This window comes from Hyla sarda, chromosome 9 (genome assembly GCF_029499605.1).
Source record: "Hyla sarda isolate aHylSar1 chromosome 9, aHylSar1.hap1, whole genome shotgun sequence".
NCBI lineage: Eukaryota > Metazoa > Chordata > Amphibia > Anura > Hylidae > Hyla > Hyla sarda.
In genome coordinates, this window is record NC_079197.1 from 125057015 (window position 1) to 125181934 (window position 124920).

At 43.6% G+C, this 124920-nt stretch overlaps 2 protein-coding genes across 2 annotated transcripts in view; both read right to left on the reverse strand.

Annotated features, from left to right (window-relative positions):
- Window positions 1–32088: 32088 nt before the first annotated feature.
- Window positions 32089–109721, reverse strand: HTATSF1 (HIV-1 Tat specific factor 1). Its single transcript, XM_056541348.1, has 10 exons — window positions 109565–109721; window positions 88270–88619; window positions 76585–76759; window positions 70638–70685; window positions 70394–70548; window positions 62787–62950; window positions 54370–54466; window positions 44738–44827; window positions 44483–44620; window positions 32089–33608 (listed from the first exon to the last, which is right to left on the reverse strand). The coding sequence occupies exons 1-10, from the start codon at window positions 109719–109721 to the stop codon at window positions 33315–33317; spliced, it is 1668 nt and encodes a 555-aa protein (XP_056397323.1). The 3' UTR covers window positions 32089–33314.
- A 14420-nt stretch (window positions 109722–124141) lies between these two features.
- Window positions 124142–124920, reverse strand: part of BRS3 (bombesin receptor subtype 3) — a 15148-nt gene continuing 14369 nt past the window's right edge. The window contains exon 3 of the mRNA XM_056539906.1: window positions 124142–124920. This exon is cut by the window's right edge and continues 410 nt beyond it. The gene's annotated coding sequence lies outside the window, so the exon portion shown is untranslated.

Consider the following 124920-nt stretch of genomic DNA (forward strand, 5'->3'; position numbering starts at 1 on the left):
ATTTTTCATTCCATTTTAAAAATCTTTCAGTGTGAGCTAGGTTTAATATATAATCTAGGTGTCTTGGTGTTACAGATTAACATATTTGCATTTGCTACTTAACTAGCTTAAAGGGGTACTCCGCTACTATACATCTTAATCCCTCTCCAAAGGATAGGGGATAAGATATCTGATTGTGGCGGTCTTGCTGCTGGGGCCCCCCACGATCACCCGCACCACCCAGCATTCTAAACAAACGCCGGGTTCCTGCGGCAGTGGTCGTGACGTCATGGCCCCACCCCCTTCATTCATGTCTATGGAAGGGGACGTGGTGGCCGACATGCCCCCTTCCATAGACATGAATGGAGGGGGCGTGGTGTGACGGCACAATAGGGCGTGGCCATGACGGCATGATCACGGACTCCGGCTCCTAGCATTCTGAACATTTTGTGGAGCACCAGAGTACCCCTTTAAAGAGACCTTTATGGCATATTCAAATAAAGAAAAGATGAAAAGCAAAGCTTTGGAAGGAAGGGGTTGTACATAGCTGAACAAGCCATGATTTAAAATTGCTGTTAGAGTAATTGGGTGCACAATAAATAAAAAACAACACTATGGTGTAAATATGTATTTGTATTCAGTTTCTTGAGTACTCCTACAATCACGTGTGGGTGATAGGCAAGAAATCAGTAGACAGCAGCCTATGGTCTGCAAACATCAGCATCTGTCGATTTCTAGACAGCCGGACTACAGCCACTTTTTGCATCTCTATTATGACCAGATAAGGTCCAAAATGGCCCCACTAGCTGACTCTGTCGGGCTTATTGAAATGAATGGGGTATGCCATGGGTCCGGCAGGAATACAGCAGAAGATGGTTTTAAAGTCTCCTGCCGGATCTAGTTGTTTCATGCCCCAAACATGATGTGAAAGCAGCCTATTTCACAGGTTTTGATAAGTCTCCCCATAGATCTTGGATTTTCAAGAGAAAACAGCTGTTCAATGCTTTACTTGCCTATATATGCAGTTTGTGTATAATCTCTAATATCATATCTCTTCTCCTACAAACATGACTAGTAATATGTGTCCTGCCCTATGAGACAATACATAAGAAAATAAATCAGCAGTCTCAAATTGTAAGTCTGAGCACTACACATGCATTGTTAGTTTGTTAAAGGAGTTCTGCAGCAACAGCGACTGATCGTGGGGGTCCGACCACTGGGACCCCCTGCAATCTCCCATACAAGGACCTGGCATTGCTGCGGCTCAGCACAGCTAATGCTTGTGTCGTCTACCTCACTAAGAGGTTGACAGACACGTCCCCCTCCATTCAGCTCTATGGGAGAGGCGGGGATGCACGAACGTTACATCTCTGCCTCTCCTACAGAGATACATAGAGATCAAACACTTATCCCCTATCTGCAGGATAAAGGATAAGTTGTCTGTAGCAGCAGAACTCCTTTAAGATTATGTTATCTCAGGACGCCTTTACTATACAAGCAAAATGATGTAGATTTCTTGATGGAACCATTTGGCCACAGCTTATCTCCTATAGGCACAAAGTATTGACTATGTCAAAATCCAATATGCACCATTCTTCTGCAAGACTGGCAGGATCGGAGTGATTTTGTCCAATGGTCATGTGACCATCCTTTTCATCCTAAAGAAGCACTCCAGAGATATTTTTTTACAAAAAAATGTTTTCTCACCAACAATATTCTAGCAGTGTACTTTGTTTCATCCCAGTTCAGCTGCTTCCATACATTTTAAACCTTTCATTATGGAAGATGTGTATTGTGATCCCAGTCTGACCACCAGTCCAGTGCATTCTCTACTGTGTAGACAAGAGGTCAGCATCTCCTGTTGACTGAGATCTTGTGAACTACAGAAATATATATACGCATCTGTCAACCCCTCCTGGGGGCTCTGACACATCTCTCCTCCTCACCAAGCCTCTTCCTCTTTGTTTCTCTGTTTGCCCCCACCCCCACCCCTCTAATAGAATGCTGATTAAGATATCAATTAACCCCCTAGAGACCAAAAGTGCAGTGATATAGTAGGTGAGTCTATAATGGTTAGAGGCAGAGTTAAAAACTTCCCTGGGTCATCAAGCAACCTATATTATGAGTGAACGTGAATGAATAATCTCCAGTGTATTTTTATGTTACTGCTCTCTCTTGCCTCTTAGTTCTGAGCATTGACAAGGAGTGACATATTACAAGGAGACAGGCTGAAACTGCATGTGAGACTATGCAATGGGAGTTAGTGGACAAATGCTTTATGCCACTTGGTGCACTGACATACGACTCAGAGCAGAGCTAATACAATGTCATAAGACTCCACTTCCACCTTCACCTCTGCAAAGCCAGAGGCATTAGGGGAAATGTCGGCCCCGTTAGGGAAACCATATTAGAGTGAAATAAGAAATCAAAATGGCAGACAACTTATAAAATAGGTATCCTCAACACATATAAAAGAACCTCCCCATTATTCACTAATAATAGCATAGGGTGTGCTATATAGTCAACACAATGTTGGACTGTTTCTTTAAACAGTGGCATAGTGCAATGTATGATAGATGAAGTATAACATATGGATTAAAAAGGACAACAAAAGAGAAAACACACAGGAGTTGAGAGAGGACTCTGCATTAGTGATTTTATAGCCATACAGTTCTCTTCATTGTCTGCACAACACTTGCTCTTGGGATTGTCATCCATTAGGGCACATAGAATGGCGATCTTCACCAATTACCACCCTTCAAGCCATCACAGACCCAGTGTGTGTCTGTATTATTACATAGTTAAGCCATTGGGAGTCAAATGCCTACAAGCGCTGGGGACACACTGTGAACAAGACAGACTTTAATGTGCACCTTTCCTGGCAAGCTATAAAAGCTGCTAAAGTGAGGAATTGCAATAATAACACTTTATTTTTGAATGAATGGCTATTTCATTCCTCACTATGTTTTAATCTCTTCATCTGAGGAAAACATGAACTTTAATATAGAGTTTTTATAAACCCTATTCCATATCTAGGAAAAAAATATATTATTCTCATTATTTACTACATTTAAGAATTGTTTGCTGCAGAATCCAAAAATGTAACCTTGTCCTAAGATTTCAGGTTATTACGTTGAATGCTCAGTTTTGGTTCTACAAATACATTTTTGCTTCTCCAAAGTCCAAGGCAACAAGTGGTCTGGTTTGGTTTCAGTTAATGGGGCATTGAGAATGTAATGAAAAAGCCCCTAAAATCTCTGGTGCTTTTTCCATCTACTGCTTTTTGAACACATGCAAAATAAGCCTTTTTTTTTGTACAATTTAATGTTAATTTTATAGTTTTAGTCAACAAAACTTTTCTTAGTGACTAAAACTAAATAAAAAACAAGTGATGAAGAAATAATGACTAATACTATAAATGAAATCTATCGACATTTTAGTCAAATGACTGAAAAGAGACAAAAATTTTAGGTAGAGAAGATTCCAGAAAAGATCCCATCAGAACTAATTTTTTTGTCTGTAGTCAATGTCCAAACGTTATACCATAAGTAATAAACATGGTAATATATTTTTTTACTTTAGAAGTATAGAACCAGTTTGGTTTATTTACGCATTTCCTTAGAATTCCCATTACACTTTAACTAAACCCTTTAGATTTTATTCGATTACATCTACAGTAGATTTAGTCAACTGAAATCTTATGGCTAAAACTAGACAAAAACTAAAACAATTCAGAAAAACTAATAACTAAAACTAGATGTCGTTTTAGTCAAAAGACTGTGTGGGAGGGGAAATTTATCACTCGTTTTGAACTTGTTTTGAGTTTTTATGTTATTTGTGTGCATATATTTTGGCATTTGGTGTTAATAGATAAGTGGGCTCAACCACAAAAGCTATTGTTATTAATAGGTGCTTATCCCTGCTTAAAAGCAAAATGTACAACCATAAATAGAGAAGAAAAAGCAGAAAGTGATAGCACACCAAAAATGTATATATATCAAAATAAATCTTTATTGGACAAAAAAATAGCCATATGTAATTAAAAACATTTAAAAAGGAGGTCCACAAAACATCTCGGACCACCTTAAGCCATAGGGAGGGATCCCAGACTTAATCTGGGATCCCTCCTGTGACTTCTGGCCCCTGTGACTTCTGGCCCCAACACAGTATGATATAGGGTATATCATACTGTGTTGGGGCCAGAAGTCACAGGGGGAACATTGCATTTTATTATTGAGATATTGAGACATTAGACGGGTGTCTTTGTTTGTGGGGGGAGTACCAGATTAAGTCTGGGATCCCTCCCTATGGCTTAAGGTGGTCCGAGACGTTTTGTGGACCTCCTTTTTAAATGTTTTTAATTACATATGGCTATTTTTTGTACAATAATGATTTATTTTGATATGTATACATTTTTGGTGTGCTATCACTTTCTGCTTTTTCTTCTCTATTTATGGTTGTATATTTTGGCATTTATCAATTATTCACAATTTTTGCAAATTTTTCATACACCTGTCAGTACCGTGCTTTCAACAAAAATGACTACCTAAGAGTTTTCCACTGGATGTGCATGCAGTGGTAACAAATTTATCATGTGCAAAATTCCCATTAGAAAACAGAAACATAGCGCAAACCCACCAAAAATCAGCAAATCTACACAACCCCCAAGCAGAGCTCTAGAAAAAGGCTCTGTAAAACGCACAGCCTCCTCTAGTGTACATGCACAAAATTTAACACACATGGTGCAAATTTTTTAGAAATGTCCCTCAAGTACACAAAATTCGATCAATGCAAAAAAAGGACCAATCATATATCCCCCATTCCCTGCATGTATACCATCTAAAATTTGCTGTTTAACAAAAAAATCCCTGGTGCAAATGTCCGGACACATGGGCATATGATGAAATTGAATAATCGAAATATGGATTGTTTCATCCATATTTGTTGTAATATTTTCGGCCATCTTGTGTCCGTATCGATTGTGTTGTTTGGCTGTTTCGGACATTTTTTTTTTAATGCTCCGTTAACACCATTGAAGGTAAGATGCTATCTGTACTGACAACTATAGAACGTACTTGAAATGGGATATAAAGCTGAGTGAATAGCTGCATTGACTAATATAATTATATAAGCTTTGCATTTGGCAAATGGAGCCTTTTATCCGGCAAAAGTTGCACATGATCATACCAGAGCTGTACCCTTAGAATACAGTCCCTATAGATGTGTATACTGGATATATATCCCCAATTTCATTTAAAGGGATACAGACTTTTTCTTTTTTTTCTATTGGACTCATTCTGAGTGCCATGTGTATATATATATATATATATATATACATATATATATATATATATATATATATATATATATATATACCCTCCTTACCAAGCCTCTTCCTTCTTGTTTCTCTGTTTGTCCCCATCCTCACCCCTCTAATAGAATGCTGATTAAGATATCAATTAACCCCCTAGAGAACAAAAGTGCAGTGATATAGTAGGTGAGTCTCTATAATGGTTAGCGGCAGAGATAAAAACTTCCCTGGGTCATCAAGCAACTTATATTATCAGTGGACGTGAATAATCTCCAGTATATTTATATGTCATATGTTACATATGTCTATGCATATTCTGCCATAGGACAGTGGTCTACCATAGAACAGTGGTCTTCAAACTATGGCCCTCCAGATGCTGCAAAACTACAACTCACAGCATGCCCGGACAGCCAGCGGCTGTCCGGGCATGCTGCGAGTTGTAGTTTTGCAACTTCTGGAGGGCCATAGTTTGAAGACCACTGCCCTAGAAGTATATTTCTGTGAGTGCCTATAGCTCTGTAGTATGGACTGCATTTATGCCATCATACAGTAACGCCATAGGGTCTGAAAGGTCTGAATACATTAGTTGCACTTAAAGTTGGGCAGCGAGTATTAAATTCCAATTTTAAAAGCTGGAAAAAAAACTAATAAAATACATTATTAGTCCGAATATGTAGTTGTCCAATATTTCGTCTTCAAAGCATCTTCTAAAATCCATGCTCCATGGATGGTCATATGCAGGTGATAGAACATGCATCCACATCACAGTCATCAAAAAAGTTTACAAGTTTGAAGAACTTTTTAAAAAATAATTTACCTTTTTTTTTTTTTTTTTTTTAGACAAGTAGAGATGAACTTTGCTCCCAAGTAAAACTCCTGTGCATGATCCTAGGTGTGATACTCCAGTCCCAGTATTAGAGCCTGCGCTGGTGGAGCGTCCAGGTGAGCTGTGATCCTCCCTGCAGCAGCTCAGCAATGCCTGATCTGACAACTCTGCTCTGATCTTCCTCTTCTGGTGTTAAAGGCGTTTCCATACCAGTGACAAGGAATGTCTGAAATGCACCCGAACTTGAAAACCAGGAACGAGGAACCTGGGTTCTGCTGGGTTTCTGCTGTGGTGAACAATAAGGCGAGAAGCTTTTACTGCCAGGATCTTTTGTTGCAAACAAAACAACGATCGTAAAGTCGGAAGAGTGTCCAGTGGAAGCGAAGGTCACCACCTGGACGGGACCTGTCGCTAACTTTAGGATATCTGTAAAGGTGGTTGTGACTGACAGCACTTAAAATTCTTTACAAATCCCTACAAATCTACCAAAAAGAATCAGTTATTCCCAAGTGCAGTCTTTAAAGGGGTACTCCACTGGAAAACATTTAAAATCAACTGGTGCCAAAACGTTAAACAGATTTGTAAATTACTTCTATTGAAGAATCGTAACCCTTCCAGTACTTATCAGCTGCTGTATGATCCACAGGAAGTTCTCTTCTTTTTGAATTTCCTTTCTGTCTGACCACAGTGCTCTCCGCTGACACCTCTGTTTATTTAAGGAACTGTCCAGAGTAGGAGCAAATCCCTATAGCAAACCTATCCTGCCCTGGACAGCTCCTAATGGACTGTAGTGTCAGCAGAGTTTAACTTTCTGGCACTGGTCGATTTGAAAAAAAAAAAATAATAATAATGTTTTCCAGGGGAGTACCCCTTCAAGTACACCCAACAGGTCATGTTTTCAGGATTTCCTTAGTCTTTCATAGGTAATATAATTTTGGTCAGTGCATCAGGCCTTAACACAGTTACATCACCTGTGAAAAATGAAATCCTAAAAATATGACCTGTTGGGGGGGGGTCAAGAGGACCGCGCTTGGGAAAGACTGAGCTTGATGATGTCTAGAAATGAACATAAACTACACAACAAGGGCCTGTGAACTGAGGATATTTCTTCTTTGTATCTACACAAAAGAATAAAAGAGAGTAACTTTTGGCCCTCCAGTCACACATTACTATAAGAATTGGGTTATGTATGGGGCTTTTCTTAAATTCTTTGCAAGAATATTTTTTTATTCTATGTCTAAATAATTCTCGATGTATCTATTGCCCTATGGGTCTTCCCAGATAGGGACATAGGCAGAACTATGACAAGAAGGCTTATTTCTCCATTGTACATAGATGGACATACTGTCATGTGTCTACCTGTAGTACCATAGACTACCATAGTATCAGAGAAGAAAGCTGCCCTTACTGGCCTTTATATGCCTCTATCTAAACACTTAGGGAACACTCAGTAGCAGCCCCATAGACTTCTAGATATCTGTACAGCTTGGTGATTGCATGAAGAAATTACAAAAATATGGACTAATATGATATAGGATCGTCCACTCCCCAGGTATATTCTTCTGAAGGTACCAGCCATAGAGAATCACTGAAGAACTAACCTCAGATCGATAAAAATCATATGGCAATTAAAGCATAACTTTTTTTTTTAATATAATATTTAATCAAATATTTAAAATCAAAAACACCTAAAAAATTTGCCAAAACCCAAACATATTTGAGGAAGAAGGGGATATTGTGCCCTCTAGCTCTAGCACTTTCCCACCTACTGTCCCTGACGTTTGAGGGACCCACCTCCTTAACATTTTGGAGTTTAATCTCATTGAATTGAGACCTAATATCTGAAAATGGACACAAATGTAAAGCACCAGGATTATCAGGAAGCCTAAAAAAATCATTAGGATATACTGATAAGGTGTGACCATGGGGGTCCAACACCTGTGACCGCAACCCTTTGAGCTTGTCATCAGTTTCATGCCTGAACCACGGGTTGCATAAAACCCTAATAGGTGCAATAACATTTGATTCACATTAAAACGCTCACTGTTAAAAAGGGATCATAGTTATGAGATGGTTGGGAAAGGGGCTCTAACTCATCGGGGTGGTCCCTCGCAGCTTCTCCCCATCCAACCAACATTGATTGATAGATCTATCCGTACTTGAATGAATGTGTGAATGCTTTAATCAAGTTTTTATTTTAACTTATTTTTTTAACCTCTTAACCTTTTAAGGATTAAGGGAGTACAGCTATGCCCTTGAGTCCTAGTGCTTAAGGACCAAGGGTGTACCTGTATGCCATGGTCCCATTACTGGGGTTCGAAGCGTGCTCACAAGCTGAGCACACTTCATACCTGTTTGGTCCCGGTTGCTATCAGCAGCCAGGACCCACGATTAATGCCGGGCATTGCCGATCAGGCCAATTCCCGGTATAAACCCTTTAGACTCCGCGTGATCAAAGTTGATCGTGGTGTCTAAATGTGGGAGTTAATGTGCCAATTAGATCAGTGGAGCCGTTCAGTACTTCCGCGCCAAAATCACGGTTCCTGATTAGCTGAGTGGACGGCGGGAGGCCCTTACCAGCCTCCTCGCTGTGCGATCGGTGTTCTGAAGCTCTGGCTAGGCTCTGCAGGCTAGAGCAGCAGAGCACTAATAACACTGATCAATACTGAGCCAAAGCTCAGCATTGAACAGTGTATGCAATTGCAAGATTAGATGGTATAGCCCCCTATGTGGACTAAAAAAAAAAGTAAAAAGTGTAAAAAAAAAATAAAAAAGAGTTAATAAAAGTAAATTAACCCCTTCCTAAATAGGTGATGGTCACAGCTTCATTTCTCCCCCTCTCTGCACATTAATCACTGCCCAGGTCACAGAGCATGCCCTAAAAATCCTTCAATAGGGTCCCCTCCTATATATTTTTAACTGTGTCCATGGGGCTGCTGCAAAGCATATCTCTAGATGCTAAAGCAAGTACTAAAACATATACCAGAAATGAAAAACAAAAAATTACAATCACAAAATAGAAAGTGATTAGAAAAAAATGAACATGTTTCAGTATTTGCCTCTAATCAATAAAACAATCTAGTTAACATATTCCCTTGAAAGGAGATGTATATGGGTAAAGAAAATATGGTAGCGTTCTTATAGAAACCAACAGACCATGGGCATAAAGCCCAGGGTCACAAACCCTTTATCAGTACCCCACCTCTAAAACTAAATATTTATTGAGTACAAAACTTAAAAAGTGCAAACACTGTGCGCGATGTCAAGTTAGTGGTTACGTTTTTAACTAAGCAGCATTGTATGTTTTTTCTGTCCAATGAGGTTGCTATGGGCAACTCAGCAACTATTCCTCTGGACAGGATTTGATAAATCTCCCCCTAATATATTTAGTTTATTCCTGTATTAACAGGCTAAATAAAAGCTATGTTTTAGCTTTGCATTATATTGGGGTACTATTAAAGGGTCCGTAACCCTTGGCTTTATGCCCATGGTTTGTTGGTTTGCATATAAGGATTTACTCTTAACCCACTCTGGAATATTTTGGTATTTTTTCTTCTAGAAACAGGACCACTCATGTCTATGGGCTGCTTGTTGTATTGCAACACAGCCTCATTGAAATAAAAACCTTTAAATAAACTTATATATATATACACACACACACACATATATATATATATATATATATATATATATATATATATATATATATGTGACAAATGTATGATAAAACTGGGGAAAAGTGGACAGAAAAGCAGAGAGCAGGGTAAAGACAACATGATTCATCTGGAAAACCCTCATATGGAGGTTAAAACGTCACATAAAATGCCACATATTTTCTCCACCAGAAAATTAACTAATTGCATGTTATTAAAACGGGTGACAGATGCCACACGTCAGTGACCCATCTAAAGTATTGCCCATTATTGTCTTACAAATTCATTGGCTAGTTAGTTGGTTAATTGTAATGCAATTGATGGAGTTTATCCGTTCTGGAATTCCTGTTCGCTTACTGATCACTCCTCCGAATTACATAACTAATTAGCGCAAACATCAACACCGGCGGACAAAGTGTTCAGCGTGACTGCCAGAGTAAAAATAGCCTTCAATAATATACCGGGATTAGTCAATAGAAAAACATCCTCTGGATGCTACTACGATGCTGGACAGCATCCAGGTTGCTTGTAAGTAACAATTGCCAGGATGTATCCGCCAGACATTGAATAGGTAGAGATTCCAGGTTAAGTTACACAACATAGCAGTCACTAACAACTGTAATTTAGGGATTTGCACTTAGTAATGACATTTGAAAGGTGAACTACACCCAGGAGCATACACCGTGTTGCTTTAATAACTCTGAAATATTCAGCTTGGAATCTTAATTATCTTCCTAATATTATCCTATAGGAAGGGGGAAAAGATAACTTGACTAACTTGACCTAAAATGTAACATTCCAAATTGGATTATCCATTAGGGTTACCTACACAGAAAGCAGCAATGCAGTCATAGAATCTATGATCTTATACAAAATAATAAAAATAATAATAAAAATAATAATAACAAAAACATTTCTCCATGTTTATAAATAAATAGTGTAGCTCTAGTTTGGAGTCACTAGCAACATTTTGATAGAGAAATTGCATTATAAGCAATTTCCTAATAAAATGTTATTGAAATTGTCCAATGTTCAAACATGAGTAAATTTTATAATAAGCATAGATGGCCATAATTGGTGTTTGTATTCTGGTGGCTAGAGATGGGAGAATTTTTCACAATGACACAGCCTGGAGGTGGCGGCAGCAGCCTCTGTAGGCCGAAGAGTGGCACAATGACAGAGCCTGAAGGTGGTAGCAGCATGACAAGACCATAGGGGGGCACAATGACAAAGTCTGGAGGTGACATCAACATGACGAGACCATAGGGTGGCACAATGACAGAGCCTGGAGGTGGCAGCAGCATGAGGAGACCATAGGTTGGCACAATGACAGAGCCTGGAGGTGGCAGCAGCATGAGGAGATCATATGGTGGAATAATGACAGAGCCTGAAGGTGGCAGCAGCATGAGGAGACCATAGGACGGCACAATGACAAAGCCTGGAGGTGGCAGCAGCAGCATGAGGAGATCATATGGTGACACAATGACAGAGCCTGGAGGTGCAGCAGCATGACAAGACCATAGGGTGGCACAATGACCGAGCCTGGAGGTGGCAGCAGCATGAGGAGACCATATGGCGGCACAATGACAGAGCCTGGAGGTGGCAGCAGCATGGCATGACCATAGGACGGCACAATGACACAGCCTGCAGGTGGCGGCAGCCTATGTTTGCTGCAGAGCGGCACAATGACAGAGCCTGGAGGTGGCAGCAGCATGATGAGACCATAGGGTGGCACAATGACGAAGCCTGGATGTAGGCCACAAAGTGGCACAATGACAAAGCCTGGAGGTGGCAGCAGCATGGGGAGACCATATGGCGGCACAATGAAAGAGCCTGGAGGTGGCAGCAGCATGACGAGACCATATTGCGGAACAATGACAGAGCCTGGAGGTGGCAGTAGCATCAGGAGTCCTGAAAGTGACTCAGTGACAGAGAGGGGCGGTGGGTTGCAATACCAGTACCCACTGACGAAGGTGAGTGACAGAAGGAGCACTTGGCATCAGATGTGTGGCACCAGGCAGGTGGCAGGATCAGAATAGTAGCTTAGGCAGGTAGGCAGAAGAAACTGATTTCATTTGTCAAAGTGTTGGTGTGCCACCATGGATAATCTAGTCTGATGCATCAGGCATTGGTGGGTGGAATTCCTGGCTGATCCAAGCCTGATTCATCTTGAAAAAGGTCAGTCTCGCCACATTTTTGGTACACAGGCGAGTTCTCCTTGGGGTTACTATGGCCCCTGACACACTAAACTCCCACTCTGATGCCACAATACTGGTAGGGCAGGACAGCTTTTCCAGGGAAAACTCTGCTAGTTGCGGCCACAAATTCAGTTTGGCTGCCCAGAAGTCCAGCGGATCTTCAATCTCGGTTGGCAGAGTCATGTCCAAGTATGCCACCACCTGCTGGTTCAGGTCCTGCTCAAGGTCTAACCGCTGCTGCTGATTAGTTGCTTCACTATGCGGGTGAAGAAAGCTACTCATCAGTGACTGTAGACTCAGGCTGCTGAAGATGGAGCTGGTACTGCTGCTGCCACCCCACCCCTCACCAGCAGCCATGGCAGTGGAACGTGAGCACAGAGGGCCCCCCCCCCCCAAGTCAGACCTGCGAGAGGATGGACAATGGTGCAGATAGGCATTGGCCAACTGACTAAGTAGAATGTCTCTGTAGTAGGTCAGTTTGTCCTCCCTCTCAGTGGGTGTAAAAAAGGTTCTCATTTTGTGCCGGTAGTGAGGGTCCAACAAGGTGGAGAGCCAAAAGTCCTCCCACGGCCGAATGGTGACAATTTATCAGTCACTACGCAAGCAAGTGAGCATTTGTGCAAATGACTCGGAGGGACTCCCTGCCTGCATCTCCACTGCCTACTGCCACGGTGTGTCTAGGTCCTCTGTCTCGTCTTCCTCATCCCCCTGTAGCTCCTCTGGCTGCTCTTGCTCCTCCTCTCCTGTCAGCTGAGTATCAAAACCACCCATTTTGCTACACATTGCCTGTGCTGCAAGTGGATGACCGAGTTAACCAAATCAATGATGGCTGCTGGGTTGCTGGTCAAGACACAACCGCTAGCTGACACCCGGAGCTCAGACCTCTCACTGTGACACCTGCTGCCACGTGCCCCTACTCTGCTGCGGTCTCTGCCTGCGCCTTATAAATTTAGGCCTCTACCACTCCTCTGTGCACGGCCTGGCACTTCTCTGCCTTACATACTTGTAGAACACTGTGATGTGCCTATATATTTTACTTTTTATAGAGCAATACGCCCCTATACGGCTGCAACAGAAACTTGCAGAACACTCAACGTATGTGTATATATCCCTGATTTTACAACAGGCCACTATACGCTTTAAACAGTAAACACGTACAACAGCAGAGTGCGTATATATTTTACTTTTTTTTACAGTAATACGCCCCAGTACGGTTGCACCAGAAATAAGCGTAGCAATCTAGTGCGTAAGTCTTTTAGTGCTTTTACACTTACTGCCCCCTATTAGCTTTAACCAGAAAAACATAGAACTGCAGAGTGCGTATGTATTTCACTTTATCTTAGAGTAATACGCCCTAGTACGGTTGCACCAGAAATAAGTGTAACAATCTCTCTCTCTGAACTGTCCAAGCCTGTCCTATGGTTATTTGCAGTCTTTGAATGGGGATTGCTCCCAGTTCTGAACTCAATCGACTGACCTGTATTGTCAGTAATGTTAATTAGCGACCACACAGTGTCTGCGTTCTCTCTAGCCAGAACGAATGTGGGCTTGAGGTGAATTAATCTGCCGCTGTAAAGATCTGTATTGTCAGTAACGCTGATTAGTGTGCACACAGTCTCTACTCTCTCAGCAAAACAGAAAATGCCTGTCTTCAGCAATGGCTGCAGAATATATAGCTGACATCACAGGGCTGGCTGGCTGCTGATAGGCTGCATGTCGCCATGTGATTCAGGGTAATCCCGCCTACCTGCCTTCCCAGACTTCCTTGCCCAATGTCCTCATACGTGTAGCAGCCATTTTAGCCCCCTGGCCTGCACAAAATGTAGTGAATGAAGCGATTCGTTACCACTGTCATGGTGGATATAACTGGACATAAGATGAACACAGGAAGATGCTGAGCAGAGGAATGTGGATTGACCCTGCTGTGTATAACTGGTTTGGGTGGGGCTGGATGGACACAGGAAGATGGGGGGATATGGACCAAAGGAATGCAAATTATTCCTGGTGCCCACCTCAGGTCTGGGGCAGACACCTTGGAGACGCAGGAGATGCCTTCCCACCTCCCTACAGGAATCTGGGGAGATAAGAGGAGCTGGGTGGGGGACTCTGAGTCTAGTGTGTGATGTCCCAGAGACACCAGCTGATGCTAGTACAGAGCCTGCTGGGACCTGTAGTACCCCGATAGCTGAGGAGTTGTCTGATGGAGTTGCTGTGTTGATCTCTGGGGTAAGAGTTGCTGCCAGTACAACACAGCCCTAAAGATTGTGCCCCAGAACCTGGAGGATTGCTGGGATAGAGGAGCTGAGGTTGAGGTTGCCCTCTGGAACAAGGAATCGTGTTGGACTTATCTGTGGACTTAGCTGTGGACCCCTGTGAACTGAGGAGTGGATTTGAGGACCGGACCTCCAGGGGACTTGAGGTACCACTAGATGTGGAGCTGTTATCTGTGGACTGTGGACAATACATTGGAGTGTGGAGTGTTGGACCCGGAGCTGAATCCCAGGATCTGCAGTTTGTTCCTTCCCTGTGCCCAGTGACTGTGCCCTTCTGTTGCCCATTGTTTGCCCAGACTCCGGATCACCCCTCATCGTGTGGATTGTGTTTTGTTTTGTGATCTCTGCCATTAAACCTGGTGCTGTTCTCTCATCTCCTGCTCTGTTGATTGTGTTACAATCCTTGAGTGTTGATCCCCTCATACAGGGATGACTGCCAGGGTAGCAGCAAAGCAGTTGCAATGTTACACAGCAAGTCAAGGGGCTCGACCCCCCACTAAGAGGTGCATTCTACCAAAAATGAGAGGGCAACACAGAAAAGTGAATTCAAATCTCGGGAGGACTAAATAAATTACATTAGTTCTGGACTGGGGTGACAATATGTGGTTTATCCCTGTGCTGTGTTGTGACATGATTGGATACATAAGCCCACTAATGTGACATCACTGTATACAGTATCCCATTACTGTGACATCACACTGTTTGTGTGGATTGTGACCTGTGCCTTTGTTGTGTGCATTAGTTCTATACAGTGACACCACTGTGGGATTTATTCCTGTGCATTATGAAAAGACATTTGGAGACCTAAATAATCCTTTTTTAACCTTACTCAGGAAGGTTGTTATAATAGGTTTCTTGATAAATTGTTACACTCTTGCCCCCCCCCCCCCTAAAATGCTAACTGTCCAGATTAAAGTTCCCATGTCAATTTAAAGGGAATGTGTCATCAGAAAATGACCTATTGTTTAAAGAATACCTGTCATCAACAAAAGCTTTTAATATATTGTTCATAATCATTAATGAAGACATATTGTAATATATCTTCATTAAAAAATATTAATATTTATACCAGTTTTTTCATTTTATACTTTTGGCCACTAGGGGTCTCTCTTCTATGCCTGGTCTGCAGGCAGCTTCCTATGCTTTTCATAGTAAGTGTACAGCTTTTAGGACTAATGCTGAAAGGGCACTGGTCCTTCCACAGGAAGTTCAGTACTCTCAGCTCAGGACTCGCTCCCAGCCTGTGAGCTACAAGCCTGCACATGCCTCTCATATAACAGCCAGTCACCTCCCCCTCCCCCTGCTCTGTGTTCTCCCTGCCCCTCCCCACACATTATCTTGTACATTGGATTATCAAACTGCACTCCCTGCTCTGTGACCCCCCCCCCCCCCCCGACATTCATCTTAATTACTGCCTCTGTAATTGCTCCCACCGCCCCTGGTTCTCATTGACTTTTAAGTGCAGAGAGACACAGGAGAGAGAGAGACAGAGGCTGCCGACCCTCCCCTGTACTTATTCTATATGCACACTGGACAGCTGTTGGCTGTCTGGGCATGCTGGGAGTTGTAGTTTTGCAACAGCTGGAGGTACCCTGGTTGGGAAACACTGCTGCAGAGGGAGAGCAGCATACAGGAAGACTGGCAGAAGCAGAGTCCCAGCCAGGCTTCATGTGACATCATGCCTGCCGGGACCCGCCTCCTTCCACCCCTCAGAAAGACAGTGCTCCTGAGCTAATGAATAGTGTTGCTCGCGAATATTCGCAATGCGAATTTTAGCACTATATATTCATAATTACGAATATTCGTTTTTTTGGTTTTTTTTTTCACAGTACACATCACAGTACCCATCATCCCTCTCTGCTTCCAGCTTGTGTGGTGTAAAAAAGGGTCTAATACTACTGTGTGAGACTGGCGTGTGAATTTTCGCATATACGGAAATTGAAATATGCAAATTTTCGCATATGCGAATTTTCGCTTATGCTAATTTTTTATGCTAATTATCGCATATGTTAATTTTCGCATACGCGACTTTTAGCATATGCGAAAATACAACGAGAATATTACGAGTATGCAAATTTTGCGAATATATGACGAATATTCGTCCATATATTCGCGAATATTCGCAAATTCGAATATGGCCTATGCCGCTCAACACTACTAATGAAGAGGGATAAAAAAAAAAAGGTATTTCCACAGCGTTTTAAACCTCAATAAACACAGGGATAGGCATAATTAGAGTAAGGGACAGATGGGGAGGGGGATCAGGGAAAGTTTAGTTCATGACAGGTACTCTTTAAATCATGTTTTGATGCCATTCTGGCCACTAGGGCTAAAACTAAGCTGAGACTTTCTGTTCTGAGCAGATCATTTTCTAGTAATGTCTCTTTTCTAAGCACAGACAGTATTACAGTGAAAGGTGACATCAATATATAGATAATACTGGATGGACCACCATTCACAGCAGAGATCAGCATCTCTCTTCCCTGTCGAATGACCTCTGAAAAGGCCACAGAGCACGGCAGTACAATCTCCAATTAATCTTCTAGGACAAATCCTGTCTATTGTTGTCTATGATCCATAGGTCCTGTAAAGCATTTCAATAAATGCTGTTAAAAAAACAGCTCAGGCCAGGTAGCAGCCCCCAAAAGAATGTACAGTGGTCCCTCAACATACGATGCTAATTCGTTCCAAACGACCCATCGTTTGTCGAATCCATCGTTTGTTGAGGGATTCGTGCAATGTAAAGTATAAGAAGTTATACTCACCTGTCCCCGCCGCTCCGGACCGCGTCCTCACCGCTCCTGATGCTGTCCCAGGGGCTCCCGATGCTGTCCCGCTGCTCCGGCGTCTTCTCTGGATTCTCCGTTTTTTTCTGCACCTTCTGCAGGGTCCGGGCCTCGCTTTCTGGTGACGTTATTATGTTGCGCCGCCGGGACGACATGTGCAGCGACGTAATAACGACGCTGGAAAGCGAGGCCCGGACCCTGGAGAAGATGCAGAAGACGCCAGAGGATCGCGAAGTGGACCCGGAGCAGCGGGGATAGGTGAGCGAACCTGTCCGGGATGCTTATACTGCTATCCGACAGCAGCTTAAGCATTTTGCACTGTCGGATAGCAGTTAATGCGATGGCCCCGACATATAAAAGCATTGTATGTTGATGCTGACATCAACATGCGATGGCCTCTGAGAGGCCATCGTATGTCGATTTGATCATATGTCGGGGCCATCGCATTTCGGGGGGTTACTGTACAAGAAATGAAGTAAAATAAATTATTATCAGAAAACAGAACCAGATTAGAAAATATGATGTTTCAGTATCAGAGTATGGCTAAGTGATTCTCTTCCAGGCTCATTGAAGGAGAGGGGCTTCGTTGTCTATGGAAGAGACAGGAAAAACAGCAAGCTGGGGGGGCTAAGTGATCAGTCCCCACTTCTCTTGACTCTATCTAATGGTCTAATGATGAACACCCAGACCAATCAAAACTTTAGACATGTTTGTGTGACATGTCAAAAGTATTTTTTAAAGTGACAGGGACACTTTAAAGCATTTTGGATATTTATGCATATAATGCAATTTGCTAGTATTAATAGTAGCAGGAGTCTGGAGGTTAATATTTATTGATAGCACTCTTAAGCCGGGTTCACATGGGCGAAAAATGTGTGGAATGTCTGCACGAAAAACAAGTGTAGGCATTTCGTACATTTGACTGACCGGTGGGCGCTAGGACCACTCGGAAATTTGCTGTCTCATAGACGGCAATGCATTTCCTTTCGGGCTCCGCAGAAAGAATATACTTTAATTTTGGAATCTGAATTTCTGCATCAAAAACATCTGGTGTGGAAATTCAGCTATTTGAACAGTGCTGCGGAATCCCACCGAAATCAATGGGACTCTGCGGCAGCGGAATGTCAATGCAGAATATTACGTGTGGACATTCCGCCCGATTTTCGCCTGTTTGAACACACCCTTACAGCCTTGGCTAGATAGCTAAACTGAAAACGCAACACAGTAAAGTACCGTACACGTAAGCATGCTGCTATATTGAGGATCCTTTTAGGTACTTTTATATGGGACAGAAATTTTAAACATTTTCTGTAGTGGAAAATTCACAGCGTTTTGAAGGTAAATTTGTAGCAGTATGAAGATTTGTTGCAAAATGAATGCTACAGATTTCAGTGCAGAAATGTTAACAATAGAAAATGTTATGTACTAAAATCTGTAATTCCAATGTTTACAATGGATTTGCGGCTTTTCTACAGCAATATCTGCAACACATTGTTGGAGAGTTATCAAAAACGGTGCAGAGGAAGGGTGATGCAGTTGCCCATGGCAACCAATCAGATTACTTCTTTCATTTTTAAAGAGGCCTGTGAAAAATGAAAGAAGCAATCTGATTGGTTGCTATGGGTAACTGCACCACTCTTCCTCTACACAGGTTTTGATAAATCTCCCCCATTGGGTTTATTGTGGATTTTCTGCACGGATTACAAGACGATTTTTTACCACAGCAGCTATGGTCAGACAGCGGAATTTATGTGCAGAATTCTGTTGGAAACGTGCCAAAATTTGCTGTACAGTGAGGGAGATTTATCAAAATCTGTGCAGAGGAAAAGATGACCAGTTGCCCATAGCAACCAGTTTCATTTTTATTCATTTTTAACCTCTGAAAAATAAAAGAAGTGATCTGATTGGTTGCTATGGACAACTGGACAAATTTTTCTCGGCACAGTTTTTGATAAATCTCCTCTATTGACTTCAATGGGATTCTGTTGTCCCATTCACACAGCGGAAATTCCACGGCGGGTATTCCACAGTGGAAATTCTGCTTTCTGCAGAAATATAAGACCAATCTTTTATATTTTGTGATTTTCCATGGCAGAATCCAATTGAAGTCAATTTGAAATTTGGTGGAATTTTGTGGAATTTCCTAGGAACACACATTCCTGATATTTAGCCCACGCAAAAGGATCAACGATCTGCAGGAAACAAGCAAATGTTTTTTGCAACCACATAAGTTATCGCTATTGGCTGCACTTTCCAGTGATTGTTGGTGCGGCCCAGCTGCATGATTAATTGAACCTTGTCTAGGATAAGCAAATGAGTGACGATCAGCAATATCAGCGGTGGTTGCCTACCTCCTGCCCCCCATGTAAAAAGGCCCTTGAAGCCCTTTTTTCATGTGTTGTAAAAAGTGGGAGGGGCTTCAAATAACCACCAAATATAACTCCTTTATTACCAAAAAATCCAACCTGGCATTGCGTTAATCCTAGGGGGGATTATATGAGATGATCTGATGTTATTAAATCTTCGGGAACCTTTTGAAAGGAAGGGAGTTAAGCCTCCCTTTAAGAAGAAGTGAGTGTAGTGCAGAGCAGTGTGAAGTGAGGAGAAGAGGAGTGTGTCTTTCTATGCAAATGGACAGGAGAAGCCTGTGAGGAGATGTACTCAAGGACCTCACAGCCCTGGATTAAGCCATAGGTCTAAGGCCTGGCCTAGCAACTTGGCAGCTAAAGTATTGTATACTTAATGATCTGTACCCCGCATCTGTAAATTGCAGTGCCTAAGATTATGCACCCCGCAGTTGGGATATGTAGTTCCTAAGATTGTTCACTCTGCAGCTAGGAATTGAACTATAAAAGAATGACTAGAGAGGAATTAAGAAAATTAAGAAACAAAACCTGCCTTTTTAAAGACTCATAACTCCATCTGTAGAATTGTTTAACCCCCTGTTTGCTAAAATAAAGACAGCTATAAGTCTTAGACAAACATAGGGAGTGCCCTGGGGGACTATTTCCATATATTCTAATTTATAAACCCTCCCATCACTGTGCCAACATAAGGAGTGTGCAAAAACTGGTAGAAAGGCACCAGCCACCATGACCACTGCGACCCTGACTGTGACTGGCAAACAAGGAATACTACCCACATCATCCAGACACTCCCTACAGGGACTCAGCCAACACAGAGTTCTCCTGGGCTGCTGCAGAAAGGCCTTATATGGATAGGGGAGAAAGGGGAGAAAAGAGAGAAAGGGAAGAAAGACCAGACAGTGTTTTATACACTTGGATGCATGTGTAGCGCCCCGGTAACAAAAGCCAGTCGCTCATATTCTCCAAAATGGTTGACTATTTTGGCAACTTCTTCTGAGTTACAGAGAAGGTCTAGAACACAAACCGGAGAAAAGGATTCAGATGCAATTTATTTATATTTTCTGCTGGATATAAATGTTGAATATGATATGGATTCTGTTAAATCAATGAATATTACAGGTCACTGCCTTATTTATCCATCTTTCTGGGTCACACTATACAACCCATGATTAAACACATTTACTGCCCAAGGCCTGTCGCTTCCATTTAGTGTTTGTAAGAGCTGGTCCCAGTATGAGTCTGAGTATAATCAGAAGGGTCAGTGAGGTGTGCTGGGCATTGATCTGTGATGAATTACACCTATAGATGATTCATGCAGAGAGGCCTCTGTGCAAATAGGATAATAAAATTGTCTTAAAGCGCACCTGTTACCTATATTCATAAATAATTGTTTCCTAATGCACATTGCCACACTCATTGCCATCACAGTCATCCTATCAGGGCTACTTTAACACATTGTTGGCTGTAGCCTATATGTATTGATACTTATTTGGTTTTAGAATTAAATGTTTTACTGCTGCTCTTGCACCTACACATTCTACAGTATGGAAGGGGACCCATTTCAAAAAAAGGGGACACCCAGAATTGCGCCTCTCCCCCCTTTTTCCTATATGTTTGTATTGTGCTGGGTCTTGGTTTAGCCCAGGTTCTGTTTATTCTTCTCCCTCCCACTTTCTCCCTCCCACAGGTGGACTCCCCGCTCTGGAAACTTCTGTCTCTAGGCAGATATTTCTTTGACAGATGTTCATCCATTGGCTGGAAGAAAAGTGTGGGAACTGCAATCCTTATTATAAACAGCTGTCTCATGGATCGGGCTGTCAGACGGTGGTGGCGCTTAAATAGGAGAATAAGCCCCCGCCCTCCCATCTGTTTGTCTTTTCATGTCATGGTCTTAGATAGTGGGGGCTTAGTCTCCCAGCAGATGATGGTAGGACATGGTCCAAGGACAGTAGGCATATGGGAGTTTTTATTAAATAATATACTAATATTGGTTCATATTATATTTATGATAGTTATTAATATTTCCAACTGTTGTATTTATATCTGTTATCCATATTAACCCCTTCTCGACCCATGACATACATGTACGTCATGACCGGGAAGGTTTTCCCGACCTATTACGTACATGTACGTCATGCAGATACCGGCCGCTACTCGCAGGATCCCGCTGCGCCCGGTAAGATAGTGGCCACTGATAGCCAGCCATCTTGCCTCGGGACCTAGTGGGGTTTTGTCCACCCCCCACCGCAATCGCTACTATCAGCTAGTCAAATCTGACTAGCCGATGGCAGCGTTCTCGGGGATCGGGACACACACACTGCTCTGCTAAGTGTCCCCAATGTCCTGCCCCCCTTCCCCAATGTCCCTTACCAGCCCTGAGCCATCACAGCTGTACCCTCCTGCATGCTTCACTTCCTGGTGAAGCGAGTGCCGTAATTTTTTTGGTAAATGAGCTGTTTATTTGTACAACAGCTCCCCCTAGTGTCCTAAACCTGCTACTGCATCTTGTGCTTGGCAGGGCAGACACAAGGGGGAGCTGTTGTACAGAAGTAAAAAAATGTATATATATAGCCTTCTAATGTCGTAAAAAAGTAAAAGAATGTTTGTTAAAGACCTTCCTGCTTGGAATTCTTGGCCATCAACCACGAACCAGTGAGTCCCCAGCCAGCCATACAAAAGCTGTACAGAATCTTTATCTTCCAACCCAACAAGTGCATGTTCTTTTGTCCAGAACTCCCATTAACTCTGTTCCACTAGGCCTGAGGCCTCATCTCCTCCTCTATACCAGAGCCTACAGGCCTGGCCCTCGCTTACAACAAACCTTCAAATACTGTTCCCTCTCAAAAAAAAATCACATCCAATGTGTTCATGTGTTCTTTAGCTTTAAAAACAAAATCAATGTACTTGTCAGTCATCTGGCAGAACTGATATTGCACCCTTAGGAAATTCCCACAGCGTCAATGCAGTCAGCAGACTAGGTTTTTTAGCTGGACATTGCTCAGTTCTGGTGTTTGCACTCTACTTGTACTCTATAGTGTCAGACATTTAGGTAGAACCAGTTTACTGAAGAATGCAAGTACATTAAGAGGGTTCGCCCTCAGCAAATTGTACCTAGCAGGAATATACATTTGCACGCCAACATGCAAATCTATGATAAAAGCTGCTGATCACCAGTATATATGGGCTTTCTACTCTCTAATGTATATGATTATATATATATATATATATACAGTGACCCCTTGACCTACGATGGCCCTGACATATGATAATTTCAACATGGCCCAGAGGCCATCGCATGTTGAAGGCAGCATCAACATTCGATGCTTTTGTATGTCGGGGCCATCGCATAAACGGCTATCCGGCAGCGCAGACTGCTTCAGCTACCACCGGATAGCTGTTTATGGTGCCCCGTGTGGTCCGCTGACGATCACTTACCTGTCCTCGGGGCTCCAGCGCGTCCTCTTCAGGATTCCCTGCATTGTTGGCGCTCTCCATCAACGTCATCATCCAATAGGAGCGGCGTGCGTAGCGACGTGATGGTGGCGACGGAGAACACGGATGGCGGGGAAGCAGAGGCCTTGCCGGAGCGTCGGGGACACCCCGGGGACGCGGCGACAGCGATGGAGGGCGACATCCCAGGCAGCAGCAACTTCCTTTAACAGTGATCTACAACCTGCGGACCTCCAGATGTCGCAAAACTACAACACCCAGCATGCCCGGACAGCCGTTGGCTGTCCGGGCATGCTGGGTGTTGTAGTTTTGCAACATCTGGAGGTCTGCAGGTTGTAGACCACTGTTCTATACTTTACATTGCACGGATCCCTCAACATGCGATGCTTTCAACAAACGATGGTCCATTTGGAACGGATTACCATCGTATGTTGAGGGACCACTGTATATATATATATATATATATATATATATATATATACCTACACCCAGCAGAAACTTTATAAGGTACATCTGTTGAATTGCTTGTTAACACAAACAGTTTGTATCAGTGGTTTAGACTGGCGGTTGTGATGTAATGGTGTGGGGGACATTTTCTTGGTATTCTTTGGGCCCCTTAGTACCAGCATTGTTTTGAGTATTGTTTAAATGTGACAGCCTACCTTAATATTGTTGCTGACCATGTCCATCCCTTTATGACTACAGTGTACCCAACTTCTGAGGCCAGGATAATGTACCATGTCCCAAAGCTGACATCATCTTATACATGACAATGAGTTCACTGGACTCCAATGGCCTCCACGGGCACTAGTGTTGAGCGGCATAGGCCCTATTCGAATTCGCGATATTTTGCGAATATATGGACGAATATTTGTCATCTATTCGCTAAATTCGCATATTCGTAATATTGGCATTAGCGAAAATTTGCATGTGCAAAAATTAGCATAAACGGAAATTTGCATATATACGAAAAATAACCATATGGCAAAATTAGCATAAGCGAAAAATTAGCATATGCGAAAATTTGCATATGATAATTTTTGCATATGCGAAAATTCGCACGACAGTCTCACACAGTAGTATTGGAGCCTTCTTTACACCACACAAGCTGGAAGCAGAGAGGGATGATCACTGTGAAGTGTGCTGTGAAAAAAATTAATAAATAAACAAATATTCGTAATTGTGAATATATAGTGCTATATTCACGAATAAAATTTGCATTGCGAATATTCGCGAGCAACACTAACGGGCACCATGTCTCAATTCAATAAAGCTCCTTGTAGAAAGTATGCCACTAAGAATAAAGGCAGTTCTGAAGGTAAAAGGGGGTCCAACATACTAGCAAGGTGAAATAAAGGGGCCAGTAAGGATATATATTTTAGCACTGTGGCTGCTGAAGTGTCATAGAAATGTCAACAAAATGGAGAACCCAGTTCTTTAAACCCAACCTGTTAAGGTTTTGTCTAAAGCCCCAAAACAGGAGCTGAATGTTGGGGTTGGGCACAAAAGCTTCCACTCCGGTTAAGTGTTACTTAGGTTAATTTGAAGCCACCTGAGAGACCTTTGTGACGAGAGGGCTGTCTCTCAGGAAACCGCTAGGCCTGTGGGAGCTACAGGGTGGAGAAAACCCAAGTCTGGTGAGACATGCCAGGCACCTGATGCTATGGAGCAGTAGGCTCCAAACTAATAGTTAGGGACACTTTCCTATATTAGAGCTTAGCAGAGCAAGTTTTTTTTTTTTTTTCTAATGTGCATATGGTTGCCAAGGTTTACCTTTGTGGATGAAGAAATGGAGGCCAATTTAAAGGGATACTCCACCCCTAGACATTTTATCTGCTGGGGACCCCCGCATTCTACCATGCGGCACCCACCTGTAATGGCTTCCGGAACCGCTGGAGGCCCTCAGGCTAATACCATCCCGACCACGGGGACGTAAGATCATGACATCATGACTCCGCCCCGTGTGATGTAACACCCCGCCCCCTCAATGCAAGTCTAAGGGAGGGGGCATGACGGCTTTCACGCCCCCTCCCATAGACTTGCATTGAGGGGGCGGGTGTGACGTCACACGGGGGCAGAGTCGTGATGTCACGATCTTACGTCCCCGTGGTCGGGATGGTATTAGCCTGAGGGCCTCCAGCGGTTCCGGAAGCCGTTACAGGTGGGTGCCGCATGGTAGAATGCGGGGGTCCCCCGCAATCAGACATCTTATCCCCTATCCTTTGGATAGGGGATAAGATGTCTAAGGGTGGAGTACCCCTTTAAACATGAACATTTCTCTGTCTGGACTGCAATTTGTAGTGTGCCAACCATCTCAGATGCTGGAGATGGTGAATAACCCTCCAGTTTGCCAGAAGACATACAAAAAAATTTGTCTTTTTCTCCCTAATTATGATTTTAACAATATCTTTATTTGTCTTGTTTTTAAGTATGTATTTAAAAATATAAATATATAAGTCTGAACTGATAACCTCGTTCCCTACTATGACAATAGGGGCGAGCCTTAACTTCATTTTAATCAGATGGAAGATTATCCTATTATAGGAGATCCCAAAACATCCCACGTGGTGGAGGAACTAACATTTATTAAATAACATCATAATAATTTTCCTTTTTGTGTATTTCTATACATTTCACAGTTCATAATGACACTAACGTGCACTAGCAAGATTTTGCTATATGAATTGATAACTGTTTATGATATTTTAATCCCATTAAGTATATTTTATGACACTATTTACAGATATTACAGATTTTGTTGTCACTGTACAGTATAGTATCACTTGTATTGCACTTTGGACTCTAAGGCTGGGTTCACACTACGGAATGGACGGCAACGTCTGTGGTGCTGAATTTTTACAGGGGGTTCTCCCGCCAGAAAGTCCGCCACTAAAACTCTACAGTGTGCATTGTGCAGCAGAATTCCAGTGCTAGCAAGGGGACTCCGCTGCACCAGAATTTCCAAGTGAATTTCAAAATGGAATTCTGCTCAGAATTTCCGTAGAGTGAACCGAGCCTAATGCTGCCGTACTGATTGAGTCCCAGCGCTCTGCTCCAGCAATGTGCATGCTTAGTGATGTATGACACGGCCAGAAGTGCGGTATGATGTTGGGATGGGCCATGGCATGAATAGACTTTTAAATCAGTCCCTCCCCAGTCATATATAGTGCCCTTTTGAGAAAGGAGAAGAACCAAAACATCCATAGTGGTGCAGAAAAAGCACTTTAGAATATGGATGAGAATGATGAATGATATGTTTATAGGGCACTGACTACATGGCACTTTAACCAGCTAATATACCTTTATAATAGCAATCCCATCTAGTGGAGCTAGGTATGTGGCACAGAGAGGTTTAGTCTGATTAAATGATTATGTGCATTGTGTGGTAGACATAGTCCAGATTATTTGCTGTGTGAGCATGTCACCCATGATGTTCACGTATACTTTCTATATTGTTGCTTATCTGCTTTCTTGTTAAGGATTTGTCCTTTAAGACTTCAGGATCTTTTTTAAAAGTTGGTTAATAAGAGTGGGTTAATAAAAGGTTTTTTAGACTCATATATATGTTCATTAGAGATGAGCGAACTTACAGTAAATTCGATTCGTCACGAACTTCTCGGCTCGGCGGTTGATGACTTATCCTGCGTAAATTAGTTCAGCTTTCAGGTGCTCCGGTGGGCTGGAAAAGGTGGATACAGTCCTAGGAAAGAGTCTCCTAGGACTGTATCCACCTTTTCCAGCCCACCGGAGCACCTGAAAGCTGAACTAATTTATGCAGGAAAAGTCATCAACTGCCGAGCCGAGAAGTTCGTGACAAATCGAATTTAGTTAGCTCATCTCTAATGTTCATGTAATCCGACAAACATTTCTGTATGCCTTCATATGAAACCGGGTCTATTGACAAGCAGTCAATCTGTAGGGCAGTTCTGATACAGCTCTGCACAAAACAAGGCTGTAATATAGCCACAAATATTCACTCTAAAAGTATATTCACATGAACCACAAGTGTGTAGTGAAAAATAAAAAAATAAAGCAAATCAGTTTTTTTTTTTTTTTTTTTTTTTTGCAAATGAAACTTTCAGATCATGCAACGAAAAGCTAAGCTGTCATTTGCAGCAAAGTGCTACAGCAGAAGAACCAAAAGATTAGATCAGGAATAAGCCCTTAAGTAAATATATGGAATTTATAACGATTTTATAGTGTTCTGTAAATAATACAAGAGATGACAGCAACATTCTTATCTACTATTTTCTTGTACCATAAATAGTATTCAAATTTCTTCTGAGAATACAACCTTAAAAAAAAAAAAAAACGATGCAGGAAAAAACAGAAATTTGGCGTGCTGAGGGGTAAAATCTTTCCTAAATTTTAAACAAGGGATTTAGCTGCAATTGGGTCTTATCACCCATTCAAAGAATATTCTCTCTGGATTTCCCTCTACTGAAAGTTTTCAAATATTTTTTTTTTATTTTTATAAGCAATAATTAGGATTTTAATAAAATAGACTGAAAGACAGATCAGTTGCTTAAAGGGGTACTCCGGCGCTAAGACATCTTATCCCCTATCCTTTGGATAGGGGATAAGATGCCTGATCGCGGGGGTCCCGCCGCGGCGGGACCCCCGCGATCAGGCTTCTTATCCCCTATCCTTTGGATAGGGGATAAGATGTCTTAGTGCCGGAGTACCCCTTTAACCTTTCACTAGTAGAAAATAAACAGTAACAAAATAAAATAAATGTAGCCTAGATTCATATGTGAAATATGCATGAAAAGGTAGACAGACAACCAACTTATAAGACACCAGTTATATATATATATATATATATATATATATATATATATATATATATATATATATTGCTCTGCTTGACAAACCACAGCACAGCAGCTCCTTCTCAAACAATGAAAACGTATAGCTTCAGTTGTGGGTTATGAGCGCCTTTCTCATAAAATACGAAGTGCAAATATGAAGGTACCTATAGCTGGAGCGTAAACCAATAATGATGGCCGTCCATACACGTGTATTTTACAGATGATATTGCAAAACTTTTTTCTTATTTTATTATCACAATATACACTAATATATTCACACACTGTTACCAGGCTTTGATACCGACCAGGGTGTCCATAGAACCGTGTATACAAATATTTTTTTTTAATTACTTCAGATATCTATCTTAAATATATCAAATATAAAGCCTCACCAAGTAATGCAATGTTATGCCGATATATTTAGAGCTTCCTCTGTAGTGTATATACAACAGGTTTACCTTAAAGGTGTTTTCCACTTTTGGAAAGGAGTTTGACAAGTCATAAGGTAAAACCTATGACCTCAATTGATTTAAAGCACAGAACTCTTATGTACCCAAACTCTTTCAGGACTAGTCAAAAAGTCCCCCCCCCTGAAAACAGAAAATAAAAGGAATGAAAAAAAAAATGTAAAACACTAACTAAACACCCCTAACTATAAAACAAGAAAAAAGACCAGGTCAGCCTCCTACTGACACTATGCTAAAACTGATTTGTCTGACTTTTTTTTTATTTTTTATGTTGCCTAGTGTCAGCAAGATATACCCACGGTTCCTGTGTCCCCCCAATGGAGCTGACCGAGAAATAACTAGTGACAGCTCCACTTTAAAGGGGTTATCCACCATAAGGTGATTTTAGTACATACCTGGCAGACAGTTATGGACATGCTTAGGAAGGATCTGCGCTTGTCTTGGGGCTAAATGGATATGTTGTAAGATTACCATAACACTGTGGCTAGCTTTTTGTGAACTTGTATTTCCTGTTTGACTTATGTTTTTTTTTTTTTGACTACAAATCCCACAATGCCATTTTCTTCCCTCTCACACATCAGCCACTCAACCCACTGAAACAAAAGACCTGTGGTTTTCAATCAGGGTGCCTACAGCTGTTGCATTAGTTGCAGATTGATCCCTCCACCCATTGAAGCAGACAGGCTCCCTGTCATCAGTTGACTAGTGAGTCAGGTCTTGGCCGCATTGCAACCTGGGAAAAATCTGAGACAACATTCATTTTGTATGCTGGTAAAAATAAATATTGGGGTGAAAATCACAGAAGAATTGTGAGAAAACCATCACACACAGGTACAGACACTATATTATGAACTACACTAACTTTACAGCCCCTGTAGCAGCATAGTCAAAAAAAAAAAAAATCCTGGAATACCCATTTAAAAAGAGTTTAAGTAATATACCTTTACCCACCAAACATGAGATTGGTGGGGCCACAGCCCTGATTTACCACAATTTTTCTGAGCACCGTGTCACTCCTGGCAGGGAAAAGACTATGAATCAGTACAAAATCCCTTCATTCTCAAGATTGATGGGTGTCCTTAAGGTTGGACAACCACCAATCAGTGATGGAATTTACTAGTGATGATATGAGAATACCCCTGCAAGACACAGTGACACATATCAATGGCTCCACAAAGAGCTCTGTGTGTGACATTCCAACCTACAGCAATCTAGTCAGGACCATAAGGTTCCTAACATTACTGGATACTGAGTCCCATCCTTGTCATTATCCCAGCGGTCTAAGCCCAAAGGACCTCTGCCGAGATGTTACATTTATAAAACGTGTCACATCTTACTTTTTTATACAATCTTTTCAAAAACATGGCCTCTGCACTATCTAAGGGACCATACACTCTATGAAATTTCTGCCCAAGAACCCGGGCTAATGTCTGTAAGAGTCACCCCCATTGACAGCAATGCATTTCTCCGAAAGAATGAACATCATCATTCTATCAGCAGAGTTTGGAATCTGGAATTTCTGTGGCAAAAATTCTGCAGTGTGCATGGTGCAGAAGAATCGCATTAGAAATTCTAGGCTGCTACAAGGGGATTCCATGGTGTACTTGGGCCCTTAGCCTGGGTTCACTGTTTTGTGTATACATTTTACTGGTTTCTGTTTTAATAGGTTTTCTTTATCAGTATACAAAAAGTAAATGGCAAATGGATCTCGCCATATGGAGTACAGCAGAATCCGTTTTCAGCATCCATATAATATATACGTTTCTATCCCTTTCAAGAGTATAAAATACATACCGTATTTTTCGCCGTATAAGACGCACTTTTTCTTCCCCAAAACTGGGGGGAAAAAGTTGGTGCGTCTTACACGGCGAATACACCCCCTATCACGGCGGTCCCTGCGGCCATCAACAGCCGGGACCCGCGGCTAATACAGGACATCACCGATCGCGGTGATGCCCTGTATTAACCCTTCAGACGCGGCGATCAAAGCTGACCAGCGCGTCTGAAGGGAAAGGGACACTAACCCGGCTGTTCAGTCAGGCTGTTTGGGACCGCTGCAATTTCACCGGGTTAGTGCTTACAGGACACCGGGAGGGACCTTACCTGCCTCCTCGGTGTCTTCTCCGTTCAGGGATCCCCTGTATGGCCGGCGCTCTCCTTCCTCGTCATCACGTCGTCGCGTACGTGCGTAACGACGTGATGACGGCGACGGAGAGCGAGAATACCCGGCCGGCAGCAGAGACGTTCCGGAGCGACGGGGACACGGCGACAGCGATGGAGCGACATCCAGGGCAGCGGTGAAGGGTCCAGAGCGGCGGGGACAGGTGAGTATTACCTCCTATGCAGTGGTCTTCAATCTGCGGACCTCCAGATGTTGCAAAACTGCAACTCCCAGCATGCCCGGACAGCCAACGGCTGTCCGGGCATGCTGGGAGTTGTAGTTTTGCAACATCTGGAGGTCCGCAGGTTGAAGACCACTATTGGGTTCAAAATCTTAAATTTTTTAGATTTTGCACCTAAAAATAAGGTGCGTCTTATACGCCGGTGCGTCCTATAGGACGAAAAATACGGTACATAAAACATAAAAAACAAATGTAGTGTGGACCCCGCCTTACTTACCCCGACCATACGAACTACTGATGTAAAAATGAGAGTTTTACAAACAAGTTCACCCAGTTTTGGGGCTGCTGGCACATTCTCACACATTTGCTAAATTTGCTGCAAGGTTTTCAGATCAGGTTTTCTTACATAAATGCTTTCTTACAATATGTCACCAAGGGAGCCTTTATTTTATGCAATTTTACTGAAATAACTTCCTCTTCACAACTTACAGGAAAATGTTGATCTTTGGAAGAGATATTTATTGATATATTGATACCACACTAAAAAATAAGGTAACATTACCAAACAGATCAAATGTTCTCTCTGACAAGTAAAAATCATTGCAGAAAACTTACAATTCCACCACCCAAGTAGCAATTTTCATCCATAATATTTTTCACTCTGATCTAAAATAATTTGCAGGATGATATAAATGGTTGTCACCCACACATGTAAAGAGTAAGCAAGTATAAACAGCATTTATCCCCAAAATACAACTTTATCAGGGTTGTTCTCTGAAAAGTGGATAACAATTCCATTCAGATGTTTTACTTTTCAGCAAAAAACAGGTAAATGTAGATAGAATGGCAGACCTACTGGTTGTTGTCTTTTCCAAAAACACAGGTAAAGTTGTTCTAAATTTCATACTACTAAAGTACTACTTAATGGCTTCTATATAATGGTGATCGCCTGTGTCTTCAGTTTTTTTAATATCTATGGCTAACACTACACCGTATCCAGAAGGCCTATTCTAGCGCTGTGAAATGACTCACATATAAATTATATCTTAAAGGGGTACTCTCACCCTAGACATCTTATCCCCTATCCAAAGGATAGGGGATAAGATGTCTGATAGCAGGGGTCCCGCCGCTGGGGACCCCCGCATTATTGCTTGCGGCACCCACCTGTGTTCTCACCGGAACCGGTGGAGGGTCTGAGTCGCGACTCCAGGAACGGAAGTCTGTGATGTCACGCCCGTCCCCTTAATGCAAGTCTATGGGAGGGGGCGTGACGCCCCCTCCCATAGACTTGCATTGAGGGGACGGGCGTGACGTCACACGGGGGCGGAGTCCTGACATTACGGACTTCCGTTCCTGGAGTCACGACTCAGATCCTCCACCGGTTCCGGTGAGAACACAGGTGGGTGCCGCAAGCAATAATGCGGGGGTCCCCAGCGGCGGGACCCCTGCTATCAGACATCTTATCCCCTATCCTTTGGATAGGGGATAAGATGTCTAGGGTGGGAGTACCCCTTTAACCTCTGGGCATGAGCGTTTTAGATGAAGAGGCTGAATTACTTTACTCACTGAAACAAGATTTTAACCCTTAGTTATCTTAAAATAACATTATTGCGTAACTCAGTAAAGGTTTTCACATAAATTATAGAAAAATCCACAATATGACCATGATGTGCGAATAAAGCCTAAACCACTCAAACTCCTTTGGCATCTGTCAAATAAACGTCTCAGTTCTTTGTAAAGTGGCTGTGTAAGATTAGGAAACAGGATTTGCTTTGTTTTTGTTCATAGGTTGTGTGTGGCAATGCAGCTTATACTCGTTCATGTAAAGAAACACTAAGAATAGAAATGATACACTGTTTGTCAATCTGCACAATCTTCTGCATGCCTCTGAAACAAATAGTCTTTGTTAAAATTCTGTAAAGAACAAAGGGGTTGAGGAGTTGGGTCTTAACGTTTTACTCTGTAGACGGGACAGAAGGGGGAGGCACCTGCTGCAGACAGCTGTCCTACCACTAAACACGTCAGTAAGGAGGACTGGGGATACAGATTTCTTTATATACTTCTCACTTTCAATAGTTAACAGGTTATGTGCTAGATGTAGTACTGTAAATTTCGATTTTGTGCAAATATATATATATATTACACACATACACACATTTACATCACTTAGTAGTTATGCCAAAATAGAATTTTACTGTGGACTACTTACTGAGAAAATAACAGTTTTGGATGATCATCCACTTTAATGGACAATCTTCAATGCACAGTTTCTGTGTTAGAGTATGTTCACACATCGGATTAAAATCTAGCATGTGTTTCTGTTGCAAAAATCTGAGGCTGACCTTTTTTCTGCAGTGGATGAGTGGAAGGACCTGTAGCAGATACACATGAGGATAAGCACCATTGTAATTCTCTGCTTCTCTATGTGGGATTCGCAGAAATGTGTCATCTGCTTACAAATTTTCCTAAGAAACTAGATTGAGATGCATGGGAAGTGGACAATTGTTGGGAGTTCACTACATAATTCAGAGCAAGTAAAAGACTTTACAGCACCCATGAAATCCAGGTTGCATCCGCAAAAGCTGTTTCGCCCAATGTGTGGCCCTTTTGTCCTTGAAATTATGCTGCTATGAAATGAACTTGCAAAAGGTGGGAGAGAAGTGTTTGTCTAGTATACCTAGATCTGTTAAACTTGTTTTTTGGAAAAAAAACAAAAACAAAATACAATGTAGTAATTACATAAAATGAATCAATCAAATATTAAAGTAGCAAACAGTCAGCATGTACCACAATGAAATCACCCTAACAGCAGATGACACGGCAACTAGCAGCCATATAAAAAACAAGCCGTTCTACGATTGTTCTTCCCCGTCCTCATCATCACTGTTGCCAATACTGCTGTCTGTGGTTGCAGCATCATCATCAACCAGTTTAGCCTCAGGACATCCTGGCTGCGGCTGCTGCTGGATACTGTCTGTATCATGTGCTGGTTCTGTTCTGATGTCTTCTTTGTTTTCAGATTGTCCATTATTTACAGGTGCCGACTTTTCATCACTCACATCTGCAGGTTTTGTTTTCTGATCAACCTGCAGGAAGTTCTCCCAGCCCTGGAGGCGCTCTTCTCTTTCTCGAGATGTTTCTTCAACCTGTTACAAGAAGAATTTGTTAACAACCAGAAGTCAGAAAGTATTATGCCAAAGCCATTAAAAACATACACATGAACACTCACTGGGGAAAAAGCAATTGCTAAACATGGAACAAAAAGGATCAGGCAATAGTAATTCTACATACTTGATCCTTTTCTCAGCTGGTCCAACCAAACATTGGTAGAGTCAGCCAAAACATGACCTTAAAGAGTACCTGTCAAGAATTTTTTTTTTTTATATGTTGCCCATTAAGGCATTTATAACAATTTCCTAAATGTATATAATTAAAAAAAATTATATTTCCTTGTGAATTTTCACTTTGTAAAACCTACCACCAGTCGCTAGTCTTTTATAGATTTCGGACTCATGCCTGGCCTGGCATGAGTCTGAACACACAGACTGCAGCTGGGACACGTGACGCACACAGCGCTGCTCCTCGCCTGTCAATCAGACAGGCAGGAGTGAGCGTGGTGCGCGCAGCAGAGCAGAGCGCGCCTGACATGGCCGGCCGCGTCATCAAGCTCCGTCCTCTGAGAAGGAGAGCCGACGCACGCTGGCCAAATGTCAGTGCAGCGCTGCTCTGATTGAGGATAGGGTCTGCCCTGAAATATCTCTAATCGAGGTCTTCTATAAGACAAAATCTTGCAGTAAGTTATTTAGATATCTTGTTGTATAGATTCTAAGAGTCTATAGATTAGTGTGTCACAAATAGGGTGCCTCCAGCTGCTAGTAGTAGTTTTACAACAGCTGGAGGCACAATAGTTGTAAAACACTGATATCACAGGGATCGCAGAGGAAGACGGGCGGAAGTGAACCCGGCAGGCTTCAAATGACTTTGCGCCTGCCTGGCCACGCCCCCTTCCTCCCTCGCACTCAGCAGAAAGACTGAGCAGCCACAATGAAGGGGAAAAAGGTATTTATCTGCATTTATAAAGCGCAACTTTTACTGCAACAACCTGCACACAGCATGTGTACTGTGTGCAGGTGGTTTGTATAACGACCTTTCTACCTAATAGTTCCCGGCTTTTATTACCCTAAAAAAGGCTTTTTATGAAAGCCACGGACAGTCTACCACGCCCACCGACTGTAATCCAGCGCTGGGACTGGTTGACACACAGGTCCCAGCGCATGCGCCGTTCATTTCTTCTAACGTGCGCGCCGCTGCATATAATGCTTGCGAGCGCATTAACCCACAGAATAAAGAAAACATGTCATTTTTATCGTAAAGTGTACAGCGTGAAAACAAAACCTTCCAAAATTTACTAAATTGCGGTTTTCTTTTCAATTTCCCCACATAAATAATATTTTTTTGGTTGCGCCGCACATTTTATGGTAAAAAGTAGATTATAAAATCTCTTTCTCTGAGGATCCATTGGGGGACACAGAGGCCGTGGGTATATGCTGCCGCCACTAGGAGGCTGACACTAGGCAACAAAAACTAGGCCGTCAAATGCAGAGACAGTAAATTGGGGTGGCAAAAGGGGACCCTGAGAGAGCAGGTTGGGACGAACTGGGAGGTGAAGTGGTACGTCGGCCACTAGGCGAACAACGTCAGCATACCACACGCGCCTGGGCCAGTCCGGAGCCACGAGAATGGCAGGGACGCCCTCCGCTTTGAGTTTCCTCAGGACCCTGGGAAGGAGAGAAAGAGGAGGGAAGAGATAGGGGAGGACAAAGTGGGACCAGGGGATCACTAAGGAGTCTACGGCTAGGGCCAGAGGATCTCGGTACTTTGCAATGAATCAAGGAACTTTCTGGTTGTGGCGAGACGCGAAGAGGTCCACGTCCGGAGTGCCCTAGAGGTTGCAGATCTCAGCAAACACCTCTGGTTTAAGAGACCACTCGCCGGGGTCTGCAGAGAAGCGACTGAGGAAGTCCGCCTCCCAATTGTCCACCCCTGGCATGTGAATCGCCGAGATGGAGGGAACAGAGTTTCGGCGAGAGGAGGATCCTGGAGACCTCGGCCATCGCTACAAGTGCCGCCCTGCGATTGACATATGCCACAGCCGCAGAATTGCCCGACTTGACACGAACACGACGGTCCTGGAGAAGGCAAATTGCCCGAAGTTCCAGGATGTTGATGTGGAGAAGAGCTGAAAACTCCCCCCCAACCGCTGAGAAAATTGATCCGTCATGATGACCTGCCAGTGGAGGGGCAGGAAAGATCGCCCCTGTCGAGGAAGAGGAGACAATGAAACTGGGCAAAAGGAACGGCCTTCATGGCCGCCACCATCCGACCCAGGACTTCCATGCAGGAAGGAATGGAAACTGGAACAGGATGACGGAGAAGACAAACTCCTGTTGACAGAACGTGGCGCTTGTCTGGCGGGAGCCGAACCCGGGCATCCGCCGTGTTGAACTGGAGTCCCAAGAAGATCAGAGACTGGGTGGGAAACAGGTTGACTTGTCCTGATTGACCACCCAGCTGAAACGGGACAAGGACTGAAGAGTAAGAAGGAGACTCTCCTGATTCTGGTCCCTGGTTGGAGCCTTGATCAGGAGGTCGTCCAGGTAGGGGATCACGGACACACACCGGACTCGGGACCTAGGTGAAGACCCTTGGGGTCATGGCCAGGCCAAAAAGAAGGGCCACAAACAAAAAATGGCCCTCCAGAATGGTGAAGAGTAGATACCGCTGATGCGCCAGAAAGATTGGGATGTGAAGGTAAGCGTCTCGGATATCCACCGAGGAAAGAACCTCCCCTTGATCCATGGATGCCACCACAGAACGGAGCGATTCCAAACAGAAATGATGCAGGAGTAGGTGGCGGTTGAGGAGTTTCAGATCCAGGATTGGGCAGACGGAACCCCCTTTCTTGGGGACAACGAACAGGTTTGAATAGAACCCCGAAAAATGCTCCTTGGGAGGAACTGGGACGATCACTCGCTGAACGAGAAGGGTCCGAAGCGTGACTCGGAAAGCCTCCGCCAAGGAAGGAGAGCGAGGAGGGCGGGATCGAAAAAAGCGGTCCCTTGGAAGGGAAGAAAACTCGTCTCGATAGCTGTTGGAAATGACATCTCGGACCCAAGAGTCCTACACGTGGGCAATCCAAACGTCCCGGAAAAGGGACAAACGACCTCCCACCCAAAAAGAATTTCCGGATGGGGGCGCCCCTTGAGGCGGAGGGAGGCTTACGGGTGCCCGACTTGGCTGCAAAACGGCCGGAACGGTTATCCGACTTCCAGGAGGGGCGAGCCTTGAAGGAAGGAGCCTTCTTATCCTGTGAGGGCACTGGTCTGGCTGCCCGACCTGAGCCAAAAGACCCAAAGGGCCAAAAGGAGGTTGACTTCCTGTGGGAATCGGTACAGCGAGACTTGTTCTGCGGTAATAAGGAGCTCTTACCGCCAGTAGCCTCGGAGATAATCTCATCCAGGCCTTTTCCAAAGAGTCGGGTGCCAGAGAAAGGAAGCTCCGTAAAAGATTTCTTGGAAGTGGCATCGGCGTTCCAGGCCTTGAGCCACATGGAGCGACGAATCGCCACCAGGTCACCTGTGGCAAAAGCCGTACAGCGGGCATACTGTAAGGGAACAGAGCAAAAGTAGTCTCCAGCATTGGAGAGTTGAAGAACAAGATCCGCCAAATGTTCCGAAGGGGCCCAAGACAATAATGCCCTGTCGGAGCTGGGAAGCCCAGACAGAAAGGGCTTTGGACACCCAAGCAGAAGCGAAAGCAAGGATGAATCCGCCGCTTCAAAGGCAAACTTGGCCAGATTCTCAATCCTCTTGTCCTTAAAGGATGCTGCATCCGCCAATGGTAGAGCAGTTGATTTCGACAGACTGGAAACCGGAGGGTCCACAGCCGGCGGTGACATCCATTTCGCAATAAGGTCCTGGGCAAAGGGAAACTGCGCCTGAACCTTCTTAGTCCCCTGGAAGTGTTTGCCTGGATGCTTCCATGCCTTTTCTAGTAAGGTGTCAAATTCAGCATGAGAGCTGAATACCTTAGGAGAGCGACGGAGGGATAAAAGGAAACTTCTGGAGCTGGGTCCGAAGTTCCGGGGTTCTCTAGGTGAAAGGTGTCCCTAATGGCGGACACCAAGCTGTCCACCATGTCGGACACGCTGATTGGTCCTCTGGATCAGAGGCAAAACCTGACGCCTCATCTTCCAGCTCCCCAGGAGAATGGGAGCGGGTGAAGGCAGCCTTAGATGAAGGCGAGGCAGACCTGGTACGCAGACCTGGAGACCTAGGATGGTGACCAGGAGAGTGACCCCTAGAGCAGGGGCACTTCCGGGGGGCCAGGTCGGAAATCGACAGAGAGGGAGGAAACCCATTCCGGGGGGGGGGGGGGGGGGGGGGGTAGCAGAGCCCGTACGCTCTGGTGAGACATCCTGGGAGGAAGTACCAGGAGGGCCGGGGCGCACAGTGGTGCAGCATAACCACGAGACGTTTTAGTTTTGCAGCCCACACAAGAGTAATAAGCCACTAGGGCCGCAGTGACCTGTCTGGAGGGGGGGGGGGGGGGGGGTCGGGTCTGGGTCCTGACATAGGTGCAAGCAAAAAGGAGGATAGCAAAAAGCAAATGGAGCAGTCTCACACGATTTCTGGTCAAAGGGAAACTGCGCATGAACCTTCTTAGTCCTCGTTTGTCTGGATGCTTCCATGCCATTTCTAGTAAAGTGTCAAATTCAGCATGAGAGCTGAATACCTTAGGAGAGCGACGGAGCGATGAAAGGAAACTTCTGGGTCCGAAGTTTCGGGAACCTCTAGGTGGAAGGTGTCCCCGATGGCTGACACCAAGCTGTCCACCATGCCGGACACATTGGCTCGGTCCTGGATCAGAGGCAGAACCTGAAGCCTCATCTTCCAGCTCCCCAGGAGAATGGGAGCAGGTGGAGGCAGCCTTAGCTGAAGGCAAGGCAGACCTGGTACGCAGACCTGGAGACCTAGGACAGGGACCAGGAGAGCGACCCCTAGAGCAGGGGCGCTTCCGGGGGGCCAGGGAGGAGGCGCAAGACCTGACATCCTGACATGGGTCCTGACATACAGTACAGACCAAAAGTTTGGAAACACCTTCTCATTCAGAGTTTTCTTTATTTTCATGACTATGAAAATTGTAGATTCACACTGAAGGTATCAAAACTATGAATTAACACATGTGGAATTATATATATAAAAAAAAAGTGTGAAACAATTGAAAATATGTCATATTCTAGGTTCTTCAAAGTAGCCACCTTTTGCTTTGATTACTGCTTTGCACACTCTTGGTATTCTCTTGTTGAGCTTCAAGAGGTAGTCACCTGAAATGGTTTTCACTTCACAGGTGTGCTGGTGTGGAGTAGGAGGGGAGATGGTGTGTGTGTGTGTGTGTGGGAGGGATGGGGGTCTTTGCTGGTGACTCTGTTGGGGATTTATTCAAAATTGAAGGCATACTGACCCAGCATGTCTACCACAGCATCTTGCAGCAGCATGCTATTCCATCCGGTTTGTGTTTAGTTGGACCATCATTTATTTTTCAACAGGACAATGATCCCAAACACCTCCAGGCTGTGTAAGGGCTATTTGACCAAGAAGGAGAGTGATGGGGTGCTGCGCCAAATGACCTGGCCTCCACAGTCACCGGACCTGAACCCAATCGAGATGGTTTGGGGTGAGCTGGACCGCAGAGTGAAAGCAAAAGGGCCAACAAGTGCTAAGCATCTCTGGGAACTCCTTCAAGACTGTTGGAAGACCATTTCAGGTGACTACCTCTTGAAGCTCATCAAGAGAATGAGTGTGCAAAGCAGTAATCAAAGCAAAAGGTGGCTACTTTGAAGAACCTAGAATATGACATATTTTCAGTTGTTTCACACTTTTTTGTTATGTATATAATTCCACATTCATAGTTTTGATGCCTTCAGTGTGAATCTACAATTTTCATAGTCATGAAAATAAAGAAAACTCTGAATGAGTAGGTGTTTCCAAACTTTTGGTCTGTACTGTAGGTGCAAGCAAAATGGAAGATGGCAAAAAGCAAATGGAGCAGTCTCACCCGGTTTCTGTGTCCCGCAGATGGAGAGGAGAAGCAGGCTGTAGTGTGAAGAGCACTTGGTCCAGGAGAGAGAGAGGGGAGGGCTAAGCCTAAGGAGAAGGGGGGCAGAGCCAGATCCAGCCTGTCCCTCATTGGAGGAGAGAAGGGAGGCACCCAGAAATGAACCCTGTAGCGCGTGCACCGCACTGATAGGAGGTTAGTGACCCCCCCCCAGTGCGCGCACTGAAAGGTAATAGGACGTGGTGGTAATAGGACGTGGCCGGGACTCCCGCCGAAGCTAAATGCGTAATTGGGTGGAGCCAAATGCCGCGATTAGTTCGCAGCCGCGGCCTCAATTAGCGACCCCCAGCACTCCAGTCGCCTCAGACGTGGAGGCGGCTGAAAGTGAAAGTAAACTGCCGGCCGTGCGCGTGCGTGCAGATCAGCCGACAGGAAGGGGTGCACAGACTGAAGGTAGCGGTGGCCAGTGCACCGCTCGCTTATACAAGAGGAACTGCGGGCTGTGGGGCTCTGAAAAATGCATCTGGATAAAGAGAGCTGGCCCCGGGTACTGACCGAGCAACCCAGACTTCAGGATGCCCGAGCAGGGGAAAACCGGTCCCTGGAACATAAGGTTTGGAGGAGCGGGCCCAAAACAGGGGGACTCCAGAGGTTGATAACCCCAATAAAAGACCTCAGGAAAAAGAGGGGGAAGGGGGAAGATTGTGGAAAATACTCACCCTGTCCCTGGAAAACTTACCTACCAAAGTCTTCAGCCAGCTATTAAGCACCTGCATCATGCCGGGCTGAGACAGTGAGACAAGCAGGGAAGGTAGGGGGACAAGGACCCAAGGTACAACCCCAGGTACTGGCCGGTGGCGAGAAGGGGTTGACAGTGCATAACTCAATGCCTGTGCCCCTTCTTCGTAAATGGGGGAACAGTGAGCGCTATGCTCCTGAATCCCCACCTAAAAGGAGACACAGCCCTCCAGACCTGTGTCTGCCTCCTACGGACACTAAGCTAAAACTGATAGCTAAGAGTCTGTAGGCGGGTATATCCTGCTGGGAGGGGCCGACTTTTTGTTGCCTAGTGTCAGCCTCCTAGTGGCAGAAGCATATACCCACGGTCTCTGTGTCCCCCAATGGAGCCGAACGAGAAATGAGTGATGTCATTACAAAGTAAAATTAGTGGCACAAAATACCAGCCCTCATATTGGTCTGTGGATGAAAATATAAAAGAGTTATGATTTTTAGAAGGCAAGAAGGAAAAAAAGAAAATGCAAAAATAAAATTGGCCTGGTCCTTAAGGGGTTAACAGCCATTAGATAAAGAGGGTTACCGTACATAGGCTCTTGGCATGCTGGGGACTAGAACCTAATTTGCATAAGGGCTCACGAAAAGGGAGAGGACTACTGAACTAAAAAGGTTATGTCCAGAATAATTATGACTCGCGTCATCAAGCACTGAACTTACTTACCCCCATTTTTCTGCTGATGGGATCCCTTTTATTGATTCAGTGAAATAACAGATCTGGTTGTATACACAAAATCACCATGAATGTAAATTAACTGGCCAGTCTTTGTGGGCTCCCTAGGGGTGTTTGATATTGGTGGGGACCAAAAAATAAATTGCTCAATGCTGGGGCATTTAAGGGACTGTCATTTTATACTATTACTAGTGGCACTGTGCCTACAGAAGTTGTATGTGTCCCCCAACTATTTTTATATTCAAAATGATCCCTGCAGGACCCCACACACAGTTTTCTGATGTGCACGGATGACAGAAAACAGAAACAAGACAGAAAAAAAGACCCCTTTAATATATAAAATAACCTATATAACCTTAAACCTATTATTGCATTGTTTTGTACTATCAGTAGTGCTGATTTTGTTACATCTCAAGACAGCACAAAGGACGTCTTAAGAGTGTATGGGTTAACTGAGGCCAATTCCACAGAACTGAATCAGCACTGGCACAGTCTTATAAAGCATTCCGGAATCTATGGAATCACCGCCAAGTGCAAAGCATTAATGACTCAGCAGAATGGAGACGATAATTACCAGGTTATTATGAATGGCCAGGAGTAGATACGTATGATATCATAGCTATAGAAACCGCTCAACAGAAAAAACAACAGTAAACCCCGTGTCTAACTGAAATGTTCAATGATAACATTAAGAGGACTGAATCTTTATTATCCCAAACTTTACTCAAAAACTACATGCATAGTTTAAGGCAGTGCTACCCCAGGTCCCTATCTGGCACCGATGGGGGGGTGGGTGGGGGTGTCAAGTGCAAATACTGCAAATAATGGGTAAGCTACATCCTATGTGAGTTGTGTTAATAGTACTGATAGTAAGTGGTGTTTCCTCAGACTATGTATGGGGTATAAACTATTATGTGACAGAGATTGTACTCTGCAACAGCTCTGTAGTTACATTCATGCTAACCTAGTATTGAAGAGCGGTAGATACTCTTGTTACCTTTATATAAAACTTTTTGACTTTCCCTACATGTTTTTTTGGATTTTTTTCTGCTGTATATCCTCGCATGTAGTATTGTTTTATTCATTAGTGTTATCACTAAAGTGGTATTTGTTGTGTCACAGTTATGCTCCTTTTTCTTTGGGTGTAATCCCTATCTGGCACTGGTAGAAATATATCTGCCAGAACACGGAGTTTATCCTGGGTAAACTGCAGCCTCTGGTTTGACAGAATGAGTAGGGGACCCAGAAATCGTAGTCTTCACCATGGAAGCTGCACCAAGTGTATGGAGTGTGACATTACAGAACAGTCTGTCAATGCGGGGGTGTGGAAATATATATGTTAATATACACACGCATATATATATATATATATATATATATATATATATATGCGTTTGTATATTAACATATATATTTCCACACCCCCGCATTGACAGACTGTACATACACACACACATATATATATACACACACACACATATATATACATATACACACTTTTCCAAGGGACTAATCCAGGGGCACAATCTACTTGTCCCTCAGGACAATCCACTTGTCTTGGTACACAAAATAACCAAAAAAATTGTATGTATATAAGGTCTATTGCCATTTTGTAACTTTTTGGGGCTTCTATTTCTAGATAGTGCACTTTTCAGTAAAAACAACACTTTATATTTATTATGTAGGTCCATACCATTGCAACAATAGCCAATTTTTTCTTTTTAAATTATAACTTTTTGTACTAAAATTAATATGCTTAAAATTGCCTTTTTTCAGATTCCTAAAGCTTTTATTTTTCGTATACGGGGCTGTATGAAGGTTGTGATTGCGCATGATCAGTAGTTTTTATCGGTACCATTGTGGTATTGATCAGCCTTTTTGATCGCTATTTACTTCATTTTTTCTGGGATACGAGATAATAAAAAAAACAGCAATTCTGGAGTTTGGTATATATTTTTTTGTTCTGCCGTTCACCATACGGGATAAATAATGTAATATTTTAATGATCTTACAATTAAGCATGCAGTGATATGTTTATTTTTATTATGTTTACATATTTTAATATGGGAAAAGGGTGGGGGGGGGGGCATGATTTAACTATTCATAATTTATGTGGGTTAAAATGATATAATGGGTAGAGGTGGGACATGGAGGAACCACCCCACTAGACCACCAGAGCTATTTAAAGCTATTTAAATATCCCTTTAGACGCTGCTAACAGTTTTGACAGTGGCAATCTATAGGGTTAATAGCCAGCCGGCTATTAGTGACAGCCGGCCATTAGCGACAGCTACAGCAATCAGCTGAGGGCCACCCGGCTGTGCCATACACTCTTAACGGCACCATGACATGTATGCACGTCTAGGGTCATTAGTGAGTCCTGGATCCCTGCAATTGAAAAAAAGGACCTGTGACTACCGAAACGCGTCTTGCTTTATATTTATTTATTATTTTCTTTGATTTCTTATGCTGTAAGAATAAATCATTTTGCATCAATACCCACGACTTGGGTTACTTCCTTGGGAGCGCCAACGCAGCCCTTTTCCTCCAATACCTCTGGAGCATCAGGGCCAAGGAGATAAGCAGCAAAGTCATTATAACCATGATCAAAGCTGTTAAAGGGGTATTCTGGCTTTATACATCTTATCCCCTATCCAAAGGATAGGGAATAAGATTGATGATCGCAGGGGTCCCGCCGCTGGGGACCCCCGAGATTTTCGTGCAGCCCCCGACATTCTGTGCCAGGCGCTGCCTCCGAGACGGGGACATGATGTCGCGGCCACGCCCCCTCCATTCATGTCTATGGGAGGGGGCGTGACAGCATTTAATGCATTCACTACAATGAAACACCTTTAATCCGGGATCTAATACTCCAGAAAGTCTGATAATCCATTGCTAGTTTCCAGAAAGATAAATCTGATAATCTGGTAAATATTAAAACGATTATTTAATTTTTTTTTTAATGTCTTGGTGATTCACAGTTTCTTGGATCAAAGTGTATGACCACATCAATGAGTTTTTCTTGCTTACCTCTATTGATAAATACCATACACATAAGATATATAAGCCATCTATGTGGTGCCCTGGTATGAGGCTACACTTGGATACTCCAGAGTGGCATGAAAGAAAAAAAAAAAGCTCCTCAAAACTGCTCACTGTGGACTATAGCGTGAAAAATAATTAGTACCCAACTTCCCCTACTAATATCTGCTTTTAGCATTCTTTTTGATGTTATATGTTTTGATGTTATAGGTGTAAAAGGTATTATAGGTAGCCAAGAAGGTGAGGAGGTCATATGATTAAGCCCTCAGGGTAATGTCTTGCATTTACTTAGTCGGACCTATTAACATTAACTTGTTCTGCAATGATAGTTCATTCATGGGGCCTGTGAAGACTACAGTTCCACATTCAAGAGCATAACATTCAGTCGTATCGTACCTGATAATCTGTCACACCATCCCAGGTTTGAACATCTAGCTGCCGACCACCAAACCACCTCCCATTGAGAGCAAGTATACAAGCATCACCTTCTTCTGCCTCTTTAAACGATACTGATGCAACTCCATCTGGATGCCGCTAAAAAATTTATAAATAAATAAAATATTATAATAAATATATATCTCAAGAAGAAAGGTGGTAAGTTCAGAAAAACACTAGTGTCCAAGTACCAGACGAGTCATCCCAAACACCTACATCATAGATAAGGATTTTCTTCACTTGCCCAAACTTTTCACATTCTGACCGGAGATCTTCACGGATTTCATTCAGTACAAGAGGATCCTCCTGTATAAGCAAAACAAAGAGAGGCATTCAGGATTAGCAAAGCCAGAGTATATACTGTGTGAGGTCACATGGGGAGGGGGGCTTGCAACAATTGTGCCAAAGCTCTGGTGTTAATCCCTTTACCCCTTAAGGACTCAGGGTTATTCCGTTTTTTGCACTTTTGTTTTTTCCTCCTTTAAAAAAATCATAATTCTTCTAAAAATCCATATGATGCCTTTTTTTTTTGCGCCACCAATTCTACTTTGTAATGACATCAGTCATTCTACCGAAAAATCAACAGCAAAAAGGGAAAGAAAAAAAATCATTGTGCGACAAAATTGAAGAAAGGTCGCCATTTTGTAACTTTTGGGGGCTTCTGTTTCAACGCAGTACATTTTTCAGTAAAAATTACACCTTCTCTTTATTCTATTATATATGTCCATACGGTTAAAATGATACCCTACTTATATCTGTTTGATTTTGTCGTACTACTGGAAAAAAAATCATAACTGCATGCACGAAAATTTATAATGTTTAAAATTGTCATCTTCTGACCCCTATAACTTTTCTATTTTTCTGCATATGGGGCGGTATGAGGACTCATTTTTTGCGCCGTGATCTGAAGTTTTAGGCAGTACCATTTTTGTATTGATCGGACTTTTTGATAGCTTTTTATTCATTTTTTCAGGATATAAAAAGTGACCAAAAATACGCTATTTTGGACTTTGGAATTTTTTTGCGCGCATTGACCGTGCAGTTTAATTAATATATTTTTAGAATTTGGACATTTCTGCACGCGGCAATACCACTTATGTTTATTTTTATTTACACTTTTTTAAATGGGAAAAGGGGGGTGATTCAAACATTTGTTAGTTGTTGGAAGGGGTTAAATGATCTTTAACTTTTTTTTAACTTTTTTTTTTTTTTGCAATGTTATAGCCCCCATAGGGGGCTATAACACTGCACACACTGATCTTCCACATTGATCATTGTTTTCCCATAGGATCCCATCAATGATTCTTCCGTTTGATTGCTCCTGCCTGGATCTCAGGCACTGAGCAGTCATTCGGCGATCAGACACACAGGAGGCAGGTAGGGACCCTCCTCGTGTGTTCCAGCTGTTCGGGACACAGCGATCTCGCCGCGGCGGTCCCGTACTATGTTTACTTTCACTTTCGATGCAGCAATCAGTGCTGTGCGCTATAGCCACGGGCCCTGACCGTTGTTAGAGGCCAGGCCAGACCAGTTATAGAACGGGAGAGGACTCAGGGCGTACAGGTACGCCCTGAGTCCTTAAGTGGTTAAAGTGTACCTGTCATTAACAAAAACTTTTTGTATAATGTAAATAATACCATTATATGTATAGTTGTAGTATACATAGGTTTAAAAATATGTATATTTTTTGTCCCTGCAGCTATTGCCTGTGTGTTTCTATGAGGAGTCCAAATACAGGAAATGAGGGTGGACAAGCAGGGCTCTGTGCAGTGAGGACAAGCAGGGCTCTGTGCAGCGAGGACAAGCAGGGCTCTGTGCAGCGAGGACAAGCAGGGCTCTGTGCAGCGAGGACAAGCAGGGCTCTGTGCAGCGAGGACAAGCAGGGCTCTGTGCAGCGAGGACAAGCAGGGCTCTGTGCAGCGAGGACAAGCAGGGCTCTGTGCAGCGAGGACAAGCAGGGCTCTGTGCAGCGAGGACAAGCAGGGCTCTGTGCAGCGAGGACAAGCAGGGCTCTGTGCAGTGAGGACAAGCAGGGCTCTGTGCAGCGAGGACAAGCAGGGCTCTGTGCAGCGAGGACAAGCAGGGCTCTGTGCAGCGAGGACAAGCAGGGCTCTGTGCAGTGAGGACAAGCAGGGCTCTGTGCAGTGAGGACAAGCAGGGCTCTGTGCAGTGAGGACAAGCAGGGCTCTGTGCAGTGAGGACAAGCAGGGCTCTGTGCAGTGAGGACAAGCAGGGCTCTGTGCAGTGAGGACAAGCAGGGCTCTGTGCAGTGAGGACAAGCAGGGCTCTGTGCAGTGAGGACAAGCAGGGCTCTGTGCAGTGAGGACAAGCAGGGCTCTGTGCAGTGAGGACAAGCAGGGCTCTGTGCAGTGAGGACAAGCAGGGCTCTGTGCAGGGAGGAAAAGCAGGGCTATGTGCAGGGAGGAAAAGCAGGGCTATGTGCAGGGAGGAAAAGCAGGGCTCTGTGCAGGGAGGACAAGCAGGGCTCTGTGCAGGGAGGACAAGCAGGGCTCTGTGCAGGGAGGACAAGCAGGGCTCTGTGCAGGGAGGACAAGCAGGGCTCTGTGCAGGGAGGAAAAGCAGGGCTATGTGCAGGGAGGAAAAGCAGGGCTATGTGCAGGGAGGAAAAGCAGGGCTCTGTGCAGGGAGGCTCTGTGACATGCTACGGGCTCACAAGTCAGGAGCATGCACAGAGCCCTGCTTATCCTGCCTTCACTTCCACTTCCTGTATTTGGACTCCTCATAGAGACACACAGGCAATAGCTGCAGGGACAGCATTTTTTCACCCAAAAATACACACATTTTTTAACCAATGTATATTACAAATATACATATAATGGTATTATCTACATTATATCAAAAGTTTTTGTTGACGACAGGTACACTTTAAAGGGGTACTCCATAGGAAAACATTTTCTTTAAAATCAACTGGTACCAGAAAGGTAAACAGATTAGCAAATTAGACACAAAGAAGAGAATGTGTGCAGCTCACAACCAAGTCACCGAGGTTTAATGCGGCTAAAAGATCGATCCCCACAGATCAAAAATGTATAAATAATAAATACAAAGTTAACCGCACCTCAAGGATACTGCCCTACTGGGCACACAATGAGAAAAAATGTAAAACAGTTCTTTTGAAGAAAATGTGGAAATGTTTATTAAAATACAATAAAAAATAACCTATGATAATAAAATAAAATACAAAGCAATTAGAGCGATACTAAAGATATATTAAAATTCTATAACATTGGGCCCTAATGGCAAATATTTAGAAAAGTAAATGTAGCACTGTCAATTTTATAAAAGTCAGTATTACTGGTTGGTGCAGAATACCGATAATCTAGAAGAGACTGGTAATCCAGTAATAAGATGTTACATGTGTTTAAGTCTCTGCAGAAGTTAAAGGGGTACTCCGGTGCTTAGACATCTTATCCCCTATCCAAAAGGATAGGAGATAAGATGCCTGATTGTGGGAGTCCCGCCGCTGGGGACCCCTGTGATCTTGCACGCGGCACCCAGTTTATAATCAGTCCCCGGAATGTGTTCGCTCCGGGTCTGATTACCAGCGACCACAGGGCCGACGATGTGTGACATCACGCCTCCGCCCCCATGTGACGTCACGCTCCGCCCCTCAATGCAAGCCTACGGGAGGGGGCGTGACAGCTATCATGCTCCCTCCCATTGGCTTGCATTGAGGGGCAGAGCGTGACGTCACACGGGGGCGGAGGCGTGATGTCACACGCCGTCGGCCCTGTGGTCGCCGGTAATCAGACCCGGAGCGAACACGCTCCGGGGACTGATTTTAACTGGGGTGCCGCGTGCAAGATCACGGGGGTCCCCAGTGGCAGGACTTCCGTGATCAGGCATCTTATCTCCTATCCTTTGGATAGGGGATAAGATGTCTAAGCACCGGAGTACCCCTTTAAATTATGCTGCCCATAATCTTTGTACAAATACATTTTTTTCTCACCATGTCCAGAGCCGCTGGTCCCGTATTGCGACGGGCCGATGTTAGCAGTCCTGCGGTTGCTGGGAAAATTACCGGCGGTTGTTGTATAGAGTAATCCTCACAAGCCTGTTAAATGTGGAGCTCAGGCAGGAGACTCCTCTGTGCGGGGTCTGTGTTGGCAGTGTGCCCGTATTGGCGTATAGGACTCTGGTTGCAGATTTTGTAGTGGAATGCTCGTGGTGGAAACTGGAAGTACGCCCGGTGAGTGGGACAGTTGATTAGAAGACCCGATGCGGTGTAACCGCCTCCTTCTGTTTGTGGCGCGGCTGAAATGGAGTTGGCAGTGCTGTATTATATCGCTCTCTTCAGATTAGACTGAAGCCTAGACGCGTTTCACGGTGCTGAAAATGACCCCTTCCTCAGTAGGCAAATGACAATGACACGGCTCTGGACACGGTGAGAAAATCATTTATTTGCACAAAGACTATGGGCAGCAGAATTTAACTTCTGCAGAGACTTAAACACATGTAACATCTTATTGCCGGATTACCAGTCTCGTCTAGATTATCGGTATTCTGCACCAACCAGTAATACTGACTTTTATTAAATTGACAGTGCTACATTTACTTTTCTAAATATTTGCCATTAGGGCCCAATGTTATAGAATTTTTATATATATTTAGTATCGCTCTAATTGCTTTGCATTTTATTTAATTATCATAGGTTATTTTTTTATTGTATTTTAATAAACATTTCCACATTTTCTTCAAAAGAACTGTTTTCAATTTTTTCTCATTGTGTGCCCAAGTAGGTCAGTATCCTTGAGGTGCGGTTAACTTTGTATTTAAGATTTGCAAATTGCTTCTATTAAAAAATCTCAAACCTTCCAGTACTTAGCTGCTGTATAATACACAGGAAGTTCTTTTCTTTTTTAATTTCCTTTCTGCGTGACCACAAGTGCTCGCTGCTGACACCTCTGTCCACTTCAGGAAATGCCCAGAGCAAAAGAGGTTTGCTATGTGGATTTTCTCCTGCTCTGGGCAGTTCCTGACACGGGCAAAGGTGTCAGCAGAGAGCACTTATGGTCAGGCAGAAAGGAAATTCAAAAAGAAAAGAACTTTCTGTGATTATACAGCAGCTGATAAGTACTGGAAGGATTGGGATTTTTTAATAGAAGTTATTTACAAATCTGTTTAACTTTCTGGTACCAGTTCATAAAAGAAAAATGTTTTCCTGTAAAAACTTTTGATAGAATGCAGATAATACCATTATATGTATATTTGTAATATACATTGGTTAAAAAATGTGTATATTTTTGGGTGAAAAAATAAAAAACGCCCCCTCCCATCCCATAGATTTGCATTGGGGAGGGTGTGTGTCTGTGACTTCACGAGGGGTGTGGCCGTGATATTACGACCCCGCTGCCCACACCCAGCGTTCTAAACTAAGTGGGATAGGGGATAAGATGTTTAGGGGCGGAGGTGCTTTTTCCTCCTTGCCCTTTAATAGCCATAAAAAAAAAAATTTCCTCTTCACACCCACATATTTTTTTTTTTTCTCTTTGTAATGTTTTTCTTCATTTTTCCATAACATATGGTCCAAAAAAATATTTGGTTCTTTTTACACTATTCACTGTGTGGTCAAAATAACATGTTACCTTGATACTTAAGGTCGGCGCGATTACAACAATATCCAGTTCGTATTGTTTCAGTCATGTTTACTAATTTAAAAAAATTCCCAATTTTTTTTATTTTTATTGTCACTTTCTGATCCCTATAACATTATTATTTTTCGTATACTTGTTCACTCTTTACTTTTAATTAATGGGCTTTTAGTATTCTTTTACGTTCACGGCATTCACCGCACAGGATAAATAATGTTATATTTTAATAGTTGGGATAATCACGCACGCGGCGATACCAAATATGTAAATATTTATTATGTTTACTTATTTTTTATATGGAAGATGGGAAAAGGTGGATCAGCTTTGACAGTGGCGATCTAAAGGGTTAATAGCCAGCGATTGCATTAGAGGCAGCCCACAGCTACTGATAGTAGCAGACACTCTCTGTTCTGAAGCGAGCGCGGCTCCCTAAGAATTCAGGACATACAGGATCGCCCTTAGGCCTTAAGTACCAGGACACAAGGGTGTACCTGTACGCCCTTCCTCCTTAATGGTTTATTCACACATACAGTATTCTGCGCAGATTTGCTGCACAGGATTTTCTGCTGCAGATTTCAATGTAAACTAAATGACTGAGCACAACTTCTAATTCTGCACATCAAATCTGCACAGAATACTGTACAGGTGAATACACCCTTAAGGTTAAAGCATAGAATTTGTTACAATTTTTTTTTTGCATTTTAGAATAACCTTCCATCAATAAAAAAAAGCAAACTATTGGCAATAAAAGTGAGGCGAAACAGCAAAAGTACACTTGACTGGCTTACAAGTTGCTTCAATGTTCTTGTATCATAGAAGAAAATCCCACCCACTGAGAAAACAAGGCAAGAGAAAGAACCAAAATGACATGGATTAGACAACATTTTGTGCTGCACTACACGTGATACACAGCTGACTAAAGCATACAGCAAATGTACTGAAACTGCTCTGTATGAACAAAGCCTAAGGGAAGAGGATTGGGTACTGCATGGCCTAGCTGCTGTCATAGCATAGCAAGTCCTTAATATTTTGATACTGGGCTTATTAAAGGAGTACTCCGGGATAAGAAAACGTATCCCCTATCCTAAGGATAGGGGATAAGTTTCAGATCCCAGGGGATCCGACCACTGGGGCCCCTCGCGATCTCCCGAACGGAGCCCCGGTAGTCAGCGGCAAGAGGGCGTGCCCGACCATCGCATGACGCGGCAGCCAACATGCCCCCTCAATACATCTCTATGGGAGAGCCGGAGAGCTGCATTCGGCAGCCTCCGCCTCTGCCATAGAAATGTACTAAGGAGGCGTGTCAGCCGCTGCGTCATGCGGTGATCGAAACGCACTCTTTCGGCAAAGAGCCGAGGGCCTTGTACGGGAGATCATGGGGGCCCCAGCGGTCCCTAGGATAGTGGATAAGTATTCTTATCCCGGAGCACTCTTTTAAGGTATAGACTGTTACATTGTGTTTCCCAGTAGAAAATAAATGCAGAATCAGTCCATAAGTGTTATTTGTGTAATGTCTGAATAAAATATAGTCAAAGCAGTGTAAGAGGGCTGCAATATTTAAAGAAAACGTACTCTGAAATGAAAAGATGAAAGGTATTACTGTATTAATATATCACAATACCAAATACTATACAATATTTACATACAAAATGAATACAAAGAAAGCTTTAAGGGTACGTTCACACGTAGGCAGATTTGATGCGCAGGATTTGATGTGCAGGATTTTCTGCTGCAGATTTCAATGTAAACTAAATGACTGAGCACAACTTCTAATCGGCAGTTACAAATCCTGCGCATCAAATCTACTGTATGTGTGAACGCACCCTAAAGGGGTTCTCCAGGACATCTGTGTTCTGCTAATCGGACATTGGGTGTGTACAGATGTTGCTGCATATGCTGAGGCACCAGACTGGTGTCCGGCAAGTATCTGTCCAACCTGGCATGCAGCAGCATCTTTCTGTGCCCGATGTCGAAATTTGGCATAAGAGAGGCGACGGAAACCCCCTTTAAAAACACATTTTAAATTGGAGTGTTTCCAGTATCATGTAAAAAGTGATAGAGCATAGTGCATATAATAAGTATAACTAATGCTGATCAAACCGATCAGACTGTCTTTATTAATTATTCTAGATGTATTTCTATAATTGTCTAACTGATTATTTACAACAGACAACAGTAGCAACACACCAAGAAGTGGAGGTTGAAGAAGTTGCCCAACCCACATTCCACAAGGTTGTAAAAATATACAACAATCTGGTCGGACTGGTACTGGCCTATCCAGAAATTCTGTTGATTTGTCATCAAGGAATGCATTTTTAATGAAAGGAATGCCCCATGCCCTCATTAGTGCAAATATGCCAATATATGGTGGGTAGACTGCACCGCAGAGATACACATAGTACCTAGGGGTGTACAATACCAAACAGCAGCTTATATGCAGCTAGTCTGATCGCTGCTCTTACCTCCTAAAAGAGATAGCACACTCTCAAAGTCAAAGGTCACAGGCCACTACTGAGTGGCCTTATCAAAATTAGAGCAATAAACCTGTGGGAGGTGGGGGTGGGGGGGTTTAATTTAGGTCTTCCGATTAAAGGATTGATGGGCCTGTGTGCCCTGCTGATCCATTTAGTGTCTTTGCTAGCTGGAAAAAATAACCAAGTATCTTGGCTATCAACGGCAGTTCCCACATACACGATGAATGAAGCGGCAATGCAGACAGGAGACTCAGAACTCCATTCTCGAGGTCACGTGGGGTCTCAGTGAAAACAGCGATTCTAACATGGTTTTTTGTACAGCGTTTAATCAGACTTAAGTGATACGTGTCACCATCAATAACATTTAATATATTATAGATGAGGCTATTTGCATAACTTTTCTAATATGCTTCTTAATAATTTTGTAAGTATATGTGTTAAATTAACCCCTCCTTCTCCTGCCTGCCAGCAAATTGGCCCCTGCAGAAGCCTGGCAGAGACAAGTCAGGTGAAATGTAGGTGGGAGCTCAGCACAGTGTATAGAGCTGAATATTTCAGCTTCCTTTCCCTTTGAGCTAAGAGACTGTAGAGCAGGGTTTCCCAACCAAGGTGCCTACAGTTGTTGCAAAACAACAAGTCCCAGCAAGCCTGCATAGCCAAAGGCTGGGAGGTGTAGTTTTGCAATGCTGGAGGCACCCTGGTTGGGAAGCACTGCTGTAGAGCTAAATATTGTGCTAAACATTGTGATGGATATTTCTGCTCACTTTTGCAGCTGCTGGACAGATCTGAGCACACTGTAGAATTCAAAGCTGGTGGAGGGTGGGGTTCTCAGCCAATCACAGCTCATCACACTGAATTGCTCTAAGCTGTATGTTCAGAGCAGCATGGCAGAGAGAGGGTGGAAGTTCTCCCCTGCAGGGCTTCTGATGATGTCATGTCTGCTGGGGAATGCCCCTTCCCAGTCCATGGAGCTGACAGACTGGGCAGAATATACAGCACAATATCAAGGTAGAAAACTGAAAATAATAAAAAAAAAAAAAAAAAAAGGCAGCTGGTGGTTTATTATTATGGAGGAATAAAAAAATGTATCAAGATCACGACAGGTACTCCTTAAACCTAACACCCACCTATCTAACCTCTGTAGCCTCCACAATTCACGAGAGATAGCTGAGCGCTGTAAAAGGCTATCTTTGGCATTCCAACTGAGTGAATGGAATGGTTGTTGACCATGCCCACTGCTGTTCCATTTACTTGTGGGATAAGAGAGCCTTGTCTTCATGATAGATGGGGTCCCACTAATCAGACTCCCACTAACCTATCCTTTGGATATTTGCATACTTTGGACATTTCATAAGTTTTTAGTAAAGAGGATGGAGCCTAGTAAAATAGACGTAGCCTCTTTCTGGAAAAGGCCTTAGAGAGTAGCAGCGGATCTGCTGACTGCTGTCGTGTTTTAGGCACACAGTCTTGGATACAAAGAAAATGCCTTATTATGCCAAAGAAGATTGGTCCTATAATCCCCTTTTATGTTCTACAGTGCCCTGGCAAATTAAATGATTTATAAGTATTTTAAATTTTTGATAAAAAGTTAAAAATGACATTCTACGTATTAGTTATATACAATGCTTACCATGTTACTGCAAAATAGCAAAGCACCAGTGACCTCTACAGGCAAAATAGAAAGCAACAACAAAACTAAAACAGCTCCATAAAAAAACAGTCAATGTGCAATTGTGTGACAAATTTCTGCATCTTAAAATACCTCAAAGTCTTTGGGATGGAACATATTTCTGATAATAATAACTCTCTCGAAACGCTTCCTCGTTTCAATTTTCTTCTCAGGCCTCCAATCTAGTTGTCTGAGAAAAAAAAAAAAATGAAAAAAGTGGTTTAGGATGGTGAAGGCAGTAATACGATGTGGGGACATGCGGCTGCTGTCTAGTTAAATGGAATTATAATTCATAAAAAGAGCAGGGAGAATGGGGAAACTCGAAAAATTTGAATATCAAAAAGTTCATTTTTTTCAGTAATGCAACGTAAAAGGTGAAACTAATATATAAACGTAAAATAGTTCATGCTATGATTTGTCATAATTGTGATGATTATGTATTACAGCTCATGAAAACCCCAAATCCCCCCTCCCACTTACTATGATTTGAGGAGCCATGCCATCTGCTGGTGTTGGTCACTGTGCTTCATTAAGTCCAGGGTCAACACATCCGTCTACCAGGAGATTTTGGAGCACTTTATGCTGCCTTTGCTTTTAAGTTGCATTAATGAAATACAATGGACTTTTGCACGACATTCAAATCTTTCGAGTTTCACCTGTATATCCCCAAGAGGCTCTGTAGGGAAGATGTGTTGCATTACATATGCCATGCTGATCCCTCCAAGGTCCGCTACAGCTGGGGTTTTTCACCCCCACCCCACTCTGCATGTCCTTTTCTACTTGCTAGTGTTTGATGACCCTGATGGTCACTGATGCTATACTCCCAATGACAGCCACTTCGCACTCACACACACAAATTATTCAATATCATAAGGACTTTTTAAATATAAGCGGATATCTGCAGGACTGGTTTCTCAAATCCCCACACTTCCCTGGCAAGCAGGGAAAAGGCCAAATCTGGATATACATTTTAAATACAAATAGGCAAGGACACATTAGTTTTACATGTTGTCTATTTAAATAAATAACCAACAAGGTAATGCAGGGTGACTGCCCAGTCAGGATTTATGTTGCACATAACAGCTATAAAGGCTTATAACCAGGGCTTGTGCTATAATAATTATTTACAACATTATATGTGTGTGTGTGTATTTCTCACAGAAAAGGATTGCAGTAACACATGTTTTGCTATACACATGTTTATTCCCTTTGTTTGTATTGGAACTGAACCAAAAAAGGGAGGAAAAAAAGCAAATTGGACATAATGTCACCAAACTCCAAAAATGGTCTGGACAAAATTACTTAATATTTGGTTGCACACCCTATGGAAAAAACTGAAATCAGTGGCTTCCTAGACCCATCAATAAGCTTCTTACACCTCTCAGCCGAAATGTTGGACCACTCTTCCTTTGCAAACTGCTCCAGGTCTCTCTTATTGGAAGGCGCCTTTTCCCAACAACAATTTTAAGATCTCTCCACAGGTGTTCAATGGGATTTAGATCTGGACTCATTGCTGCCACTTCTGAACTCTCCAGCGCTTTGTTGCCATCCATTTCTGGGGGCTTTTTAATGTATGTTTGGGGTCATTGTCCTGCTGGAAGACCCAAGATCTCGGACGCAAACCCAGCTTTCTGACACTGGGCTGTACAGTGAGTTCCAAAATCTGTTGGTAATCCTCAGATTTCATGATTCCTTGCATACATTCAAGCTGAAATAAATAGAAAGAAAAAAGACCGGGGAACGGCGCCTCGTGTATTACCCTTAAACACAAACAGCAAGTGTAAATGTGGGAGAAACCCACGGCACTTATAGGTGGCTGCTCACCAGATGTAAATAGAAGTAACGCATATCACCCCAAATAGGGGTACTCACTGATGTCCAAAGGAGGGCTGCAAGCCGGAGGTCACAGGCACATACGTCCTGACGTAGTCATCAAACGGAAAATGGAAAAGGACCTCATTCATCCAGGCGCTGCCGGTTAGGTCATCAGGTGCACAAAATGATGCAATGTATACCTTGGAATATTGTATACATGAAAGTTTATTAAAAAAAATAATAAACAACATACAGATTACGCGTTTCGAGGGTGACTCCCCTCTTTCTCAGATCAGGTGTGCACACCTGATCTGAGGAAGAGGGGAGTCACCCTCGAAACGCGTAATCTGTATGTTATTATTTTTTAATAAACTTTCATGTATACAATATTCCAAGGTATACATTGCATCATTTTGTGCACCTGATGACCTAACCGGCAGCGCCTGGATGAATGAGGTCCTTTTCCATTTTCCGTTTGATGCATACATTCAAGGCACCCAGTGCTGGAGGCAGCAAAACAACCCCAAAACATCATTGAACCTCCACCATATTTCACTGTAGGTACTGTGTTCTTTTCTTTGCAGGCCTCATTCCCTTTTACACAAACAGTAGAATGTTGTGCTTTACCAAAAAGCTCTATCTTGGTCTCATCTGTCCACAAGACATTTTCCCAGAAGGATTTTGGCAAAATGTAGTCATGCTTTTTTATGTCTGTGTCAGCAGTGGGGTCCTCCTGGGTCTCCTCCATAGCGTTTCATTTCATTGAATTGTTGACGGATATTTCGCGCTGACACTGATGCTCCCTGAGCCTCCTGGACAGCTTGAATATCTTTGGAACTTGTTTGGGGCTGCTTATCCACCATCCCGACTATCCTGCGTAGACACCTTTCATAAATTTTTCTCTTACGTCCACGCTCAGGGAGATTAGCTACAGTGCCATGGGCTGCAAACTTCTTGATAATGTTGCGCACTGTGGACAAAGGCAAATCTAGATCTCTGGAGATGGACTTTTAACTTCGAGATTGTTGATATTTTCCCACAATTTTGGTTTGCAAGTCCTCAGACAGTTCTCTTCTCCTCTTTCTGTTGTCCATGTTTAGTGGGGCACACTCAGACACACAATGCAAAGACTAAGTGAACTTTTCTCCTTTTTATCTGCTTTCAGGGGTGATTTTTATATTGCTCACACCTGTTACTTGCCCCAGGTGAGTTTAAAGGAGCATCACATGCTTGAAACAATCTTTTTTTCCACAATTTTGTAAGGGTGCCAATAATTTTGTCCAGCCCAGTTTTGGAGTTTGGTGTGACATCATGTCCAATTTGCTTTTTTTCCTGCCTTTTTTGGTTTAGTTCCAATATACAGATATACACAAACATGTGTATAGCAAAACATGTGTTACTGCAATACTTTTTCTATAAGAAATACTTCATTTTCTAGAAAAATTTCAGGTGTGCCAACATTTACGGCCATGACACTGTAAATATACAGGGTGAGCCATTTATATGGATACACCTTAATAAAATGGGAATGGTTGGTTATATTAACTTCCTGTTTGTGGCACATTAGTATATGTGAGGGGAGAAATATTTCAAGATGGGTGGTGACCATGGCGACCATTTTGAAGTCGGCCATTTTGAATCCAACTTTTGTTTTTTCAATAGGAAGAGGGTCATGTGACACATCAAACTTATTAGGAATTTCACAAGAAAAGCAATGATGTGCTTGGTTTTAACGTAACTTTATTCTTTCATGAGTTATTTACAAGGAGAAATGCGAGCACAGGCTTCCAGTATCCGTAGTTTCAGGTGCTGCAGAATGGGCAAAACAAAAATTGGAGCAGGACCCTCACTTTACGCAGAAGATTTTGTTCAGTGATGAGGCAAACTTTTATGTGAATGGTGAAGTTAACAAACAAAACCACCGCTATTGGTCTGACACTAACCCACATTGGATAGATCCCTCCAAGACAGTTGGAACACAAAAATTGATGGTATGGTGTGGTATATGGGGTACAAAGATAGTGGGGCCATTCTTCATCAATGGAAACCTCAAGGCCACTGGATATGCGAAATTGCTACATGATTATGAGTTTCCCTCTTTATGCACTGAAGCTGGCACGTTCCCTGAGTTTTTCCAGCAAGATGGTGCACCACCACATTATGGGTGTCAGGTCCGAGCATTCCTAGATGAACAGTTTCCTGGAAAGTGGATTGGTCGTCGTGGGCCAGTTGAATGGCCCCCAAGGTCTCCCGATCTGACCCCCTTAGACTTTTATCTTTCGGGTCATCTGAAGGCAATTGTCTATGCTGTGAAGATACGAGATGTGCAGCACTTGAAACTATGGATACTGGAAGCCTGTGCTAGCATTTCTCCTGCGGTGCTGCTATCAGTGTGTGAAGAGTGGGAGAAGAGGGTCGCATTGACAATCCAACACAATGGGCAGCACATTGAACACATTTTATAAGTGGTCAGAAACTTGTAAATAACTCATGAAAGAATCAAGTTACATTAAAACCAAGCACACCAGTGTTTTTCTTGTGAAATTCCCAATAAGTTTGATGTGTCACATGACCTTCTTCCTATTGAAAAAACAAAAGTTGGATTCAAAATGTCCGACTTCAAAATGGCAGCCATGGTCACACCCCCCATCTTGGAAAGTTTCCCCCCCTCACATATACTAATATGCCACAAACAGGAAGTTAATATCACCAACCATTCCCAAGGTGTATCCATATAAATGGCCCACCCTGTATATATATATCTATTTATATCAGCTTTTTACGAGATACTAGCTCCGCTCACCACCTAATGGGAAATGCGCTTCACCTGAGCATGGACGTGCTGGTCGGCCAAACACAAGTATGCGAACAAAGAATGTCGTCCAGCTCTCGGGAAGCAGTTAAAAGTAGTATTCTTTATTGAAGTAACATCAGACAAAATTCACATGCAGAGAGAGAAGCGCCTGACGCGTTTCGCACTGAACGTGCTTAATCGTACGACACATCAGACGCTTCTCTCTCTGCATGTGAATTTGTCTGATGTTCCTTCAATAAAGAATACTTCTTTTAACCGCATCCAGAGAGCTGGACGACATTCTCTATCTATCTATCTATCTATCTATATATAAAAAAGGGACAAATATTTTAGCTAGTTGCTACAGGTCTCTCATCCTCAGCCAAGCCAGAACACCCTGCTCTGTACTGACGAGGGGCAAGCACCCCGAAACAGCTCTCTGCAGATGGGTCCTCTTCCCTTTTGGGGAGAACTCTGACTTGGCATAAATTCCAATCAGCTTCTGAGACTGTGTAAGGCTGGGTTCACACTACGTTTTTCCAACTACGGTTCCCGCATACGTCTTCTATCAAAAACCGTATGGGAAAAACACGGATGGAACAGTATGGGAAAAAGTAAACCGTATGCGTTTTTAAACAGTATACTGTTTTTAAAAGTGCATACTGTTCCATCCGTTTTTATTTTTTTTTAAAACATACGTTTTTGAAAATTCGGTCCATTTTTAATGGGACGGGTCTTTGGTGGGGATTTTAGGATGCAAATGCGCATGTGCAAAGAAAAAACGCATACGGTTTTGCCGTATGGAACCGTATACATGTGCGTTTCCCATTGACGTCCATGTTAAAAAAAAAAAAGGTATGCGGTTGCAATACGGTTTTAAAACTGGAGTCAAAACCGTGGTTGAACATGGTTTGGAGTACTGTTAAAAACCGTATTGCAAGCAAACCGTACACAACCGTATGCATCAGGGTGCATACGGTTTGCAATGCTTTGCCTATGTATAAGGTTTTCAATACCGTTCCATACGTTTTCACTAATGAAAACATACGCGGGAACCGTAGTTGAAAAACGTAGTGTAAACCCAGCCTAACCTGAGCCAGAACTGATCAGAGGGCACGCTACCTTATATGGTGGTGTGATGAGAAACTTTGCATAATTATATATATACATACACACATATAAAATATATATATATATATATATATATATATATATATATATATATATATATATATATATATATTAGGGATCGACCGATTATCGGTATGGCTGATAATCACGATTTTGGGCATTATCGGTATCGGCAATTACCTTGCCGATAATGCCCCACCCCCACCACACCGCGACCGCCACCCCCCCGACCTGCCGCGCCGCACCCCCCACCGTGATGCTGGGCGGTATATCGGTATGGATTTTTGCCCATACCGCTATACCGTTCGGGCCCCTCCCCCACCCTCCGAGTCGATAAAAAAATTAAACTTACCCGTAATGGAGGTGGTCCGGGCCATCCATCCTTCCTTCCTGTAGTGTCCGGCGCCATTCAGGGTGGAGGGTGAACCGGTCCGGGCTGTCCTTCTTCTCCGGCGGTCATCTTCTCCACTCCGGGCAGGCTCCGGCCTAGTACACTGCATAGACGCCCCTACGCCGTGACGTTAGGTGCGTCGCTGCGCACGGGCGTCACTGCGCAGCGGCGTCTATGCAGCGTACTAGGCCGGAGCCTGCCCGGAGTGGAGAAGATGACCGCCGGAGAAGGACAGCCCGGACCAGTTCACTCTTCACCCGGAACGGCCCGGACACTACAGGAAGGAAGGATGGATGGCCCGGACCACCCTGACAGGTAGGGGGAGAGAAGCGGGTGGCGGCGGCGGCCTATGGCCCCGCAAAAGCCACTGCAGATCATTGATTTAAAGCGCCCGCTTTAAATCAATGATCTGCAGCGGTGTCGCAGGGGGTTAAATAGCCGATAACTTATACCGGAATATCGGTATAAGTTATCGGCTATCGGCCCTAACCTGCACCGATTATCGGTATCGGCCCTAAAAAAACGATATCGGTCGATCCCTAATATATATATATATATATATATATATATATACACACACACACATACACACTTTTTTTCATTGTTTAACCTCTTAAGGATGCAATTCCCCTGGTATGATGGGTGGTCCCGAATTCTATCAGACCTGTGACTAATGCCCTGCATTACCCCCTTTGACGTGCCAATCAAAATTGATCGATGCTTCTAAACTAAGAGTTAAACCATTCCCGACTGCTCAGTCGGGCTGGTCAGGACCGCCACGGCGTCCCGAACAGCTGAGAGGATGGGGTGGAGGGTTCCTGCCTGCCTCTTCACCGTCCAATCAGTGATCTGCTGCTCCATGCCTACTCAGCAGGCTGGAGCAGCAGAGCATCGATAACACTGATCAATGGAATAGCATTGAACACTGTAGGCAATCAGAAGTCACACTGCGGTCAGCCTATCGCTGGCCATAGCGATGTCTCACCTCGGCCGGTGATAGGCTGAGCACACTCATGTAAGGAGCCTGGGCAGCATGGAGAAGGTGGGGCCCAAGCTCCTTACATGACAGTGCGCTCAGCCTATCACCGGCCAAGGCAGAACATCGCTGTGGCCGTCAATACGCTGACCGCAGTGTGACGTTCCAAGCCTAAGAAGCAGGGAGCCAAGCAACGGGATGCCGATACCGGCGCAGCGGGGGAACGTAGGCAATTTTTATTTTATTTTTTTCCGTTTTTGCAGCCTGAGCACAGGGAAACTTAAAAGTTTTGCAACGCATTTCTCCGTAAAAGGAAATCTGATGCAACAAGCTTGAAACTTGGATGGAGGTTCATCTTTCATAAGACATTTGGAGAAATTCATCACTTATGGTCTTACTCTCCGTACAGGTTTAGAACACAAATGTTGCAGTAATTTTGAAGCACGTGCAGAGCACTTCATAAATTTTTGCACAGCCAAATGCTGCCCCTTTAGATGCTTTGTAGGGCTGGTGGGAGCAAGTCTTGGTTTGTTTGTAAAAGTGTATGCGACTTAACAAACCACTGCAAAAACGTTTCTAAATCAGTCCAAAACGTGGTTATGATTCTGAAATGCTCTAAATAAAAAGTTGCAGAAAAGTCGCACCAAAACTAGCAGCGACAATTTAAGACAAATGAAAATTTTGTTTAATGAATTCCCCTCAATGACTCTAAACATACAGCCAAAGTTACCAAAAAAATTGTTGAGATCATAGCATATTAATGTCCTTAAATGGCCCAGTCAAAACCCAAATCTAAATCCAATTGAGAACCTATTGCAAGACAATCAATTGAAAATTGCTATTCACAGATGTCTCCATCCAATCTTACCGAGCTTTAGCTTTTTCGCTAAGAAGAATGGACAAACATTTCTACCTTTAGATGTACAAAGTTGATAGGAGGCGGTGTCCTGCCTCAGTGATTTGCTGAGCAGCAATGTGATTTGCAATGTCATTTGCTGAGCAGCAATGTAACATATTGAGCACCGGACTGCGTCCCAGGCCCAATATGTCTCAGTGTCGCTCAGCTAATCAGTGGCCAGGTGGAACACTGCTGGCGCCAGCTATTCGCTGAGCTGCAGCATATGTACTGGGCCCCGGAAGCAGGAGGAAGATGGCACCAGGAACAAGAGCAGCAATATCGGAAGCAACGCAGGAAGTGAGTAAAGGTTTCAGGTTTTTACATCTGACAGAATGGAAATATTTTAGAAAGAAAACCCTCTTGCTGCATAATTCCTTTAAGTCCATTTGAGTTCCAGTAGGTAATAGAAGCAATATAGGCAAAGAGTCCAAGGGGGTGAATACTTATGCAAGGCACTGTATAAATGTAGAAAAACTGTTTTATCTAGCAGTAGACCACTACGTACTTTTTCTGGAGAGACAACTTCTTCTTGTAGTCCTTACACTTCTTCTTCTTCTTTGTTGCATCATATGCCCCCTTCAGCTGGAATGTAGCACTTTCAACATGAAGTTTGTACCCCCTGATCTCATACTCATCCAGAAGCCTCAAAGCTAGTTGTACAGATTCTTTCTGACAGTAAAAAAAGAACATAATGAATATTTACGGGGTTGTCAAGATAAATATAATTATATGAAACTGTGCTTGTGGTGGAAAAAAATAACACAGACTCATTGACCCACGGTACCAGTCCCCACTGCTGAGTACTTACTGCTTACGTCCAAACACATGGAAGAAGTGCCCGCTCAGTCAATCTCTGGCAGCAGTGATGACCTGCCTCAGCCAGTGACTGGATAAGGCAGGGGGATCAGTGGCAAATGAGTACCAGTGTTGCCATTTTATTATAGACAACTACCGTATTTTTCGTCCTATAGGACGCAGCGGCGTATAAGACGCACCCAATTTATAGGTGCAAAATCTAAAAAAAAGAAAGATTTTGAACCCAATAGTGGTCTTCAACCTGCGGACCTCCAGATGTTGCAAAACTACAACTCCAAGCATGTCCTTCAGCTGTCTGGGCATGCTGGGAGTTGTAGTTTTGCAACATCTGGAGGTCCGCAGATTGAAGACCACTGCATAGGAGGTAATACTCACGTGTCCCCGGCGCTCCGGACCCGTCACCGCTGACCTGGATGTCGCTCCATCGCTGTCGCCGTGTCCCCGTCGCTCTGGAACGTCTCTGCTGCCAGCCGGGTATCCTCGCTCTCCGTCGATGCCATCACGTCGTTACGCTCGCCAACGCACGTACGCGACGATGTCATGACGGGGAAGGAGAGCGCCGGCCATACAGCGGATCCCTGAACGGAGAAGACACCGAGGAGGTAGGTGAGGTCCCTCCCGGTGTCCTGTAAGCACTAACCCGGTGAAATCGCGGCGGTTCCGAACAGCCTGACTGAACAGCCGGGTTAGTGTCACTTTCCCTTCAGACGCGGCGGTCAGCATTGATCGCCACATCTGAAGGGTTAATACAGGGCATCACCGTGATCGGTGATGTCCTGTATTAGTCGCGGGTCCCGGCCGTTGATGGCCGCAGGGACCGCCGCGATAGGGGTGTATTCGCCGTATAAGACGCACCGACTTTTCCCCCCCAGTTTTGGGGAAGAAAAAGTGCGTCTTATACGGCGAAAAATACGGTAGTTCAAGAAGTAAGGCAGTATTTTGATGTGCGTTATGCCCCTCACCCCAATTATAGAACTTGTACGAAGGCAAAGATTAAAGACTGCAGTAAAACGGCACATATAAATACATCTTGACTGTGTGCATGAATGGATTGAGTATATGATGTTAAATGCATCCATCCTATAAGCTATGCATTTTCTCCCATTACATAAGGAGTTGAGAACCATTGCTCCTGCTCCTTTTTTTTAAAGGTTATAGTAAAAACAGAAACTCTCTTAAAAGTTCATTTTTTAGCTCGGCCCAATGCAGACTAAAGACACTTAGGCCCCTTTCACACTATAAAAGTTGTTCCATTATAAACATCCGTTAGAAAAGCCTTAATAACAGATGATAAACGTCCGTTACAAAATCCCATTCAAGTCTATAGGATTTTTGATTATACGTCCTATCCCGTCATGAATAAAGGACGTTATTTGTGACAGAAGAAAAAACAGCACATGCACTCATTTTTTTTCCGTCACAAGAAATGTGTAAATTAACGGATGTTATTTTTATCATTGAAGTCTATGGCAAACGGATGAGCCTTTAGTCATCCGTTTGCACCTGGTTTACAATATCAGTTATTACTTCTGAGCATGCTCAGAAGAGGGGACATCAGCAGACTCCTGCAGTGCTGAGGGACTACTACTACTCCCATCATGGAACAGACTTGTTTACATGATGGGAGTAGTAATTCCCTGGATGTGTGGGTCTGCAGACAGCTGTGGAGGCTACATTAGTGTTTGTACTACTACCTTCATCATGGAACAGAGTCTGTTCCATGATGGGGGGTTGTAGTACAGGGGCTGAGGGATTGATCACACCGGGTTTCACTTCTGAGACCCCATGCGATCAGAAGTTATTAGGCAGGGGAGTGGGCGGCATGCTCCTCTCCCCCGCGATGTATGGTGTGTTTTAACTATCATTTAAAAATCCCCCGCAAGGTGCCCTGAATGGCAGTACTGAGGAGCCATTCAGGGCTCCCAGCAGGGTTTTTAAAATGAACATTGTGAGTGGCAGCGGGGGCCATATGCAGTGGCACTATGCGCTCCTAATAGAAATACTTTTCATTCATAGCGCTGCATGGGGTATATGTATATAGATGCGCTGGGGGGGGGCAGTTATCTGCCCTCCACAGTGCTTCTATATACATATGCCGGCGCTGCGCTAAGTATGAAAAGTATTTCTATCAGCATCATTGGCCGGCCGCTGGCACTATGCACTGCCGATATACTTTTCATTCATAGTGCTGCAGTGGCATATTATACACACACACACACGATAGATATATATATATATATATATATATATATATCTCTCTCTCTCTATCTAAATGCGCTGGCGGGGGTCATGTTTATTAATGCGCTGCAAGGGGTATATATAAAAGTGCCGGCGGGGGTCATATCTTTATCAATGCATTGCTGAGGGCACATTATAAATGCACTGGAGGACTAGATATATAGGCTATATGTCTGCCCCTCCTGCAGCACTATATATGTTTCCCCCACACAGTGCTTTTAATATACATGTGGCCCCCGCTGTCACTCACAATGTTCATTTTAAAAACTCAGCGGAGAGCCCTGAATGGCTCCTCAGTATCGACCATTCAGGGCTCCCCGTGGGGGATTTAAAAATGATAGTTAAAACACACTGATACATCGCAGGGTTGTGGACCATGCCGATGCGATCAATCCCTCAGCCCCTGTACTACAACCCCCATCATGGAACAGACTCGGTTCCATGATGGGGGTAGTAGAACAAACACTAATGTAGCCTCCCCAGCTGTCTGCAGACTCCCGCAGCTGGGGAATTACTACTCCCATCATGGAAACAAGTCTGTTCCATAATGGGAGTAGTAGTAGTCCCGGCTGTGGGAGTCTGTAGGCAGAGGTGTTAAAACGGCCATTCATGAGGGATTTTATAACGGGTCTTAATGGTTGAATATTTATTCAGCCGTTAGTACCAGTTATTTCATTCGTTATTATTCATCCATTTTTACACAGAAAACGGACATTTAACAACGGATGAATGCTCATAGTGTGAAAGGAGCCTAAGCATTTCACAGCAGTGATACTGTCACATTTACATCTCACACTGCAGTACTAACCATTTTTTTATTTTTTATTAAAAGGGGTATTTGGGTATCCATAAAAATCTACACTGTAGAAAAAAAATAAATATAAATAAATACTTATTTACTCCCCGATTCGCCGCAGCTCATGTTCCGTTCTTAAAGAGTGATCGAAGAGTCAATACTACGAAAAAGTGTTACAGCTCACAATGCAGAAACTGAAAAATGATGATGTTCTTTAAAAAAAAAAAAAAAAAAAATGTTTAAAAGGGGTACTCAGCTGCTCAGCCGCTGGAGCCGGGATCTAGTGACATCATAGCCCCTCCCCCTCATTATGTCACACCCCACCCCCTCTTTCTAAGTGTATGGGAGGGGGCGTGACAGCAGTCACGCCCCCTCCCATAAACTTGCAATGAGGGGACGGGGCGTGACATTTGTTCCAAATGCTGAGCAGTGGAGTATCCCTTTAACTCCTTGGGGACCGAGCCCATTTTGACCCCAAGGACCAGAGCACTTTTTGCACATCTGACCACTGTCACTTTAAACATTAATAACTCTGGGATGCTTTTACCTTTCATTCTGATTCCGAGATTGTTTTTTTCGCGACATATTCTACTTTAACATAGTGGTAAATTTTTTTCGTTATTTGCATCCTTTTTTGGTGAAAAATCCCCAAATTTCATGAAAATTTTGACAATTTAGCATTTTTCTAACTTTGAAACTCTCTGCTTGTAAGGAAAAAGGATATTCCAAATTATATATTGATTCACATATACAATATGTCTACTTTATGTTGACATCATAAAGTTGACATATTTTTACTTTTTGAAGACATGAGAGGGCTTCAAAGTATAGCAGCAATTTTCCAAATTTTCACGAAAATTTCAAAATCTGAATTTTTCAGGGACCAGTTAAGGTTGAAGTGGATTTGAGGAGCCTTTCTGTGAAAAATACCCCATTATAGAAACTAAACCAGTCAAAGTATTCAAAATGACATTCAGGAAGTTTGTTAACCATTTTGGTTTTTCACAAGAATAGCAGTAAAGTGGAGAAGAAAAATCAAAATCTGCATTTTACACTAACATGTTCTTGTAGACCCATATTTTTTATTTTCACAAGAGGTAAAGGAGAAAAAGCCCACAAAATTTGTAACCCAATTTCTCTTGAGTAAGGAAATACCTCATATGTGGATGTAAAGTGCTTTGTGGGTGCACTAGAGGGCTCAGAAGGGAAGGAGCGACAATGGGATTTTAAAGAGCGAATTTTGTTGAAATGGTTTTTGGGGGGCATGTCGCATTTAGGAAGCCCCCATGGTGCTAGAACAGCAAAAAAACACCCCACATGGCATACTATTTTGGAAACTACACCCTTCAAGGAACGTAACAAGGGGTACAGTGAGCCTTAACACCCCACAGATGTTTGATGAATTTTCAATAAAGTTGGACGTGAAAATGAAAAATGTTATTTTTTACCCTAAAATGCTGATGTTACCCCAAATTTTTCATTTTCACAAGGGGTAATAGGTGAAAATGTCCATGAAAATTTGAAACCCCATTTCTCTCGAGTAAGGAAATACCTCATATGTGGATGTAAAGTGATCTGCAGATGCACTAGAAGGCTCAGAAGGGAAGGAGCGACATTGGGCTTTTGGAAAGCAAATTTTGCTGAAATGGTTTTTGGTGGGCAATATCTAATTTAGGAAGCCCCCATGGTGCCAGAACAGAGAAAAACACCCCACATGGCACACTATTTGAAAAACTAAACCCCTCAAGGAACGTAACAAGGGGTACAGTGAGTATTTACACCCCACTGGCGTTTGACAGATCTTTGTAACAGTGGGCTGTCCAAATGAAAAATTACATTCTTCATTTTCACGGACCACTGTTCCAAAAATCTGTCACTCACCTGTGGGGTGTAAATGCTCACTGTACCCCTTGTTATGTTCCGTATGGGGGGTAGTTTACGAAATGGGGTCACATGTGGGTGTTTATTTTTTTGCGTTTATGTCAGAACCGCTGTAACCAGCCACCCCTGTGCAAATCACCAGTTTAGGCCCCAAATGTACACAGTGCACTCTCCCTTCTGAGCCTTGTTGTGCGCCCGCAGAGCATTTTATGCCCACATATGGGGTATTTCCGCACTTGGGTAAAAATTGTGTTACAAATTTTGGGGGTCTTTTTTTCCCCATTTGCCTCTTATAAAGATGAAAAGTATGGGGCAACACCAGCATGTTAGTGTAAAAATAAAAAATAAATGTACACAAACATGCTGGTGTAGACCCCAACTTTACATTTTCATAAGGGGTAAAAGGAGAAAAGGCCACCAAAAATTTGTAGCACAATTTCTCCCGAGTGGCCCTAAACTGTTGCCTTAAAATACGACAGGGTTCTGAAGTGAGAGAGCGCCATGCGCATTTGAGGCATTTTCATAGGGGTGTACCCAGATGCAGTGTTACACTTGCCTCTGCCACCAAAAATACTGTACTTCAGTTTTACCCAAACAGGGTGCCTCCAGCTGTTGCAAAACTCCCAACATGCCTGGACAGTCAATGGGTGGCCGACAATACTGGGAGTTGTTATTTTGTAACAGCTGGAGGCTCCATTTTGGAAAAACTGACGTACAAGAAGTTTTTTACTTTTATTGTGGGGGGGGGGGTGTAGTGTATATGTAATGTTTCACTCTTTATTATGTGTTAGTGTAGTGTAGTGTTTTTAGGGTACATTCACACGGGCGGAGGTTTACAGTGAGTTTCCAGCTGCAGCGGAAAATTTGACGCATCTCAAACTTGAAGCGGGAAACTTTCTGTAAACCACCGCCCGTGTGAATGTACCCTGTACATTCATGTGGGGGAGGGGGTGGGGACAAAACTACAACTCCCAGCATGCACTGACAGACCGTGCATGCTGCGAGTTGTAGTTATGCAACAGCTGGAGGCACACTGGTTGGGATTGGGAAACAGTTAGGTAACAGACTACCACTGTCTGTTTCCTAACTCAGTTTTTCCCAACCCATGTGCCTCCAGCTGTTGCAAAACTACAACTCCCAGCATGCATGGTCTGTCAGTGCATGCTGGGAGTTATAGTTTTGCAACAGCAGGAGGCACACAGGTTGGGAAACCCTGAGTTAGGAAAAATACAAGGTTTCCAAACCAGTGTGCCTCCAGTTGTTGCAATACCACAACTCCAAGCATGCCCAGACAGCTGAAGGACATGTTGGTAGTTGTAGTTATGCAACAACTGGAGGAGAACAGTTCTGAGACCACTGTGTAGTGGTGTCGAAACTGTAGCCCTCCAGATGTTGCAAAACTTCAACTCCAAGCATACCCAGACTGCCTAGGCATGCTGGGAGCTGTAGTTCGGCAACATCTGAAGGGCCAGATGTTGCTGACCTACATCTCCCAGCATGCCATGACAGTCTCGGCATTCTTTGAATTGACATCTGGAGCGCTACAGTTGGGACACCCCTGTATAGTGGTCTCCAAACTGTGCCCTTCCAGATGTTGCAAAACTACAACTACCAGCATGCTGAGACTGTCCAGGCATGCTGGGAGTTGTAGTCCTGCAACATCTGAAGGGCCAGATTTTACAGAACTACAGCTCCCAGCATGCGTGGACCATCTGGGCATGCTGAGAGTTGTAGTTTTGCAACATCTGGAAGGACACAGTTTGGAGAAGCAGCAGTGAAGATCAAGGCAATCTTCACTGCAGCATCTGACACCGCCACACCACTTGCCTGCTGCCGGTCTTGGTCCCCGCGTGACTGCTGCCGGTCCCCAGGTAACAGCCGCCGCACCTCGCCGCCACCTTTCCCCCGCTCTGCCCCGACATCCAGGGGAGGGTAGAGCAGTGGAAATGAAAGTCCGTCCCCTCCCCCCCCCTGCGATTCGCCGATCAGTCCGCCGATCGGCCAATCGCAGGGGATAGGAGGAGGTGGCACCCTGCCACCTCGCTCCTATCCTCTAGGATGATCGGGCTATCGGGTCATCAGAGACCCGATCAGCCCGGAATAGCGGCAAGTCGTCGATCTGAATTGATCGGCGATTTGCTGCGATCGCCAACATGGGGGGGGGGGGGTTCCCCCAGGCATTTGCACGGGATGCCTGCTGAATGATTTGGGACCGAAATTCCCACGGGTGTACAGGTACGCCCTTGGTCCTTAAGTACCAGGGAGCAAGGGCGTACTGGAGAGGTTAAGCCCCGTTGTATTAAATCAAAATTTAACTGAACTTGAGAAAGGGTTAATAAGGAATGATGAGAGTACACCAATAGGGAAGAATGATGACTGACCTTGAGGTAACAGCACAAGCCATCTCCCTTCAGATTCCCTTCTTTATCCTTATACAGCTTTACTTTAAAGTCTTCGCTCACTGGATCTCGCATGATAATGCCGTATTTAGACATTGTCTCGATAAATTCATCCTGTGTAATATCAGGAGGCAGCCCTGCAAGAGGGGGGTGACAAATACTAAGTGAATGGACTTAAACCTAGAACAATGTGAGCGGTATATACGTGCATGTCATTGTCACTAACCTGTGACGTACACATTTGTGTTTCTTTCATCTTCCACATTGAACCAACCTGTAAGAAACAGAATTTTTTTTAATTTGTGTATTTAGATTCAGAATTATTACACAAAACAACTAGAAAAATCACTTATTACTTAAAAGTTTTATGTAATACTTAAAAAAAACACAAAAAACTAAAAAGTTTTTTTTTTTTGCAGTTTATAATGTTTGAACGTTTGTATCACTTTCTTTTACATTTTTCTGAGAAAAATAAAAGTTCATTAAAGGGGTTATTGAAAAACAGACATCATTTCATTCAAAGACTGCTCCCTGTCTGTCTCAAGGTTGGGTGTGGTTCTGCAGCTCAGTTCCATTGAAGTGAATGGGGCCAAGAGGTAATACCACACCCAAAGTGGAGACAGACAGGGTGTGGTCTTTGAAAAAAATAAAAGTATAGCAAGTAGTGGTTGGCACTTCTGGTGATGCACGTAGATGAATTAGAACACAGTGGAAAAGAAGGTCCCGGCGCTCACCAACCTGCAAGCAAGTAGTAGTTTTATTGCATATCCTTATGGAACAGATTGTTCCATAAGGATATGCAATAAAACAACTACTAGCTTGCAGATTAAGGAGTGCCGGGACATTCTTTTCCACTATTTGAAAGAAATTAGGCCTGTTTTTTTATTTCTGGATAACCCCTTTAATATAGTGTATTCTATCATATATATGTTACATATCTGTAGTATATGGTAACAACATCATCATAATACTTTAACTATTTTGTTATACTTTTTGATATGACAGCAGCTGCACTGTCATGAAGTCCTTACGTCTTCTCTTTAGAATATAAGGAACGGTGAGGGAAGATACTCTGGATCTTCCATGAAGTCTGGCAACCCTTGCTCGACTCTCCACATACTTCAGATGTCGCCTTTTATTTAGATCTTTGACTGTATGCTGTTAGTTTGTTCTTTCTTGTAAACACCCTTTTATTACAATGACTGTTACTAGTGGGGTACCACAGGAGTCAGTCTTGGGTCCTATTCTTGTAGAGGGGTTGAATAGTAAAGTAGCAATCATTGCAGATGATACTAAACTCTTTAAAGCGGTAAACACTATAGAGGACAGTTACAAATGGATCTGGATAGGTTGGATGTTTGGGCTGGGAAGTGGCAGATGAGGTTTTACACTGATAAATGTAAGGTAATGCACATGGGAGGAAAAATCCGGGACGGGGTTATATATTAAATGGGAGAACACTTGGGACGACTGACATGGAAAAAGACTTAGGAGTCTTAGTTAATAGTAAATTTAGCTGTAGTGACCAGTGTCGGGCAGCTGCTGCCAAGGCTAATAAAATCATGGGGTGCATAAATAGGGGCATAGATGCCCACGACAAGGAAATAATTCTACCGCTGTACAAATCACTAGTCAGACCACACATAGAATACTGTGTACAATACTGGGCACCTGTGTACAAGAAAGATATAGTGGAGCTGGAGAGGGTTCAAAGACGGGCAACCAGAGTAATACGGGGAATGGGAGGACTACAGTACCCAGAAAGATTATCAGAATTAGGGTTATTTAGTTTAGAAAAAAGAAGGCTTAGGGGAGACCTAATAACTATGTATAAATATATCAGGGGACAGTACAGTGATCTCTCCCATGATCTATTTATACCCAGGACTGTATCTATAACAAGGGGGCATCCTCTACGTTTAGAGGAAAGAAGGTTTCTACAGAATCACAGACGGGGTTCTTTACTGTTAGAGCAGTGAGACCGTGGAATTCTCTGCCTGAGGAGGTGGTCATGGTGAACTCTGTAAAAGAGTTCAAAAGGGGTCTGGATGCATTCTTGGAGAATAACAACATCGTTGGTTACGTACACTAGATTTATAGGGACAGAACGTTGATCCAGGGATTTATTCTGATGTCATATTTGTAGTTGGGAAGGAATTTTTACCTCTAGTATGAGGGGTTTTTTCCTTCCTCTTGATCAACTCCGTAGGGACTTATTAGGGATATAGGTTGAACTAGATGGACTCTGGTCTTTTTTCAACCTTATGAACTATGTTACTATGTAAGACATGTGCCCTTCAAAACATGAAGACGGATGGGGCCCCCACTCCACCCCCCACCCGTCTTCATGTTTTGTCTTACAATTTGCCCATCCGACTTGTGTTTCCTCAACTTGGATCATTGTGCCCCATTTCCCTCATTGTTCTTTGGTTGCTAATGATTGTATATTTATCTCTTGAATATTGTACTTGCTGCGCCCCAACTCCAGGCTGCTCTACTCGCATGTTTGTACTTATTCATGTGTGTTTTCAATAAGCTATTATGTTTGAAACTAGAATATAAGGACAGGCAGGTTTGTAGTCCTTATTACTATTATACAGTGGTTAGCATTGTTGTCTTGGTCCTGGGTCCAAATACAACATCTGTATGCACGCTCTGTGTTGGTGTAATTTTCCTTCAAGGCTCTAAAGAATTGACAAAAATATTATATAAAATACAGATAGGTTCTGCTTCCTCTGAAAATGTCACTTGTGTGTGATTGAGATAGGGAAATTTTATTGTAATGCACAGAAGTATGTAAGCTATAAAAACCTCTGTTATTTATGCGTAAACAACTGTAAAATCTATCCAAAAGCAGTACCTGTCATCAACAAAAACTTTTTATATAATGTAGATACCATTATATGTATATTTGTAAAAAAAAATAAAATTAGAACAATTTTTGTCCCTGCAGCTATTGCCTGTGTGTCTCTATGAGGAGTCCAAATACAGGAAGTGAGGGCGGGACAAGCAGGGCTCCGTGCTGTGAGGCTCTGTGACATGCTCCTGGCTCACACACAAGGATGATTGACAAGCCAGGAGTCTGCACAGAGCCCTGCTTGTCCCACCCTCACTTCCTGTATTTGGACTCCTCATAGAGACACACAGGCAATAGCTTCATGGATAGCCCTTTTTTACCCAAAAATATACACATCCTTAGGGGAATTCATCAATACTTGTCTACTTTTTTTAAACTATTTTAGTCATGAAAATTCGCCTTGTTATTTTTAACTCCCTGCGCCAAATTCATGAAAAGTCGCACACCCCTTGATGAATTTGGCGCTCAGGAACAACACTAAAAATTCACCTCACAGTTCGGCTGGGTTCACACTACGTTTTGTACTTACGGTTCCCGTATACGGCCAGGAGAAGGGGGCGGGGCTTAATCGCGGCGCCCACACTCAGTTGTATAGGGGAACCGCATTTAATGCATGTCTATGAGCCGACCGAAGTGAACCGCATCCTCCGGTCGGCTGCGTTTTCGGCCGTATGCGGTTTCCCGACTGCAGGCAAAAACGTGGTCGACCGCGATTTTGTCTACGGTCGGGAAACCGCATACGGCCGAAAACGCAGCCGACCGGAGGCTGCGGTTAACTTCGGTCGGCTCATAGATATGCATTAAATACGGTTCCCCTATACGGCTGAGTGTGGGCACCGTGATTAAGCCCCCCCCCCCCCCCAGCCGTATACGGGAACCGTAAGTACAAAACGTAGTGTGAACCCAGCCTTTTCCCACATTTCTCACCTGTTCAGGCACGGTGAGTAATTCTATAATCATCTGTCCCTGTCTGGGGATTGAACCCAGAACCTTATGGGATCAGCTAGTCAAAAAACAGTACACCTACCCTTTGCACCACTGCTTCTTATTTGTATAGAATTGTTTTATATTAACAGAGTTGTTTCAGAACTTATCCTTAAAGTTCAACATTGTGATAATTCCTAAGATTTGAAATGGGGGTTCCATGTTGAAGTATAAGTTCTGAAACAACTCTGTTAAAATAAAAAGCAGTATGCATTAGGGGTCGGGGACGCACAACGGTGGTGTAGCACAGACTGACATCTGTAGGCAGAGGGATGGGCAACATTATCGCATGGAGGGGCCATCAGATGAGACGCTGTTAGGATTGCAGAGGAGGTCTGGAAGGGGGGTGGGGGGTTGGTGGGGTGGGTGCTTAGAGTACTTTTCAGGGCTGAAGTAAATTAGGGCTTTTCAGAGAAAAGTCGCACATCATGAATTGATTACCACTGCATAAAACTAGCCTAAAGCACTGCACATGGTAGTTCACTTTCAGATATGATATATGGCAAAGGTTGCACAAAAGTCGCAGTAGAAGTGACAGACTTTTGATGCAACTTTTTTAGATAGAAAAAAAATGGTCAGCTCAGCGGAGCTGATCGAGACTATCGGGACAAAATCGAAATGTCCCAATCAGCTGAGAGGATGAAGGGAGGGTCGTCCGATCGGTGATCTCCTGCTCCCCGCCTGCTGAGCAGCAGAGCGCCGAGAACACTGATCAATGCTATGCTATGGCATAGCATTGATCAGTGTATGCAATTACAAGATTGCATGTTGTAGCCCCCTATGGGCTCCAAAAAAATAAAAATAAAAAAAAAAAGAGTGTAAAAATAAAATAAAATAATATAATAAAGAATAAAAATAATCATATGTGGTATCGCCGAGTGCGTAAATGTCCTAACTATTAAAGCTATCAGGTTAGCAAAACCGTACAGTTGATGGCGTACACGTAAAAAAATACCAAAGTCCAAAATTGTGCATTTTTGGTCACTTCATATGCCATAAAAATATTAATAAAAAGCGATCAAAAAGTCTCATCAAAACAAAAATGGTACCAGTAAAAACTACAGACAGCGCATAAAATGAGCCCTCACATAGGGACAGAAGATATAGGGTCAAAAGATTTTAAACATACTAATTTTGGTGCATGTAGTTTATAATTTTTTTAAGTATTAAAATAAAATAAAACCCATATAAATTGGGTTTCCAACCGTATGGCTCTACAGAATACAGACAATATACTTTTTTTCCAAAAAGTACACTGCATAGAAACTGGAGCCCACAAAACTTACAAAATGTTGCGTTATTTTTTTACTTTATTTTTATTTCACCCCACAAAATTTTTTTTGTTTTTGTTTTGAGCAGATTATAAAATAAGTCATGTCATTACAAAGTACAATTGGGGACACAAAAAACAAGCCCTTATGTAGGTCTGAAGGTGCAAAATTGAAAGTGTTATGATTTTTAGAGGAGGAAAATGCTAAAATGAAAATTTGCGGAGTCCTGGGCTGAGGGGTTAAGGTTTAATGGGCTGAGGGGTTAAGGTTTAAAAAAAAAAAAAAAAATTGCACAAAACAAAAAAACAGGGCCCATAAGCAACTACGGTATACACAATAGTTTAGTACACCAGACACAGATCTGCAGAGAAGGGAGCAGGGAAACTGCAATCGCTACTCCACCCCATTCTACCGCTACACTGAAACATTTGCCCTAAAATTACTTTATCTCTCATACGCACACACAAATGGGGAAAAAAGACTGGAGACAATGACAAGAGCACAACTTATTATCTGAGCAAAGCTCCGGAGATGAGCCGAGCCGAAGCTCCACTTTCCAAAATGTCACTGGCTGTTAAATGGAGTACACGGCTACTCAGCCGGCAGCAGCCTTGTGTGCAATCTGCGCTTGCGCCAGTACTGCACACACAGGGCTGCGGACGGTCGAGTAGCCGTGTGTGTCAATCAAAAGCTGGTGATGTTAGGGACAGGGGTGTGTAGGCCTAGTGAAGCTCTGGAGCCTCTTGCCCAGCCTCTAGGACACTGGCTACGGAATTCTAAAGTGCTGTTTTGGCATGTTTTTGGCCACAGAAAAACAAAATAAAATGTATGTAAAGGAAATAGCACAGTAAAGACTGCTAATGGGGCTAATTTACAAGGGTCCGTTTAGATGACAGATGCTCTTTAACTCAACACGGGGAACTCTTGTTTTCAAAATCTCCTCAGTGTATATATTGTGCCAAAAACCACCATCTAAGGAAAGCAGGGGTGTACTGGACTTTAGGAAACACTCCCCTGCTTCCTCTGAAAAGGTCAGCTTTAATAAAGAACATAGGCATTACCTGGATCAGCTTTCCTCTTCTCTCCCTTTGATTTCTGTTCAGTCTGTTCTGGTTGAGGTTTGGGGTCTGTCTTTGGCTTTTCTTCCACTTTCTTTGGGGGTTGGGAAGGCTCGGGAATCTCAGGAGGATTGTACCCATAATTTGCATGATACATCGCCAGAAAATCTTCACTTATCTAATTCAAAGAAAATAGAATTCTATTAAGAGTAATACAAACATTCACCACTTGAGGACAGTCCAAATGACACACCTGTCGCAAAGTGTTAGGCTCATGGTCTAGCCTTGACATAGAGCAGTGTTTCCCAATCAGGGTGCCTCCAGCTGTTGCAAAACTACAACTCCCAGCAAGTTCAGACAGCAAAGGCTGTCCAGGCATGCTGGGAGTTGTGGTTTTGCAACATCCGGAGGAACACTAGTAGGAAAACACTGCCATAGACATTAGATGATAATAATCAGCTCTCTTGGGCTAGTAAAACATCAGAAAAGGGCACCGCGTCTGTGGTATAGGTTGGCATACGGTATGCCAATGTGTACCGCAGCAGGCCCATTCAGTTTAATAGATGGAATGTAGTCCACATTTGGTCTGTTAACAAACATACATTTTTATCTAGCAAAATAAATTATACGTCATATTCATATAAATGAAAACAGCCAAACATAGTCCATTAAAAAGGGAAAAAAACATTATATATATATATATATATACACATATATATATATATATATATATATATATATACACATACATACACACACACACACACACACACACACACAACTGGCTCCAGAAAGTTAATAACATTTGTAAATTATTTCTATTAAAAAATCTTAATCCTTCCAGTAGTTATCAGCTGCTGAAGTTGAGTTGATCTTTTCTTTCTGACAACAGTGCTCTCTGCTGACATCTCTGCTTGTCTCAGGAACTGTCCGAAGCATTAGAGGTTTGCAATGGGGATTTGCTCCTACTCTGGACAGTTCCTGAGACAAGCAGAGGTGTCAGCAGAGATCTCTTAGGCAAGGTTCACGTTACATATATGTGGTGCAGGTCAGTGTACTGGCAAAACAGCTATGCTAATTGTATACCAGGGCCGGCTATTTAGTTTAAAGGGGTATTCCAGGGGAAAAAAAAATTTTTTTATATATCAACTGGCTCCAGAAAGTTAAACAGATTTGTAAATGATTTAATACACAATAAAATATAATAATCCCAACATAAAAATAACTAAAAATAACAACTATAAAATTATTCTGCGATTTGAGCCTGTGTTATCAATATGGCGATCTACTAATCCTGTAGAGCAGCACAGTACAAATGTTCATTCAATTATTCCTGTTCTCTGAGCTCTTTAATAAAGCAGATACAATGTAGCCGCTACAGATAACAGTTAGTAAATTGATACAGTGGTATTGTATCTGTCCAGCCAGTGGCTACTCGATCCCACCGATATAGTGATACAATGTAGCGCTTTGTGAACAGTGAACAGTCACTTAAAATCGATCTTTAAGCATCTCTGTATATACCGCACATCAAAATATCAAATCAGCCAGTTGGCAATAAACTCCTTACAATGCTCACCACTCCCGGGATACCACGGATCTCCCTTCGGTGTAGTCCTGTGGGCCGGCTGTATAGCGTCTTTTACCCGGTGACTTGCCTCAGTCAGGGATCGTGCTGCTGGAGTCTTGGCCGACTCCTAAGGGCGCAGCACTTGGTGGTGGGCACTGTTTAGGGGGACTGCAGCGCTGTCAAGCGGAGTCCCTTAGTCGGACCAACTGGGAATGATGGCGGTCAGCAAGCAAATCCTTATTGTGGATAGCCCGATTGGCTTTTCACTTGTAATTAATGTAACGGCTGTATGCGGTATGCAGAGTGAGTGACCCGGCTGCGTTCCTCATGCACAGGTCGCACGCTCGTGAGATAGCGCACTGTAATAAATGCCTTGGATCTGTCGGATGATCGCTAGTACTGTCAGGCAGATATTCTATATTGTCATGCTCAATATCGCATATTTAAAATCGCTGGACGCGTTTCAAAACCATCCTCGGTTTTCTCTTCAGCAGCGGAACGTGTGAACTATAACATAATAGTGGTTTATATACCTTAGATCACGCCCCTACATAATGACCTAAACTATGACCTCACATCCTGAGCAAAAAATTAGTTGATTTACATTTTAGAAAACACTACCCAATTGTAAAGAAATAAACTCTATTTATACTTATCTATGAACATATCAACACTTAAATACGAATTATAAAAAACCTACAAAAGTATATAACATTACAAACCATATGCAATTGTAATAATAACTAGAGGCATATGAGGATAAATCTCAATCACATGCTAGGAATATTAAAAGATAATTAAAAATAAAGATAATTAAAAACAAATATAATAAAAAAAATAAATAAAGAATAAAATAAAAAAATAATATAAAAATAAAAATTTAAATAAAAGAAAAATAAAAATAAAATAAAAGGGCCCTTCCCAACTCTACTATAGATAAAAGTTATTAGCCCTGAATCTTCTTGTTCAAGATGGTACACACTTTTGAGTTCTTTATGTGTCCCATTATATTGTCATATATGTTCACTATTATGAAGAGATGCCCAGTTAGTCTTTATATTCATCTTTTATTTTATTTCATTTTTATTTGTATTATTTTTTCATTTTTTATTTTTATTTTATTTTATTTTTATTATTTTTATTTTTATATTTTTTTAATTTTATTTATTCTTTATTTTTTTTTAATTTTTTTTTTTTATTATATTTATTTTTAATTATCTTAATTTTTAATTATCTTTTAATATTCCTAGCATGTGATTGAGATTTATCCTCATATGCCTCTAGTTATTATTACAATTGCATATGGTTTGTAATGTTATATACTTTTGTAGGTTTTTTATAATTCGTATTTAAGTGTTGATATGTTCATAGATAAGTATAAATAGAGTTTATTTATTTATTTACAATTGGGTAGTGTTTTCTAAAATGTAAATCAACAAATTTTTTGCTCAGGATGTGAGGTCATAGTTTAGGTCATGTAGGGGCGTGATCTAAGGTATATAAACCACTATTATGTTATAGTTCACACGTTCCGCTGCTGAAGAAAAAACCGAGGATGGTTTTGAAACGCGTCCAGCGATTTTAAATATGCGATATTGAGCCTGACAATATAGAATATCTGCCTGACAGTACTAGCGATCATCCGACAGATCCAAGGCATTTATTACAGTGCCCTATCTCCAGAGCGCGCGACCTGTGCACGAGGAACGCCGCCGGGTCACTCACTCTGCATACCGCATCCAGCCGTTACATTAATTACAAGTGAAAAGCCAATCGGGCTATCCACAATAAGGATTTGTTGCTTGCTGACCGCCATCATTCCCAGTTGGTCCGACCAAGGGACTCCGCTTGACAGCGCTGCAGTCCCCCTAAACAGTGCCCACCACCAAGTGCTGCGCCCTTAGGAGTCGGCCAAGACTCCAGCAGCACGATCCCTGACTGAGGCAAGTCACCGGGTAAAAGACGCTATACAGCCGGCCCACAGGACTACACCGAAGGGAGATCCGTGGTATCCCGGGAGTGGTGAGCATTGTAAGGAGTTTATTGCCAACTGGCTGATTTGATATTTTGATGTGCGGTATATACAGAGATGCTTAAAGATTGATTTTAAGTGACTGTTCACTGTTCACAAAGCGCTACATTGTATCACTATATCAGTGGGATCGAGTAGCCACTGGCTGGACAGATACAATACCACTGTATCAATTTACTAACTGTTATCTGTAGCGGCTACATTGTATCTGCTTTATTGAAGAGCTCAGAGAACAGGAACAATTGAATGAACATTTGTACTGTGCTGCTCTACAGGATTAGTAGATCGCTATATTGATAACACAGGCTCAAATCGCAGAATAATTTTATAGTTGTTATTTTTAGTTGTTATTTTTATATTGGGATTATTATATTTTATTGTGTATTAAATAAATTAGGGGAGTACAAGGGCCCTGTACATTCCCTATTTAATCCATTTTCATTCTATATTAATAAATACTAATTATTTTAAACCAGACATCTTTGACCTTTGAGCCCCATTTACTTTTAATATATTGTCCCTATTTTTACACCTTGGGTATAGGTGTCTGTTGGGTTGCTCGGGTCTTTAGTGACGGTCAGACAGACAGGAGCCTCTCCATTGTGTTTATATTAGATTTGTAAATGAGTTCTATTAAAAAAAAAATCTTAATCCTTCCAATAATTATCAGCTGCTGAAGTTGAGTTGTTCTTTTCTGTCTGGCAACAGTGCTCTCTGCTGACATCTCTGCTTGTCTCGGGAACTGCACAGAGTAGAAGAGGTTTGGTATGGGGATTTGCTTCTACTCTGGACAGTTCCCGAGACAGGTGTCAGAGAGCACAAGGATTAAGATATTTTAATAGAAGTAATTTACAAATCTGTTTAACTTTCTGGAGCCAGTTGATATATACATATATTTTAAAAAAAAAAGTTTTTTCCTGGAATACCCCTTTAAAGATTTACATTTTTTTTTGGTGAGTGACGCTTCTCCATCTATACAGTGCATGTCTAAGAAATCTTTCCATCAACATGCACACCTGCAATTTCCAAATATGCACATTTAAAGGGGTACTCCGCTCCAGCCGCTGGAACCCCCCACAATCAGACATCTTATCCCTCATTTGGATAGGGGATAAGATGTCTAGGGGCTGCGTACCCCTTTAAGGTCTATAAGGGGGAATCGTAGTAACACAGCTGCTATAAGATCAGTCAGATGTGGGGGTTTCATAGCACTTACCTTTTTGGTGAAGGAAGGATTTTGTGAACAGGTCAGAGAGTATATAGAATCTGCAGCCTCGTACTAGGGATCGATCGATATCGATTTTTTAGGGCCGATACCGATAATCTGTGGAGGTTAAAGGGGTACTCCAGTGAAAACCTTTTAAATCAACTGGTGCCAGAAAGTTAAACATATTTGTAAATTACTTCTATTAAAAAATCTTAATCCTTCCAGTACTTATTAGCTGCTGAATGCTACAGAGGAAATTCCTTTCTTTTTGGAACACTGATGACATCACGAACACAGTGCTCTCTGCTGACATCTCTGTCCATTTTAGCAACCGTGCATAGCAGATGTATGCTAAGGGCAGCATAGTGGCTTAGTGGTTAGCACTGCTGCCTTGCAGTGCTGGGGACTTGGGTTCAAATCCCACTAAGGACAACAATAAATAAATAAACTTATTATTATAATAACGTCAGCAGAGAGCACTGTGCTCATGACATCATCAGAGAGCATTCCAAAAAGAAAATAATTTCCTCTGTAGTATTCAGCAGCTAATAAGTACAGGAAGGATTAAGATTTTTTAAAAGAAGTAATGTAAAAATCTGTTTAACTTTCCGGAGCCAGTTGATTTAAAAGTAAAAAGGTTTTCACCGGAGTACCCCTTTAAGGCCGATAGCCGATGACTTATACCGATATGCCGGTATAAATTATGGGCTATTTCTCTCTCTGGTTTCCAGAACATATACATATAAATATATATATTAAATATATATATATATTTAAATTAGGCTATATGCCAGCCCAGATACCAAATTTTCCCAGGCATTCAATAAAGTTTACAAAAGGGAGGGAAGTGCCGTAAATGTATTAATGTTTAGTAGTATACATTAAAAGTCACCAAAAAAAATAAAAAAAGGAAAAGGTGTATTCCGTAACCAGGTGAGAAAGAAAATACTGAAATAATATTAAATCCCATATACTGGACTCTGAATAGGCCAATAATAGCATAATGCTGTAATCACTCGTCTGTTCGCATAATAAGAAAGCATAACAGACAGATAAATGGTCAATTGCTCTGTACACTGATCCCAACATAGTTCTAAACAAATATTTATGATAAAACGCTGTTCCCAATGTACGTTTCTATCCCTAAGTGTAATTAAACACAATCAGGGACGCCCTCAGGGGAACACAAACATGTATATTTACAATATGAACAGAGCAGTATCACATGTGGTATTATCCAAGTAAACCATAACAGCAGACAATGTTCTCATGCACAAGTTCTCCCAGTCCAGAGAAGCCCCGATCATATATGGAGCATTTCAAAGGAGTGTGCATGAGTATGGGAGATCCGTGTCGCCAGGGTGTAGAGGATAAGCATGAGACCACGGACCCACAGTGGCAGGATGCCAGGTAGGTAATCCCGATGTTGCGCCACATCGGAATTACCCACCCGGTGTCCTACCACTGCAGGATTACTGGCCTATTGAGAGTGATTACAGCGTTACTATTGGGTTATTGAGAGTCCAGTATATGTGACAATATTTTTTCAGTATTTTCTTTCTTACCAGGTTAAAGGGCTACTCCGCCCCTAGACATCTTATCCCCTATCCAAAGGATAGGGGATAAGATGTCTGATCATGGGAGTACCGCCGCGATCTCTCCTGCAGCACCTCATGTCATGTGCATGGAGCGAACTTTGCTCCGTGCCTGATGACGGGCGATACAGGGGCTGGAGGATTGTGATGCCACGGCTTTTAATGTATACTAATAAACGTGGATATTTTAACGGCACTTCCCAGCTATCATAGTGACAATATAACCCAACATTGACTGAAAATCCTGCGGGCACACTAAGCACGGCGTTTAACTACACAGATGGGTGCAGGCTGCTGTAGATGACAACCACTGTCAGCAAAGGGCATTGGAGGTGACTCTGAAGTTGGCCATTTAACCCCCCAAAAGCAGCAGTCAAAAGCAACCATGGCATCTTAGAGATTACAGGCGGGGTGCTGCACCTGTCAGGGTCCCAACTGGTCCCTGCAATAAATAATAAAAAAAAATGGTGAAACCCTCTATTTCATGTACAATCCATCCTCCCCCCCCCCCATAAAATGTATGGTACACTCCCCAAAAAAATAATTTGTGTAAGGAAATTTCAATGGAAATTACAACTTTGCAAATTTAGGGGGGGGAGGTTGTTTTTACGCTGTACACTTTGCAGTAAAAATGACATGTTTTCTTTATTTTGTGGATCAATATGACTAAAATGATACCCATGGTTACATGCTTTGCTATTATTGTACTGCTTTTTAAAAAAAATCTCAAACTTTTTTTTTTTTTTTTAACAAAATCAGTACATTTAAAATTACCCTATTTAGACCACCTCTAACTTTCTCATTTTCGGGGATGTGTGAGGGCTCATTTTTTGCGCCATGATCTGTAGGTTTTTTTTAGTACCACTTTTGCTTATATGTGACTTTTTGATCACTGTTTATAAATTTTTTTTGCATTTACCTCGTTTATCATTAACATTATATTTCGGACATTTACACACGCAGCTATACCAAATATGTTTATCATTTAAAAATGTTACGCATTTTTGATTAAAATGGGGAAAAGGGGCGATTTAAATCTTTATTGCGGGAGGGGCTGTTTAACTTTCTTTCAACTTTTTTTTTACATTCATTTTTCACTTTTTTTTGTCCCCACAGGGGACTATCTATAGCAATCATTAGATTGCATAGGCATAGCACTGATCAGTATTATCGGTGATCTTCTGCTCTGGTCTGCTGGAAGGCAGATCAGAAGACCCTGAGAGAGCAGCGGAGGCAGGTGAGGGGACCTCTGTCCGCCATCTTGGTTGTCTCTCGGTGTCGCGAGAGATCAGATCAGCCATTTAAAGTGCAGCACTGCCGCAGATGCCATTATCTGTATTGATTACTGCATCTGAGGGGTTCAGTGCGATCGTTGATGTCCACCATTACCGGAGGGTCCGCGGTTGCTTACAGCCCCCAGGTCCCGCCGTGCGGTAAATGTACGGCGCTGTGCATGAAGTCACTCGCTGCAGCACCGTACATTTACGGCGTATGTCCTTAAGGGGTTAATATGGTGTTGGGGTTTGAGAGGGAAAAAAACACTGATGCTTACCTACCCCAGTCCCCTGTTCTGTCCACGCTCTCCTCTGAGTAGTCCCAGTGTCTTCTGTGCTTCAAGCTCAGCCAATCACTGGCAGAGACAGGACACTGCTTTGGCCATTGACTGGCTAAGCAGGTAGGTCCTGCAACCAGCTGCTTGTCTTGGAAGAAGGAAGCAGAGAAGGCATTGGGACCGCTCAGAGGAAAACGGGATCTGTGACAGGTTATCAGGGGACTGGAGCATTTTGTCACAGCTTTTAGAGTGTGCTTCCAGCTGTGGCCAAACTACAACTCCCAGCTGGGAGTAGTAGTTTGGCCACAGCTGGAGGCACCCTAGTTGGGAAACACTGCTTTAGATGCAAATGTCTGCAATGACAACAGCATCTACAGCAGGGGTGGGGAACTGAGTGCCATTTGGTTATTAAATTCCAAACCCCTGGGCCGTGGCCCGGGGTATAAACGCCTTAATATACAACCCCTAAAACATAACTTTTAATGTGCGACTGTAAAAACATATAATTCCCAACAAAAGAGTTTAAAACTGATACCAGAGTGGACCAGAATAAGAAATACAACGGGCCTGCAGTGGCCGCTGTAATATCCATTTATTCCGATTATCACTTAAAATGTCACTCTATTGTTGCCTCTGCATGTTTCACCGGGACACCGGCTTTATCAAGAGGCAATAGTGGCAATGGCTGCTCCAAAATGGCGATGGGGGTATTTATAACCATCCCCTGTGACATGGTTTGGAATTTAGTGTTATTGGGCCCCTTACTGCCCTTGGGTAGTATTTATGACCATTTGGACATTTTCACGATCATCCATGGGCCCTAAGAAATCATCAACTTAAAAATGAGCAGCTATATTTGGGCAAACATTTAGTTAAAGGAGTTATCCAGGGGTTATCCAGGAAAATAATTATTTTTTTTATATCAAATGGCTCCAGAATGTTAAACAGATATTTAAATTACTTCTATAAAAAATATATATATATTTTTATCCTTTCAGTACTTATGAGCTGCTGAAGTTGAGTTGTTCTTTTCTGTCTAAGTGCTCTCTGATGACACGTGTCTCGGGAACTATCCAGAGTAAAAGCAAATCCCCATAGCAAACCTCTTCTACTCTGTGCAGTTCCCGAGACAAGCAGAGATGTCAGCAGAGAGCACTGTTGCCAGACAGAAAAGAATAACTCAAATTCAGCAGCTGATAATTATTGGAAGTAATTTACAAATCTGTTTAACGTTCTGGAGCCAGTTGGAAATACCCCTTTTAACTGCGCCTAATGTGATAGCTGGAATTGCTTCTCTTTGGTGAGGTGCGTGTTGTTATCTGGTATTGATGATGCTGCTACTCACAACTGCTTTTCAAGGTTTGCGTTGGTCAGTCAGGAGATAGCTTGCCCCCTGTATATAGGACTCCCCATGTAGACAGTTTGCCCCCTGTATATAGGACCCCCCTGTAGGTAGATTGCCCTTTTATGTAAGACCCTTCACCCTGAAGAGGTATTTAAAAATAAAAAAAAACAATACTCACCTCGGCTCCCCCGCAGTCACCACCATCTTCTGCTACTAGGCCACAGTCACTTTTTCCTGCAGCATCTCTACCTTCAGGATGCACATGATGATGTCGTTCCGTGCGCGTCCCAGAAGATGAGGCATCACCGGCCACAGGCATGACACTGCCTGCAGTGTAGCAGCTTCAAAGCCAAGGACATGCAGGGACACTGCGGCAGTGCTATACCACAGGTGTCCTTGTGCTTCCGGCCAACATCTTCCCCACCAAAATGCTGTAACATTAGGGATCACGCCAATGATGACTGCGGACCACGGCCGCTGTCACGTACGTCATGGTGGGTTAATCTGTTAATGGGTTAAGCGGCAGTATCTCTTAATTTGGCGCACCTTTAGCGGATTTGTCTTCAGACTGGTGTATGGCCATTGTAGCAGCAAACAAATCATGGCCTGAGGATACAGACCATTCTGACTTTAGGGCAGCGCTCCCTAACCTAGTGTATCTCAACCATGGTGCCTCCAGCTGTTGCAAAACTACAACTCTGTCCAGGCATGCTGGGAGTTGTAGTTTTGCAACAGCTGGAGGCACCATGGTTGGGAAACACTGCCCTAACCTGAGGTCCTCCAGCTGTTGCATGCTGGGAGTCATTATTTTGCTGGAGAGCTGCTTTAGGACCCCACGGATAAGACATTTCCATAGCAGATCCCATCAGTATTTGCATTAAAGGGGTACTCCGGTGTAAATTACTTCTATTAGAAAAATCTTAATCCTTCCAGTAATTAATGGCTGCTGAATACTAAAGAGGAAATTGTTTTCTTTTTGGAACACAGTGCTCTCTGCTGACATCATGACCACAGTGCTCTCTACTGACATCTTTGTCCATTTTAGGAACTGTCCAGAGCAGCATATGTTTGCTATGGGGATTTTCTCCTACTCTGGACAGTTCTTAAAATGGACAGAGATGTCAGCAGAGAGCACTGTGGTCATGATGTCAGCAGAGAGCTCTGTGCTGGTAATTCAGCAGAGAGCTCTGTGTTTTAAAAAGAAAAGAATTTCCTCTGTAGTATTCAGCAGCCATTAAGTACTGGAAGGATTAAGATTTTTTAATAGAAGTAATTTACAAATCTGTTTAACTTTCTGGCACCAGTTGATTTAAAAAAAAAAAAAAGTTTTCCACCGGAGTACCCCTTTAAGGGAACGATGCATGTGAAGTTATTACAGCAGGCCATGGGGACAGAAGTGGTGGATTAAGGGGGCAAGTTTTTTGTATTTTATGCTGCTTCTGGTATGTACACCATTATTTAAACATTCTGGAATCCCCCTTTAAGCCACACCCCATACCAATGTTTAAAGGGGTTCTCCAGTGCTTACACATCTTATCCCCTATGCAAAGGATAGGGGATAAGATGCCTGATCGCAGGAGTCCCGCTGCTGGGGACCCCCGGGATCATGCACGCGGTACCCCGTTTGTAATCAGTCCCCGGAGCGTGTTCGCTCCGGGTTCGATTACGGGCGACCACGGGGCCGGCGGCGTGTGACGTCACTCTCCGCCCCTCAATGCAAGCCTATGGGAGCGGGCGTGATAGCTGTCATGCCCCCTCTCATACGCTTGCATTGAGGGGCGAAGCGTGACGTCACACGGGGGGGCGGAGGCGTAACATCACACGCCGCCAGCCCTGTGGTCGCCCGTAATCAGACCCTGAGCGAACACGCTCCGGGGACTGATTACAAACGAGGTGCCGCGTGCATGATCCCGGGGGTCCCCAGCGGCGGGACTCCTGCGATCAGGCATCTTATCCCCTATCCACTCTGATACAGCACAGCATAGCCCAATTGTGGGCGGAGATTAGGAACTCCTCGCCCCCTTTACAGGTAGATTCGGGACATTTCTGTGACCACCTGCAAATATTCTGACACATGACAGAAACATGGCGGGAGATTTATCAAAACCTGTGGAGAGGCAAAGTTGCCCATAGCAACCAATCAGATCACTTCTTTCATTCTTAAGACCTGTGAAATATGAAAGAAGCGATCTGATTGGTTACTATGGGCAACTCTGCCTCTCCACAGGTTTTGATAAATCTCCCCCATGGAGTCCACCACCTGCACTATTTTTCTAGCACATTTACACCATTCCAAGAGGGGCCAAAACCACTACCCCCTACACTGCCACACTATGGAGGAGGGCTGCACCTCTCTCAGTCACCTCCTGCCCACAGGGGGCACTTACCTTAGGGAACCAAGCTTTCTTCTCCAGGTCCCATTCATACTCGGTGCCATCACTGGGGTCCTTGTAGATGAACGGGTCCTGTCCGTCCTCAGTCTTACGACTTTCGTACAGTTGCTGGAGCCGCAGCTGCTCATAAAACGCTTCGTTACTGTCCATGTCCTCGTCTAGTCCCCCCAAGGGGTTAACGGAGCTGTATACAAATAGTGCGCCTAATCCTAAACACCAAGAACGTAAGAGGAAGCCCCAGTGCTTTCCAGGTTCTCTGTACGCATGCGCGGCACAGGTCAGCTCGGGCGCATCCGTCGGTGACAGGCAAGCGCAGTCTTCGGATCCCTCGTGCGCAGGCGCCGCAAAAAAACGTCACGTGATCGAACAGTATAAGGGGGAGTGGTTTTCCGTCAGGCCTGCTAGTAGGTGGGGAGGAGAGTGCACGAGTGTGAGAGACTATTTCTCCTGCTCTTCAGCGGTAACAAGAGGGGAGTGGGGGAGAAAGTGAGGAGTACTGATGATCTATACATTATGAGTGCTGGAATGTTGATCTTTACATTATCAGTGATGGAGCGTGCTGATGATCTTTAAATTATGAGTGATGGGAGTGCTGATGACCTGTACATTATTAGTGATGAGGGCACGATCTGCTCGTTATGAATGATGGAGTGATGATAATATGTACAATATGGGTGATGAAGTGCTGATCTGTACATTACGAATGATGGGGCTACGGATAATCTGTACATTCTGAATGATGGAGGAATGGATGATCTGTCCATTAGTAATGATAGAGTGCTGATGATATGTACATTATGAGTGACATGCTGATTATTTGTACATTATGAGTGATGGAGTACTGATTGTATATTATGAGTGATGGAGTGCTGATTATCTGTACATTATGAGTGATGGAGTACTGATTGTCTGTATATTATGAGTGATGGAGTACTGATTGTATATTATGAGTGATGGAGTGCTGATTATCTGTACATTATGAGTGATGTAGTACTGATTGTCTGTATATTATGAGTGATGGAGTGCTGATTATCTGTACATAATGAGTGATCAAATTCCATTGCGTCCAGCCTGGCCCAAAGCTGTTCTGGGTATTAAAATTGGCATCAAAGTGGGCAGATGGCCATTTTTTTCATAGTTCAATTAAGTGACTGGTCTTTTTAAAGGGTTAAATGCCTTTGGACCACTGGTCTAACACTGCCAACACGAAGTGACGAATGCCCACATCAAACTCCATTGCGTCCAACCTGGCTCAAAGCTGTTCTGGGTATGAACATTAGTGATGAGCGGCAGGGGCCATATTCGTATTTGTGATATTTTGCGAATATATGGACGAATATTTGTCCTATGTTCGCGATATTCGCTATGTTCATTCTGTTTTTTTTTTTCCCATGCCAATATTCGGAATGAAATTCGCATAGTGCGCATGCGCAATTATATCACCTAAAAGAAGGGAGGGATCGGTGTCCAGTCTGGAAGTGCCAATATTCGTATAAATATTAGCATAAATTTGCATAAAAAAACACGAATATTCATCATTACCAATATATATCACTATATTGTAGATAATCACAAAGTGCCGATATTCGCGGTAAAAATTAGCATTTTGAATATTCGTACTCAACACTACTGAACATTGGGGGAGATTTATCAAAACCTGTCTAGAAGAAAAGTTGCTGAGTTGCCCATAGCAACCAATCAGATCGCTTCTTAAATTTTTCCGAGGCCTTTGCAAAAATTAAAGAAGCGATCTGATTGGTTGCTATGGGCAACTCAGCTATTTTTCCTCTGGACAGGTTTTGATAAATCTCCCCCATTGTGTTTTCCTAATTTCAATAAGTAATAATTCCAAAGGGTTATATGCGAATAGAAAAAGGAACTACAGCAAATAAGAAGCTGGCTGAATAAGAAACCAACTTAGACTTAAAGGGGTACTCCGGCGCTTAGACATCTTATCCCCTATCCAAAGGATAGGGGATAAGATGTCTAAGCGCCGGAGTACCCCTTTAAACAGGAATCTTTCTATAAGCAAACTCCGGAGATTAAGCCACTAACCTCTGTTGGTCTGTAGAGCATTGCGCCTGAACACTTACTCATATAATGCACTCCTAGAAAGTGTCAGCTCTGTGTGCAAAGATCTGGTCCTAGACATAGAGCGCGGACAGAAGTGACATCTCTGAGCCTCCTCTGCTCCAGACTCTCATCCTACAGTCGGCCAGTGTGTGACCACAGGAAGATGTAGTAAAGCTCAGTGCCCAGCAGGAGGCAGGGCCAGTATCTTTCAAATGTACTGCATTATATACAGTTTAAACCTCCTGCTGGACAAACGGTGGAATTACAGGCCCCTGTTAAAGTATGTATCACAGGTTGGGAACAGCTTAATATTGTGGGAAACTTCCAGGGATATTGACCCAAATATGGGGCTGTCCTGCAGGACCCGTGACGGCTAGGAGGTATGCAGAGGAGTGTGCAGAGAAACCAGAAAGCCAAAACTAGTAGGCACAGAGGGGGACATGTATCATTGCATTTAGACCATTTTTCACGTCTACAAATTTTGCGCAATTGCGCTTTTTTTGCATAGAGCTGCATTTTTCTTGGTGGACAGTTTTCTAAAGTTGTCACCAGTTTGGTCTACAGTACACCACCTAATCCAGTGGACTGGTATTTATCAATTGCGCAAAAAAAAAGTAGATGTTTTTTTTTGCGCAATTGCGCTTTTTTGCAAGTAAAGTAGTCTAAACCTAAGAGTGCTAGCAAGGACTCATAGAAAATGGCAGACGGTGGAAGATGCAGGTGGGGGATGCAGGAGCCGTCTCTCAGCACTGCCGAACTACAACTACTCCCATCATGGGACAGAATCTGTCCCATAATGGGAGTAGTTGTAGTACCACAGCGCTGAGAGACGCACATCCCCTGTCTGCGGGACTCTATTGTGACTGTTAGGACTACTACTCCCATCATGGACAGACTCTGTCCATGATGGGAGTTGTAGTCCTGGGGCTGAAGGACAGATCGCAGCAGGTCATTCTTCAGAGACCCGCTGCGATCTGCATTTATTAACTTAAAAAGCCGGCAGTATATGCGGCTCCACTGCGCTGCCCCTGGCTCCCGTATGCAGATGTCACGATTCATAATCCCCGCCTCCGGGAGAGGGGAGCTCTGATTGGTGTATAGTGGTGAATAGCTTTCCACCAATCAGAGCTCCTGTCTTCTGGCGGGGATTATGAATTGTGACAGGTCTATACAGGGGAGCGAGTGGAGCCGCTTCTACAGTATATAATTGTTATGTGTACTGTACCCCCCCCCCCCCCCAGACTAATACTGACCCCTTCTATAGTGAGCGCTGGGACCGCTGTGTGATTGACAGGTCCCCAGCGCAAGTGTCCGGCCCCACTGACCTTTATATGTTATAAATCTTTATGATACACACTGCCCGTCCTCCTCTTCATTCTTCTGATACCGGAGACGAGCGGCTTCTGCTTTCACTATAGTCAGAGCGCCCCATCTATAGACTATGATACAGAAGCCGCTCGTCTCCGGTATCAGAAGAATGAAGAGGAGGACGGGCAGTGTGTATCATAAAGATTTATAACATATAAAGGTCAGTGGGGCCGGACACTAGCGCTGGGGACCTGTCAATCACACAGCGGTCCCAGCGCTCACTTTACAGGGGGTCACTATTAGTCTGGGGGGTACAGTACACATAACAATTATATACTGTAGAAGCGGCTCCACTCGCTCCCCTGTATAGACCTGTCACAATTCATAATCCCCACCAGAAGACAGGAGCTCTGATTGGTGTATAGTGGTGAATAGCTTTCCACCAATCAGAGCTCCCCTCTCCCGGCGGCGGGGATTATGAATCGCGACATCTGTATACAGGAGGCGGCGGGGAGTGCAGTGTTGCCGCCGGCTTTTTATGTTAATAAATGCAGATCGCAGCGGGTCTCTGAAGAATGACCTGCTGCGATCTGTCCTTCAGCCCGAGGACTACAACTCCCATCATGGACAGAGTCTGTCCATGATGGGAGTAGTAGTCCTAACAGTCACAATACAGTTTCACAGCTGGGGGATGTGTAAGAGCCATCCCTCAGCACTGTGGTACTACAACTACTCCCATCATGGGACACAAAATTTCCCATGATGGGAGAAGTAGTCCAAGGGCAGACTGACGGATCTCAGGGGTCTCACTCTTGAGACCCCTTGCAACTTCTCCGCCCCTGCCCCCTAGTGATGACATCATTAGGGGGCGGAGCTTCACAGTCCAGGGCTGAAGCCAGGGTGGTAAGTATGGCTCTGTTCTCATTATGCGTTTTGCATAATGGGAACAGAGCCTTTTTGGCAGTGTGTTCCCAAACAGGGAGACTCCAGCTGTTGTTTACCTACAGCCCCCATGATGGGAGTTGTAGTTTAGCAACAATTGGAGGCTCCCTCTTTAGGAACACACTGCATTATGTGCGCTCTACCCAGGGGAAAGCGCCAAAAATGTACTGACCCATTTTTCGTGTTTTTATTTTCTTGTCATTTCAGATAAGTGAATGCAGAGGACTACCTGAGATTCGGTGGAGTGTGACGATGACTAGCATTTTTTTTATGTCAATAAAAGGGTTAACGAGGGCTGGGGGGAGTGTGTTTTTAAATCCATTTTTTATTTCATGTGTTGTGTTTTTTTTTTAATTGAAATTTCAGGCTTAGTAGTGGAAGCCGTCTTGTAGACGGAATCTATTACTAAGCTGGGCTTAGCGTTAGCCCCGAAAACAGCTAGCGCTAACCCCCAATTATTACCCTGGTACTCACCGCCACAGGGGTGCCGGGAAGAGCCGTTACCAACAGGCCCAGAGCATCAAAAATAGCGCTCCTTGGCCTGGGCGGTAACAGGCTGGGGTTATTTAGGCTGGGGAGGGCCAGTAACAATGGTCCTCGCCCATCCTGGTAATGTCAGGCTGTTGCTGATTGGTTGGTGTCTGATTGACACTGAAAATATGGGGAAGCCTATGTGTTGTTTTTTTTTGTAATAAAAAAAAGTGTGTGGTTCCCCATATTTTCAGTGTCAGTCAGACACCAACCAATCAGCAACAGCCTGACGTTACCAGGGTGGGCGAGGACCATTGTTACTGGCTCTCCCCAACCTAAATAACCCCAGCCAGGAGCGCTATTTTTGACACTCCAGGCCTGTTGGTACTGGCAACCCTGTGGCGGTGGGTAACGGGGTAATAATTGGGGGTTAGCGCTAGCTGTTTTTGTGGCTAACGCTAAGCCCGGCATTGAAAAAAAAAATGTATTTAAAAAAAAAAAAACACTCCCCTCACAGCCCTCATTAAACCTTTTATTGACATTAAAAAAAAAGCTGGTCATCATCGCAATACACTGAATCTGACGTAGTCCTCCCCATTCACGTATCTGAAATGAGAGAAAAAAAAGGTTAGGACATCATTTGCGATCTCACCTGGGGAGTGCGCCCATACTGCAGTGTGTAACAGGGAGCCTCCAATTGTTCTTGTCTGCCTACTGTATCCTGTATATACAGTCATCTATAGATGGCTGTATATACAGGAGAGCGCACAAAGATTTAACTCAGAGCTGCAGTGTGGGTTAACTCTTTCCTTGCTGGGCTCCTGTATAGTATACATGGATACACCATGCCCCCTGTATACTATACAGCGGGCGGAGGTAAGTAGTGATGCTCTGCACCCTGTATATGTATATGCTATACATCACTCCTCACCTCCTTACACTCCGTAGGGCGGGCGCTCTGCATCCGATCCATGGAGTAGTACCTGCAGTGAAAAAAATGCACACAGGGTACAAAAATGTTTGTTTCCGCACACCAGCAAAAATGCAAGAAAAAACACAAGGGGGGGAGATTAATCAAAACCTATGTAGAGGAAGAGCGGTGCAGTTGCCCATAGCAACCTATCAGATTGCTCCTTACATTTTTGTAAAGAAGCAATCTGATTGGTTGCCATGGGCAACTGCACTACTCTTCCTCTGTACAGTTTTTGATAAATCTCCCCCAAGAAAAAGCTGGGACCGTTTTTCAGGCGTTTTTGCTGGTGGACAAAAAAAAAACCTCAGTGGAATCCTGAAAAACAATAGAACAAAAGCCGAGCGTCCAGGATACACCACTATTCCTGTGAGGTGTAGAACAGGTCTACAAATAGAACTTTGTGGAGATTTAGACCATTGCACGAAATTTATCATGGGGCTTGCACAAGTTTGATAAATTTGGAGAAATTGCTCCAAATTTAGACCAACCAAAATGATCTACAAAAAACGTCTACCAACATCAACATTGATACATCTCCCCCAGAGACACTGAGGATTTGTTCTACTTACCAAGTTATATATAGCGCAGGCTATAAGAGTGCTACCCACAGCCAACAGATTTCTAGATTAGTGTAGGAGAGAAAGATAGAAGAAGCACCTGCCCTTGTACCCCACTGTGAGCAACAATCCCAGCATGGAACTACAACCCCCAGCAGATGTGGCCTTATACTTGGTTGATCCTTAGATGCCAACCGATTAAAACTTTTGACATGTGTCTGTCCCCCTCTGTGTATCATTATGTACCCCTCTTCTTTTTTTTTGGGATTGTGCTTGATAAAGGTTGCAACATGACCAAAATGTCGCTCCCTGCACCTCATGGCTATATTATCGTTCCTGCTGTCTGGATATCATAAAGTATTGGAATGTAAACACATTACCTATTATACACATTTCACTTTTGCATGAATTCATACGTGTGGGGTGCCATGGATTTACAAAGACACTGCCTTTGGGGCTGAAGAATTAGTCTACTCGAGCACCCACCATAACTACTTGTGTGTGCGGAGCGTTTCTCCACCAGAACGTCATCTATGACTTGTTCTTCAGCCTCCATAGAAAAAACTGACCGGCAGCTTCTGTTCTAATATACGAGCTGTATCCCCATCATTCTGCATTCAACACCCAATAATGAGAATGCAAAGGTTAGAAATCTTTGCTAATTTATTAAAAAGGAAAAACTAAAATATTGCACTGACATAAGTATTCATACCCTGTACAGTACTGAGCATCTTTGGGAATAATTATAGCCTTTAGTCTTCTTGGTTATGATACACCTAGATTAGTGAATTTCCTGTCATTCTTCTCTGCAGATCCTCTCAAGCTCTGTCAGGTTGGATGGGGACTGTCAGTGGAAGCCATTTTCAGTCTCAGTCTGAGAGATGTTCTATTGGGCTCTGTCTGGGCCATTCAAGGACATTCAAAGAGTTCTCCCTAAGCCGCTACTTTGTTGTCTTGGCTATGTGCTTAGCGTCATTGTCTTGTTAGAAAGTGAGCCTTAGGCCCAGTCTAAGGTTCAGAGCATTATGTATCAGGTTTTCATTCAAATATCTCGGTACTTTGCTTCATTCAGCTGTCCATCAACCCTGACCAGTCTCTCTGTGCCATCCTCTTTAAAACGCCCCACAGCATGATGCTGCCATCACCATGCTTCACTGTAGGGATGGTATTGGGAAGGTGCCTGGTTTCCTCCTGACATGATGCTTAGAATGGAGTCCAAGAAGTTTAATCTTAATTTCATAAGATCATAACATCTTGTTTTCCACAGTCTGAGAGTCTTTTAGGTGCTTTTGGGAAAACTGCAGACAGTTTTCATGTGTCTATTACTGAGGAGGGGCTGCTTTCTGACCACTCTGCCAAAAAAAACCTAGATTGTGGAATGCCGTGTTGCTGCATTTGTGACCTTCTGGAAGTTTCTACCATCTTTACACAGGATATTTGGAGCTCAGCCAGAGTGACCATTGTGTTCTTGGTCACCTCTTTTACCAAGGACCCGTTTCCCCAAATTGTTTGGTTGAGTGGCCAGCTCTAGGAAGAATTCTGGTTGTTCAAACCTTATTCCATTTTAAACGTATGAAGGTTTCTGTGCTTTCAGTGCATCAGTAGTGTTTTGTACCCTTTTCAGATTTGTGCCTCAACACAATCCTGTCTTTGAACTCTACAGGCAGTTCTTTAGCCCCCATGGCTTGGTTTTTGCTCTGCTGTAAAGCCTTATATAGACAGGGCTGTGTCTTTCCACATCTTGTCCAATCAACTGAATTTACCAGCGGTGACTCCAGTCAAGGGGCAATAAACATCTCAAAGATAATCAAGAGAAATAGGTGACCCCAGACCCCAGGTGTCATAGCAAAGGTTCTGAATACGAAATGTTAGATGTTCCTTTTTTTTTTATAAATTTGCAAAAAAAATTACTTTTTACTTTATCAAATGATTACATTTTGGAAAATGAAAGTGTTAGTGTCATTAATGTAAACTAAAAGCTCTTCGCTCCCTGGACAGCCACCCGACCCAACTCATTTACTGAACTGGAGAGGGGGCAGAAGAGGGCAACAAAGATAAATGTTTGGAGGAATTAGAGGACCAAGACAGGTTATCAAGTTTGGGGTTATTTAATGTGAAGAAAAGACGTCTTAGGGGTGATTTGATCACAATGTAGAAATATATGAAGGGACAGCACAGAGAATCTTTCTAGTGATCATTTTATAGTATCACCAAAGAAAAAATACCTCTGATAAAAAGGGCAATATAAAACGTAACTTTTACTGAGTAAGGCTAAAATATCCAATCATATAATATCAAAAAACAAAGGTAATATACACCCCCAAAATCAACAGTGTCACCCAAAAACCATGATACAAAAAAGTGGCACTCAAAAATATGCACTCTGGAGTGTTTCCGTAGAGATGTAATAAAGTACAAATGAATTTTGTCCCTTGATGTAGTGAAAGGAGGATAAATATGTAGATGACTATCCTTAATAATACTTAGTATGTAGAAAATAGAGGAGGGGGGTTAGATTCGATTCGTAACGGAGTCTAAGGTGTAGCGGAGTCTAAGGTGCCGTTGGTCTTCACCAGAGCCCGCCTCAAGGCAGGATGGGCTTACTGCGGCAGGCGACATCCAGGTCGCTACCCCCAACACGGCTCGACCATACAGGTAGCTGGGCAAGGCGAGGTATCGAAGGACAAGGCAGTAGCGTAGTCAAATGTAGCAGAAAGTCAAGGCAGGCGGCAAAGGTGCAGAGTCTAATAACGTAGCGGAAGGTCTGGATACACGGGAATGGCTAACAGGCTATAAGGGTCACTTAATCTCAGGCTAGGGGCAGTGAAGATCCGGCAGTGAAGTGTGGAAGGTGCAGGGACTTTATAAGGTAGTGTCAGGTGCAAACAGTAATTATGGGCATACTGGCCCTTTAAATTTCAGCGCTCCGGCACACATGCACCCTAGGAGATGGGGACGCGCGTGGAGCTGAGACATAGGAGAGGAGGCGGCAGTGGAACATGGTAAGTGACGTGCCGGGATTTGCATGCGGGCACGTGCCGCAATGAGAATCCCAGACCCGCCGGCAGATGGGGATACAGAGACTCTGCGCTCATGGTGGTTGCTTGCGGCCGGAGAGCAGAGCTCAACAGTTCTATTACAGGGAGGGACAGAGAGCATTGTGTTTCACAGAACAGCAGCAATTCAGCACAAGCACAAATCCTGCCTTGAAGCACTGATAGGGAAGTTAGTGAGAGAGAAAGTGCAATTTAGGGTGTAGTACACTTCGACTGTGTGCTGCAGCACTGGTGTGTACTGCTGGTGTTGTACACAAATACTTTTTTAAGCGTACTGTAGCACATTGTCCTTCCCTCATAAGTGCATACCACGTATGTACATCTAAGTGGTGTACTATTTTGTTCCTTTTAAAGTCTCAAGGGCCTAGATAATGTGAAAGGCCAAGCAAAAGTACACACCTGCTGGTGTTGTACACAAATACTTTTTTAAGCGTAGTGGAGCGTATTGTACTCCCCTCATATACGCACTAAGTATGTCAGGCAGAGAAGTGCCAGGACGTTCACAGAGGAGTGGCAGAGACCTAAATTCATCAGGCAGAGGTCGCAGCAGACTAGGGATGAGTAGCAGCAGGAGTCACAGCGAGAGGCCTGAGCTCCTGGTATCAGCTAGCGGTCGTGTTAACACGGTTATCCACTTAATCACAAGTGAAATCTGACACCCCCAGTCAACAGTCAGTGGGTTCCTCAGACACAAACCTCAGTTGGCATGGCCCGGGAGCAGTCCCTGTCCTCCCATTGCCTCTGTCCTATGCTGTTCCCCCCCACACAGAAGTATCTTATGCTGTGGGTTCAGCTCCACTATTTAGCGAGGACAATCTAGAGGACAGTCAGTAGCTACTGCCCAGCCAAGAAGTGGAGGAGACATGCACCACTTCCTCCATTAGTCAGGCAAGTAGTGATGAGGAGAGTGGCATGGGAGGTGGTGTTGCGAGCATTCAGGCTCCTGAACCAGACACTGTTGAGGAACCTAAGGGGGACATCAGTAACGTGCAGACACAACTCGATGATGAAGCCGATTGCACTTGGGAGCCGGGGGCAGAAGGGGCTTCTTCATCATCAGGAGAAGAGGGTTGCAGCTGGCCAGTGAGGCAGCAGCAGAGCCAGCAGGGTGGTAGCATGGTTGGCAGTCAGTATGTAACATAGTTAATAAGGTTGGAAAAAGACCAGAGTCCATCAAGTTCAGCCTATATCCCTAATGAGTCCCTACTGAATTGATCCAGAGGAAGGCTAAAAACCCTCATACTAGAGGTAGAAATTCCTTCCTGACTCCAAATATGGCAGTCAGAATAAATCCCTGGATCAACTTCCTGTCCTTATAAATCTAGTATACATAACCAGCAATGTTATTACTCTCCAAAAATGCATCCAGACCCCTTTTGAATTCTTTTACAGAGTTCCCCTCTGGAAGAGAGTTCCATAGTCTCACTGCTCTTACAGTAAAGAACCCGCATCTGTGCTGGTCTAGAAACCTTCTTTCCTCAAGATGTAGAGGATGCCCCCTTTTTATAGATACAGTCCTGGGTATAAATAGATATCAGTCCCCTGATATATTTATACATAGTTATTAGGTCACCCCTACGCCTTCTGGTGGCAGAAGTGGAAAGTCTGGAGCCAAACGTGCCCGGGGTAGACCACTTGCTTCGCAGCAACCTACCTTCCCAGGAGGTAGTGAAAAAGGGGTTCCTGGAGTTGGCGTGAGTAGCAGTCAATCAGTGCGGACTGTTGGTGGGAAAATCAGCTACTCGGTAGTGTGGCAGTTATTCATCAAGCATCAGGAGGAGGTTAACATGACCAAATGCAAGATATGTTAGCAGACGGTGAAGCATGGCCAGGATCCCAATGTTGGCACCACGGCCCTGCAGTGTCACCATGAAGCGGCCTGGGAGAACCGTGGCTCCGATGTGGTGGTTCAGCCTGCTGCATCACCCAGTGGCACACCGCTCCCTGTTTCAGCCAGCCAAGGCTCCACCACCTCAGCCGAAGGGAGCTGTGTGTCATACCCATCTTCTGTCGCTCCAGATGCTCCTGCTCCTCCTACTTCAAGTCAGTCATTCCGCCAGCAATCCAACAGCGAAGCCATGTCCAAGAGACAACAGTATGTGCCCAGTCATCTAACGGCGCAGAAGCTGAATGTGCTCCTGTCCAAGTTGCTGGTGCTGCAGTCCCTCCCTTTTCAAGTGGTGGATTCTGCACCTTTCAGGGAACTGATTGCTTGTGCCGAGCCGAGGTGGAGAGTCCCAAGCCGTCATTTCTTTAAGATGGCAGTACCAGCCCTGCACAGTTTTGTGGAACAGAGCCTGTGTACCAAAGTGCACGGCAGTGCTGACGTGTGGAGTTGTAACTACGGTAAGGGACAATACATATCCTTTACGGCCCACTGGGTGAATGTGGTTCCTGCACAACAACAACAGCAGCTTTGACAGGTCACGCCGCTTCCGTTTCCACGCTCTCAGGCTGTTGGTCCTGTGACAGTGTGCGACTCCGCCTCCTCATCCTCCACCATGTCCTCAGCCTCCACCATGTCCTCAGTGCCCCTCCAGCAAACCATGTGTACAGGACACAGCAGTGTCATGCTGTTCTTCACATGATTTGCCTTGGCGAACGGAGTCTCACAGGGCAGGAACTGCTAAAAGTCATTCATAAAGAAATCGAATCATGGCTTACTCCACGAAAACCTGAAATGGGAACCATGGTGACTGACAACGGGAAGAACATCTTGTCTGCGCTGTGACAAGGAAGCCTGAGCCATGCGCCCACGTGTTCAATCTGGTTGTCAAGCGGGGCCCTCTGCTCACCTTCCACTGCCTTGGTTGCTGGGGAAGGGTGGGGTGGCAGGAACAGTACCAGCTCCATCAGCAGCAGCCTGAGTCTACAGTCGTTGATGAGTAGCTTTCTTCACCCACATATTGAAGCAACTCATCAGCAATAGGTAGACCTGGAGCAGGACCTGAACCAGCAGGGGGTGGCATACCTTGACATGACCATGCCAACACACCTTGAAGATCCGCTGGACTTCTGGGCAGCCAAACTTGATTTGTGTCTGCAACTAGCAGAGTTTGCCCTGGAAAAGCTGTCCTGCCCGGCCAATAGTGTGCCAGCAGAGCGGGTGTTTAGTGCGGCGGGGGCCAAAGGCGAACTCGTCTATGCACAAAAAATGTGGAGAGACTGACCTTTGTGAAGATGAATCAGGCATGGATCAGCCAGGATTTCCACCCACCAATGCCTGATGCATCAGAGTAGATTGACCATGGTGCCACACCAACACTTCACAACTATGGATAGTGCAAAACATGTTTAACCCCTTAAGCACCGAGGGTTTTTCGGTTTTTGCATTTTCGTTTTTTCCTTCTTGCCTTTAAAAAAATCATAACTCTTTCAATTTTGCACCTAAAAATCCATATGATGGCTTATTTTTTGCGCCACCAATTCTACTTTGTAATGACATCAGTCATTTTGCCCAAAAATCTACGGCGAAACGTTAAAAAAAAATCATTGTGAGACAAAATTGAAAAAAAAAAATTGCAGTTTTGTAAATTTTGGGGGCTTCCGTTTCTACGTAGTGCATTTTTCGGTAAAAATGACACCTTATGTTTATTCTGTAGGTCCATACGATTAAAATGATACCCTACTTATATAGGTTTGATTTTGTCGTACTTCTGGAAAAAATCATAACTACATGCAGGAAAATTAATACGTTTAAAATTGTCATCTTCTGACCACTATAACTTTTTTTTTTTTCCGTGTATGGGGCGGTATGAGGGCTCAATTTTTGCGCCGTGATCTGAAGTTTATAGCGGTTCCATTTGCATTGATAGGACTTATTGATAATGATTCATGATTCATTGATTCATTTTTTCATGATATAAAAAGTGACCAATAATGCACTATTTTGGACTTTGGAATTTTTTTGCGCGTACGCCATTGACCGTGCGGTTTAATTAATGATATATTTTTATAATTCGGACATTTCTGCGATACTATATATGTTTATTTTTATTTACACTGTGTTTTTTTCTGGGAAAAGGGGGGTGATTCAAACTTTTAATAAGGAAGGGGTTAAATGATCTTTATTCATTTTTTTGCACTTTTTTTTTGCAGTGTTATAGCTCCCATAGGGACCTATAACACTGCACACACTGATCTTTATCATTGATCACTGGTTTCTCATAGGAAACCAGTGATCAATGATTCTGCGCTTGACTGCTCATGCCTGGATCTCAGGCACTGAGCAGTCATTCGGCGATCGGACAGCGAGGAGGCAGGAAGGGATCCTCCAGCTGTCCTGTAAGCTGTTCGGGATGCCGCGATTTCGCTGCGGCTATCCCGAACAGCTCCCTGAGCTAATCGGCATGCTTTCACTTTCACTTTAGACGCGGCATTCAAGGGTTAATAGCATGCGGCACCGCGATCAATGCCGTGCGCTCTTAGCCACCGGGCCCGACCCACTGTGACGCGGGGCCACGCCGTGGCCCCGTGTTATAGATCGGGAGCGGACACATGACGTACCGGTACGTCATGTGTCCTTAACGGGTTAAGGTGCTGCTCCCCAGTTACAGACATTCCTCTACACCCCTATTAAGGCTCTCTGTAGGTCAGAAATAGCCATTTTTAATAGTAATAATTTTTCAAAAATTCGCTCATCTCTAGTCTTAATGAATACCTTTCATTTATCTCTTTTATTTAGATCCTTCTGGCCTATGAGCACAACCCCACTATACATAAGTATTTGTATTACCTTGTTGTACTATCCTATTGTAGTATCCTCTTCTATAGGAACAGCCCAGTGATTGACTATAAAGTATATCTAATTTTTCCTGATTGAGCTGTTGTTTTCTATCTTTACGATATCCTATATCTTTGCGCTTAACAAAGAGATATCATTCATTATTATCATTGTGGGAAGGATATTTCTATCTGTATCATATAATGCCTACCCATTAGTACCTCCCTGCCCTTTTTTTTAGCTGCCTGTTTTGAGTATTATTTATAGAAATCATCATATAAAGTTTTGCATACTAGATTGGCATGCACCATAATTATAACAGCACAACATCAACTAGCTGTGATAATATTAGTTAATAGTATGTACAGTGGGGATCAAAAGTTTGGGCACCCCAGGTAAAAATTTGTATTGATGTGCATAAAGATGCCAAGGAAAGATGGAAAAATCTCCAAAAGGCATCAAATTACAGATTAGACATTCTTATAATGTGCCAACAAAAGTTAGTTTTTTTTCCATCATTTACACTTTCAAAATAACAGAAAACAAAAAAATGGTGTCTGCAAAAGCTTGGGCACCCTGCAGAATTTATAGCATGCATTGCCCCCTTTGCAAAGCTGAGACCTGCCAGTGTCATGGATTGTTCTCAATCATCATCTGGGAAGACCAGGTGATGTCAGTCTCAAAGGTTTTAAATGCCCAGACTCATCTGACCTTGCCCCAACAATCAGCACCATGGGCTCTTCTAAGCAGTTGTCTAGAAATCTGAAACTGAAAATAGTTGACACTCACAAAGCTGGAGAAGGCTATGAGAAGATAGAAAAACATTTTCAGATGTCAATATCCTCTGTTCGGAATGTAATTAAGAAATGGCAGTCATCAGGAACAGTGGAAGTTAAAGCAAGATCTGGAAGACCAAGAAAAATATCAGACAGAATAGCTTGCAGGATTGTGAGAAAAACTATTCAAAACCCATGTTTGACTGCACAATCCCTCCAGAAAGATCTAGCATACACTGGAGTTGTGATACACTATACCACTATGAAGAGATACTTGTACATATATGGTCTTCATGGAAGAGTCATCAGAAGAAAACCTCTTCTACGTCCTCACCACAAAAATCAGTGTTTGAACTTTGCAAATGAACATATAGACAAGCCTGATGCATTTAGGAAACAAGTTCTGTGGACCGATGAGGTTAAAATTAAACTTTTTGGCTGGAATGAGAAAAGGTATGTTTGGAGAAGAAGGGGAACAGAATTTAATGAATCAAAATCCACGGGGGATTACATCAAGAGGTGTAAACTGAAGGTTTTGCCATGGCCTTCACAATCTCCTGACCTCACCATAATTGAAAATCTATGGATAGACCTTAAAAGAGCAGTGTGTGACAGACAGCCCAGAAATCTCAAAGAACTGGAAGACTTTTGTAAGGAACAATGGGCAGATAGATACCTCAAACAAGAATTGAAAGACTCTTGGCTGGCTACAAAAAGCGTTTACAAGCTGTGATTCTTGCCAAAGGGGGCAGTACAAGATATTAACTCTGCAGGGTGCCCAAACTTTTGCAGATGCCATTTTTTTGTTTTCTGTTATTTTGAATGTGTAAATGATGGAAATAAAATCTAACTTTTGTTGGCATATTTTAAGAATGTCTAATCTGTAATTTGATGCCTTTTGGAGATTTTTCCATCTTTCCTTGGCTTTTTTATGCACATTAATACAAATTTTTACCTGGGGTGCCCAAACTTTTGATCCCCACTGTATACTAATACTGACTAATTCGGAGGAAAAGAAGCACAGTTTTTGTATTTGATTCCTTCCAAATAAAATTCATTGCAAAAAAATGTCTGAAGGAACCCTAAGGCTGATGTATAAAATGCAAATCTTAATAAATCTGCTCCAATTAATGACCCCCCCTCCCCACCTTACCAAAAGCTCTATTAAAAATCATGACAACACAACAACTTGTCTGACTGCCATATCTACTATAATGCTATATAACATGAAACACAATATAGATATAAAACAACATAGATACAAAATCACATAAATATAATATATAAATAAAATATATGTACTACAGAAAACACTTACAAAAACAATAGAAAACACTAGGAAAATCCCTACACTAAAACTGTCCCCACACCACCCCTTCTGTACATGGGTCAGAGTGCATACCGTTCGTACAGTTCACAAAGTCCAGTCCTTAACTGACCCATGTCAAGTCCCAAATCGAAACACCACCCACAAATACACCCTCCCCACCTAGCACTCCTCCCAACCAACGTATACAAAATCTTATACTCACTGAACCACAACCCCATTTAGGCCCAAATTTGGTGCCTATAAGCCCTTCATACCATATCAGCTTAAAACAAAGCAAAAAGCTAGCGTGCGCATGCATTAGCCCACCACCAGGAAGAAGGATGGCAGGCTTGATACATCAAAACAATTTTAAACTCTTTCCCTAAATCCCCCTACAATTCTCCCTAATTATAATCAAAATAAAGGTACTCTACCCAAAAGGTCTAGTACCTAGGACATATCAAATGAAAACCCTCTCCACAGGAGAGAAGCCCTACTGGTACCAAGACTGACATACTCTAAAGATCTCTTCATACTCTTCAGACCTACACCTCGGAGAAGACTTTCTGCTGTGTAGACACTAAACATCATGTGTTCCATGTGTGGTACCTAACCACTAAACTGACAAGAAACAAAGTGCCCCGATCTGGGCCACCCAGGTTCCTGAATGCCCCATAGGCTCACTCCGGATAGGTAAGGTCGCCAAGTTGACTCCAGCCGATGGAAGTGCCCACCCGGTTGTAAACCCCTATGTTAAAGGGACAATGAAGCAGGAAGTGGTCCTTGCTTTCCAGCATGTCCCCGCACTTCTCGAGGACATCCCTGATCGTCAGAGTTCCTGTACAACAGGTTGTAGATTACACATAGCTTCCCTTGAAAGCAGCGCCAGACCAAGTCCGAAAACTTCTGGGGGATCCTTTTCATGTTTAAAAGATACAACCCCACCCTCAGATCCTGACCTGGGCAGTCGCTGAGTGCCAGAGGCTTCTGGAAGTGGGTCAACAGAACCCGTTTGTCAAGGAACTGCCTTGACTGGGTCCTGATCTCCCACACTCCAAGACCCCACCTACATATCGCCTTCAGAGTCAGGGTAGCGTAAGCCGAAGATATCCATGGGGCATATGGAGGTCCTTCACTTGCCCTACTCTCTCCCATTCCTGGAAGAAAGACCGAAACCATTCCCTTCAGGAGAGTACCCACGGAGGAGCACTCTCTTTCCAGAGGTTTGCGATGTTAGCTTTCAAGAAGGTGTTCGTTAAGAACACCACAGGGTTTACCATAGATAAACCTCCTAGTCTCCTCGTGCAGTTGTTAACCTCCCTCTTGACTAGGTTCAACCTGTTCCCCCATAACAGTTGGAAACACAGGCTGTAGATCCTAGTGTAGTAAGCCTCTGGCAAGATAGATAAACAAGGGGAGCAGGTACGATTTGATCAGGTGTACCCTTTCCCTGAGGGTCATAGACAACCCTGGAGCTTACCATCTCAGTTTTTGGTGGGATAGTCATTCTGGCTGAATGTAATGCCTAAGACTTTTGCTGATTCTTGGGGCCCTGGAAGGGTGTCCGGGAGATCAAATGTGGGATCTCCCCCTCCTAGCCAGAGACTTTCACACTTATCCCGGTTGATCTTAGACCCAGACTCCTCCGAGTAGCGGTCCACCTCCAACATCACCACATCGACCTCCTCCCTTGAGGAGATGAAAATAATGACATCGTCATTGTACGCCACCACCCTCTGGATGGCCTCCGGCTCTACCAGACTCATCCCAACTCCCGCCAATGGTCCGCGACTCACCCTCCTAAGGAGAGGATTGATCGCGAACACATATAAAAGTGGGCTCAAAGGCCAACCCTGACAGACTCCGGACCCCACCTTAAAAGAGCGGCCAGACCAACCATTCACCAGCGGGAAACTCTCTGCCCCTGCATACAAGATCTTAACTAAATTAACCAAACTACTTGGTAAGCCATATCTCAGGAAGATGGACCAGAGGTACTCGGGGTTCACCCTATCAAATGCTTTGGCCTGATCCAAGGACAGCAAGTACCCCTTCCAGAGACCTGCATTACTCTGCTCCACTGCCTCCCAGACACCGAGGACAGCACTTAAGGTGCTTCAGCCTGGAACAGAGAAGTGCTGGGCCCCCGAAAGGAGCGGGGTGCAAACTTCAGCAGCCAATTAAACAGTATCTTGGCCAGAAGCTTCCTGTCCATATTGAGAATAGCTATGGGCATCCAGTTCTCAATGCGGCTCGGATCTTTACCCTTTGACTGGGCCGACCTCCTCATTGACTTTGGCAGAGTGCCCGAGGAGAGACACTCATTAAATACCTCAGTCAAGGGGGGAGCTAAAGACTCCTTAAAGGTCCTGTACCACTCGGATATTAAGCCATCCGGACCTGGCGACTTCTTAGGGGCAAAACATCTTCTTCTGCCAAAACATCAAGAGAAGGGTCTACCCCTTGCTCAGGAATGGTTTCAGCCAGGAAAGCCGACATCCTGTTTCGATCTAGATCCTTCCTTCCCAAGAGGTGCGAGTAGAAGGATCTGACGACCTCCAAGATCCCTGATCTGGACCGATTCAGAGATCCAATACTATCAATCAGTCCTGAAATGATTTTACTACTCACTGACATCTTACAGTTTCTCAGGATAGAAGGGGAAAAAAACTCTGGATCCTCGGCGCCACCCGTTGCAATAAACTTCAGAAGTCACTGGTACAATTAAAATTTTCTTTATTCACCTATGTCAGACGCGTTTTGAGGTTTAGGATACCTCAAGGTCATTGAGAAAGAGGTATCCTAAACCTCGAAACGCATCTGACATAGGTGAATAAAGAAATTTTTTATTGTACCAGTGACTTCTGAAGTTTATTGCAACGGGTGGCGCCGAGGATCCAGAGTTTTTTTCCCCTTCTATCCTGATTATCTACTATCGAGTGAGGCTGCCACCTCCTCGACATCTCTGGATGGCTGCACTGTTACTTCCACACCTAGACAATCCAGGTTGCTGCATGCCTAATGCAACCAGGCAAGGTGAGTGGTTATTGCATATACCGCTCACTCTAAATATTTACTGATCAAACGTACTGCCCTATGAGAGCTCTGTCTTTTTTTCATTCTTATAGAGTACATCTTACAGTTTCTGTAAAGGTCAGGTGAGTGGTACCTCCCGTAATCCCTATCAAAAGCCAAAAGATGTGAGCCTAGGACAACGGCAAAAAGGGTGCCCGAGGACACCACACAGGTGGCACCGGATCTGCCTACAGGATGCGGCCAGATGATCCACCCTACCACACAGAGCACAGACCTGCACAGTACAGGCTGCACTAAAATGGGTGGGGCTGCCACACCTGTGACTGACATTAGGCTGCCCCTGGTTGAAGAACTGGATCCCATCACGTCCAAGGAAGGCAGCTGATGGAATGTGGGCAACCGTACTCCCTGAACGCTTGAGTTTGACAGAAAATGTCCAGGCCCCGGACCAGATCCCGTGCTCATCAAGTTTTTCTTGGGCATGTCCGTCACATGCCCATACCGTCCGAGCCAGGTCATGATGTCATAACAAGAAAGCGACTCTTTATGAGTCAAAACCGTCACTTTCTCCATCGAGTTCTGACGGGAAATCGCCTTTATGGTGAAATCCCACCAGCCGGGCTCGCTCTTTGCCACTTCGTAGTTCGACCAGAACAGTTTAAGACCCTCTTGCCAAATGAAACTGACGTCAAACTCGGACGAACAGTAGGGGTGAATCAGGGCAAAGATGTCACTCTCCCTGAATTCCATCTGGGGGAGGAGCTGAGCTACTTTAGCACGAGGTGGGCATGCATCCTTGCCCCTCCAAATCAGACGGACCACATTCCTACAGGTATTGTCCTGCCCAGGTATCAGGAGAGACCAGACCACCTCCCCATTCTGCTCTCGGAAAGCCCCCAAACCATGCCTCTCTATCCAGAAAGACAGGTCGACCTCACCCCTCCCCTCTACTTGGACAGGTAGAGGGGACAGGTGGATCTCACCCCTCCCCTCCGACCTTTCGCCCCTACGTAGAGCCTCCAGGAGGCGCTGTTGCAAATAGCCTCCAGAGCCGGACAGAGACATTAGCATAGCTCCTAGCAGCAAACACTACCGGTGGGGCAGCCGGACAAGATCCAGACCCACCAATACCACCATTCACACCACTACTCCCATTATCTTTCTTTCCATTCATACCACTACTACTTCCACCATCATTCACTCCACTGACACTCCCACATACACTCCTCTCATCCACAGCACTACTACACCCATCATTCTCACATCCTGCACCCTCAGTGTCCTGCCTAATAGACCCTGGGCTCACTGGGACTTGTAGTATTGCTGACCTTAGTACAGTCTTTTGTGCTGGCTTAGCTGATGGGGTCGATGCTTATGGCTCCTCCTCCATGGGTCATGGGACTTTCCAAGCGCTGGGGCTGCCACTCCGAGCGCACCCCAGCGCCAGCGCTTGGTTTTGCCCGACCACATGGGCTCTGCAGCTGATCCTGGTCCCTGGACACTCCCCCCCCCCCACAGGGGAGTGCCCGCAGAGCACACTGTACTCAGAGGACCACCCCCCGAGCACACGGACCCAACGCTCACCACTGCTGGAAACCGGACACTTCCCCCCCTCACTGGGGAGTGTCCCACAGCGCCAGCACTGCCGGCAACAGACGGGGAACCACTCCCCACCACACAGGCCGCCACATCATCATGCTTTGGCACCTGGACACTCCCCCCTCTCACAGTGGAGTGTCCCGCAGCGCTCAGGGAACCGCTCCCAGAGCAAATAGCCTGTGGCACTTGGACACGCCACCCTGGAGCGGTCCTGCAGCGCCAGAACTGCCCACCATAAGCCCATCCTGCCCTTCCCTACCGGCAGGACGGGTAGGCTTCACATCTATTGGGTCTACAGCCATCTCTGACGCCATGCTGTACCCCCCATGCTGGGTCTGGGGGGGCCCAGCAGCCTAAACCAGCTTCGCAGCTGGTCCAGCCTGCTAGAAAGGAAAAACACATACTGAACTGTTTCCTGGGTCTTCTTTGCTTTCTTCTTTACTGCCACATCCTCACACAGACTCACTCTCCACATCATCCTCCTCACTCTCACTAAATGGTAGCGCCACCTGTGCCGGTTCGATGTAGCTGTCCTGGGTGGTCTTGGTGGTCTGAGTGTCACATGAAGTAGGGACCGGCACAGCCTCTTCCTCCGCAATTTGTACACTTTCCTTTCCCTCCATCTTCCTCTCCTCCTCCTTAACTCCTTCACTTCCATCCTCACTTTCTTCACCGCCATCACTCTCCCCATCATCCACTCCCACCTTCACCTTACCTGGGGATTTCATGGCAGCAAACCTATCTTCATTTTCCAGCTTCTCCCTGAAGAGACCGCTCCCTTCCAAAATCTCTGCCCTCCTCTCCACCAGCTTTGCGATCTCAGCCTTCAGGGATGTAATTCTTTTCTTTACCTCAGGCTTATTCCTTTTGTACCCTGTGCTTGCTAGATTCTGAGCCCCACGCAGGTCCTCTCTTGCCAACCTGAGCTCCTTACCACAACGGTCGTGCGGTCATGTTGGAGCAGTAGGTCGCGCTGGACTCCTTGGGCCCTCTTTCAGTCCACATCTCCACACTCTTCCTTCTTGCTTCCTTCCACTGCTGGATCTCTGGCTTGGAACCGTTGCCTGGGAAGCAGAGCCTACATTGCTGCAGACTCTGCTACATCTTCTCCCTCCAATCGGAACAATGGCTGTTGCTGTTTGCTCTCCACCCCCCCCCCCCCCCCAGCCTGGAATGGGAGGTGGATGCCTAGGACTCCCAGGGCTCCACGCAGGAAGACCCTTCCCACGAGGCTGCCACAAACCTGGGGAAGGGCTGTTGGAACACCTGCTTGACTCTACTCAACAGGAAGTCTGCAGGAGCTCAAGGAGACACACCCGCACACACCCCTCTCCTGAAATACTCTGTTCTGCTCCTTTCACTTCGTAACTCTCACCCAGTGACTTCCTCTGGGATGAGCACACTCCTCTCCTCAAATACTCTGTGCTGCAAGGGACCCTGCTCCTTCCACTATGTAAGGCTCACCCTGTGACCTCCTACAAGATCAGCACACTGCTCTCCTGAAATATTCAGTGTGGCTGGGGGACCCTGCACCTTCCACTATGTGACTCTTACCACTATGTCCAGGGCCAGACTGGAACCCAATAAATAGGCCCGGTCATTTGGTTAATGGGTATGGCTATTGTGAAGACAGAGCCACAAAATGAAAGGGGCCGAATGTCAATCATGTTTGGGTATAATAGGGTACTGTTACTTATACAAGGAGGAAATATTATCACCATACATATTACCATAATTGACCTAATCCTGTATGCTGACCAATATTACTAATAATACCAGTATACAAGGATGAATATTATTACCATACATATTTCCATCAAAGTGTTACTGACCAAATCCTGTATACTGAAACCAATAATACTAATAATACCAGTATATAAGGAGGAAATATCCCCCCCCATACAGTGACTATATAGTGATAGATATCAGCTCTACACAGGCTCTGCAGACCATATAAGGGATTACATACTGTCACGCACCTGAATGCGGGCTGTCACGGAGCTGGATGTGGATCCTCTACCTGTGTGGCTGATGACTCGGACCGTATCGGGGAGCGGAGTCTAAGGTGCTGCTGGTCTTCACCAGAGCCCGCCGCAAGGCAGGATGGATCTGCTGCGGAAGGCGACACCCAGGTCTCTACTCCCAATACACAAAATATTTTGGTCGGCACTGTAAATCTGTGCGGGTGCCAGGGCTAGGGTGTCCAATGTAGGTAGAAACGGATCCCGGAACACCAAGGTCTGAAATACTTTTTTTTTTATTTTATTCAAACAAAAGGATGCATACAATAACGCAGCACACGTTCCGGCCACTACAGCCTTTTTCAACTGCATGGCAACATAATGAACATCCATACTATTTAAAGCTCCCGTCACATAAGATACACGTCATTACAGCAATCAACGTATTCCCCAGATTCACAGAACACCTCCCCTCATGACATCATAACCCCCGTGTGAAAGCAGAAAGGAAACAAATAATCAGTTTCATGAATGAAACGTAGTAATGGGGCGGTGCTTCATACTGGCCATTGTAGCTATGAAGAGAGAGAGAGAGACACGTCAATCAATAAATGTATAAACCATACATGACATTCAATACAGAAGGCTAGGTAGATCATACTCGCGGTTAAGGCCACAAGATTCCAAGGTGTCAAGTTTATGTATCCAATATGCTTCCTTACGGAGTAGCAGCTTTTTAATATCTCCACCTCGTCACAGTGGAATCACGTCAGAGAGAGAGAGACGCGGTTAAGGCCGTGAGGTTTCAAGGTGTCAAGTTTATGTATCCAATATGCTTCCTTGCGGACTAGCAGCTTTTTAATATCTCCACCTCGTCGCGGTGGAATCACTTCATCAATAAGCTGGAATTGTAACTGGGCGATATTGGGGTTCTGTTTGTGAAAATGGTTAGGGATTGTTAATAAGAGATTTTTACAACGAATGTTGGATTTATGCCTATTATTGCAGTCTCCTACACGCTGGGTGGTCTCCCCGACATATAGGAGACCGCATGGGCATTTGATCACATACACCACATTTCTGGATTGACACGTGAAAAATCTGTTAATCAGGAAAGTTTTGTCGGAGGGTGAGTGATTTTATTAGTTCTCATTACATTAGAACATTGAGCACAATTTAAAGAAGGGTATATACCTGTTTTTTGGGTAAAAAGAAAGGACTGTCAGCTTTTTTTAATATTACTCCCAACGACCGCATGTACCAATTTTCCTTTAATATTCGGGGCTCTCTTGTTGCGGATAAGGCGGGGATTGTTAAATTCTTCTACCCCAGGGTAGGATTTACCCAGAATGTCCCAGTGTTGTTTTATGATCCTAGCAACCCTAAAACTTAATGGGTGAAAAGTATGAACGAAGGGGATTGTTTTAGATCTGACTTTAGAAGTAGGTTGGTTAGTTATGTCAGAGATAGTCCCAAGAAATTTTTCAGGGTAACACCGCTCCCTAAACTTATCATCCAATTCCTGTAGTCGTTTTTCCCGTAGTATAGGGTCCTTAACAATTCTGGTAATATGTTGTTTTTGAGATTTTGGTATTGATTTTTTAACAGATGGTGGATGGGCACTCGTGAAATGTAATAGACTGTTTCAGTCAGTTGGTTTCCTGAAGAGGTCTGTGGTAAGTCCTCCTTTCCCATCTTTTTGTACTAATGTATCAAAAAAACTAACACTTTCTGTATCCTGGGTTAAAGTCAATTTTAATTCCAGCTTGACGTTGTTAAGATAATAAAAAAAACTCTGACAATGACGTTTGTGGCCCCTTCCATATGCATATGATGTCATCTATATAGCAGCGCCATATTTTGGCATGTCTCAAAAAAAGTTCATTAGGGTATACATATTGGTCTTCAAAAAATGCCATATATGCATTAGCATATGCAGGGGCCACATTCCCCCCATCGCCGAGTCTCTCCGTTGCTGAAAAAAAGAATCCTCATACAAAAAGTAATTTTCCCTTAGTACAATATTCAGTATGTCCTCCAAAAAGTTATTTAAGCAAAGTAGTGTAATTGCTCTTATCCAGCAACCATTTGGTTGCCTCAATCCCTTTATCATGGTCGATAGATGTGTAGAGACTGACCACGTCTATCGTCACCAGCAATGTGTTACTCGTGATATTTCTAACTGATCCTATAGTCCTGAGAAAATCAGAGGTGTCAAGAAGGAAGGCAGGAGTATCCTTAACCCATGGGGTAAGTGATTTCTCTTATATAATGGAAAGAGGAGATAGGACCGACGTGGAGGCGACGATTCGGCGACCCGGTGGATCTGTTAACTCCTTATGTACTTTTGGCAAAATGTAAAACACAGGTGTAATAGGGTGTTGTTTAGGTAAGTAGCTAGTTTCTCATCAATGATATCTGTATCTTTATATTTTTCAATTACTGTGGCAATTAGATGCTGGATATGTGGTAGAGGGTCCTTGTCAACTTTTTGGTACGTTTCACTGTCCGCCAATTGCCATAAGATTTATTTTTTATAATTTGTGATATCCATAACAACAATGGATCCGTCTTTATCGGCTGGTTTATTTGTAACATTTTTATCGGCGGATCAGTGAATCGAGTTCCCGTTTTTCAAGTGTTGACAGATTATTGCAAACCGGATATTTCCCACGTTCTATGTCTCTGGTGAATAGATCCACATCCATCCTTACAAGATTAACAAATGTCTCGACAGGATGGTATAATTTAGGAGGCTTGTACCTACTCCTGAGCCGTAGGTTCAAGCTCTCCAGAGTCATTTTACTTTCCCCAGTGTTCCTGTATGTAGAGATTGCAGTCCTAAGTTGGTGATCCTCTCCCAGAAAATGTGTTTTAAGTCTGACTAAACGAAACAGTCTTTCTAATTCTAGATCCAATTGGATTGTATCCGATTTTTGTACAGGACTAAAAGAGAGGCCTTTTAGGAGTACTGCAATCTCCACCGGAGACAGACATCTAGATGATATGTTAATAACTAAAGAGTCGGTCCTACCTGTGACCTGGTTAACACTGGTCCTCCCGGTTCGCCGATGATGGCGGCCCCCTCGTCTCCTCACCATCCTTTTCATCTCCGTAAAAAAGGATGTCTGTTTCGGCGGGTGTTGGCATAATCGCTTGAACTTGATGATCAATATCCTCCGAGGTTGTAGAAGGTGTTTCCTCGCCGAGAAGAGGCGGTGGGCTCCCGCCATCTGTAGATCCTGTTAGCAAGGTAATCTTCTGTGTCTCTAAGGAATTTTTTCCTTTTTCTTTCTTCCAATTTCTTGCGCAGGTTATCAATCTGCCTATCCAAATCCTGTCTTAAGTTTGTGAAGTCGTCAGCCTTCAATGAGTCTCTCAGCTGTAAAGTAATGGCATCAACCTCCTTCTTGGTATCGGCGATCTGTCAATTTTTAGATCAGACCACGGTGGGCCGGGATCCATTTCTACCTACATTGGGCACCCTATCCCTGCACCCACACAGATCTACAGTGCCAACCTAAATATTTTGTGGATTGCTACTCCCTAAGGTATGTGCACGGGATCAGAACAGATGTCTTCCATGCTGTCCTTTAGTGAGGATGAAGCAACCAGGATAATATCCCAGACGACTACATCTGCTGACTTTCTGAAATCTCCTGCAAATGAACTGCAAAGGAGGACTTTAGAATGAGAGTCACACCGACTACTATAGTATGAATCACACAACACAACTTTGGCTGAATATCATCGCCTGGAGCGTATACCGTGAGGATTACAGGTAAATCTAAGACCCACCCTATTTTCTGAGGACGCAGAATACTGCAAAGACTTTGAATGGATCTTAAACAAGTGCTCACTGGACATTATCGTTCTGACAGTGGAACGATTGCAAAAAGCGATCGTCGATACCAAGAAGGAGGTTGATGCCATTACTTTACAGCTGCAAGACTCATTGAAGGCTGATGACTTCACAAACTTAAAACAGGATTTGGATAGGCAGATTGATAACCTGCGCAAGGAATTGGAATAAAGAAAAAGCAAAAAATTCTTTAGAGACACGGAAGATTACCTTGCTAAAAGGATCTACAGATGGCGGGAGCCCACCGCCTCTTCTCGGCGAGGAAACACTTTCTACAATCGCGGAGGATATTCATCATCAAGTTCAAGCGATTGTGCCAACACCCACCTAAACAGACGTCCTTTTTTTACAGAGACGAAGAGAACGCCGAGGAGACGAGTGGGCCGCCATCATCGGCAAACCGGGAGGACCAGTGTTAACCAGGTCACAGGTAGGACCGACTCTTTAGTTATTAACATATCATCTAGATGTCTGTCTCCGGTGGAGATTGCAGTACTCCAAAAAGGCCTCTCTTTTAGTCCTGTGCAAAAATTGGATTCTAGACTTAGAAAGACTGTTTAATCCTGTACAAAAATTGGATACATTTCAATTGGATCTAGACTTAGAAAGACTGTTTCATTTAGTCAGACTTAAAACACATTTTCTGGGAGAGGATCACCAACTTGGGACTGCAATCTCGACATACAGAAACACTGGGAAAGTAAAATGACTCTGGAGGGCTTGAACCTACGGCTCAGGAGTACAATAATAATTTAGGTACAATCCTCCTAAATTATACCACCCTGTCAAGACATTTGTTAATCTTGTAAAGATGGATGTGGATCTATTGACCAGAGACATAGAACATGGGAAATATTCGGTTTACAATAATCTGTCAACACTTGAAAGACGGGCACTCGATTCACTGTCTGCCGATAAAAATTTTACAATTAAACCAGCCGATAAAGGCGGATCCATTGTTGTTATGGATACCACAAATTATAAAAAAGAAATCTTACGGCAATTGGTGGACAGTGAAACGTACCAAAAAGTGGACAAGGACCCTCTACCACATATCCAGCGTCTAATTGCCCCATGGGTTAAGTATACTCCTGCCTTCCTTCTTGACACCTCTGATTTTCTCAGGACTATAGGATCAGTTAGAAATATTACAAGTGACACATTGCTGGTGACGATAGACGTGGTCAGTCTCTACACATCTATCGACCACGATAAAGGGATTGAGGCAACCAAATGGTTGCTGGATAAGAGCAATTACACTACTTCGCAAAAAAATACTTTTTGGAGGACATACTGAATATTATACTAAGGGAAAATGACTTTTTGTATGAGAATTATTTTTTTCAGCAACGGAAAGGCTCGTTGATGGGGGCAAATGTGGCCCCTCCATATGCTAATGCATATATGGCATTTTTTGAAGACCAATATGTATACCCTAATGAACTTTTTTTGAGACATGCCAAAATATGGCGCTGCTATATAGATGACATCATATGCATATGGGAGGGGCCACAAACGTCATTGTCAGAGTTTTTTGATTATCTTAACAACATCAGACTGGAATTAAAATTTACTTTAACCCAGGATACAGAAAGTGTTAGTTTTTTTGATACATTAGTACAAAAAGATGGGAAAGGAGGACTTACCACAGACCTCTTCAGGAAACCAACTGACAGAAACAGTCTATTACATTTCACGAGTGCCCATCCACCATCTGTTAAAAAATCAATACCAAAATCTCAAAAACAACATATTACCAGGATTGTTAAGGACCCTATACTACAGGAAAAATGACTACAGGAATTGGATGATAAGTTTAGGGAGCGGTGTTACCCCGAAAAAGTTCTCGGGACCATCTCTGACATAAATAACCAACCTACTCCTAAAGTCAGATCTAAAACAGTCGACTTCGTTCGTACTTTTCACCCATTATGTTTTAAAGTTGATAGGATCATAAAACAACACTGGGACATTCTGGGTAAATCCTACCCTGGGGTAGAAGAATTTAAAAATCCCCGCCTTATCTGCAAGAAGAGAGCCCTGAATATTAAAGACAAATTGGTACATACGGACGTTGGGAGTAATATTTAAAAAAGCAGGTACAGTACCCAAAAAAAACAGGTACATACCCTTGTTTAAACTGTGCTCAATGTTCTAATGTAATGAGTACGAAAAAAAATCACTCACCCTCACTCTGGCAAAACTTTCCCGATTAACAGATTTTTCACGTGTCAGTCCAGAAATGTGGTGTATGTGATCAAATGCCCATGTGGTCTCCTATATGTCGGGGAGACCACCCAACGTGTAGGAGACCACATTAATAGGCATAAATCCAACATTCGTTGTAAAAATCTCTTATTACCAATCCCTAACCATTTTCACAAACAGAACCACAATATCGCCCAGTTACAATTCCAGCTTATTGATGACGTGATTCCACTGTGACGAGGTGGAGATATTAAAAAGCTGCTACTCCGTAAGGAAGCATATTGGATACATAAACTTGACACCTTGGAATCTTGTGGCCTTAACCGCGAGTATGATCTACCTAGCCTTCTGTATTGAATGTCATGTATGGTTTATACATTTATTGATTGACGTGTCTCTCTCTCTCTCTTCATAGCTACAATGGCCAGTATGAAGCACCGCACCATTACTACGTTTCATTCATGAAATTGATTAATTGTTTACTTTCTGCTTTCACACAGGGATTATGATGTCATGAGGGGAGGTGTTCTGTGAATCTGGGGAATACGTTGATTGCTGTAATGACGTGTATCTTATGTGACAGGCGCTTTAAATAGTTTCGATGTTCATTATGTTGCCATGCAGTTGAAAAAGGCTGTAGTGGCCGGAACGCGTGCTGCGTTATTGTATGCATCCTTTTGTTTGAATAAAAGAAAACATTTTTTACATCAGACTTTGGTGTGCCGGCATCCGTTTCTACCTACATTGGCTACCCCCAATACGGCTCGACCACACAGTTTACTGGGCAAAGTGAGGTACCAGAGGATAAGGCAGAGGTGTAGTCAACGTAGCAGAAGGTCTGGGCAGGCGGCAAAGGTTCGGAGTCAAAAAACGTAGCTGGAAGGTCTGGAAACACGGTTAGGCAAAACAGGCAATGGGAACGATTTCTCTCAGGCAATGAGCACTGAAGATCCGGCAGGGAAGTGTGGGAGTTACAAACAACTTATAACTTGGGGACAGGTGCATTCACTAATTGTGGGCGCACTGGCCCTTTAAATTTGAAAGCCCCAGCGCGCGTGCCCTAAGGGACGGGGACGCGCGCATCGGGGCTGAGAGGAAGCAGCAGGAGCGGAGCGAGGTAATGGACGAGCAGGGAGTCGGGGACGCTGTGCTCACGGCTGGAGTCAGCGGCCGGAGCGCAGCATGTTACATATACAGTCATGGTCGTAAATGTTCGCACCCCTGAAATTTTTCAAGAAAAGGAAGTATTTCTCACAGGAAAGGATTGCAGTAACACATGTTTTGCTATACACATGTTTAATCCCTTTGTGTTTATTGGAACTAAACAAAAAAAGGGAAGAAAAAAAAGAAAATTGGACATAATGTCAACCAAACACCAAAAATGGTCTGGACAAAATTATTGGCACCCTTTCAGATTTGTCGATAAATAAGATTGTTTCAAGCATGTGATGCTCCTTTAAACTCACCTGGGGCAAGTAGCAGGTGTGGGCAATATAAAAATCACACCTGAAAGCAGACAAAAAGGAGAGGATTTCACTTAGTCTTTGCATTGTGTGTCTGTGAGTGCCACTAAGCATGGACAACAGAAAGAGGAGAAGAGAACTGAGGACTTGAGAACCAAAATTGTGGAAAAATATCAACATTCTCAAGCTGACAAGTCCATCCCCAGAGATCTAGATTTGCCTTTGTCCACAGTGTGCAACATTATCAAGAAGTTTGCAACCGATGGTATTGTATATAATCTCTCTGGGCATAGACAGAAGAGAAAAATGTATGAAAGGTGTCAACGCAGGATAGTCTGGATGGTGGATAAGCAGCCCCAAACAAGTTCCAAAGATATTCAAGCTGTCCTGCAGGCTCAGGGAGCATCAGTGTCAGCACAAACTATCTATTGACATGAAAATAAAATGAAACGCTATGGCAGGAGACCAAGGAGGACCCCACAGCTGACACAGAGACATAAAAAAGCAAGACTACATTTTGCCAAAATGAACTTGAGTAAGCCAACATCCTTCTGGGAAAATGTCTTGTGGACAGATGAGACCAAGATATAGCTTTTTGGTAAAGCACATCATTCTACTGTTTACCGAAAACAGAATGAGGCCTACAAAGAAAAGAACACAGTACCTACAGTGAAATAAGGAGGTTCAATGATGTTTTGGGGTTGTTTTGCTGCCTCTGGCACTGGGTGCCTGGAATGTGTACAAGGCATCATGAAATCTGAGGATTACCAACGGGTTTTGGGTCGCACTGTACAGCCCAGTGTCAGAAAACTGGGTTTGCAGCCAAGATCTTGGGTCTTCCAGCAGGACAATGACCCCAAACATACGTCAAAAAGCACCCATAAATGGATGGCAACAGTGCTGGAGAGTTCTGAAGTGGCAGCAATGAGTCCAGATCTAAATCCCATTGAACACCTGTGGAGAGATCTTAAAATTTCTGTTGGGAAAAGGCGCCTTCCAATAAGAGAGACCTGGAGCAGTTTGCAAAGGAAGAGTGGTCCAACATTCCGGCTGAGAGGTGTAAGAAGCTTATTGATGGTTATAGGAAGTGACTGATTTCAGTTATTTTTTCCAAAGGGTGTGAAACCAAATATTAAGTTAACAGTGCTGATAATTTTGTCCTGCCCATTTTTGGAGTTTGGTGTGACATTATGTTCAATTTGCTTTTTTCCCTCCTTTTTTTGGTTTTGTTCCAATACACACAACGGGAATAAACAAGTGTATAGCAAAACATGTGTTACTGCAATCCTTTTCTGTGAGAAATACTTCATTTTCTAGAAAAATGTCAGGAGTGCCAACATTTACGGCCATGACTGTACAACAACATCAGGTGATTCGCAGGTGACGTCTTCTCTAATTGGAGTTGTTTCCTTTTTTTTCTTCATCGCCCTGGCCGTCATGACTATTTATTCCAGCCACAGCTCATCTCCACAGAACCTGCAAGAGAAACATTTTAGGCGCTGTACTTCTTCAGCACCTATACAGCTCTATACAGTAATAATAACCCTCTTAGTGTCCTACATAGTTGAGTGAGTAGATAAGTGGGTTGGGGAAGAGGAGGTAGATCCTCCACATTAGGTAGTTAAGTCTCTCCAGTAGGTAGACAGGTCGCTTTACATGGTTTTCCCATTAAGAAGGTGCCATACTGGTTTGTCCAGGTATAGATAGCTGCCCTCTGTGGATAGTTATTCTCTGTAAGCAGTAGAAGCCCCCTATAAGTAGTGGTTACTCCTTGTAGGTAGGTTCCCTTGCAGATAGTAGTTGCAGCCTCCTGGTATATGGTTGTGGTCCCCTGTATATAGTTGCACCCCCCCCCCCCCATATATAGTAGTAGCAGCCCTTTTAGGTAGTAGTAGCAGTCCTCCTTTAGTTATGTATTTGCAGCAGCCCCCCTTTAGGTAATAGTAGCAGCAGCCCCCTTAAGGTAAAAGTAGCAGCAGTACCCTTTGAGTAGTAGTAGTGGTAGCCCCTATAGGTAGTAATAGTAGCAACAGCAACCTTTTTCGGTAGGAAAAATGGCAACAGCCACCCCCTTTAGGTAGTAATAGTAGCAGTCGCCTTTAGGTAGTAATAGTAGCAGCAGCCCCCTTTAGGTAGTAATAGTAGCAGCCCCTTTAGTTAATAGTAGCAGCATTAGGTAGTAATAGCAGCAGCAGGAGACCCCCATAGGTAGTATTAGTAGCACCCCCTCTAGGTAGTAATAGTAGCAGCATCTCCCTTTAGGTAGTAATAGTAGAAGCCCCCCCATAGGTAGTAATAGTAGCAGCAGAAGCCCCTCATAGGTAGTAATGGTAGCACCAGAAGCCTCCCCCCCATAGGTAGTAATAGTAGAAGCACCACACCTGTCCCCAGGTTGGGTATGGTATTGCTCCATTGAAGTGAATGGAGCCAAGTTGTAATACCACACACAACCTGAGGACAGGTGTGGTGCTCTTGTGGGAAGAAATAAGATCTGTTTTATTATTTCTTGTTTACCCTTTTAAAGACCTGTCCTTTTCTGCTATATTTCTTATTTTTCACTGTCTTATTAAACCACTGTCTAATATTGTGTAGGACCCCTTTGTGCTGCTAAAACATTTGTGACCCATCCAAGAGTGTATTTCTAATGATCTCTAAAGTTGTACCCTAGTATCTGGTATCAGGACATTAGCAGCAGATCCTGTATGTTGTGAGGCATGGTCTCCATGGATGTGACTTCTTTTCTCAACACATTCCAGAGATCTTCAGTCAGACTGGAAGCCAGGTCAACACCTTGACCTCTTTGTCAGGTTGTTCAAACCATTTCTTAATGGTTTTTGCAGTGTGTCCGTGCACATTATCCTGTTAAAATAGGCCATTGCTATTAGTGAATACCGCTGCCATGGAAGGGTTTTCCTGGTCTGCGACAATGTTTAGTTAGGTGGTATGTGTCAAAATATATCCACATAAATGCCAGAATCCAAGGTTTCCTGAATCAAAATTGCCCAGAGTGCCACAAAGCCTTTGCTTGCTTGTCTTCTTACCATAGTGTATCCTGGTACCATCTCCTCTCCAGGTAACATACATGCATCCAAATGTCCACATGATGTAAAAGAAAATGTGATTCATCAGACCAGGACACGTGCCCATTGTGGACATTTTTACAGAATTTATCACAAAATTATTTATATTTTATTGAGAACAACACAGCCACATGTAAGAACAATTAAAACACCCAATACTTGGTGCCATCGTGATTCCTGACCACCCCAATAAACACCAAGGTTTAAACCCTATAATGCCATATAAGGGTAAATTATTTGTGAGGCATTATAACCTGAAAACAAAATATAAATGTATATATATATATATATATATATATATATATATAGTACAATTGTCACCTACAACATAGGAAGAGAAAACAAAAACACATTAAATAAATTGTGGCCTGATTTACAAGGTATGAAATAGTACTCTCACTTGTTTTAAACAACTCTCTATTTTTATAGTCTATGTGATTTTTACCAAAGGATTTATTACCAAAAATGACTCTTTAATTCAGAAAAAAAAGCTCTGAAGTATTGACCACTAGTTGTCTCCCTTCCTTGTAAACTGCTGTCCACTGTCTGTTGTTAGGGGAATTCCATCTCTTTCAGCAAAAAGACAAGGTGAAACATATGAACAGGGGGTGGAGGGCAGGGCGTAGCTAGTGTTTGGCACAGCAGGGAGCCTGGACTAAGTGTATGCAACCTGATCTCTTGTGTTCTCTTGCATGTCTAGCCTTGTCTGACAGGTAAATCAAAGGTTTCACTTATTACTTTCTACCCGTATAGTTATAGGCAACTGTAAGGCAAGAGGTCATGGTTTAGCTGGCACAGTAATGTATAAACATGTTCCTATTATTTATACAGTGAATTAATTTGATACTGAACATAAACCTCAATGTATGCACCTGCGTGCCGTTCACTAGAATTTGTTGCTTGTTTGTACAGGTAAAAAAAGAAGGCATGCTGGTATATACTTCCCGTGCATTTCTCAAAAGGACCATTTTTGGCATACGTCAGACTAAAGTGACATTTAAATGGATTCAGAATATGTGCTGGAAGTGTTTCTGACACATAAACATTAAACAAAAAAAATCACATGAACGTAGCCTTATTCTTTTTGGGGATCCCAAATCATGTAAATAAAAACACATCAATTACAAGACAGCATTAAAGTAGATCTGCAGCCATAGACACTTATCCTCTATCTGCTGGGACCCCCTGCAATCTCTGCCGCTGCTTTCTCATGCAGGAGGCCCTGTCTATATATCTCTATGAGAGAGGCGTAGATGCAGAGTTCGTGCAGTTAGGTTGATGACATGCGCATTAGCCGCACAGAGCCGCGGTAAAACCGAGAGATTGCAGGGGGTCCCAGCGGTCAGACCCTCCGCGATCAGACACTTGTCCCCTATCCTGTGGATAGGGGATAAGTGCCTATGGCTGTGGTCTCCTTTAAATCTACATCACACATTTAACAGGATTTTTTACAGGATTTCCTTTCTTTTGTGATATTTACACATGGACTACACATGTCCATAAATCAGCATCTGATTATTTATACATAAATCTCCCATTATTGATATAAACAGATATACACTGATACATTAGAATCCAATCTAATACACAAAATAGCATTTAAGAAATGAAATAATAGTCTTTTCTTTATGACAAGTAAAAAGTTTATCCAAACGATAGGTAAACTGTACGTCTATGCGTATTGTAATCTCCATCAATATAGATTCCTGTGAGTTATGTAAAGTCTTATAAGGATTTGTTATTCACTGCTGTCTAAAATAATAATGAAATCACATTTAAATACTTCAGCCGTTCTTTGCAGTTGCGCCACAACTGCAGATCTGATAACCTGCACTGTGTTTGAAATTTCAGTTCAGGTTATTAACCCCTGGATATTTCCATCATGGCACCTTTAAGATAAGCTTGTACAGGGCTCTGGATTCAAGCCCACTCCATACCCGGGGGTGCCCAGATGATTTCGTAAGCCAAGGGCCACCGCTTATAGTTGGCAGCGTTCAGCACTTATCATTGGTAGTGCAATGGCTGGATCGGCTGCCCGCAATCCTCTGTAATGGCAGCCTGAGGCTTGTACTAGGCCTCCATGGCTGCTGTGACGTATCTATTACATTGATATGTATGAGCAATCAAATGAGTCCCTAGGGGGGAACTAAAAAAAGTAAACCATGCAGAATCAACACATGCAGAACTTTGAGAACTATTAAAATATTGTGCTATTGATACTGCATGGACTGCACGGAATGGTGTAATTTAACTACCGTATTTTTCGCCCTATAGGACTCACCGGCGTATAAGACGCACCCAATTTATAGGTGCAAAATCTAAAAAATAAAGATTTTGAACCCAATAGTGGTCTTCAACCTGCGGACCTCCAGATGTTGCAAAACTACAACTCCCAGCATGCCCGGACAGCCGTTAGCTGTCCGGGCACACTGGGAGTTGTAGTTTTGCAACATCTGGAGGTCTGCAGATTGAAGACCACTGCATAGGAGGTAATACTCACGTGTCCCCGCCGCTCGGGACCCGTCACCGCTGCCCTGTATGTCGCTCCATCGCTGTCGCCGTGTCCTCGTCGCTCCGGAACGTCTCTGCTGCCGGCCGGGTATCCTCGCTCTCCGTTGTCGCCATCACGTCGTTACGCACACCGACGCACGTACGCGACGACGTGATGACGAGGAAGGAGAGCGCCGGCCATACAGGGGATTCCTGAACGGAGAAGACACCGAGGAGGCAGGTAAGGTCCCTCCCGGTGTCCTGTAAGCACTAACCCGGCTATTCAGTCGGGCTGTTCGGGACCGCCGAGGTGAAATTGCGGCGGTCCCGAACAGCCCGACTGAACAGCCAAGTTAGTGTCACTTTCCCTTCAGACGCGGCGGTCAGCTTTGATCGCCGCGTCTGAAGGGTTAATACAGGGCATCACTGCTATCGGTGATGTCCTGTATTAGCCGCGGGTCCCGGACGTTGATGGCCGCAGGGACCGCCACGATAAGGGGTGTATTCACTGTATGAGACGCACCGACTTTTTCTCCCCGAATAATACGGTAGCTATCAAAAAGTATGATCTATACCAAATTGATACTGACAAAAAACACAGATTACAGGATTACAGCTCCATAGGTGGAAAAATAAAAAGGTTATAGGGGTCGGAACAGGGCAATCAGACCCCCTCTCCACAATCAGATAATTATTCCCTTTCCTTTGGAAAATAACCCCTGTAATTGTATTATAATTGTACTATAAATGTGTCACTA

Coding starts and splice junctions, on each gene's coding strand:
- HTATSF1 (XM_056541348.1), bottom strand. CDS start 109,721: ATGGAGGGAAAGGAAAGTGTACAAATTGCGGAGGAAGAGGCTGTGCCG. Junction 88,620..109,564: donor TGAGGAGGATGATGTGGAGA/GTGAGTCTGTGT, acceptor GACGTTTTTTTG/CGGCGCCTGCGCACGAGGGA. Junction 62,951..70,393: donor GCTTGTGCTGTTACCTCAAG/GTCAGTCATCAT, acceptor TTTTACTGTCAG/AAAGAATCTGTACAACTAGC.